The sequence below is a fragment of the Plecotus auritus genome (assembly GCF_963455305.1).
Source record: "Plecotus auritus genome assembly, chromosome: 1".
In the NCBI taxonomy this organism is placed as follows: Eukaryota; Metazoa; Chordata; class Mammalia; order Chiroptera; family Vespertilionidae; genus Plecotus; species Plecotus auritus.
The window spans coordinates 240,399,060-240,543,238 of NC_137770.1; the positions used below are offsets into that span (position 1 = coordinate 240,399,060).

Below are 144,179 nucleotides of genomic sequence, written 5' to 3' on the forward strand. Positions count from 1 at the left end.
CTAAGCTTGCTTCCTATTGTTTCTGCGTTTGCTCTTAGTTTTCTGCCCCTGCTTTGCTCTAAACAGGTCCCAGTGACCTGGCAAATGGAGTTCCAGGGAAGGGCAGGCGGCTGAGCTCCATCCAAGCTGAGATCTGAGATCGCCGTGATCCTAGGTGAGTTATTTCTCATCTCCACGCCCGATGTGTACATAAGTAGGTTGTTGACATGGGTCAGTTCTGAGAATCTAAAAAAAAAAAAAAAAAAAAAGGCAATAAATCCTCTGTCCAAAATTTGCACAGAGACCCCCACCTCACTGCATACAAGTTCAGCATCCATGTCCCAACCCTTAACCAGCCTGGAGCCTCAGGTTCAAGACCCCAGAGCCAGGTGATTTTTACAGACCCTCGGCAGCTTACACCTCTGCCTGCTCAGGGAGCCTTTCGCCAGGCCCTGGGAGTTCTGAGGAAGAGGGAAGGAGGACAGAGCCTTCCCAGCACACTGCCTGCACCTCCCCCTGCAACCTGCTTCCTTTGCGAATCTCACAGGCAGGCTGTAGGCAGAGGGAGGTCAGCAGGCTTTCTGCACGACCCTGCATCCACTCTGCTGGGGATACTCAGATAAAACAGCCTATAGCAAGCATGTCAAACTCGGGGCTGGCGGGCCGCATGCATGCTTGGCCTATAGCCACATGCCGCAGAACGATGTTTTGGTCAGTGACAGACCACATATACAACAATGGTCCCATAAGATCATGAAGGAGCTGAATTTTCTGTAAGAAATGGAAGGAGCCCTGGCCAGTGTAGCTCAGTTGGTTAGAGCATTGTTCCATGCACTGAAGGGTTGTGGGTTCAAAATTGATCCCCCTTCAGGCACGTCTGGAAGGCAATCAATCGATGTTTCTCTCACATAAATGTTCCTCTCTCTCTTTCTCTCTCTCTCTCTCTCTCTCTCTCTCTCTCTCTCTCTCTGTCTCTTTCTCTCTCTCTCTCTCCTTCTCCCTCTCTCCTCCCTCCCTCCCCCTCCCTCTCTCTCTCTATCTTTCTCTCTCTCTCCATCTCCCATCTTCTCTCTAGAATCAATGAAAACAATATCCTGGAGTGAGGATTTAAAAAAGAGAGAGAAGGATGTGTGGTTCAGGAAGATTTTTTTCTCTGACGGGAACAATATCTGTGGGCCTTGGAGCTAGATCCCCTCTCACAGCACCTCAGTTTTGAGCACACAGGTTACGTCCCAGCCAGTCAGCTGCTGGCCTGTTTCTGCACAGAGGAGCCCCAGCGCTCCACATTCAGAGGGCGCCAGAGCTCCCCCCCCCCCCCCCCCCGCCCCACCGCATCCCGCTCAGGGTCCTCGGAGCACATGGCTGTAAGTTCTATCTGAGGACCCAAGGTCCTGTGCAAGGACACAGGTCCACAGGGGCCACCTTAATAAGTATTAAGGACCATGTTAGTGAAAGCTTTCTGCGGTCACGTGGAGCCGGTCTCTCCCTGTACTTGGGAATGTTCTCAGGTTGTAATGATGTAAAGCAGAGATAAGTTTACTTCTTCCTCAATTCAATGCCAGAGCCCTTTGGGCCAGACAAGGCCAATAAAAACAAAAGCTAATCTCCAGAGTCAAAATGCAGTCCTCCTCAGTTTTACACTCATTCCATGTTAAGCACCCTCTTTTTTTTTTTTTTCTTAATGAATTTCACAAAGCTCCTTAACCTGACACTGCTCCGACATGCAGTAGCCAAGACCACATTGCCATGACAAACCCTACGTCCCTTTACCTTTCCACCTTGATTTCGGATTCCTACTGACCCCCAAGCCACCTTTCACCCGCTCCTGACAGTCACTGTGATGGTGATTCATGCCTCACCCAGCTGGTTTCCCCCGGGTTTTTCCAGTCAATCCAGCCCTCATCCCTGTTCATGAAGTAGTATTATGGCTTCCATGTTCTAGTTCTGAACCTGTCCGAGGAAGCAGAGGGAGGCTTGTGGGACAGTGTTTGTGAAGTCCACAATAGTGTCCAGTGTCTCCTAGGCCTGCACACTCACTCACTGCTCACTCCCTGACTCACCCAGAGCACCTTCCAGTCCTTCAAGCTCCATTCATGGCAAGTGCCCTACACAGGTGCACCATTCTTCTGTTTTATAGCGCATTGTTACTGTAGCTTTTCTATGTGTAGATGAATGAATACTTACCATGGGGTTCTGTTACATACAGTATTCCGTGCAATAGCCTGCCATAAAGACTTGTGGCCCAAGAGCAACAGGCTCTACCATGTGGCCTAGGTGTGCAGTAGGTTTGTGTAAGTTCACTCTTGTGATGTTCACACAATGACAAAATCGCCTAATGACGCATTTCTCAGAGCGTATGCCTGTCATTAAGCGGCATGTGACTGTGTTGATGTTGGGGTCAGGAGAAAAGAAGCCATCAGTCAAGGCTTAAGGAAGGGCCTTGTTTTTCTGCCCCTAAAAAAATGGTCCTGATTCATTACACGCCCTGGCATCCATTCGGTGCCACCTAGGCGTGAAGGCCACACCAGGCCCTGACCACACAGGGTCCAGGGGCAGTAGGACAGTGACTGGATCCAAGGCTTGCTGACCTCCTCAGCCGCAGTGTATGGGGACTGTGGCACACCCCGTCTCCTCCTCTGAGGATACAGCCAATACAGCTCAGTGGCAGCTCAGAACAGGAAGGCCAGTTGGAGACAGAGTGAGTGCTAGCAAGCAAGGCCGAGGACCTTATGGGGCATTTGGGGGCCCGGGGGTGAATAGTGCCCTGGGAAGGACGTCTGATTGAGAGTCTGGAAGAAGAGGGGTTGGGGTAGGAAGAAAACTTCCAACTCATTGCACCTAATACCGCACATACAGTAATGCTATTATTCAATCTTCTCGATACACGTGTGAAATAGGCGTTGTCCAGCTATTTACCCAACACGTGGCGTGGGCGGGGACACTGTGCCAGACCCTGGGGAGACAGCAGCAAACAAACACCAAGCCGCCCTCCCATGCAGCTCACCTCCTAGTGGGGAGCAGGCAAGAAAGAGTGGGATGAACAGCACAGCTACCTCAGGGGCAGCGAGGGGTGTCGTCAGGCAAGGCCTCGGAGCTGTGCCATGTCGGGGGCTGAGGCCCCAGGCCAAGGGCACAGCCAGGCACAGCCGAGGGGAAGTGTGTTCAGCTCAGCACGGGGTGGCAAATTGTTACCAGCCACGCTGGGCACTTTGGATGCTGTTCTGAGTGGGGGGTTGAGATGAGGACCATTCTGGGCTTTTAAGCAAAGGAGTGACAGCTACAAATGGCTCTGGCTTCCATTGTGAGAGGGTCCCTTTGGCCTCTGGGTGGAGAATTAGCCCAAGGCAGGCAGGAGAAAGAGCAGGGGGCACGTATGGCCCCTCGTTTACAGATGAAGACTTGGAGGTGATCTGGCATATACTGTGGACACTCGATAAAACTACCTTGTGAGTTGAATAGAACACTTGCACCAAGGTCCTGCAGCTAATATGTGGGAAGAACACGAGTCAAACTTCTGATTGCCTCAGGACTTGAACTCCAGGGTTGGTTCAGCCCCAGATAATGATGGTGCATGAAAGAGCTATTTCGTTTCCTTGGGCCTCAGTTTTTCCAGCTATAAAAAGAGACAGGTAAACACTGAAGGCCTTACCTGAGTTCCATGCCCCGTAGGGGCTCCCCAAATTCATCTGACCGCAAGAACCTTCCAGGCTGTGGGGCTTCTTAGGATTACTTATTCTTGGCCTCGCTCCAACCTGCAGAATGACGACTCCAGAAGGTCGACTTGGGATCCTCTTTCTGTTTGTTAGTCTAACCAAGAGCCCCAATTCTTATCACGAACTAAGTGTTGGAAACACATTTCAGTAGGACTTCTCCTCAGAGGAGGCTCCCCAAAGAGAAGGGCAGGCAGGAGCTCAAGATGTGACTGCAATGACTATTTCAACTCTACCAGCTGCTTCTCAAATGTCTCCTTTCTTTTATAAAAAGCAGCTCTGCAACTGAAGCCTGATGTTTATTTATACGAATTATTTTGGGGTCCTCATGGAAGGTTCCTGACTTTCCACCGAGAGTGCAGTTTCCAGGACAACTCTAAATAGTACTGCCCTGAAGAACAGTGACCAGATCCAAATGAAGGAGCACCCACAGGGGGACAGGCAAAGGCAGGGAAGCTCTCAACAGCCCCCAAAGGAGAGACAGAAGCCAGGGAGGTTAACCAACTTACCTGGAGGCACAGAGCTGGGTGGTAGAGATGGGGCCGGATCCAGCTCTCTGTGCCCCTGGCTGGCATTTTTCCTTCTCAACCCCGAGAGTGTGCCAAGGCAATGTGGCTTCTGCACAGAAACTGTGATGCTCACACTGCAGAGCAACAGGTGCCCCAGAAACATCACATCCGTGAGCAGGGCATGGCACACAGTAGGTAGTCAATTGATAGGGGTTAACTGATGAACCAGCCCCACTCTCTTATCACCCTGATCTGGGAACAGGGCACTTTTCAGATGATTTCTTACTGCCTTGTTGGAGTAAATCTATGGAATACTTATCCCACTAGTGAAATAAAAACATGTTGGATGATTTAAAAAAATAATCAATGCGCCTGGCCAGCTTGGCCCAGTGGTTGAACATCTACCTATGAACCAGAAGGTCAAGGTTTAATTCCCAGTCAGTCAGGGCACATGCCCAGGTTGCTGGCTCAATCCCCAGTGTGGGTCATGCAGGAGGCAGCTGATCAATGATTCTATCTCATCATTGATGTTTTTCTCTCTCTCCCTTCCTCTCTAAAATCAATGAAAATATATTTTAAAAAATATTAATCAATGCAGAATCAAGGGAGGCAGACTGAGTCTCATGCTGTCATTCCCTTACCTCGCAGAACCTCAGTTTCCTCATCTGGAAAATGGGCATGATGCCTCTATCATTGTGGTGTTGGTGAGGATTAGATGAGGGCCTGCACATGCCTGGCAATAAGCGTTGGTTAAATGAAAGAATGGATAAGTGAATGACAGGGAGGAAGTGGTTTGTTCAGTCCTGGGTTGGGAATTTGTCCTCTGTTCTCACATTCTTTATCAAGTGCGCAGCAACTATAGCTGGACATTTCCTGAATGAAGAGTCTGTGGTTGTGGGGTCGGGGGAGGGAGAGTGTGAGTCCAAACACACCTACTAACAAAGGCAGAAATGAAGGACAAATAAAGATGTCCCCACAGAACTCACCATCTTCTATTTTTTAAATTTTATTTTATTTAAAATAATTTTTTTAAATATATATTTTTATTGGTTTCAGAGAGGAAGGGAGAGGTAGAGAGGGATGGAAACATCAATGATGATAGAGAATCATTGATCAGCTGCCTCCTGCATGCCCCATACTGGGGATCAAGCCCGCAACCTGGGCATGTGCCCTTGACTGGAATTGAATCCGGGACCCTTCAGTCCACAGGCTGACACTCTCTCCACTGAGCCAAACCAGCTAGGGCCCATCTTCTATTGAATGTGATATATTGGCATTTTATTGTTATGGGGAAATTTGGCTATGAGTGACATAAAACCTAAAACAGCAGTGGCTTAAACCCCGTGGAAGTTTATTTGTCATTTGTGATCACAGTGGCGGGAGGAAGCCACAGGATGAGATGGAGGGGAGACACTTTGACACTTGACAAGTTCACTTTGAGGAAATTAACCCATTGGTGGTTATATCCCTCTAACAGAGGGTGTCACCAAGGCAAAAGAGAGACTCCCTCAGTTCTGAACCCCTCAGGGACGCACGTGGGACTGAGGGAGAACCCCTCAGGGACGCACGTGGGAAGAGGTGGAGAGTAAAAAGCTGGGACGGAGACAGGAGAAAGCAGGTGGGGGTAGAGACCCCGAGAGTAACACGGAGCAGCCTCGGAGAAGAGGGTCAGGAGGGAATATTCATGAGCACTAATGGTGTCCACTCATAACATCCTCACAGTAACTGTAAAGCAAGTGCTGTTATTCTCATTTTGTCAATGGCAAATCTGAAAGTCTGAGACCATGTGCCCAAACCACTCAATACGCTGTAGACGTGGGCTCTGCGTGGAAGTCTGTTTGGCCACAAACCCCACATTCTTCCTCCAATGCTGGCTACACCTTCACCTGGAGCTGACCCTGCAGGGACACCCTTGTCATAAAAAAAAAAAAAAAAAAAAAAGGCTTCTGGAACCTGCTGCTGCAGAGCAATGCCTCCTGGATGCACGATGATTGCAAAGGCCTCTGAGACGCCACAGTCCACGCCATGCGTGGTGTGGGCTGTTCCAAGGGGCAGCCAGAGGGCTGGCGCGGAATCGAAGCTGACTCAGGAGGCAGGGAGGCGGGGAGCTTACCCTAAGCTCTCATGAGCCTCTTAATGACAGCCAGACACTAACCATGAGTGACAGCACCCGTTTCCTGGCCTTCGTGTGAGACTCAGCATGGAATGACTCCCGGAGCTGCCCAATGTGGTATCCTCACCAATACCACAATGATAGAGGCATCATGCCCATTTTCCAGATGAGGAAACTGAGGTTCTGCGAGGTAAGGGAATGACAGCATGAGACTCAGTCTGCCTCCCTTGATTCTGCATTGATTAATATTTTTTAAAATATATTTTCATTGATTTTAGAGAGGAAGGGAGAGAGGGAAAAACATCAATGATGAGATAGAATCATCACACAGGCACGGCGGTGTGTCTGTTAACAAGTAACTTAACGGTTCTCTCCTAGCGTAAAATATTAAGCTCCCTGTGAATCACAGACTTGCTCAGACACAGAGCTGACCTCAGGGGAGTAAAACGAATCACAGCCCGGGAGACGGCCGGAAGACTCTCAGAGGTCCCACTCTTTGGTCAGGAAACGGAGGCCCGGAGGTAGGAGTTGGCTCCCTATGCCCATGGATCTGGTAGAAGGCAGAGTCCATTCTAAAACATCCAGCTCTTGACCCCAGTTGGCACTTGGCATTGGTCCACAGGCCCAGAGCAAAAGAGACGTCCACTTAAATTAACCTGGGGGCACGACCTCAGAAACACCGCCTCTCACCTCCCGGGGCATTCCCTTCTCTGGGTTTGTAGTTCTCAGCACCACGGGGAGCGATCTGCTCGGTTGACTCGCTTTCAAGTTTTTCTGTCCATCTCCCAAACTAGCCGGTAAGCTCTGCTTTCCTGTCGTGGTCCCTGCTGTGACCTGAACACTTGAGGTGACACCTGGCACAGGAAGAGGTACTCAATAAATATTTGCAGAAGGAAGGGTGGGAGAAAGAGAGAGACGAAAGAAGGAAGAGGAAATTACCACCTACTAGGTATCAAGACCTCTGTACATGATCACGATTTCATTTCCTTGGTGTATTGATTTTATACCTCACTTCCTTTCTAAAACCCCTGGAGGCAGCTATAGGCACAGGCAGGCCCATTTCCTGTGAGGAAACAGGTCCAGAGAGACAAAGTGATGGGTCTAAAGTGACTCAGCCAACAAGTAGCAAAGCAGGATTTGAACCCAGGTGAGGGTGCTTATACCACATTATTCCCTCAGTGTGTATTGATTGAGAGCCCACTCTGTGCCAGGGGGTATTGTAATGAACAAAGCAGATAAAGACCCCATCCTTGCAGAACTTACAGTTTTCGGGAATCTAAAATTTCAGTGACGCGTAATAGAGGAAGGGGCATGGAGCCTTTCTGAGGTTGCCGTCTGGGGCTGAGCCATGTACTACTGTCTCTGTGTCTGTCTCACATTTTACCATATGGAGCAGGGAGCTGGGGTCTTGAGGATGATGGAGAAGGAGGCATGGAGCCTCTTCCCTGGCTGCCTCCATGAGACATTTCAGGGTTTGAGTCCTTTTGATCAGAGGGGATTATCTTCAATGGTAAATGAAATATTTAGAGTGATGGTGGCCTTGATGAATGGTAACTGTTAGTCTTACTATGAGACTAACAAAGATCAACCTGGGTCTGTGAAATTCACTTTCCTTCTCTGGAAAATGGGGTGACAGTACTCCCTCAGGAGGGTTCAGTTTAATAAGAGGATGTATGGCAAACACTCGGCTCATAGCTTGACAGATAGTAGACAGCCAAGGATGGCAGCAGCAAGCACACCACACAGCCGGGTACACTTCCTCTTTCAGCACTCTACTGCTGTTAGCACATTTATTGGTCTTCTAAACTTACAGCTTCATTTAATTCCTCTGTTTTCTTTAGAGATTTATGGAAGCCCTGTTACGTGCCAGGCACTTTCTCATGAGGCCATGGGAAATATAACCGCCAGTCCCTCTATTCTGTTTTCTGAATGCTTCTGTGCTCAGGCATAGCCAGGTGCTAGGCTCGACTCAGGACAAGCCTCCAGCACAGGATGCTTGTGAATGCCCCACTGGAGGAACACAGGGAAGTGAGCTCCTGTCCTGAAATGACTCATTTTGCAATTCTTCCAGGAAAGCTGGCATTGGGGGTGACATGGCATCAATGTGGGGACAGGTAGACAGCATAAGAAGGTCAGTTCGCTTAGATGCACCGGTATGCTTCAGATCTTGACCACAGTCCTCAATCTTTGCCGAAACTGATCCCAGAGACGCCTCTTTAATATCTATAATAATATAAGCGTAATATGCTAATTAGATTGGACAGCCAAACAACCTTCCGGACGACCTTCCCAATGAAGCCGGGGCTACGAGGGCCGAGCCCCTTGCACAAATGTCATGCATCGGGCCTCTGGTATCTGATAAGATGTACCCAAACTCAATAATGTCTCCGGTGACTTAAAAAAAAAATCAAACTCTAGATTTTGAATATTTTTGGTGGTCACAGTTTGGGAGGGGGTGCTGCTTATATCTGGTGGGTAGAAGTCCGGGATGCTCTCAAGCATCCTACAAGGCACCCCACAACACCAAGAATTATCCAGCCCAAAACGTCAAGAGTGCTAAGGCTAAAATTCCCTGGTCTGGAACAATTGTCTCGTTTGTAATTTTCTTTCCCCCCATAATGAAAACCATTTTGGAAATCTCCTTCGGAATTATCCAGATATGGCAAGGAAGAGATTAGTCAGCCTCTCTGTTTTATCCATCTCCGAGCACAATTCATGCACAAATAAATACTCCACCCACCAACTCTTCATACATGTCCCCCTCCACCTCCCCCACTCCCCATCCTTCCTGGGTAAGGTCGTTCCTTGAGAATCTCATAAATTCTCAAGATGGAGGTGAGAACCACACCTTATAAACATTAGAGCCTACATCCCAGCCACTATGCTTGATCTTTACCACCCTTAAGACTGTTAATTAAAAAGAACAAACCACTGTGTGTTCTCAGCAGTCAAACGGTGATTGTAACCTAACTTTTTTGAATTATCTCCCTTGGTCCCTGGCAGTTCTTTGGAGCCTCTAGTCCCAGATTGTTCTGAGTGGGGAGGGGATTGGAAGAAAAGTTAACAGGAACCTTTGGGGTGAGGCTTGCAAAATCTCAGTCCCAGTGAAGGGCAGGCTTAGAGGTAACTATGCATTTCCTGCTTCTAGCACTTACTTGCATTTTAATTTTAAAAAAATAATGTTTAAAATTTGCTGTTTGCCTTCCTAGAGATCATAAGCTCCACTAAGGCTTCTACATTATAATTTTCAAGAAACTGAAGACATGATTCCCATGCAAATATATAGTGGACACATATCAAAGATTTTACTCAATTCATTAGTTAATGGCGAACCAGTAAGATGTTATGATTGGTTCAAAGGATTCTTTGAAGAACAGACATTTATATAGGCAATCAGGAATGCTGACATGATTTTTTTTTTTTTTTAAATTTGATTTTAGAGAAAGGAAGGGAGGAGAGAGAAACATCAATCAGCTGCCTCCTGCCCACCCCCTACTTGGGATTGAGCCCAAAACTTGGGCATGTCCCCTGATCAGGAATCGAACCAGTGACCTCTTGGTCTGTGGGATGATGCCCAACCAACTGAGCCACACTGGCCAGGCATGACGTTTTGCTAACAGTTGCAAAACTTGTCCCTATCATATAGGGCAGTGGTCGGCAAACTCATTAGTCAACAGAGCCAAATATCAACAGTACAACGATTGAAATTTCTTTTGAGAGCCAAATTTTTTAAACTTAAACTTCTTCTAACGCCACTTCTTCAAAATAGACTCTCCCAGGCCGGGGTATTTTGTGGAAGAGCCACACTCAAGGGGCCAAAGAGCCGCATGTGGCTCGCGAGCCGCAGTTTGCCGACCACTGCTATAGGGCAACAAAATTCTATGCTTGGGATCATCTTTGACCCAGTGATAGAAATGAAATGAAATGATCTGTACTGGAGAACATTCATTTTGAAAAGCTTTTACATATAAAGTAACAGTTGAGAAAAGTTCACAGAAAAGATAAAATCTTTTTATTTTATTTTAAAATCTTTATTGTTGACAGTATTACATATGTCCCCCTTTTTTCCCCATTGATCCCCTTCTGGTCTGCGTCCCTCCCTCTCCCCCCAACCTTCATCACACTGTTATATGTGTCCATGAATTATGCATATATGCATACAAGTTCTTTGGTTGATCTCTTCCCACCTACTAACCTACCCCCGCCTTCCCTCTGAGATTTGACAGCCTGTTCCATGCTTCTGTGTCTCTGGATCTATTTTGTTCATCAGGTTATTTTGTTCATTAGATTCCACATATGAGTGCGATAATGTGATACTTGTCTTTCTTTGACTGGCTTATTTCACTTAGCATAATACTCTCCAGGACCTTCTATTCTCTCTCAAAGGGTAAGAGATCCTTTATTATTATTATTATTATTATTATTATTATTATTATTGCTGCATAGTCTTCCATGATATAAATGTATCACAGCTTTTGTATCTACTTATCTACTGATGGGCACTTGGACTGTTTCCAGATCTGAGCGATTATAAATTGTACTGCTATGAACATAGGGGTGCATATATTTTTTCTAGCTGGTATTTCCGGTTTCTTAGGCTATATTCTTAGAAATGGGATCACTGGGTCAAATGGCATTTCCATATTTAATTTTTTGAGGGAAAAGGTAAAATCTTATTGCTGTTATATCTATCGGAAAAAAATGTTCAATCTTGCTCTAGGAGAAATGCAAATTAGATTTAGGCAATAGTATTTTTACTTCTCATACTGTCCAAGATCAAAGAGTTTGATGACATAATATGTGGATGAGGATGTAAGAAAGAAGAAATTCCAATATATTGCAGATAGAAGTATAAAGTAGAGGATCCCTTGAAATTATGACAATAGCCATCAAAATTACAAATGCACTTGCTTTTTAGTTCTGTGTTCTTTTTTAAAAATATTTTTTTCTATTACAGTTTATATACAATGTCACATTAGTTTCAGGTGTACACCCCAGTAATTAGACATCATATAACTTACTCAGTGTTGTCCCAATCTATCTCATACACATCTGACACCATACATGAGCTACAAAGCAATCTGCAGATGGCTGCTAATTGTGCTGGGCATGGAGGTGCCCAGGAGAGGCCAAACTTCGAACCAAGGCTGGGGCCATGTAGTGAGAGGTACGTGCCATGCCAAGTCCAGATGCTACTTGTTTGAAAGGTTTTTCGAAAGTCTGAAGCATGAGCCAAGACAAGCTATTTATATGGAAAAGCCACTGAAAATAGTTTGGATGGGCCCGCAAGTTGAGTGGTATGGGGTCTCAGGGAATCATCAGGGTGAGGCCAATAGTGTTAGCCAGATTGATGGAGACTCAGATATGGTGCCTGCCTGCCAGCTCTGTGGAGGGAGGGCTTAGAAAAGGAACAATGGCCTATGCCAGTGCACTTCTGACCCCAGGCCAGATCTGGTTCGAAAGCCTCCCCTTTAGCCCTCATCCTGATGCTAGACAATTCAGTTCCTCCCCCTATATCCCTGGTGCCCTTCAAACTGCTGCCCCAGCATTGCAGGTCAGAGGATAGGAGTCTGAGTAAGTCTTTGTGTAGCCCTTTAAGAGGAATGCCTGGGACTCTTGCGGCCCTCCTTCTCCCTCAGCCTCAATTCCCGCTGGTTTTTACAGGCAGCAATTGTGGGGACTTTTCTTCCTGGCACTGGAACCTGGGCTGGGACTCTCACTCCTTAGGGGGGACTCCACAGCCAAGATATCCTTCCCAATTTTTATCCACCACATGTGGGTATGGGCTCAGCCCTTCCAAGTCTCTGCATCTCCTACCAGTCTCCATGTGGCTTCTTTAAATCTGTAGTTGTAGGACTTTCATTCAGCTAGATTCCAGATGGTTCTGAATGATGGTTGTTCTGTAGTTTACTCGTAATTTTGCTCCGGTTGTGGGAGGATGAGGGTACCGCATTTACCTCCTCCATCTTGACTGGAAGTCCCCAATCCTGTTTTTCTAAAGGGTCATAAACTGCTATTTTTGTTGGTCTTTTTTTTTTTTAACGTAATTGTTTGTGGTAGGAATTGTCAGATTAATACAGCACTGTTTTTCTCTCTCTCCCTTCCTCTCTAAAATCAATGAAAATATATTTTAAAAAATATTAATCAATGCAGAATCAAGGGAGGCAGACTGAGTCTCATGCTGTCGTTCCTTAGAGTAATTAATATGCTTCTAACCTATTGTGTTTCAGTCTTAGTAACTCAGATAAACATACCCAAAGTCCTTCATAAGAAACATCTTGTCAAAGACTTCGTTCAGATTGTTGAATGACCAAGCGCTGGGTAATCTGACAATAATTCATCTCAATCAACACCTCATTTCCAGTGTCACAGAACCCTGATAACTTCGTTGACACTCAATCTTCTTATCCCTGTGGTAGTGTAATTTTCCTTTACTGTGGTTCACTGTTTGACCCAGCACTACCGAGCAGACTTGATGACAGAGACGTCCTCTATCTGCACTGCCCTAATGGAAAACTCCAGCCCCAGGTGGTCATTGAGCCGGGCTCCTGGTCCAGTGAGAAATGTGAAGGCCTGGGGGTCTGGAACACTGGCAGTTAGTGATGGAACTGGAGTGAATCTCCTGCCTCTTGCTGGGATGCCATGGTGCCTCATGCTTAGATTTCATTTGGGCAGGAAAAATGAGGAGCAGTTTCAGAGGGGGAGACTTAATTTTTGCTTCTAATGACTGTGTGTGTGTATGGACATAACATCACCCCCTTTTATCCTTGCATAGAAATTCAGATGCACTGAAAATGCAGGGCTATAGGATTAGGGCCCTGAGCCAAACTGGAACCAAACAAATCATGGGGCCCGGTCACTGTCTGCCCTAGACTGCTCAGACCAGATCTTAATCTTGTGCCCTGTGTTTATTGTTTATTCATTCACCGATGGAACACCTATGATGGCCTAGGTAGGATAGGATTTGTGGGTAATGAAAATGGATAAAAATAGCTGGAGCATATTGTCTACTGGGGAGCACAAGCCTCGATGGTCTCACCTATCTTTGGGTGTCTCATGTGTTAGGGCGCTGGAGGCCAGATGTGGGTTCGAAATTAGTGCTTCACTTACCAGCTCTGGGACTTTGGACAAATGACTGAGATGATTTTAGCCTTCTCTTTAAGGTGGAGAGAGAGTGTGCTGCCGCTGTTGCTAAGATCACATAAAACAATGCACTTAAAGCACTTAGCACAGTGCCTCCTTCATAGCAAACACCCACTGAGCCTTAGCGCTCACCACTGCTACTACTGTTGTGGGTATTATTATTACGAGTAGAAATAAAAATGAGCCTGGCTCATTCTTATTCTCTTCATTTTTTCAGATGAGGAAACAGTGAGATGAAGCAGCCAAAGTCACAGTGGTGAAAAGGGTCTGGACCAAAATTTGAGGCAGGTCAGAGCTGGCTGCTCTCCGGAGGGAGGATTCACCTCTGGGCCCCACCCCCAGAGGCTGCCTCTGAGCAGGGGCGCTGGGGCCTCTGAACAGGGGCGCTGGGGCCTCTGACCAGCGGGGGCTTCAGAAGGGGACCATCAGGCCTCTGAGAAGCCTCTGGTACCACCTGCCCTGCCATGCCTGTGGTGTAACTTTCAGAAGTTTCCTGAAATAGTAGTAGTTGTCCTGGAAGGATGCATTTTCAGGATGAGTTTAAACTTTAACTCCAAGTTGCCAGCACCTGTTTTTTTGTGTGTGTGTGTTTAAATGCTCATTCAAGGGTATTTTTTTCCATGGATTTTTAGAGAGAGTGGAAGGGAGGAAGGAAGAGAGAGACAGAGAGAGAGAGAGAGAGAGGTGAAAGTGACACATGGATTGGTGCCCCCTCTCCCCTTGTCCCCCCTCCCTGGCTCCCTGGGCTGACATCAGCCTGCCACCCTTCTATACGCTGGCCAGCTCTCTAACCACTTGGGCACACCCGCCAGGCACCAGCACTTGTTCGGTAGATTCTGGGGAAAGTAAAAGAGCCCCAAGTTATAATGTTCCTGTCCATCACTCAGTGGTCTGTCTGTTCATCCATCTCTCGGTCCATGTTACAAACATTAAACACCTACAGTGAACTAGCCACATCTCGAAAGCGCTTTCCTTCATGCTTCTCATGTTTCCCATCAGACAGAATTCTCCATTCAGGACAGGGAGTGGGGAGTGAGAGGAGGTGCACAGCGTGAGTGGGAACCTCTTGGCCGAAGGTGCCCCAGGCGCAGCCAGGCAGCAGTGAGGGCTGTGGGGATGGCAGGCAGCTGGCAGTCCAGAGAGACCAGCATGAAGTGATTGATTAAGGCGCGGTGTGCTTCCTGTATGCCTACGCGGGAGAATGAGGCTTTATGCTGTTTTATGGCTCGGCCACCAGCATTGTGATTGGTACATCCTAAGGGACCCAAGGATTTGGGTGTTGTTTTGTTTTGGTAAATCATTTGTTCAAAGTCTGCCACGGCTGAGGGAGTCCCGGGGCAGAGTTGGAGCCAGACAGAGGCGGAGTCTGGAGAAGGGCTGAGGCACCCCAGCCCAGCCGAGGGCTCTGCCTGGTGGAGGAGGCGTGGGTGCGGAGCGCAGGGCGGGCGGGCGGGTGAGCGGGACTCCCGCCTCAGGAAACCGATGCGGTCCACGTGCCTGGGGGCCTCGTGTCCGTCTGGTCCAATGGGAGCGCGTCCAGAACCCCGGGCTTAGTCTCTTTAAACCCCCCGCAGGGTCCCCACCAGGCACCTGGCCGCACGCGCTGTCCCGGTGCAGGTGAGAACCTTTAAGGAAACTTGGACTTGAAGGCGGACTTACGGGAGCAGGGCGGGCACCAACAGGTCCCCCAGACCGCCGGCCTCGCTAGCGCCCCCCCCCTCCCCGACCCCCAGGGCAGACGTCTTTCCTGTCCTGCTGCCTCCTCCCTAGCCTCTCCGGAAGCCTCCCCAGTGGTCCCCACATAAATCATTCCTGAGCGGGCTGGAGAGCTGGGCTGAGGGGGGAGGGCGGCGCGGGCGGTGCTGGCTGAAGCGGGAGCGGGACCGGGTGCACGGTGAGTGGCCAAGTCCTTACCCCGAGCCTGGGAACCATCTGCGGACTCGGGGGGGGCGCATCCCCTTCTAGAAAACTGGGGTGGGGAATGGGGGACTGAGCAGCTCTTTCTGCGTCCCTCACCTCCCAGCTCCCCAAGACCCCGTGCCCCGACACCTAGGCAGGTGATGGGAACCCCCAAAGCGGCCAGGGAGCCAGAGGGGCTACAAGACGGGCGAGGTGGTCCTGGCACCCCGCCAGGGCGTGGACGCGCACTAACTTCGCAGGCTGCCTGGCGGGTCTTCTTTCCATCCCCTGGAGGCAAGCCTGCGGCTGTGGTCCCTGGTCCGGGCGCGAGCAGGCGGTGGGAGCGCGAACAGAACCAGGACCCGGACCCCCAAGGCCACAGAGTGGATCTCGGGAGGGCAGAGGCCCCGGGAGGCTCCTCAGGGGCTTGGGCGCTGTTGTGCGGCGAGGGGGTGCTGGGGGGGGGCGGGGGGACTCGGGGCACTGATCCTTCTTGCGGGTACGGGAAGGGGTCACCTTTCTCTGGTTTGCCACTTAGAATGCACTGTGCAAGCGACCATAGCAGGGGGAGCTCTGGGGTGCAGTGGGACCTGTCTCCGGCCTCCGCGGGGAGCTCACTAACCCGGGACTTGCAGCCTCCCCCTGCCCCCCTTGGGTTGCTCCACGCGCAGGGACCCACAGCTGTTTCGGGATGAGAACTAGGTGCTGGGGCGCCCCCGGCGGTGTGGCGCGGGCCAGGACAACAAAGGGACGCGTGGACAGAGGAAGCGCGCGGCGGTGAGGGAGAGTCGGAGAGTCGGGCGGAGGTCAGTTTCTCCGAAAGCCCACCTTCCGAGGGGCGAGGGATCCCATGCCTGGGTGGGGGGTACACCGCTCCGGGCCCCTTTCTTCTCGGCGACTCCGATCCGTGCCAACCCGGGCTGCGGAGCCACGCGCTTGGGGCAGCCAAGTTACTCGGGCAACCCCCTCCCATAGGAGGGGGCGGATTCCTGGAGTAGCTTCCCCCACCCGCCCGGCCGTCCAGTCTTTTGTGTCTTGCAGCCCATTCTTTTGAGGCTCCGGGGGAGGTGGGAATGGGGCGAAGGGGGCGGGCCAGGCTGCGTTGGAGGGGAGCGCAGGGGCCCCAGGCTTCCTGCAGAAACTGGTTGCGCCTGCAGCCCCCGGGCTGCTGACGTTCCCTGCCCTCCCTGCCCGGCTCCTATAAGGTTTTCCAGGCTCCTGTGGGCGGTGGGTGCCCTTGTAAGGAGAAGGTGTGCGATTGGGGTCCTTAAACCTACCCCTTACCCTGTGCTGCAACAGACCCGTGGACACTCAAGCAACTGCGCTCGTGCGTTAGGTTGAACTATATGAAGTTGCATTTTGGTGAGTGTGTGTGTGTGTGTGTGTGTGTGGCCACAAGACTGGAATATGGGCAACTTAATATGGATTTTTCTTTTCTCACTTACTTGGGAATTTTCACGTTTAAGATCCTTGGAGCTGTCCTGTCTTGTTAGGTGAGAGTATTGATGCTGGCAGGAGCAGTACAGACCCACCACTGACTGCCAGCTGTGTGCCAGGTGCCCAGCCTGCTGTGTCTTTAACCCTCCGGCACCATTGGCAATCCTGTTTCACAGAGGAGCGAAGGGAACCGCTGAGAGGGTAAGCAGCTGTCTCCGAGCTAATAAGTCAGACTCCAGCCTCCAGCCCCACTGTCTCCTCAGCAGTGCCCTTTAGTTGTGTTTTGTTTCCTTAATGCGTCTCATAATGTTTTTTACGAGCTTCCTTATGATTCCACGCTGGACTGTTTTGCAAGTGCATCAGAGGGCAGGTTAAATAATAAAACTTTAAACCAAACACTGTTTTGTTAACTGTTTAAAATATGACGAAGATAGGTTTTGCTCCCTCGGAGATTGGCTTTGTTACAAATGATAGAAGCCCCTCGGCCAGTGTGGCTCAGTGGTTGAGCATCGACCTATGAACCAGGAGGTCACAGTTCAATTCCCGGTCAGAACACATGCCCAGGTTGCAGGCTCGATCCCCAGTGTAGGGTGTGCAGGAGGCAGCCGATCCGTGATTCTCTCTCATTGTTGATGTTTCTGTCTCTGTCTCCCTCTCCCTTCCTCTCTGATATCAATACAAATACATATTTTTTTAAAAATGATGGAAGCCAACTCTGGATAACTGTATTGGGTTGGTATATGGCGGTGGCTCTCACCACGATGAGACGCTGAAGGTGGCTGCTGGCACTGCAGAATGGGGTAGAAACAGTCTGCCTCCATGTGCTGCTCCATGTGCAAACCCAGGAGTAAGCATCTGACTGGCTGAGCCTGACTTACCAGTGCACAGTTTGGGGGCCTCAGCTGGCCTTGCAGTGAGAGACTCGCAAAGGTGGGCTCAGAAGTTGGGAAGTTCCCACCACAGCCGTTCCCACCCCCAAACCCCAGGTGGCAAACATCTATACAGAAGACATCCCAGCAAATGTTCCAGCAAAAGAAAAAATGAAGCTGGATGGTCACCATGTTTGCTTTTATTTTGTTTTGTTTTCTTGTTAATCCTCGCCTGAGGATGCTTTCCCATTGATTTTTAGGGAGAATGGAAGAGAGAGGGAAAGACAGAAACATCGATGTGAGAGAGACATATCGATTTGTTGCCTCCTGCATGAGCCCTGACCAGGTCCCAGGCCGGGGAGGAGCCTGCAACCAAGGTATGTGCCCTTGACCAGAACCGAACTTGGGACCCTTTGGTCCACAGGCCGACGCTCTATCCACTGAGCAAAACCAGCTAGGGCCGTGCTTGCTTTTAAACCAGGGTGTGTGGTAGTGCTCAACTCTGGACGCCAGGCTCGTAATCATGGGAGGTGTCTGCTCGACATTCACATTCTTGGACGCCTTCCCCAGTTTGCACTCAGTGCATTTGGAGTGAAAACTAGGAATCTACATGCCATTTATTGGTCAGCCTAGGCAGGGAGATAGCACCCCAGAGAGCAGTGTCCAAAGCCTGTAAAGGTGAGGATCCCAGCAGGGAGTATGGCCCCCAGGAGGGCAGACCAGTTCTCCCGTTGGTAACGCCAGTAAGGACACCATGGCTGCCTGTGTTGCAGGAAGTAGCCACGAGCAACACAGCGCCTCCCTTCCAGAGGCCACAGGACTGCTCATAAGCAAGTGCTTGCTTGGCATGATTTCAAAATAGGTAAAACGATCATGTTGTGAGTCCATTTGATTTCAGCAGTCCTTATTGAGCACCTACTGTGTGCCTGACTCCATGGATGGGCACAGAGATAAGTAAGTCAGACACCCCACACAGCAGCCGGTCAGTTCCCTGCACTACGAGCCGGGGGGTTGGGAGCTTTTGCCTTTTTTTCTGTTGTCCTGAGGTTGCATTTGGGACAGAGGCAGGAATGAGCCAGGCAGCGGTCAGAAACAGTGCTGGCTTTCAAACCTGAGATGTTTTAAGAATCATTCACCAGGGGAGCTTGTTAAATAGGCAGATCAATGGCCTCATCTCTAGAACTTGGTTCTGATCATCTGCGTTTTGAATAAACACCCCCTTTATGTGGATGCAGCTGTTGGTCCATGAAGGTCTTCCGGGGTTTTCTGCGGGCAGTCCCGGGAGCTTCCCTCAGGCTACATTTGGTCTGATAGGCACGCACCCGGGCCTCTTGGCACAGCTGATGACAACGGGGGTGGAAACGTTGCTTTTGGACTTGGCTTTTATCAGCTGTCTAGTGTTTCAGGCGTAGTGAGATTTTAATTTTTTTTTCGAATGTATTCTGAACTTTAAGAGGAACCTCCACTTTGGATTAAGGAGTAAAGACACCCACCGACACTCCTACCTCCCAGCAGCGAGAAGCAGCTTCTCCTTTGGGACCTCCCTTTCCTGTGTTTCATGGACGGAGCCTGCAAGTCTGCTTATTCCTGGCTCTCCCACGGGCCCCCTGCCACTTCTCTCCTGCCGTGTCTCTCCCTGGCAGAGGCTTGGTGGCATTATCGGGAAGCCAGTCTTTCTTAGCAGCTGAGCCCTTAATCCTTCCAGCTGCTCTGCTCCCTGCCTGTCCTTTAGCAGAAAACAAGATGCGATTGTGGGTATGTGTGCGTAGTGTGTGTATTGTGTGGTATGTGTCCATATGTGTACAAGTGTTGTGTGTTAGTGTGTGCTGTGTGTATGGTGTGTTAGCATGTAGGGTGTCAATGTGTGGTGCATATGTACATGGTGTGTGTTAGTGTGTCCTCAAACTAACACACATGCAGGGGTCCTCAAACTACGGCCCGCGGGCCACATGCAGCCTGCCGAGGACATTTATCTGGCCCGCTGGGTGCCACTGCCTGTCCTGGTTAGCAGCCGACTTGTCCCGGGCCCGCAGTGCGCATAGGAATTTGTTCATAGTTTTTTTTTTTTAAACTATAGTCCGGCCCTCCAACGGTCTGAGGGACAATGAACTGGCCCCCTGTTTAAAAAGTTTGAGGACCCCTGGTGTACATGTGTGGTGTGTATGATATATGTATGTGGTGTGTGTATTCTGTGTGTCCATATCTGTATAGGGTAAAAGTAGGTTTACAGTTGTTTATATAGAAAATAACACAATAATCCTATATAATTAAAGGCTAATATGCAAATCAACAGAACAGCAGAACGACTGGTCGCTATGATGTACACTGACCACCAGGGGGAAGATGCTCAATGCAGGAGCTGCCCTCTGGTGGTCAGTACACTCCCACAGGGGGAGCGGGCTCAGCCAGAAGCCGGGCTCACAGCTGGCGAGTGCAGCAGCAGTGGTGGAAGCTGGAAGCCTCTCCAACCTCCGTGGCAGCGCTAAGGATGTCCTCCTGATGGCTTAGACCTAAGCCATCAGTAGGACAACCCCCGCGGGCTCCTGGACTACGAGAGGGCACAGGCTGGGCTGAGGAACTCCCCGCCCCCAAGTGCACAAATTTCTTGCACCAGGCCTCTAAGCAAGCGTTAAGACCGGACGATCAGCCAGTAGCTATGACATGCACTGACCACCAGGGGACAGATGCTCAATGCAGGAGATGCCCCCTGGTGGTAAGTGCACTCCCACAGCTAACCTCCTGTGGCCAGCCAACCTCCCGTGGTCCCTCCCCCTGGCCGGCCCCGATTGGCCAGGAGGGACCCCACCCATGCACAAATTCATGCACAGGGCCTCTTGTTAATAAATAATAATATAAGAATAAACTCTGTTTTATGTATTCACAACTAGAAACCTGTATTTATGGGTATTGGTGTGTTCTGTGTGTACAGGTAGTGTGTCAGTGTGTGGTTTATGTGTACATGGTATGTGTGTGTGCAGTGTTTGTGGTGTGTGTGCATGTACACAGCTGCCTGCCTGCTTAGAGTAGCCCATTCACGTCTGAATAACCACACACATCCCTTGTTTCGTACTTTCTCCTGCCCTGTGCGACCCAGAGATTCCCAGACGAAAGGGACTTGCAAAAGCTGCCACTCTGTCCTCTTCTTCATTCTCTCTGGAAAGGGTTTGAGGGCCAAGCAGAGCCCGGGTTCCTGTTGGAAGCAGTGCAGGCTGGGACACTGCAGAGCCTGAGGACAGGGGTTTGCAGCGGCTGTGCCTGGCAGGGAGATTGCCTTTGGGAAGCAGTTACCAGGTCCTGGTGTATCTGTGGGTGAGATGGGGAGCAGACGTGGAAGCTTGGGGTTAACGAAGCTAGTACCTGAGCCACTGACAGCCGTGGGCAAACTACGGCCCGCGGGCCGGATCCGGCCCGTTCGGCTGTTCTATCTGGCCTGCGGAGCTGAAAGAACGGAGGGTTCTCTTGCTCTCCCCTCCGCTCCTTTACTTTGAATTTATATTAGTTCACACAAACACTCCATCCATGCTTTTGTTCCGGCCCTCCGGTCCAGTTTAAGAACCCATTGTGGCCCTCGAGTCAAAAAGTTTGCCCACCCCTGATCTAGCAGCATTGCGTTGATAAAGGCAGAGTTTGGGATCATTCTATTGGTGGCTCTTTGCAGAGTAATTGGAGTGAGACAGGACTTAGGCAATATCTAAGGGGGTTCCATAGGAATTCACATCTTCATTCAAATAGCTCATGAAATCCTACCTCCTCCTCCTCTGACTTGGTGGAATGTAGGTAATGGGGCCACTGTCCCCTTGTACAGTGTGTCACTTTCTTGATGGGTGCTTTCATAGTGTGTGTTTCAAGAGCACCTGTGTGTGTCAACTGAAATGTTAAAGTCAGTGATGTGTGGGCAGGCTAAAGAGCCACCTCCGATGGTGGATAAAGAACAACTGAATCTATTTAAAGAAAAGGAGGTAGGGGGTGGGAATATCTAAAGGGGAGGGCTACACTGAACTGAGCCAAAGGGTATTGGGTCCATGATGGCAGCAAAAACATACTTAGGACAGTGAAACAAGGCATAGAAGAAGCAGCAGGAGAGCCTCGGCCAGTGCTTTGGCTCACTGAGAAGTCAGAGAAAAGGGGGCCTTGGAGACAGGCTCAGGGCAAGGACAAGCTGCCACTGCCTGTTGCTCCCCTGGTTGCAAGTCATGTGGGGGTCCCTTAGAGGGAAGAAGGAGGAAGGGAATGGCTCTGGCGTGCTCTCCTAGGGGAGAGCGTGTACTGGGTCCTTCGTCCTGAGCATATTTATCTCTCTCTTGCAGGTGGAAATCTTAGGGGAGCTCTCAGGGGAGAGTCTTAATAGAATATTCATCAGCTTTCTGGGGGTGCTCTTTCAGGGTCACGGCCTCCATTGACTGGTCAGTGCCAGGGCAGGGGGTCATTAGTCAATGCAGCTGGTCCTGAGGCAGCCACGTGTCATTTGTTCTCACTTCTCTGGTTTTGCTGCTCTCCTGAGCCTGGAGCTGAAATATAACTGAGGCCTAGATATTATCTTTAGGGAGCAGAAGGTCACGGGGTCTAAATCGCAGGACTAGAAATATGCTAGGGGAGGATAGGTTACCCTGAGGACAAGGTTCTTGTTTTCCCACTTTTGCCCCTTGCTAGGCTCTTTGCTCCGGTGAGTTTCTGTACCTGGCCCATCGTCCTTGCTCTAATCATGCCTATCTAACAGTTTCTATATAAATAAAATCCGGGATTCCTGACACCAGAACAGAGGAGGCAAGAGAGCATCTCAGTTCAGCTGGTGGGTTTGTTTTAGCTCACTAGCCTCATTCAATGATACAAGCAAGTCAGCTGTTCTGGCTTATTTATTTTATATTCAGCAGCACTTCCAGAGCCCCTACCTTGTTGCCCTGCTTTGTGTTCAGTTCTGGGGACGGAAACAAGGAGAACAGGGGCCACACAAAGCATTCTCAGTAGACACTGTGTTGGTAGCAGCTTTTAGGATCCCTGTTTCTTTCTCCCTCTCCCAGGGGTGGGCAGGAGTCCCCTTCTGCCCTGCCTCTCATCGCCTGGACCCCTAGTTGATCAGGTGGTGACTTGGGGCCAAAGATTTCCATCAAGACTACCTGGTGAGCCTTTGAGACAGATAAATTCCAATGTCACCCAGCCTTGAAGAGTTTGGCCGATGCCCTTGAGACCCTGCTCTTCTAGTTTGGGTTGTAGGTGGATAGAGGGGGAATGTTTGAACTGAAATCAGTGAGCAAATAAGCAGAATAAAAGGCAGAGTAAGATTTATCTCCAGAGACCAGGAGAAAAAAGAAAGCATCCAGTCTGTTGCTGGGGCCTCAGCCTTTGGCTGGAGCCTGAGAGGGAGGGCTCTGTGGGCTCAGCTGTGATCTCAGGCAAGTTACCAACGAAATCCTCAGTCAGTTTCCTTATCTGTAAAATGGGATAATGCCTTAAGCAAGATCCTACCTCTAAAGCAAGGACAACAATGTCTGGAATGTAGTAAGTGCTCAAATCTTTGCGGAGGAGGGACCTACGTGGAACTTTCAAATCCCATGGCCCTGAGGCATCCTCTGAGCCCCGCCCCCATACAGATTAGGCTGATGGGCTTGCTCTAAAGCCTCACAGCCTCCTCCTGGGCAGCTCCTGGTGCAGGCCTGTCACTGTGTTAGTGACTGATGCCTCTTCTCCCTCTTCCAGGGATGCTGCCTTGAGTGACTGACCCCACTGGAGATCGCGCATGCCATCCAGGCCAGTCCTCCCCTCCTTGTGCCTCTTCTACACAGAAACGCACACTCCTGGCTTATCCACAGCTTCCAGAACCTCTGAGGCGAGAGGCCCCCACTTCTACCTCATGCGTGGAGCATCTGGCTAGCCATGACCCTGACACTCAGCGTCCTGCTGCTGCTGGGGCTCTGCCGGAGTACCATTTCAGAGGAGCCCTCGTCCTCCCCAAACAGTCCCAATGATGATCTGACGTTTCAGTTGCCCATGCCGAACTATGAGACCAAAGACTTTTCCTCATCTGGGTCCATGAACAATCTCTTTAAAATGGTGCAAATCTTCCTCCACATGGTGCAGCCCAACGTTTTCCCAAAGGGTAAGTGACCGCTGCGGAAAAGGTGGAATTGGTCTCCACACAGTGGGGTGAACACACTCAACATTGTTCATTAATGACAAGACGACCAATATAGACTATAGTCATTTTCTATTTCTTTTCTTTTTGTCTGGATCAATGAGTTATTCTCAAGTACATACCAAAGGTAAAAATGCAAATTCTCTGTCATCAACTGAGAAGTTAATAATTTCCTCATGGCTTAAACATTTAACTCTTCTCGGCCCACCACAAAATGCAAGTTTGGCCCTAGCCGGTTTGGCTCAGTGGATAGAGCATAGGCCTGCGGACTGAAGGGTCCCAGGTTTGATTCAGGTCAAGGGCAGGTATCTTGGTTGCAGGCTCCTCCCGGATCCGGCCTTAGTTGGGGTACATGCAGGAGGCAACCAATTGATGATGAATTTCTCTCATATCTATGTTTCTCTCTGTCTTTCCCTCTCTCTTTCATTCTCTCTAAAATCCATGGAAAAATACTCTCGGGTGAGGATTAACAAAAAACAACAAAAAAAGCAATTTTGATATTGCTTCAGGCAAGGAAAGGCCTGACCAAACCTTTGTACCTGAGAAAATGTGTTTCAGTTCTAAGAATTTGTGAGGAAAGGAGGGATGGCATTTGTTGGGATGCTCATGGCATATAGTGCTATTATTCTTTGTACATGTGACTACTTGGCCTTCTTACCACTGTTTACCCTCATCGGCGATCCTCAAAGACTTCAGGGTTTTTGTTTCCATACAAGATTATGAAAATTAAAATAGTCTGTGGAAAGAATCTGTTACTAGGGTTTGGCAGTCTAAATTGTTATTGGCTTAATGTCCTAAGCTTGTTCTTTAAACTACAAAGATGTGAACACTGTCATGATTACTAAAATTATAAAATATGTAGTAATCTTTATTGTCTTCTTTAGCTAGTCAACTATTGTTCAAAAAAGATGAGAGAGAGAGAGAGAGAATGTATTTAGTAAACTTCAGCACTTGTTTATATTATGGGCAGTTTATGGATTTTCATTAAAATACATTTATATTAAAATGGTTTTACATTTATTTGTCTTAGATTAAGCAAGTGAAACAGTTTTAAATGTAGTTCTCAATTTTTTGTTAAGTTTAAATTCCAATTTGATGAAATAAATTACTTTGAGCCCTATTGTCATTGAGGAGAGGTCTGAAGACTCCTTACTGTTTATGTCATTGCTCACAAGACTAAATTTGGAAATCCCGAAGACAGAAGTAGAAAATAAGCCACGTTTATTTATTTACTTATAATACAAATTCACTGTTTTCAATAGACATCTCTTTATTTGTAGGCTTGATGTAAATATTACTGAGTAAACAGTAACCTTCTAGTGTTTCCACTGGCTTCCTTTTTATGTAAGAGACATAGAGTTGAGTTGTTATGAATTTGCAATGACTCCTTAAGAAAGATTGTGGGGCAGCCGTGTGTCATCAGAAGGCATATCCTGTAATGAGTTAATCCTGTAATCTCTTTCCATATGTTATTTCATTTCACTTCCTCTAGATTTCAGAGGGAGGCTTCCTCATGCTTATTTTACAAGGGAAAGCAGTCTTTTAAGAGTCTTCATTCAAATGACCAGGTTAAAAGATACCCTATTTCCAGTGCCTTCTAAGGGTCTGAACTCCAACATCGTTATTAGTCTAGAAGGAGGTGTCTGAAGAATTGAAATCCCAGTGTAATCTGAGGGAGTTAGCCTTGCTGGTCCCCTAGACCTTATTCAATACTTATTATTTCAGAGAAAGAAATTCTCAAGACATTTCCACAGTAGACCAGAGTAGACCAGTGCAGACCAGCACTACTCCTCTAAGAAATTGTTAGGGCTGTTTAAAGAATACAATCTTGAATTTAGCAGGTAACTTCTTGGAGTGTTGATTTTTTTTCCCCCACCACTCTATTATTTATATTTTTTCACCCAGTTACTAGAGTTTGTAATAGTCTCAAAGTGTCCATCAGGTGCTTTGCAACATAAAGGACACACACCAGACAAGCCTGGCTTTTCCATTTGGGGCCAGTGCGTTTCGTGATTGCCAAATCATAGGTAAGTGTCGGTGTAATTGAAGATTAAAAATAATAACATAAAAAGAGATGCATTCCTATTTATAAACTGAACTAACTTAATATACTCACCAAAATAGAAGTCTTTAGGGTGAGGCTTCTATGGGGTAACAACTCCACGGAAGGTATTATCCCACAGGTATATTCTTTCATTCGAAAGAGAACAAGGGTTTTGAATGCGAAGTCCTAGTGCAGGAGCGGAAAAGGAAGAGAGGGCCCTGGGGGCTGGCCTCCCTCTTTCTCTGCCATCAGACTGGGGAGCTTTCTACTTTTATATCCTGTGTCCAACCAAAAGGGTATACAATTTTTTAAATTTTTTTTATTTTGCATTTTGAACTCTCTAAACAGAAACACAATGCTATATCCTTAAAATACAACTTGGGGAGGTCTTTTTTAGCTGGGACTTGAGACAAAGGCCTTCTTAACTTCCTGGGAGAAGAAAAGAGTAGCTTAGATAGACCAGGAAGACTTTACGTGAGGCAGAGTGTGCTCTAGAATCTGGTGTGGTTTTTTATAAAGACCTGCCCTGGTCTGAAGCTGCAAAAGTGATACAGTGCCCTGGGTGTGGGCTCACTAAGAAGAGAATCCTTTGTCCATTCATTCAACTTAGAAAGAGTGTTGATGGCAGGATGTCCGGGGCATTGAGGAAAAGGTATTCCAGGGAGGGAACAGCATGTCTGGAGAGTGGAGGAGACCGAGGCTCATGGTGGACCCAGGAGGTGGTTGTTCATGAAGTAAGATTGGGGAGCCATAGCTGAAGGACTCTGACAGGCAGGTCATGGGAAGGAAGCTAAGGCAGCATGAACAGAGGTTTCATTCATTCAACAAGCATCTATTGAAGGCCCCTGTGGTGCACCTGGCTGGGTGCTGTGAGCCAGGATTGAAGCGGAATTGGATTTGGGGAAAAGAATCTGACAGCGGCAGCTAGGATAGGTCACAGGGAGGTAAAGACTCCTACAGTGGGTCCAGAGGGAGGTAGTGACAAACTAACTAAAACGAGGTAAACACAACAGGGAAACAGAGGCCAGATCTGCTTTATGTTCAAATCCTACCTCTTGCCTGTCACCTGCTGGGTGATCTGGACCAAGTTGTTTAATTCTCAGACACTGTTCTCATAGATGTACTATGACTCTCATCATAATGCATTTTATAGGGTTTATCTGTGAGGCTTAAGTGGCTGCTTTAATATTATTATTTGAGAGAAAACATTGGCCAAATTTGATGCCAAGATTAGCATCAGGAGGGGGCATGGGAAAACGAAGGTGTCTCCAGGAGGGATCCTTAAACGTCCTGCTGCTGCTCCCTCGGGAACAGTCCCCAGGGAGTTGCCTCCTAAGAAGAGATCCATTCCTCTTGAAGTCGGGTGGCTGTGTCTCCTGTGAGCCCCGCGGTGGCAGAACTGGGTGAAGAAGCCAGGGCTCGGATGCAGTGCCAGTTTACTGAGTGGTCTTGGCTCCTCCCCGGGAACAGCTGCATCTAACAGCTCTTGTTTTCTCTGCTGCTTTCTTTGCTCCTGCTGTCCCTGTATCTGCTGAAGGATGCGCTTTGCCAAGTGTTAGCTCATTTGAATCTCCAGCAACTTTGAGAGGCGGATGATGGTGGTCTTATTTCTATCCCTTATACCCCCTTTACAGATTGGAAAACTAAGTCAGGATGAGATTACATGTCCCAGGCATGCAACTAGCTAGTGGCAGACTGAGAAACCCGTCTCCAGGACTAGCTGTCTCTCCTATATTCCACAGCTTACCTTGTGGATAATTTATTTCCCTTTCATTTGATCATAGTGCTCGTAAACTGAGCATGGGTCACTGTGAAAAGAGAGTAATTTTTTGCACATTAAAAGTGTGCATTGCAGAAGATCATGTGCATGGGTGATGGCCAATGTCCTTTCCAATTGGATGTGTCTATGATGAGTTTGGCAGAAATCATGGCCCAGATCAGCCATTGTGGGCCCAGATCAGCCATTGTGATGAAACAAGCAAAAAAAAAAATGTCTCATCTGCTTTTATTTTTATAGCAATTCTCTAAAATTATTCTCTGCCTTGGTTTGGTATACTTTTAAATTACATTATAGGATGGTTGGCCTGCTTCTAACAGCGTTTTAGGTTCATCTGATTTGCTTCTGGTATTTTGTGGGAGTGAGAGGAGAGCTGAGGAAGTAGGACAGTGGAAGAGGGGAGAGGGAAGCTTGGTTTCTGTTGAATTTGAGATGCCATCAGGGTGCTAGGCTACGTGGGAGCTCTCTCTCTGCTGCAGGTAACCGAAATCTATTAGCTAAGGCAATTAAAAAAAAAAGAGTTTATCATCAGGACTACAGCTATGTCATTCCTGCCCTCAATTTTTATAAAAAGGGGTCAGCTGCCAGGGACTGGACTTCACGCTCTCTGGACTCTCCACCGCCCACCTGGCTCCTCTCTGCATGCAGCCACTTCATCCCTCCTCCCCCTCCCCCACCTCTAGGCTCCCCCACTCCGGCAGGCTCAGGTGGAGAGCCAGATTGCCAGCATAAGTTTCAGGCCAGCTTCCTGGAGAGTGGCTGGGCATTTTTTTCTCTTGCAGTCCCAGTTCCCACTTCCAGTTCTTCCTGAGCCAGCCACCAGCCCCGGGCCCACTGAGTGCCTATGGCCAAGGTCACAACTCCGGGGCCCGACACTGAACCACAGGCCCACTGAGTGCCTGTGGCCAAGGTCACAACTCCGGGGCCTGACACTGTGAACCACAGGCCCACTGAGTGCCTGTGGCCAAGGTCACAACTCCGGGGCCTGACACTGTGAACCACAGGCCCACTGAGTGCCTGTGGCCAAGGTCACAACTCCACGTGGCCTCACAGAGAGAGGTGGTTCCCAGGAAAGGATGGCCCTGGCCCACAGCCCAATAGGTGTGTCTATGCCAATATCCACGTAGAATCAGGATGTTATAATATATCCAACACCTGTGTGTTCTTAATTCAGACAAAGCCAGCACTGTCCGCTAGATCATGTGACTCCTACTGGCAACAGGCCTGGCCATATAAGGTCACTGAGGGAAAGAACCAATATCTATCACTGCATCTCCCCAGGTCACTCATTATGCTGGGCAGGCCATAGCTGTCATCTCTTTTTATTCTACCAATTACAACAGCCAACAGCTGTGAAGTGCTTACATTGAGGGATCTGAACACCTTAGCCCTCTATGAGCTAGGATCAGGGGTCCTCAAACTTTTTAAACAGGGGGCCAGTTCACTGTCCCTCAGACCGTTGGAGGGCCGGACTATAGTTTAAGAAAAAAAACTATGAACAAATTCCTATGCGCACTGCGGGCCTGGGACGAGTTGGCTGCTAAGCAGGACAGGCAGTGGCACCCGGCGGGCCGGATAAATGTCCTCGGCGGGCCGCATGTGGCCTGCGGGCTGTAGTTGAGGACGCCTGATAGGTACTGTTATTTCCATTTTACAAAAGAGAAAGTTCAGGCCGAGAGGCAGCTAACTGGACCAGGTCCACTTGCTGTGCAGTGGCAGAGGCGGAGTTTAGAGGCCAAGCTCACAGCTGCCACTCTTATTTTGCTGAGATTCAGGGAGGTGAAGGGACTGTTCCAAAATCACACATGCTGCTGGCTAAGCGGTTGAGCCAGGTGTGACCGAGGGCCCTGTGATGCCCACACGGCTCGTCTCCCAGCTCCCCTCCATGTTGCCTCCCTGGAGACCTGTCCTATGGACGGCATTTACATGTCCCCAAGGACATTCTCTTAAATGAGGGACAGTTTCAAATGTTCCATTCCTGAATGGGCCAGAGACCCATTGGCCAGGGACATTTTCTTTGCTTGTTCCATCACAATGGCTCTGATCTGGGCCACGATTTCTGCCAAACTCATCACAGACGCATCCAACTGGAAAGGACATTGGTCATCACCCGTGCACGTGATCTTCTGCAATGCACACTTTTAATGTGCAAAAAAAATTACTCTTTTTTTCACAGTGACCCACGCTCAGTTTACAAGCACTATGATCAAATAAAAGGGAAATAAATGATCCCCAAGGTAAGCTGTGGAATATAGGAGAGACAGCTAGTCCTGGAGACGGGTTTCTGTTGGCCGCTAGCCTCGCGAGTGAGGGGTGGTGTTGCTTGGGAGGGGACAGATGTGTCTGCAGACTGTCACGGGGACTCCTCTGGTCCTCCTTACACACCTTCTGCTTCACAGTACAGCTGCTTCAGCTAAGTTACAGGTCCTATCAGCCACGTTCCCTTAAGCTTGTCTGCAAGGTCCTGCTGAAGTGTGCTCCTGGCTTTTCCTTAGGTAAACAGGGCGGCCCTTCTGGGAAACGTGGGTCTGTCCCGAAAAAGATACCAGGAGAAAAGCTTCCTGTTTTCGCGGTCTCCAACTATGTTCTTTCAGGAGGACTTCAAATACCTGCAGGAAATGAGGGATTAGTGCAAATGCAAATACAGAGAGGCTACCCAGCAGCAGCTGGGTGAAGTCCACCTGGTATTATGTTTTGCTTGTCCTCTGGGGTTGAGTGGAGAGAGGTCCTAAGATCTGCACCTGGAGAAGTAGCTGGGAAGTGTGGTCTGCACAGGGCAGCTCTGGGTCAGAACCATAAAGGATGGACAGAACCAGGAGAGGTGGCCCCTGAACAGAACCAGGGGAGGTGGCCCCTGGACAGAACCAGGAGAGGTGGCCCCAGGCAGGCCTGTCGCGCACCCTCAGCTTGGCTGGGGGCTAGATTCGGGAGTGAGCCTAACATCCCGGCCGTGGGGAAGAGCTGCTTGGGTTTGAATCCTGGCTCTGATGTTTGCTAACCCTGTGACCTTGGGCAAGTTACTTAAACTCTTAGTGTTCTCTCTCTAAACTGGAAATAATAATAATAATAATAGTAATTTTTGGTCATAATATTTAAATAAATATTTTTATAGAAAAATTATAACAGCATCTGATATATACAAAGTGCTATATTCGTGTTTGTTAAATAAAATATGAATGAATACAATACATATTCATTTAAAAGCCTTTAAATTAACCTCAGGTCTTGGTGATCACATGGACTTAAGAATAAGTATTTCTTTGACCCCAGGCTCCATGGCTCAGTGGTTAGAGCACTGGTCTTGTATTTGACCCTGCCTGTATTGTCTTCCTAGGGCTGCCATAACAAATGATCACAAACTGGGTGATCACAAATAAATGATTGCAGTTCCAAGGGCCAGAGTCCAGGGTCAAGGTTATTGGCAGGACCATGCTCCCTTTGAGCGCTCCCAGGGAGAATCCTTCCTTGCTTCTCCCAGCCTCTGGTGGCTCCAGGAATTCTGGTCTCTGCCTGTCTTCACAAGGCCACCGTCTGTGTCTCTGGCTCATCTTTCCCCCTGCCTTTCTCTTATAGGGACAGCGTCATTGGGTTTAGGGTCTTCCCTACATCCAGAATGATATTAAGATCCTTCACTTAATGACATCTGCAAAAACCCTTTTTCCAAATCAGGTCACATTCCCAGGTTCCCAGGTTCAGGACTTAGACACATCATTTTGGGAGTCACGATTCAGTCCACCAAACCTATTACATGGCTCTTTAGTCTTCTCCAAGAGCTCGGAGGTGCTGAGTTATGTGCCCAAGGTCATGTTTCTGAAAAACAGTGAAACCAGACTCAGACCTGACTATCTAATTCCAAATGTGCTTGTATTTCAATCATGTAAACATGCAGTGAGCTCCCACCGAGTGCTTAGCCTGGTGCTGTTCGGCAGAGATGGCGTTGACTGGGTTTCTCTGTTCTCGAAAGGCTGACAAGGAGTGAGGAGATTGTCACCTCGGCAGTGGGCTGTGATGCAGGGCAGGCTGGCCGTGCTCACTATCAGGTCTGAACAATGTGCCCCACGGCTGTCCAGAGGAGGGATTCATCACGATGGAGCAATCAAAGAAGGCAAATTTTAGGACTTCTCTTCCACTCACCTCCAAATGCCATCACAGGTGATTAGGACTTCAACATGTGGATTTGGGAGAGACAAACATTTACTCCCCAAGAAGGGCCATTTTGCATAGTGCTGCTATGAAGATTTTTGTATGTGTCTTTTGGGGACTATATATACTAATCAAATCCTTTAAACATTTTTTAAAAAAATTATTGAGAAGAGTTTGATTGAGTCCTCATTTACCCATCACCCAAGCTTCAGCAACTTTCAACTCAAGACAAATCTTGCTCCAGTTCTACTTCTACCCACTCCTCCTACTCACCCCCTTCATTTTGAAGCAAATCCCAGTCTTTCTATCATTCATCTGTAAATATTTCAGTATGTGTCTCTAAAAATAAAGACACAATACTATTCTATTCTAGAAAGTTAACAGTAGTTCTTCAATATAGTCAAATATTCAGGAAGTGTTGATAAGTGCCATTTTTAAACAGTTGCTTTGAGTCAGGATCCAAATAATGCCCATACATTGCAATTGATTGATGTGTCTCCTATGTCTCTTTTGAATTTATAGGATGCTCCTCCATGTTTCTTTCCCCTTGCAATTTATTTGTTGAAGAACCCAGTTACTTTTCCTGTAGCTTTCCTATATACTGAACTTTGCTGATTGTATCACCGTGATGTTCTTAACATGTTCCTCTGTCCTCTGCATTTCCTGTAAATTAGTACTTAGAAAGATCAGACCCATGTTCATCCAGAGTCAAAACAACTTATAGATGGTATTGCACATTTGCATCAGGAGACATATGTTCTGGTTGTCTCTTCATAATGCAACAGCACTAATGACCACTCTATATTCATTCATTCATTCATTCATTCATTCATTCATAACAGGTCTAATCCTTTGAAAATCATTTGCAAATATGCTTTCAAGTATATTGAAACTCTTCAGAAAAAGCGGGATAGTTTGCATATTCTATAACTTGAGTCTTTCACTTAGCATTATATTGTGGGCATCTCTCCAAGTCAGTTCCCATAAGGATGTTGACCAAAAATAAGCAGATTTTTAGCAAGGACCCTAAGGCATTCTTTCACCAATCTTTTGATGTAGGGCCAAGGGCTTAAAATTATTTTTATTATGAGTTAATCGTTTGAAGTTTTACAACTAATGTTTCTGCTATAAACAGCACCCACCCAAAATGCATCCTCTCTAATTTTGGCTTCTTTGTTTTGCTTTCTTTGAAATGCAGCAAAACACCTGTAGCTCAGTGTTCTAGATCTGTAGTCTGTTGCTTTCTCCCCAGGCTTTTACCGTTTACCCACATGTAATTTCATCCAATTGACTGGCTTTTATTAAGTCTTAATAGACCATTTGACTTCATTTTCAATGCTCATTCTTTTTATGTTTTTATTTCTTCAGTTTGTGTAATATTTAATTACTTATTATACATAAAGAGGCAGGAAGAAGCCTGGGAGCAAACCCAGAGTTATGGGTTGAATTGTTCCCCTTCCCATCCCTGAAATTCACATATTGAAATCCTAACCCCCAGTACCTTTGAACGCGACCATATTTGGAGATAGGATTGTTGCAAATTCAATTAGGGCGGGCCCCTGATCTGATATGACTAGTGTCCTCATAAAAGAGGGAATTTGAAGACAGCACCGACAGAATGCCATGGCAACAGTGGAGTTATGCTGACACAAGCCAAGGAACTACGAGAAGCTAGGAGAGACCCAGAACTGTTCCTTCCCGGGGCCTTCAGTGGGAGCGTGGCTCTGTCAACACGTCGATCTTGGCCTTCGTGCCCCCAGAATTATGAGACAATAAATTTCTGTTGGTTAAGCCACTCCATTTGTGGTTCTCCGTTAGGGCAGATCCAGCAAGCGAATCCATCCAGTAAGTGTACAATGAACAGGAAACACGTGTAGACGGCCAAAGGCACATCCGATTAGGGACTGTGTGCAGCCGTGTCTTCTAGGGAAGGAACTGATGGCCAGGTAACCTGATCAGCTGCAAAGTAGAGTCTTTGCTATAGTACATTTATATACTTGAGTCACGTCATCCACTCATTGAACTGATGGATTCAACTGTGTGTGCTGAAGAGTAAAAATAAACGAGAAAGAAATAATACAAATGATTTTTTCCACCTTTCTACAATTGCATCATGTAGCCTTCCCCTTCATCAACACTCAAAAGGAAAAGTGCTTGACACTAGAGATTTCAGGGGTTTGCACGGACAATTCCTGGTTTTTGTTCACTGCAGTCCCTGTCTGATGTGAGGTCCTAAGTTTGCTCAAGACGAGACTTCTTGTTCTGTTCCTCTTGTCCTTCACTCTCCTCCTGGCAAACTGTTATTTCTGAAAACTTGGCTCATGTGACACATACTCTGGAAGTCTGGTCCCTCTTATCTCATTGTTTTGGTGTACCATTTCAGTTTCATTTATACAGTTTTACTTGTGCATGCTCCACACTGCCTTTCAATAATTTGCAGTCTCCGCTCATCAACTTACTGGTGCCAGCCATGCCTGGCACATCGAGATCCTTCATAGCTGCTGGCTTTAGTTGTAGTATTGTTGAATTTTTATAGAGATTGACTCTCCCACTCCACCAAATTTCTCTCTCTACTCACTCAACAAAGGTTGAGTATTTGCTGTGTGTGCTTTCCTGTAATACTGGTGTCACAACGATACCACTGAGCTATCAAAACAGTAACACCCTCAGGGCCGTGAGCCTTTCCAGAGCATGTTGCTTTGCTTTTACATTTTCTTCTAAAACTTCCCTTACTGTCAGGTTTTCAATTACTTTTAATTTCCCTATTGTCAGCTGTCAGAGCATCTCTGCTTTCTTCAAATCCCAGTGCTTCGTGTTACACCCTTCACTTCATACGTCTGGGGAGTTGCCGTGGGCGGCTCCATTTCTCCTGTAGAATTAAAAGTGTATGGATCTTGTGATAGCTATTTATGTTTCCAAGACTTGAGATTTTATTTCCAAGATTATTGATTTTTTTTTTTTTTTTTTTTTTTACTTTCATGGCAAAACCCAAGCTTATAATATTTTAGCCAACAAGATTCCTGGACTCCACAGTAATTAAGTATCTGTGAGGAGCTCAGGGGCAGGAACAGCTGTGAGGTGGGCTCACAGGAAAGGGGACCAGGGCTCCTGGGGATGCCTGAACTGAGAAGGACTAAGTATTGAATTAAATTCAAATCATCTCAATAGTTATAAAGATAACTAAGTTTTCAAATTTTTTAAAATATGAAAGCAATACATGTACATAAAAGGCAAATAACACTGAAAGGTAATGATTGCTAACAAGGTTTTCGTATAGCCATTTGTTCACTCATGGATAGAAAGCATGTGCTTTCCAAGTGCCAGACTCTGTTCTAGGTTCTGGGGAATGAACACCACAAATATATATTTTTAAAGTATATTTTATTGATTTTTTACAAAGAGGAAGGGAGAGGGATAGACAGTTAGAAACATCGATGAGAAAGAAACATTGATCAGCTGCCTCCTGCACACCTCCTACTGGGGATGTGCCCACAACCAAGGTACATGCCCTTGACCGGAATCGAACCTGGGACCCTTCAGTCTGCAGGCCGATGATCTATCCACTGAGCCAAACCAGTCTGGGCACCACAAATGTTTTACACACACACACACACACACACACACACACGTTTTTCCCCCAAAGGAATTATTTCACATGCGCTTCTGCCCCTTACTTTTAAAACCTAACATATCTGATAGATTATTCTTGACATCCATTTTATTTCTCTTTAGTTTCACAAAATGCAGAGAAATACAGAGAAAAATAATACATAAACCATTCATAGTGTATTTATTCTCCCACAATGAACGTATACTGAGATTGCTTTACTCTTTGTAATACTTTAAGCCAGGGGTCGGCAAACTCATTAGTCAACAGAGCCAAATATCAACAGTACAACGGTTGAAATTTCTTTTGAGAGCCAAATTTTTTAAACTTAAACTTCTTCTAATGCCACTTCTTCAAAACAGACTCGCCCAGGCCGTGGTATTTTGTGGAAAAGCCACACTCAAGGGGCCAAAGAGCCGCGTGTGGCTCGCGAGTCACAGTTTGCCGACCACGGCTTTAAGCAATAAAATAAAATTTAAAAAGAAAGGAAGGAAGGAAGGAAGGAAGGAAGGAAGGAAGGAAGGAAGGAAGGAAGGAAGGAAGGAAGGAAGAAAGAAAGAAAGAAAGAAAGGAAGGAAGGAAGGAAGGAAGGAAGGAAGGAAGGAAGGAAGGAAGAAAGAAAGAAAGAAAGAAAGAAAGAAAGAAAGAAAGAAAGAAAGAAAGGAAGGAAGAAAGAAAGAAAACCTTAGTGACGAAATTGGAATCTCCATTACCATGTTCCTGCTCCTGGTTTCCCTCCTGCCTTCCCTCCATCCCTCCTTCCCTGATCCACAGAAGCTCAGGTTCTCTCATGCACGTTTTCATGTACTCACTATATATCGAGAGAGCACTGTTTTGTGCCTGTATTTTTGTTTTGTTTTTTAACTCACTGTTATATTTTTGGTTTCTATCCTTGTTGAAACCCAGGGTTTCTAACCCATTCATTTTACCTGCGCTCTGATGTTCCTTTGTGTGAGTAAGCCACAGTGTGTTTATCCCACTCCCTAGCAATGGCATTTTAGTTCTTTCCCGCATCTTTGTTACTGCTAAGCATTGCTCCATTGGTAAGACAATGCACTTCACTGGTATAGTGGTGGGTATTTGGGTTTCCATGTTTTTTTTGTTTTTCAAACATATTACAAAGACCACTCTTGAATGCATAGCTTTGCATAGTTGGGCAAGTGCAACCAATTGGAGGGACCCTAGAAAAGGAATTACTGTGGCAAGTGGTGTGTGCCTGCAGAGTTTTGATTGATTTACCAAATTGCTGTCTGATTTGTGCACCAATTTGTAGTCTCAGTATTAAAACATGAAAATAATTGTTTTCCCACACTTTTTCCAATGCCGGTGATTAAGATTTTTTAGCGTTCCATGTTACAGGAAAAAAATGTCATGTTTTAATTTGTGTATCTTTAATCACAAGTGAGTCAGACCCTTCTTCCATTTGAATTTCTTTCTTTTTTATTTTCTCAAAGAAACTTCCTGTTCTTGTCTTTGCTTATTTTTCAGTTGAATTTTTGGTATTTTCCACTTTGATTTGTTAAAGTAGCTCACCAAATTTAAAATACTTAAGTCCTTGAGTACGTAACATACTTGCATCACTCAGAACTTAAAAGTACAGAATGGTATGCAGTGTGACACTCTGTTCCCTTCCTGACTCTCAGCCACCCAACCACGGTTTTCAGGTTTCCTGTGTGCATTCGTGGGTCTGTGTCTTTTCAGACATATTTTCTACAAGCAAATATGTGTATATGGTCTTTTCTCCACAAATGACAATATGTTGTCTATATTATTTGACATGTGGCTTTCTTTTTAAACATACACATTGGTCTTTATTTTATACTAGAGGCCCATTGCACGATATTCGTGCAAGAATAGGCCCCTGGCTTCACTCCCAGCCGCCTGGGAGCTGGCAAGTCCCCGCTCCCCGGCCGCCTGGGAGCTGGCAAGACCCCACTGCTTGGCCACTCGGAGCCGGCAAGGCCCCACTCCCCAGCCGCCTGGGGCCTGGCAGCCGGCACATCCCCACTCCCAGGCCGCCTGGGAGCCAGCAAGTCCCCGCTCCCGGGCTGCCCAGAACCAGCACGTCCTCACTTCTGTCTGGAGCACCACTCCAGTAGCTCCCTCCGCTGCCCTCCTTCCCCTCATAGCAGGCTTCACACCGCTCTGCGCCTGCATATGCAAATTAACCTCCATCTTTGTTGAGTTAATTTGCATACTCTGATTGGCTGTGGGCGTAGCGGAGTGATGGTTAATTTGCATGTTTCTCTTTTATTAGGTAAGATTAGTACATAGAGAGCTTCCTCGATCTTTTATTTTTTTATTGCTGCATAGTAGTTCATTACTTGTTAACCAGTGTTCACCATTTTGCTGTCACAGGCGCTGTTATAAGGAACTTCAGTAATGTCACACATTTGCAAGTCTGTATGTAGGACAAATTCCTAGAAATAGCATTGCCAGGTCAGTTTATAATTTTGTGAATTGCCTCGTTGCACGCCATAGAGATTGAACCAGTTTAGTCCTACAAGAGCAATGCAGAGACATCTCACTGAGTTTTTCCCAGTGTTTTGTGAGGTGGGCGTCATCTCTACGTGGAAACGGAGGCTCAGAGCGAGGGGAGCTCCCTTGTGCGTGGGCAGAGCAGGGATTTGAAGTCAGATCTGTCTGATTTCAGCATCATTCTCATGTCATGTATGCTCCTTACACTAGTCCAGTGGTCGGCAAACTCATCAGTCAACAGAGCCAAATATCAACAGTACAATTGAAATTTCTTTTGAGGCCAAATTTTTTAAACTTCAACTTCTTCTAACGCCACTTCTTCAAAATAGACTCGCCCAGGCCGTGGTATTTTGTGGAAGAGCCACACTCAAGGGGCCAAAGAGCCGCATGTGGCTCGTGAGCCGCAGTTTGCCGACCACGGCACTAGGCTATTGCATAATGCCTTGTAGTGGGATTGGACAGTGCACCTCATGGGAAATGCTTTGTAAATTCTTCCACTTCCTGGAAGTCCAGGAAGAGAATCAAGTAGAAAGATTAGAAACGTTTGATGGAAAGGTTTAGTCCAGGTGTTGCTCATGGATCTTAGACCATTTCCAAGGTGCCTTTTCAGACACTGTACTGCTTGTTTTATAAATAAGTCTTCCCCCCGGGAACAGGAATGAGTTCCAGAATTAAGGGCTGGCCTTTACTGGCTGCTAATGTGCTTTTTAACAAAAAATTATGTTCATTTTGTTCAATCTATCTTTAGTAATTCTTCCCTTCTACACCTGGAAGTCTATTTCATTTTCTTTTGTAACTCTTAGAGTTAAATATTTGATTACATCTCCCTCAATTTTTTATAATTAAGAGTTTGGCTTATAATTTATTGGTGGACTTCTCTTCCCAGGGCTTTTGTGAATTTAAGTCCCAGAATGTAATAAGACAGAATTTTTGGTGACAGTATTTATCTCAGAAATACCAAGCGATTTCTATTTTTTTAAAATATATTTTATTGATTTTTTACAGAGAGGAAGAGAGAGGGATAGAAAGTTAGAAACATCGATGAGAGAGAAACATCAATCAGCTGCCTCCTGCACACCTCCTACTGGGGATGTGCCCGCAACCCAGGTACATGCCCTTGACCGGAATTGAACCTGGGACCCTTCAGTCCACAGGCCGACACTCCATCCACTGAGCCAAACCAGTTAGAGCCGATTTCTATTTTTTATTTTATTTTATATTGGTCAGGTGTAATGATTAGACAATCATATACTTTCCAAAGTGTCCCCCCCAATACTTGCAGTACCCAATATTTTTATCTTCATTTCCTAATAAATGCATTTAAGTGTATAAAATTTCTTCTGAGAACAGTTTGGCTGTATCCTGTAGATTTTGAAATGCGGTGTTTTCTAAGAGTTTATACTTTCTATTTTGTTTTACCCAGTTGGACTACTGTCAACTGAGTAAATGCTACCTTTTGGAAAGGATGGAATGACAAAGATTAAGCGTGAGCTGTTATAGTTGGTTTAACACTTCCCAGTCTCCAGCTGCGAGGTCCCCGTGCATCCTGTGGCTCTCTCCTGAGCTGGGAGCTGCACACCCGGGGTGATTCCCAAGGAGCCCTCCTTCTCCCCCCTCACCCTGGCTTTCTGAAATTGCACCATGTTCCCTCCGCTGCCGTTTTAGAATGCTGTTGAAACAGTTGTTGATCATGTCTCAGAGTTTCCTTTTGGTGAGAGCGCGTGGGAAAACCCTTGTTTCTAGTCTTAACATTTTTCCTGGGCCATGGGCCCGAGCGGTTAGTTCCAAATGGCTTCTGGAAAATTTCAGAACAGTGGCTTCCGCCCTAAGCAGCGGGCACAGAATGGCCCCTTGCTTCCTGTGTTCTTTGCTGCAGAAGCCAACACTGTGGGGATGGAGCCAGGGGCCAGGTAGTCCCTGCGTGGAGCACAAGAGTTTCATCTTCTGTCCCTGAGCTTGCTTTTCTTTTTTTCTTTCTTCTTATCCATGTTATCTTAATTGTATACACATCCCTGTTAGCGTAGGTAGAATAGGAATAAAATTTAAGCCCGGCTGGCGTGTCTCAGTGGTTGAGCATCGACCTATGAACCAGGAGGTCACGGTTCCAACCTGGTCAGGGCACGTGCCCGGGTTACGGGCTCTATCCCCACTGCGGAGTGTACAGGAGGCAGCCGATTGAAGATTCTCTCTCATCATTGATGTTTCTATCTCTCTCTCCCTCTCCCTTCCTCTCTGAAATCAATAAAAAATACATGAAAACATTTAAACATCCTAAAAGCCCAAGTTGTATTGAGTGGGATGGGAGAAAGAACGAATTTAGAATGAGAGGAGGGGGAGGGAGAGGACTCCCAGGGCAGCAGTCCAAGGGGAAGAAGTCTCCGTGGCCTTGTGAGGACAGGAGGGGCGACTGGTTTATAGAGAGCAGCTGCAGACACAGGCTTCTGTTTAGTAACTCTGTGGGGAGCAAGCCTCTTAGTCAACACTCGAGCCAAAAGGTGGGGAAACAACTGTTTATTGGTGTGTGGCGTTTCTTTACCATTTATGGCCTCGGGTGGGAATCTGTAAGTTCCTGGATTATCATTTTAAAGTATTTTAAATGGACGGCATCACTGATTCAATAGGCCGTGTTTATTAATTGAGACGAAGGCTCTCTCCGAACCTGATCGGCAGTAAATAGCCTTGAATCCCGGGGTGGAGGAGGTTGTATGGGTTTTAATACCCTCCTGGAAACTGGCTGACCCAGAAACTCAGCCTAATGAGATTTGGACAGCAGGCTTCCAAGAAGGAGATGGATTGTGACGTGCAGTGCTTAATGCAGCCAAGTCTAGGGGTTGCGAAATGAATGGATGCCCGGGATGCCTGCGTTGCAGGGAATTGCATTTCTGTAAAGAGCCGTTGCAAATATAACTTGTGCGATAGATATAAAGCTGAGTGGAAAGGAACATCTACTCTGAAATTGAAGTTAATAGCGACTTCAGAAGTGAGTGTCTCCCAGTATTGCATTGCAATAACAGAGAGCAGACCAGTCTTCTTCTTCTTTCTTTCTTTTTTTTATATATTATATTGATTTTTTACAGAGAGGAAGAGAGAGAGGGATAGAGAGTTAGAAACATCGATGAGAGAGAGACATCAATCAGCTGCCTCCTGCACGCCCCCTACTGGGGATGTGCCCACAACCCAGGTACATGCCCTTGACCGGAATCGAACCTGGGACCCTTCAGTCCGCAGGCCGACGCTCCATCCTCTGAGCCAAACCAGTTAGGGCCAGACCAGTCTTCTTAAAGACCACTTTGCTCGCAGGTAAATCCAGATGTTCTACCGGGAGGTGTCTACTAGTATCAAATCTGCCCGCTTCTCTCAGTCAGCACTGTCCTCCCTGCGGCTGCCCATCACTGGACCATGGCAGTAGCCTCCTAACTTAATAGTGACACCAGCTGGCCTCCCTGCTCTTCCTGGAACATGTCACACGATGTCCTGCCTCAGACCCTTAGCATCTGACTGTTCCCTTTGCTTGGACCCTTCTGCGTGGCTTTTCATGTCATTTGACTTTTTTGCTCAAGTGTCATCTCAGAGAGAGCGTCTCTGGCCACCCTGTCTATTTCAGGACCCCTGTCCCCACGCCCTTACCTTGCTTCCTTTTTCTTTGTAGCACATACCCTGGCATTATAGTAAATATTTGTTTGTCCTGCTTATTGGACTCTAAACATCTTGAGAAGTGGGGCTGTGTTTTGTTGTCCTCCTCAATCCCATGTCCCGGGAGCCTGGGACAGTGCAGTGCTCACTCACTATTGTTGTGTGCACTGGCGGATACACTCGGGCACACGCCGCGTGCTCACTGCGCTGCAGTCCCAAGGCCTCTTAGCTCCTAGAATCTCTCCAAGCTCCTTCCTGACCCTGGTGCCTGTGCACGTGCTGTGCCTGCCTTCTTTATGGTCTGCATCCTCTCAGTGGGCAGCTGGCTCCTTCGTATCCCCAAGTCTCTGCATAGGTTTCCTCCTCAGATGGTGGCCTTCCCTGACAAAATGTCACAAGCTGCCTCCTAGCCTGTTCTTCTCCAACTCAGCGTCCCCTCATCTTCACTCTGTTGGCACCCACAGTCCTCTGTTATAGACATCGCCTTGCCCTCCTTTCTCACTGATTTTCTTCTGGCAAAATCCCAAAGCTCCTTGCCCCATTTTCTCATTTCTGTCTTGGAGCAACTGCACGCACCTAGAAAGGATCGCTGTGGTGCCCACAGACTCGCTTTAGATGTGTATCCACAGATCCAAGACGCTTACACTCCTGACAGTTCTGACCTGTTTCTCAATCAATCTCCATTTCCACTTCTTTTTAAAAAATACTTCATTCTTTTGTAAATATTTTTAAACACTGATTTCAGAGAGGAAGGGAGAGGGAGATAGAAACATCAATGATGAGAATCACTGATTGGCTGCCTCTTGCATGTCCCCTACTGGGGATTGAGCCTGCAACCCCGGGCATGTGCCCTGACAGGGAATGGAACCGTGACCTCCTGGTTCATAGGTCAATGCTCAATCACTGAGCCACACTGGCTGGGTTGTTTCAACTTCTTACTTGCATTCTTTCTCTTCTCAAACTTCTACCCTGAACCCTCTACCAGCCAGTGATCTCATACTTCACCACGGGAATGGATGGAATCACGTGGAAACTGACTCATTGCTCCCTATTTTTATTTCCAGTTGCTCTGTAGGGCTAGTCATGCATTTAGAATTCTTTCCCCTGGAGAGAGTTATTAATGAAAAGATGTGATTCTCCAACAAATGACAAATGCTGGCACAGGACGTGGAGAAAAAGGAACCCTAGTACAGTGCTGCTGGGAATGCAAACTGGTGCAGCCATTATGGAAAACAGTATGGAGTTTCCTCAAAAAATTAAAAATGGAAATAAATATTTATTTCCATTTTATAAGTAGTATGTGTTAATGCAAAGTGCACAGAAACAAGTAAAAAAGGGTCCGTTCTCCACCCAAAGGTAACCTATGTTTACATTTTGCTCTACTGCTTTCTAGATTTTTCCCCCCAGGCCAACAGTTATTTTTTGGTGTTTTTTATTTAGTTAAAATCACATTATATTCTCAAATAGAATCTAAACATGAAGACATGGCCTATAAAAAAAACAGAAGATACTTACCCACTGGTCTTGTGTATGCAGATTATCTAAGATGAACTGTGCTTGAGGGTTTAATAATTTTTTTAAATTATGATAAATGAAACTTAAAAAAAATAAAAGGTTGCCCACTTAAAAATCAGACTGAATTAAGGACTTAGAGCTATAAGAAAATCAGATTTTGTCTGATGTTTAATGTACCACTGGAAAGGTTGGGGTTTTCAAAGACAACAATTATGGTGATTTTGGATTCTTTTTTCGTTTATAAGAGGTCTGATTTCTCAACTCCACCCCCTTTGGGGCTTAATAAAGAAGCTGAGGTGCAGAACTTCTTAAAACAAAAAAGATGAAGCTTCTTTTTTTTATTTTTAATCTTTTAAAAAATTTATTGATTGATTTTGAGAGAGAGAAAAAAAAAAACCAACAACATTGATTTGTTGTTCCACTTATCTATACATTTTGTAGTTGATCCTTGTATGTGCCCTGACCAAGATTGAACCCCAAAATTTGGTGTATTAGGATGACACTATAGCCAACTGAGCCACCAGGCCAGGGCCAAAAATGAAACTTCTTAAGAATACTACCATGTTTGTATCTCTAGATTTGTTCCCTCAAGGAAAATATTCTGGCCTTACGGTATTTTCTGGGATCTCATTTAATTGTCTTGTTTAGGACATGCAAGCTTCACTCACACTTGCCACAGATACATAGCACTGGGTTAGAGATTATGAGATTTTATGAGGGAGAGAGAACATTTTCTGCCTTAAGGAATGGACAGTCTCCAAATGAGAAAAAAAAAAGTGTTTACACACAATAAAGTGTCCAGGCAATGTGTAAACCAGAGATCATTAAATGTCACATGTGAATGATAACTTGTAAGGGTTTAGCAAAGAGGGAAGTCAGCTGAGGACCTCAAGTTTTAACTTAGAAGTATAAAGTGGGGGCTTTGGTAAGTGGTGATAGAGTCACCAAAGGAGCAATGCACGAGGTCAAAAGTGGTAAGGGATTACAAATTTGTTAGATTATCTGGAGACAAGATGGGCTGAGTCCCAAAATGGTGCCAGCACCCAGGGATGGGAGTCAGGTTTTAAAGGACTCTAGGTGTGGTTTCCCAGTGGGGAACTCTCTGGGAGGGTCCAGAGGGGAAAGATAATGATCTTATCAAGTGGAATGTGGCCTTAGCAAGTGAAATATGGTTTAAGCCAGACGTGGGCAAACTACGGCCCGCGGGCCGGATCTGGCTGTTCTATCCGGTTCTCTTGCTCTCCCCTCCACTCCTTTACTTTGAATTTATATTAGTTCACACAAACACTCCATCCATGCTTTTGTTCCGGCCCTCCGGTCCAGTTTAAGAACCCATTGTGGCCCTCGAGTCAAAAAGTTTGCCCACCCCTGGCTAAGCAAAAGGGAATGTTGGTTGTGAAGTGGCGTAAAGGTCAGTTCCCAGGGGAGGGGTATTGATTCAATTATTTGATCAAACCTAACATCCCAGTATTTTTATTTTATGGAATAGGGACGGAGGTCATAGTTACTTTCTGCTGAGGGGGGACGTCGACATCATAGGGGAATGAACTTTGATTTTAGTCGGCCGGAACACTGTATAGATTCCTCATGGTTGGAGCAAAGGGTTACAGGAGCATGATTTCCCCAAGAGACTGGTTGGTGAAGACTCAAAAGTAGTCCTGAAGCAAAGATGAAAAGTGACACAAAATATATGGGCCAAAACGAGGATGAGGAATGGGAACGGAATAGTCCTATGAAGGGAAATAGCCAGGTATACATACCAGTTTGATTGGTAGGTGGTGTCAAGGTCACCAAAGGAGGAATGCATGAGGCCAAACGCTTGCCTGGAATCTGTGTTGTCTTGGGGAGGAGAGAGTTTTCTGCCCTGATCACCACGGTGGCATGCCGACCTCTGTTTTCCCTCCCCAGACGCAGAGGGGTTTTGCTTCCCCAGCAGCCATGGGTCTTTCCCTGTGTCCTACAGGCAGGAGGGTTTCCAAACTCTTCCCCACAGACGGCTTTTGCATGTACCCCCACCTTAGAAGCAATAGGGTTTTGCCTTGTCTAGGGGGCACATAGGATTCACTGCTTCTCTCCCGGTGGCGTTAGGGCTTTTGCTTCATCTGAGAACATCCAGGGGGAAAGTAGAAGGTAAGATTCTGCAAAACAACGTTCCTCCCACCAGCAAGAATTATCCAGATGGGGGCTTCCTGCCTTCTCTCAGCTGCAGCCCATCACCCCCTTCATATCCTTACCATGCAGGGACTTTCTCCAGGCATCTGCCCTGCCCCCAGTGTCTCTTAATGAGCACCCCGTGGAGGCTTGCAAGCAAATGTAAACTCATTGTTTCTGGGCCTTCCAGAACCTTCCACATGGACATGTCAGCCCACAGTTGGCCTTTAAGAGCCTGTGAACATTTTTGGTGATTTCTTCTTTCCTGCTTGGCACTCTTTGGAATTAGTTGCTTCACAGCCTCAGCTCTTGGGTGGCCCAGGAAAAGCGACAATGTCACTTGTTATCTGGATAGTTCTCCTTGCTGGTGGAAGGAACGTTGTTTTGCAGAATCTTAACCTCCTAATTCGGTGCTGGTTAGTGTAAGTCTCCGGATAGGATGTCCCCAGCAACACAACTTTCATGGTTTCCAGTTTGGGTTTTATTCATGTAACAGGGCTTTGTATTGTGAACTCAGGCTGATTTTTCCTCCCTATTTTTTCCTTGTTTTCTCTCTGAGTTTTTCGAGTTGTCCCCCTGCCCTACTCCCCAACAAGAGTTGAATCCAACAAGTTTTTAATTTATTTAAGTATTTTTATTGATTTCAGAGAGGAAGGGAGGAGAGAGAGATAGAAACATCAATGATGAGAGAGAATCATTGATCAGCTGCCTCCTGCACACCCCACATTGGGGATCGAGCCCGCAACCCAGGCATGTGCCCTGACGAACCGTGATCTCTGGTTCATAGGTCGAAGCTCAACCACTGAGCCACGCAGGCTGGGCAATTCCAGAAACTCTTTTTAACTTTTAAAAACAACACCTCTTTCCTGAGTGTTAAAAACATTCAATGTGGAATTTATATAAACAACAACTTTTGCTTTGGATAGTCATGCTTTATCTGTTTTCATGATCTTTATGTAAATCGTTTAATTGCCTCAACAAGTACAACCAGCAGAAAGGGGTTTGGAGACAAATAGGAGAGACTGGGAGAGAGCAGAGCGCAGCTGGCCAAGTGGGAGGGATGGACACAGGGCCACTGGAAGCTGGTTCTGAGGCATTAACAACACACTAGAGGGGTGTATTTTGTCTGAACCAAACACTTCTTGGGGAAAAACTGAGTTTCTTCCAGATATTGAATACTTCATTATTTCTTTTCTGATGATTACTTATTGAGTAGCATCTAAATTTTTGCAGATTTCAGTCTCTTTTTTCCCCAGTATTCTTTTTTTTTTTCTCTTTCTTTTTAAATGACAAATACTAAAAACTGTAATAGTCTAAAAATGGCTCCGGGTCGCATATCTTACACAAGATATAAAATCTGATGAATACTTATAGGCAGTGGAATTTGTAACTTGATAGTGTTAGAACTATGTCTTCTTTTTGTTCTTTTTTTGTGGGGGGGAGGAGAAGCATAGAGAAGTATGTCAATAAAAGATCCTTATTTACAAAACTTTATTCCTTTAAAAATTAAAAGTAAGCTCAAAGTATACCCAGAAAAAGAGGTTCCCCTTCACTCTGTTCCTAGTCCCACTTTCTGTTCCCCGTTGGGGGTAGTGACAGTCAGTAGCTGACAGTCAGCAGCTGAGAATAGGATTCAGCCGATCCCCTGAGACAAACCAAGAAATAATGTGATTCAAGCCACATTCCTTTCGGAGATCCTCCAGGCGAATTTTCCATAGAAACAATAACACTTTCCAGGAATGTCTTAGGGGAGGAAACCAAACACCACGGGAATCCATGGATGTTTTGGCCGTGTTCCCTGCCCCCTCCCTGGATTCGTCACTGGTGGCAAGGCTGCCCTGCCTGGCCCAGGTCCTGGGCCCCTTCCCAGCCCCAGGGAGGTTCTTGGACCCTGAGCCCTCACGGAGCACGCAGTGTCGAGGATTCCAAGCCCCAGGAGACCCCAGAAGTCTCCCTTACCTGTGTGACTGAGAGAGCACCTGCTCCCATTGAAAGACTCTGCGAGGTGATTTAAGGGCAACTTTGCCAACAACAGGTTTGGTTACCTGCTGTAAAGGTAAAATGAAATCCCAGCTCACGATTGGTGGACTGGTGTGGACATGCGTCTGGAGAGAGCTATGAGGACCAAACTGGTCCCAGATGTTTTCATAAGAATAGCTTCCCTAGCGGCGTTTTTTTCCGAGCGTTTTTCTCTGAGAGAGAGTCAGCACCGTGGTTAATTCCGGGACAAGCCCATGCACACCAGTGCATCAGTCCTCGAGGGAGGAGGCTCGCACAGCCACATGTTGACAGCTGTCACGGAGGACTAAAGCACGCCAAGGTGCCTGGTCCCATCTTAAATAAAGGAATACTTGAGGAGACACTTGGAGGCATGGGGATACTTTTGACAAATTCTAACAAACTCGGTGTGGCTTCTAAAGGTCTGAAGCAGCCGTGGGCAAACTACGGCCCGCGGGCCGGATCCGGCTGTTCTATCCGGTTCTCTTGCTCTCCCCTCCGCTCCTTTACTTTGAATTTATATTAGTTCACACAAACACTCCATCCATGCTTTTGTTCCGGCCCTCCGGTCCAGTTTAAGAACCCATTGTGGCCCTCGAGTCAAAAAGTTTGCCCACCCCTGGTCTGAAGCATCAATCTCTTTATTGAAAACCAAACCAAAGAGTTCAGTCATGTTGACAGAGAATTTGAACTGCAGGATGAAGGGCTCCATGAAACTGAGTGCAGGACGGTGGCTGCGGGAGGAGCAGGTGGAAAGTGCATGTCCCTCGAGCCCTAGGTTCAGACAGGCTCGCCAGCCACGCCTGCGGGAAAGAGGCTGCTCAGGGGTTCGGTGGCCTCTCGGACCCAACGTAGTCGCATCATATTGTGTCCCCAGAATCACTTCTTCACGCTCAGCCTCACCCACATTAGCCACAGGAGAATGTGAGCCAAGGAGCGGGCAGAGGGTGTTCACTCCAACGGCAAAGGACAGAGAGCACTCTTCACGAAACGGGGCTGCTGGAAGACGGGCTTGCTGAGTGCATTCTCCGGGAAGAGCCACCTAACCTTACAAGTGACAAGTTAGTGTAGTTCTGCCATTTTCCGCTGGAAATCTGTTCAAAAGCCATTTAATTGCCTCTCTTGTAACTCGGCACACGTAAGTCAGTTTTGGGGGGTGGTTAAGGGCCACCATTCACGATTAGTTGTCCTCAGAGACGATGTGTGGTCCCGCTCTTACACTAATTGCCCCCCAAATGTGTCCCTTTGCTCGGCGGGGGCTTGGGCGGTCAGGAGTGGACCTTGATGGTGGTGAGTCTGCCTGGTCACAGGTACTAACCGGGGGCGCTCGGGTGTGCTCTGCTCCAGCTCACTTACTGGGCATGCCTGTTCTGTGGGGAACCGATGCCAGCCTTGGTGGAGCCCTGGTGAGATCACCTGGCCAGGCTGTGGTTCCCAACGAGTGAATGAAACTCGAATCCAGGTGTTGCTGAGGAAGTATTTTGTAGATGTGGTTGACACCTCTAATTAGTTGACTGTAAGTGAAGGACATAGCTTTTTATGCTGAGTGGGCATCATCAGCTGAAGGTCTTCAGAGAAGAAACTGAGATTTCTGGCAGAAGAGGAAATTCAGCCTCAAGACTGTAGCATCAGCTCCTGCCTGAGTTGCCAGCCAGCCAGCCTGCCCTAAAGATTTCATCCCCCACAGCTCCTTAAAATAAAGCTTTCTATATGCATCTCTAGCTCTAGCTTATCTGTAGCTCTATACTTGTCTCCATCTCTGTCTCTTACTGGTTCTGTTTCTTTACAGAGCCCTGACTTACACAATGATCCCAATGTTTGGAGATTAGGGTGGGGAGGAGTGTTTAGTTAGAGAAAAGCCTAGCCCTCTCCCCGTTCCTATCACTGAAGAATCAAATAAGCCAGGTTCCATTGTACCTTGAGGGAGGCTCTATGATCACCCAGTGCTTTCTCTGAAATACAGATGCTGTGTGTAGGTGGTGTGACTTTGTCAGCCGATGACACCATTTTCATCAACCTTACGCTTGTGTATTGAGATGGGGTGGTTGGCCCAAGTCGGCCTTTAAATAAGTGAGGAGCTTTCTTTTACCATAGATGCCATTTTAATTCACCTCCATTCTAGCCAGAGAACTCATACTAAGAAAAGGACCCCGGCTTCTCTTCAAATGATGGGCTAACAGACGTGTATTGATTGTTATGCCTTAAGTTAAAATAAAACGTCTAAGGCATGATTCCCTGCTTTTTCTTTTTCAACTAACCTTTCAGCTATCAGAACTGATCATACCTGCTGGGCTGATTCAATCAGATTAAAACAGTTTTATGCAATTAGTTGGCTCCTTGAACATTTTTCTTGATAAAAGGTAAACTAAGTCAAATTATCCAAATAACCAGATATTTCCAAATTTGTTTGATTTAGTGAGATATATTTCCCATTGATTTTCAGAGAGAGTGAAAAGTAGGGGACAAGGGGGAGAGAGAGAAAGAGAGAAGAGACACATCAATTGATTGCCTCCTGTACTTGCCCCATTGGCGGGGGCGGGGGGGGTGGACATGGGTAGGGGGGGCAGAGATGGAACCTGCAACTTAGGTACATGCCCTTGACCGGGAATCAAACCTGCGACCCTTCGGTGTACAGGCCGGCACTCTAACCACTGAGTCACACCAGCAGGGAACAGTTGTGCATATTATTACCAGATTGGTGAACTAGAAGAAGTGGCTCTTAACCTATGTGAGAATTTGAAAATACCCAAAATGAACATGCATGGAAAAGTCCAGTTTTGCGTAGCTGAAATTTCCGGGGTCCCACGCAGTGTTTGGAGATGAGATGGGAGGGATGTCTCATGTGATTTGGAACTCTTGGGTTAGGTTCATGATAAGAATCCTTTCATTTATAAAATATTATATATGTGAAATTATTTTAAAAAAAGGAATTGCATTTGTGGTTCCAAGTAATGAAGAATCTGTAACATTTTATCAGTGACTTTTAATAAAGTATTTGTTAAATACTTTGCTGATAAATATTAAGGTGTATTGTGAGAAACTGAAAACTCTTAAAAATAGCAGCCTTCTATTCTGCCACTGGCAAAGTAGTAAGTCAAGCGTATTTGCCCTTCAGTCTTTGCTATGGTTTAAGAGCCCCATCAGCTCAATTATTTACCTGCACTACAAAATAGGAATAAAATTCTAATACTACAGTAATATAGAGAGGTACAGTAATTTGTAAATATATAGAGACTTTTATTCTCTAAATATACATTTTATTCTTTTATTGAAAAATTAATCTTGCTACTGTTCTGTGTCTCTCTCCCCCCCCCCCCCGCCCCCCAGATATTTTAAGAGAACTAATACAAAAGAAGTTTGAACTGTCAATGGATTATGGGAAGGTAATTTTTATTGATGTATTTGTTATTATAAAATAAGTGTGAACTAATTTTGACTGACTTAAAAAAGTAAAACTTTAAGCAACTGGTTATGTAATCTGTGAATTTAGAAACCTTTTTTGGTGAAGAACTTTTGTGGAATATTGGAGCACCTTATAAATCTCATTTGAACTACAGCAAAAATGACAAAAGAAGCACTGAAAGAAACCTTCACCTTTCAAGTTGTATGTTATTTAAAAACTAAAATTTCCTTCAAGGCAGTAGTAGGCTACTTCCTTAGCTAAGGGAAGAGAAGTGCCTTGAGCAATGTGGCGGTTGGGCACCAACCCCCATGTAGTCAAAATTCGGGTATAGCTTTTGACTCCCTAAATCCCTAATTGCCAATAGCTGTTGAACAAACTAAAAAAAAAAAAAAAAAAAAAAAAAAAAAAGGAGCCTGGAGGTTTTGCTAGAAGTAAATGACAAAGATGTATTCATGGGTCTTAGAGTCTGCAGATTGAACACAGCTAGCAAAACCCAGAAGTGTTCCAAAGGAGAGAGCCAAGGTCAGAGTTGTTACAGTAGAGTCACTTTCTTGAGACTACTAACCCTGTGTCCTTGGCCTCTGGGTTGGTCTGAGGTCCTGATCTTCTCCATGACCTAGTGGTCTGGATGGTGGATGTAAGGCCGTCTGGATATGTGGACATTCTCACCTTAGACCTTCAGGGGGATAACTAAAGATTTGATGTATAGTCTAACCTCCTTTCCTGAATGTCTTCCATCTCGAACAATTCGGTTCTCAACCAAGTTGTTCACAGGGAAAAAAGTCTTGGTTGTCGACCAAACCTTCAGTTTTTAACCTGACAACCCTTTCAAGCTGATAGCTCAGCATGCCAAAAAGCGTCTTGCCTATAAGCAAAGAGAGAATGCTTTTGTTGCTGGTGATTAGCACAATTTTAAAATATAAAGAGGCCACCAAGGGTGCTAATGTTGCTAAGGGTGTGAAAGTGCTCACAAAACAGCAATCACCGGCGATTGAATAGATAGAAAAACAGTTGTTGATTTGGATAAAGGAAAAGCGGTTAACTGGTGATAGCATTTCCCAGGCAGCGATATGTGAAAATTTCTTTAAGATTAGTAGGGTGGTTCCATAAATTTAAGAAAAGAAGTGTTTATTTATAAGTTAGACAATACATTAGACATGTACTGTATATAAGAAAGGTTGAAACAATCATCTGAGGGTCTGGAACAGATTAATTCAATTTACATTATTTCTAATGGGAAAAAAATGATTCCATTTTTGAACAAATCGCTTCTCAAACAGCCTTCTGGAAGGAATTAAGTTTGAGAAACAAGGTTCCACTGTATATCTAGACATTGACACAGGGCTTGAAAGTTCAAACGTTTAAGTTCCCAGCCTACTTACAAAAATAGCATCGCTTCCTCATACCTCAATCTACTTGATTTCAGTCATTTCACAGCTCGACTATTTGTATCTTCACTCTATTCCCCATCGTCCACTGTTGGCCTTGCCGATAACATGAGCAATTAACACATGTTCTGTATGTTATTTGTATTGTTACTGTGTTCTTATAATAAAGGAAGCTAGAAAAATTGTTATTAAAAAGTCATAAGGAAGAAAAAATATATTATAATGCTTTGCATATTTATTGAAAAAAATCTGGGTATGAGCAGACCTGTTCTGTTCAAAACTGTGTTGTTTTTTGGAGCAATTTAAGAGCATGATGATGCTCTCCTTTCCAAATAAGGAAAGCATCTTCTAGGGATCGCAGAAGGTGGTGCAAGAATGGGTAGAAAGCAGTGCAAGAAAGCCCTTGACCAGATCATCCTCTGAGGCTCACTGAAGCCTGGTCATGAGAGCAATGCTGATGTGCATTGGTTACTACTTCTTATTGTTACTGATTGAGCATTACACTGGCAGGCTCTGGTCTAAGTGCTCCACATGAACTAACCCACTTACCATGCACTAAATAGTACACGCAAAGCACTTAGAACAGGATGGTGCAGAAAACGGGTTGCTCCTCACTGCTTCTGAGGTTGTCTTTGCAGTAACCGTATAAAAATAGGAAAACACAGACACACAGTGGCAGGGCTGAGCTGCAAACCATGGCATCGCCACGATGATACCCTCGTACATGCATGACAACCAGCATGGGCAGGGAGAAGGGGGAAAGGCACCCACCCAGCTGGTACCCCATCAGACATGACAGACAGGCTGGTGTGGGGGGTGGGAGGGAGGGAGTTGAACACGAACAATCAGCTGCCTGGTGTAGCTCACAGGCTGTGCTGCCCTGTCTGCAGCCCAACGTGGGAGCCAAGGGCCGTTTTCCTACTCACAGCCACTACCAGGCCCATCTTAAAGGTTTCTGCTCTTTCCCGAATCGCCTGACACCCTCTTCAGGGGGAGGAGCCTGAAGTCAGTGTTTAACATGCACTGTGGGGTGCCCATGGTAGTGAGTTTGGGAGGAATCAAGCCTGGGGGCCCCCTACCCAGGAAGCCGGGCTGGGGTCATTCAGCATGCCCCATGTGACCCGGGAGGCAAAGGTATCTGAACTGCCCACGCCAACATTTTGGATATCTCATTTAAAAGTTAATAATATCACATTCTTCTCTCCCATCTGTGGAAATCTGCCATCTAAAACAATAGTTCCTAGACTTGGATTTCTTGGACCAGACAGTTTCAAAAAAGTAATCTGGGGAATGACCTAGAACCACCTAATTTCATTTTGCCACATAAGGACATTTATTAAGTCAACCATAATAACTTTTGTTTCCCTTTATACACATTTCTCCTCCCCCCCCCCAAAAAAAAAAGAATAGTCTTATAAATTGAGCGAATTTCGCTTTATGGGAAACTCATTACATCTTTATTTTTCGACTTCCCTGAGGGTTGGTCCATCCTCATCGTGACCAGTCACTGCCTCAGGGCCACTGTTTAGAAATGGTTGGTCTTAGGCAGCGGCTCCGAGTCCCTCAACTCATCATTTATCTGATTCTGAATAGGCAACTATTATATGCCAGGTCCCGGGCTGGGTGGCTGGGCGCTGGGGAGAGGATGTCAGGTGTAACTGTCATTGTTCTCCCGGAGCGTACAGCCAGTCACCCCAAGCGGGGTGAGTGCTGTGAAAGGCCAAGTACAGGACTCCAAGGCAGCATGGAGGAGGGATGGGCAGCAGTCCCAGTCTATCAAGACGAGGAGGAACATACAACTAAGGATGTTGAATTTCATGGGGGGGAGGAGGGGGAGTGTAATGGGAACAATATCCTGGACAAGGAGGCAACATGAGGGAGCCCAGAGTGAGGAAGGGGAGAGAGCAGGTGCTTTCTGGAGACTGCAGTAGTCAGGACGAATGGGCCGTGAAGCCAGGGATAATACTGTTGGCCACAGTAAGAAGTCTGAATTAAACACGGTGAGACCCATGGGGTGCTATTTGGCGAGGCAACGACACCATCGGGTTTCCGTTTTAGAAAGGACGCTTTGGGAGGTGTGGCCTTTGGCTCCAGGGTTCTAGGCAGCTGCCGCTTCCCTGTTTCACGAAGGCCACATGGGTAGCAGGTTAAGCCTTTGCACCTTTCCTTCCCAGTCCCCTGTCCATACCTGGTCAGCGTACCGATTCAAAACCTTCCCAGAAATCCAAGTGTGATTCAAATGTGAGTCCTAAAACTTGATTCCACCCAAAGCACTCTGCCTCTAACAAGCTCTCAAGGTTTCTGTGTCTGCCTTGTGTTGGTCTCCCTCTCACCTGACTTTCTCTGCGGCTGACCTCTCACGCAACTTTTTCTGTTTTCTTGATGCACGCTGCCTCCGCCTCCCACCAACTCCTCTGCTGTGGCCTCCACAGCCGGAAAGCGTGGTGTTGACTCTGCAGGTAAAGTCCTCGTCTGCTCGTCCCCATTGCTCTGTCTAAAGCCAGCGAGTTGGGTCAATGTAATGCTTTTTCCAGAACTTTCTGTCCTTCCCTGTCATGTCCACCGTGATGGTCTTTAGATCATTGCTTTCACTTTGGTCTCTGCCATCGTCTTTACTTGTCCTTCAGTTGTAGTAGTTCAGGGCAGAAAAGTGACCCACCTTGGCAAATTCGGATCCCAATCTTCCCTTCAAGGCAGTCCACAAAGCACCCCAGAGATCCTGGTGTTTCAGAATGCCATCGGGGCCCATGAAATGCCATCTGTCCTCATGCTGTCTGACCTAACATAGGAAAGCTTGTGTATCAAAAGTGAAATTTGTGTTTGGAGCTAAGGAGAGGATATTTAAAACACCTCAATATACTTTCTCTCCTGGGTTTGGGTTCAGTGTTTCTTAAGACCCAGAAAGGATTTTAAATTCCTTGAAAAATAGTAAATCATTTAGAATATTTGCCGAGAAACGTAGCAAAATGTATAAATAAGAGTTTGGGGTGCCCAGGGCTGGTTTCTCAATTGGCCAATGATGTAAATCCTCAAGGGAGCCAATGAAGACTCTCCCTGTCCATGGGCCTTAGTTTAAGCAGGACCATGTACTTGATGAATGTGGCAGAATTCTGCCACTTTTTTTTCCTTTTAGCATCCTAACCTTAATATCTAAATAGATCATATTCAGGTGCCATGTGCCTCTGACTTAATTAATACTCTTAAGTATTTGCCCCCAGCGTTAACCAATAGGAATTGAGTGTTTGCTGGGCAGTTGGCTGGTTGTTTTCCCATTAAACCATTTCACTGTGCGTCCCTCACACGGTGCTTATGAAGTTGGTGCGACTGTAACATTTCCCAGGTGAGGGAACCAGAAGCCCCTGCCGGGATTGAAGGCCTGTCTTCTGACTCCAAGCTCAGCGTTCTCTCTAAAAACATCAGGTTGGCTCCTAGGACCAACACTTACGTTTTGTTTCACTTGGCTCAGCTTGGCTCTAGAATCTGTTGCTAAGTGGCTAGCTGGCCCCCTTAGTTGCAGACTGCCAGCCTGTAATTTTCCGCCATTCTTTAAAAATGTCTTGTTTTACGGAAACGTAACTGCATGTGAGTTGGAATGAGATGAAGTTTCGTCATGCAGTTGCACACGTTTTTATTTCTCCTAGAGTAAAGTCAGAAGCGATTATGAAAACATCGTTTGGTCACATGCTTGTATCTGGAAGTTGTGCCAGTTGCTAGGCATCTAGGCATCTAGTAACGGTCTGAGACCCAGGCAGCCGTGCCCAGCCTCACTGGCTCTGCGTGAGAGCAGCCACTTAGTAGGTGTTCCCCCCATGCCTAGTACTGTATTTGGCATGTTATTGCTACTCCTGCATTACCTGCAGTGGTCACAATGACCATACAAGGTATGTTATTCCCAGTGTGTGGGCGGGGAAACTGAGTGGCCACATCTGGCTCAGAAAGTCTGAGCCTGTTTTCTAAATTTCAGTGTATTCCAGATTCTTTTGTAACTGACCATGAACTTGACATTAATCGATTCAATCCAAACTACTTTTAATTCTTGATAACTTCCACTGGTCCTATTTTTTTTCTGGTTAAAAAAACACCTTATATGTCTTCATTATGCAAGCACTTTTGCCAACATTGGTTACACCACTTAAAAACAATATGTCTGGGGTTGAAATAAAACCATTTGCAACTTGACCCTGCATTTGGACATTTGGACATTTTCTCGGGAGTTGAAAGAGGATAGTAACAGCTGACCTCATGTTCCCGTCACTCAAATCTCTGCTTCCTCTGTTTCAAGAGGAAATTCAAGGTGGGACTATGTGCTCAGAGTGTCAAACAGGTTAAAGAAAATGAACCGTGTTCACGGGGGATGTCCCCCCTGTTCTGGGTTACGGCACATGCTGATTCTTTTGCTTGACTTGCAGGTCGTCCAGTATGAGATCGGGATTCTTCTCTGTGCCATCCTGGGTCTGCTCTTTGTCATCCTCATGCCGCTGGCCGGGCTGTGCTTCGGTCTGTGCCGCTGGTGCAACAAGTGCGGCGGAGAAATGCACCAGCGACAGAGGAGGAACGGGCCCTTCCTGAGGAAATACTACGCCCTCACCCTCCTGGTCCTCTGTGTGCTTATGAGGCGAGTAGAATCTCGGGCAGCAGCTGCCCGGGTTTTGGGTGGATGAGGACTGTCTCGTGTTCTACCTGTTAAGCCCATAAGTTTAAAATGAAACAACAACAAAACCCTCCAAAAACAGAAGAGAGAGAACAAAAATGTTTGTGCACGATGGCTTAGAAAGATGTCACTGTGACCAGAAGTTAGCCTTGTCATCAAGCTGCCCTAACCTATGTGCTCAGCCAGCCCTTCCGTGTTTCTTCACTTTGAAGACATTGTGATGGACCTTAGACTGCAGGAAGCATTTACCTCCTAGAAAGGCGCCCCCCCCCTCTTTTTTTCTCTTAAAACTACGTTTTTATTGATTTCAGAGAGGAAGGGGGGAGGGAGAGGGAGAGAGAGAGAGAGAGAGAGAAAGGGCGGGGAAAGACCGACTCCATGTTCCCTTTGTTCCATGTCCTCCACCTCGTGGAGTCAGGTTCCCGCCCTAGAACCTCTCCAAGAGCCCAACCCACACCTTTGAATTAGCCAATAGAAATGCAAGGGAAAGTAAGCCGCGCCCTGCCCCCATGTGCAACCTGACCCCGACCAATCAGCGGAGGCCACACTACCTCACCCCTCCTACCTCTCCCAGGCCCCCTATAAATCAGCGCATTTGGGGCCTGGGGCTCTCTCTCTGCCTCCTGCCGCTGTGTCGGCGAGTGGTGGATGGGGAGCTCGCTAGCTTGATTAAAGGCTCTTTGCTTTTGCATTGGACTCGGCTCCCTGGTGGTCTTTGGGGATCACGAAATCTGGGCATAACAAGAGAGAGAAAGAAACATCAATGATGAGAGAGAATCATGGATTGGCTGCCTCCTGCACACTTCCTACTGGGAATTGAGCCCACAACCCAGGCATGTGCCCTGACTGGGAATCGAAATGTGACCTCCTGGTTCTTAGGTCCATGCTCAACCACTGAGCCATCTCCCTTCTCTTAAATAGCTACTGGGGACAGGCAGCCTGCGGGAAGCAGAGCAAGTATTTGCTAGTTGATTGGGATGTCCAAGGAGATCTTAAAAGATGGGCACAGTCCCCGAATTTTGCAATTGGAGAATGGAATTAACTTTCTAACAATATATCTAGTTTCTTAAATTTGCAATTAAGCTTCTACCCTCTCTTGAAGTCTGGAGCACACGTCGCAATTTAGGATGTTCCTTCTGTGGTTTGTACTGCTGAAAGTTTTCAAACTGACTAGCAGATCTGAAGTACCCTGCTTTTATTTTAGGATGGTGACGTTTTGTTAAGAGTTTAAATCAGATTCCTCAGCTGAGGAATGTGCTCTGTGACACTGGCCGTCCCCTGCCTTCCCTGGTTGTGATATTCATTCGTCATTCACATTTCCTCATTCATTCAACCAGCCTGCCAGCCACAGAAATCAAGTACAGTCAGACATCGGTTCTCGAAGTCTGCCATCTCAAACAATTCGGTTCTCGATCAAGTTGTTCACAGAAAAAATGTCTTGGTTGTCAACCAAAACTTCAGCTTTCAACCTGACAACCCTTTCATGTTTGTTTGAAAACAAACAAAGGAGAGAATGGTTTTTTTGTTTGTTTGTTTTTGCTAACCCATGATTGGCATAATTTTAAAATATAAAGAGGCCATCAAGAGCGCTAATGTTGCTAAGGGTGTGAAGGTGCTCACAAAACAACAATCCCAGGCAACTGAATAGGTAGGAAAACTGTTGCTGATTGGATAAAAGAACAGCAGTTAGCAGGTGATAGATAGTGTGATAGTATTTCAGAGACAGTGATGTATGAAAAATTCAGTTACGGCTAGTAGGGGGTGGTTCAATAAATTTCAGAAAAGAAGTGTATATTTGTAGCTTAAACAGTACATTAGTCATGTACTGTATATAAGAAAGGTTACAACAGGGAATCATTTGGGGATCTGGAACAGATTAATTCAATTTACATTATTCCTAATGGGGGGACGAAATGATTCGGAGTTCAAACAAATCGCTTCTTGAACAGCCTTCTGGGATGAATTAAGTTTGAGAATTCCAAGGAGGCCCAATTACTTGGGGCTAAGTGACATTTTTAAAACTTTTATTTCACAGAACACATTGAATTTATATATGAATTATAAACAGAAAAGTAGTATTTGAGATAGTTTTGTTTAACAAAGTACAGACTAGAAGTTTAAACTTCTTTGCCTTGAGTGTTTAAATCTAAAAAAGCTATTTTGATGTCTTCCTTTTAAAACCCCTTTCAGTTTGCAAGTCTCTTCAGCGCCGTGAGTTGAATAATAGCTATGTGTTATTTATGAGCAATCAGAGTTACCCCAGAAGCGTGGAGACCAGGGGGGTCCAAAGATTTCTGCATTATGATTAGGTAGGAAGGAGAGGAAAGTACGTCCCAACAGCACAAGATGAGATGCGAGGGGAAGGCATGTAAACAAAAGCAGGAGGCAGAAAAGGACTGAGAAGCAGCTGTTAGCCACAGGCCTACATGGCCTCAGCAGAGACAGGTACTGCTGATCATTAATCTTTCTATGTGATTTTTTAAAAAATTCAGAAACCCCAGCATGGTCGTTTACTTGCCTTTTATCAGGTTCAATTCTATTTTGTGTCTGTATAGGAAGTGTTACAATTAAAAATGGAGTTGGTTTGCACATTAGTCTTGAGTGCTCTTAATTTTTCATCCACCTTTTTTTATTTAAAAAATATTAGGTATTTTTTTCTTTTTTAATTGAGAAAGGGATAGGTGTCAAGGAGAAGGAACCCCTAGTAATATGGAATATATGTGGTGAGCTTCCCCCTGTGTGTGAGTTTTTACAAAGGCGTGCTAGAATTCCACACAGGCCGACATGTGTTTACGTAAGTCTGTGTGACCATCAGCCAGAGATGGAATTTCCACCTCTCGCTGCAAACTGTTTAAGCAGATGTGCCTCGCTGCAGACAAAGCCAAGTTTCCCCCTTCTTTCCTTCCCTTGTGCTTGTCATCGCTGCATTTTTCAGAATTTCAAGAAAGGTTATAGACAACCAAATGGTGCACCCAGGCCTGTATTTCTCCAGGACACGTCTAAGTTTCCGAGTGTGATAAATCAGCTCTTGCGGATTACCGTGGTGAAAATGGAGTCCCAGTCACTTTCAGGAAGATGGCTGTTTCTCAAAGTGCATTTTTCATAAGGATGTGACTGCCAGATCTGGCTCGGAGGCCACAAGGTTCCAGGAAAGAAATTGAACTAGCATGTCTGAAAATCACGAGACTCTTCTTAACGTGAATGAGAAGGCTAGTTATTTACATTTTAAATTTAATAATGATCTTTAAAAAATAAGAGATCAGTTACAGGCTGAAAACATTGACTTGGCTTTCATTGGCTAATTTCATTAAGCCAGTGGAAATTGGTAGAAAAAAAAAATTACTATGAGTTTCAAAGGTGTGGCCTTACTCTTTAAAAGCTTTAAGTATTTGCTTTTAAGTGTGTATGTGACAAAATCGGTCTGTCCATTACAAAATTCAGAAGATATAATGCTAATTTGCCATAAAAAGTAGTATGTCTATCTTCTGTTAAACATTTCAAGAGATTTTATTGTACTGCATAAAAAAGTGCATGTTTTGATAGCTTCTGTGTTTAGATAGAAGTTTCAAATTAGAGATTACAAATGGAAACCAGTTGTTTTTCCTGGTATTCAAAGTTTCTTTTTCTTTAAATAGTTGCTAATATTTAAAATGGGATAATTTTACATAATAATACAGATTTCTACGTTTTGGGGGAAGATCTGGCAGTACTGGTCTGCCATCTTGGGGGCACGTGATAGGGCTGCAGGGCAGCTGCCCCATCCCCACCCTCCACCTTTAGCTCCCAAAGGTCTCTGCCACACTCCTTGCCTTCCTGCTTCCTGCCTGCCCAGGTAGGCATCTGAATTTCCCATGCTTAATTTAAATGTAAAATTTACAGTGTGGCATGGGTCTAAAAATCAGCTTTGACAGTTGCTGAATTCTATTCCAGAGTTCTGTTTAGTCCAGTTTTTTAAAAATGACCAGTGCTTTCATTTTAATTGGATCCATAATTGATCAGCAGAAATGTGGGTCTTTTGAAATACTGCATTGAAATTCAGTGTCATATTGCAACTCGTTTTACTGATTGATGACCTTGTAAGTAAAGGTGTTTAGTCAATAAAGGATCAAAGGCAGTTTCTGACTTGGACTCTCCAGACCTATGGCTAATCTTCTAAATGGACCAAATGAAACAAAGTCCAGTCTCTAAAACCACCTTCACTGAGCACCCATCACAGGTCAGAGACCCCCGTGTTATGTAAAATTGACAAAGCAGTTTTCATCGCTTTTTAGAGAGATTAAGCAGAGGTAAAAATAAAGACAAAACAGAGTATGAAGTGAGAAACACCATCAGAATTTCAAAGGAGTCCTCTGGGAGTTCCAGGTTCCATGGGGGTCGGGGGCCAGTGAAAGCCAAGAGGACTTGGACTTGCTATTGTTTCTCAAGTCCTCTTTGACTTCTTATATGGCACAATGGGTCTGCAGCATGATGAATGACACATAATTTGGACATGCTGGGGAGAGACAGCAAGGGCCCCGGTAGGAAATCATGTCGTGGGCAGGTGTATATAGGTGACGAACCTGACTTGTCATGGATGTTTGGAATTTGGCATGATAAGTAAAGCTCCAAATACATTGTTATGACTCAACTTGTTTTCGCCTTCTGTCCACGCTGCTCCAAAGTCATTATTTTGGGTCATTTGACTTTATTTGGCATGAGTGCACCACTTAACTGTTATTGCTATGGTATTAAGTAGGTCTCATAAAATACCAATGCAGACTTGAGATTGACGGAAATGGATGATAAGGTGGTCATTCCAAATGGCACCGAATATACCTATCTATAATAATAAAAGTGTAATATGCTAATTAGACTGGACAGCCGAACGACCTTCCAGACATCCTTTCGGACGACCTTCCAGACAAAGCCACGGAGGCAAACCGCCACGGCGGTGAGGGCCGAGCCCCTTGCACGAATTTGGTGTATCGGGCCTCTAGTATAAATATATATATATGTACTAGAGGCCCGGTGCATGAAATTCATGCACAGGGGTGTGTGCCCCTCAGCCCAGCCTGTACCCTCTCCAATCTGGGACCACTCAAGGGATGTCCAATCCCAGTGGGATCGGGCCTAAACGGGCAGTTGGACATCCCTCTCACAATCCAGGACTGCTGGCTCCCAACTGCTCGCCTGCCTGCCTTCCTGATTGCCCCTAACCGCTTCTGCCTGCCAGCCTGATCACCCCCTAACCACTCCCCTGCCAGCCTGATTGATGCCTAACTGCTCCCCTGCCAGCCTGTTTGCCCCCAACTGCTCTCCCCTGCAGGCCTGGTCACCCCTAACTGCCCTCCCCTGCAGGCCTGGTCACCCCTAACTGCCCTCCCCTGCAGGCCCGGTTCCCCCCAACTGCTCTCCCCTGCAGGCCTGGGTCCCTCCCAACTGCCTTTCCCTGCAGGCCTGGTCGCCCCCAACTTCCCTCCTCTGCCGGCTTAGTCACCCCTAACTGCCCTTCCCTGCAGGCTTGATCGCCCCCAACTGCCCTCCCTTTCAGGCCTGGTCCCTCCCAGCTGCCCTCCCCTGCTGGCCTGATCGCCCACAACTGCCCTCCCTTGTAGGCCTGGTCCCTCCCAACTGCCCTCCCTTGCTGGCCATCTTGTGGTGGCCATCTTGTGTCCACATGGGGCAGGATCTTTGACCACGTGAGGGCAGCCATCTTGTGTGTTGGAGTGATGGTCAATCTGCATATTACTCTTTTATTAGCTAGGATAGAGGCCTGGTACACAGGTGAGGGCCAGCTAGTTTGCCCTGAAGGGTGTCCTGGATCAGGGTGGGGGTTCCCTTGGGTCATGGGGCGGCCTGGGCGAGGGGCCTGTGGTGGTTTGCAGGCCGGCCACGCCCCCCGGCGACCCAAGTGGAGGCCCTGGTATCTGGGGTTTATTTATCTTCTACAATTGAAACTTTGTAGCCTGGAGCGGAGCCAAGCCTTCTGCTCGCTTCATGGCGGCAGCCATTTCTGTTGGGATTTATGTATCTTCTATAATTGAAACTTTGTAGCCTTAAGTGGAGGCCTGGGCCAGCCAGGGTGTGCAGAAAGCTTGGCTTCCTCCATCATCGGGGGCAACCCTAGCTTTCTGCTCTTTCCAGCTCCGTGGCTGCTGCCATTTCTGTTTGGGTTTATGTATCTTCTATCATTGAAACTTTGTAGCCTTGAGTGGAGGCCTAGGCCGGCAAGGGCAGGCTGAAAGCTTGGCTTCCTCCATCGCCAGGGAAACCCAAGCCTCCCTCCTGCTCTCTGTGGCGGTAGCCATCTTGGTTGGGTTTATTTGCATATTTGCTCCTGATTGGCTTGTGGGCGTGGTGGAGTGATGGTTAATTTGCATATTACCTTTTATTAGATAGTATATCTAATAAAAGGTAATATGCAAATTGATCCTAACAGCGGAACAACCAGAACGACTGGTTGCTATGATGCGCACTGACCACCAGGGAGAAGACGCTCAACACAGGAGCTGCCCCCTGGTGGTCAGTGTACTTCCACAGGGGGAGTGCCGCTCAGCCAGAAGCCAGCTCATGGCTGGCCAGCGCAGCGGTGGCGGCGGGAGCCTCTCCCGCCTTCACAGCAGCACTAAAGGTGGCCAACTAATCGCAGGGAGCAGGCCTAAGCCAGCAGGTGGACATCCCTGAGGGCTTCCGGACTGCGAGAGGGATGTCTGACTGCCAGCTTAGGCCCAATCCCCTGGGGATTGGGCCTAAGCTGGCAGGTGGACATCCACTGAGAGGTCCCAGACTGCAAGAGGGTGCAGGACAGTCTGAGGGACCCCCACCCCCATCCCCAGTGCATGAATTTTCATGCATCGGGCCTCTAGTGTGTGTGTGTGTATTTAAAGATTACCATCAGCACGAACCCACACTTAAAAATAAAATTCATAGACATCCAGTAGCCCTCTCTCTTGTGGCTTGACAAGCACTTACCTAATTTTCAATTTTGTGATACCAACTGAAGCTCACAGAAGGAGAGTGGCTTTCTCTAGTTCACACAGTAAGAGTTAATGGTAATAGTCGCAAAATCTTGTTTCAACTCTAGTACACATTCCACTGGGACTCAGTAAACCTGAGAAATATTGTTCAATATTGTGCATTACAGACTTTTTTGGGTTAGTGGGGAACCTCATGCTCCTGTCTGATACTGCTATCGGGAAATGTTTTAAGTGAGACCGGCAATGAACGGATGCTCCTTGGAATGAATGATGACTGTAAATTGGGTGAATGACTGTCTCCATTTTCCCAAGACTGAGAGGTCCCCTAGGAACACAGAACTTTTGATGCAAAAACGGACACCTGGCCACCCTACCTATAAATGTATGAATGCATAAAGCCAGAGACATTGCTTTTGGTGAAGACTCAGGGTATTGATATTCTGTATCAGAATTTTCTCCCCAAAGTTTGCCTATTATTTGCAAAACTTTGTTCTATCAAGACTTTGTTCTATCCTTACCTTCTGTTTTGAATGGTTGCAAACTTAACAGTTTTGTTCCTGACTTCTGTAGGTAAATTGGTCTGTTGTTATGTTTATGTAATTCTTTACTGCCACCTAGTGGCTAAGTTTAGCAAAGCCTAGGCAATTAGCCATTTTTAAATGTGACATTTCCATGTTCTAACTAAGGCTTTGACATAAAAACAAACTGATTGGTCCAGTTAATTTAAGTCAGGAGATTGTTAGTAACTAGTCAACATTAAAAGCCCCCAGAATGATTAAATGTAGACCATTTTTTGGCTTGAAAAATGGGTTGTATTTTCACGTAGAGGAGCCTTTCAGATAGTGTTTTTGAAGTCTTTATTGAAGTACTAGAGGCCCAGTGCACAGAATTCGTGCACAGTGTGTGGGGGGAGTGTCCCTCAGCCCAGCCTGCACCCTCTCCAATCTGGAACCCCTCGAGGGATGTCCGACTGCCCATTTAGGCCTGATCCCACTGGAATCGGGCCTAAACGGGCAGTCGGACATCACTATCACAATCCAAGACTGCTGGCTCCCAACTGCTCACCTGCTTGCCTTCCTGATTGCCCCTAACCACTTCTGCCTGCCAGCCTGATCACCCCCTAACCACTCCCCTGCCAGCCTGATTGATACCTAACTGCTCCCCTGCCAGCCTGTTTGCCCCTAACTGCCTTCCCCTGCAGGCCTGGTCACCCCTAACTGCCCTCCCCTGCAGGCCTGGTACCCCCCAACTGCTCTCCCTGGCAGGCCTGGGTCCCCCCCAACTGCCCTTCCCTGCAGACCCAGTCACCCCCAACTTCCTTCCTCTGCCAGCCGGGTCACTCCTAACTGCCCTCCCCAGCAGGCTTGATTGCCCCCAACTGCCCTCCTTTGCAGGCCTGGTCCCTCCCAACTGCCCTCCCCTGCTGGCCTGATTGCCCACAACTGCCCTCCCTTGCAGGCCTGGTCCCTCCCAACTGCCCTCCCCTGCTAGTCATCTTGTGGTGGCCATCTTGTGTCCACATGGGGGCAGGATCTTTGACCACATGGGGCAGCCATCTTGTGTGTTGGAGTGATGGTCAATCTGCATATTACTCTTTTATTAGATAGGATAGAGGTCTGGTGCATGGGTGAGGGCCAGCTGGTTTGCCCTGAAGGGTGTCCTGGATCAGGGTGGGGGTTCCCTTGGGTGTGGGGCGGCCTGGGCGAGGGGCCTGTGGTGGTTTGCAGACCGGCCATGCCCCCCCGGCGACCCAAGCAGAGGCCCTGGGATCTGGGATTTATTTATCTTTTACAATTGAAACTTTGTAGCCTGGATTGGAGCCAAGCCTTCTGCTCGCTCCGTGGCAGCAGCCAGTTCTGTTGGGATTTATGTATATTCTATAATTGAAACTTTGTAGCCTTAAGCGACGGCCAAAGCAGGCCAGGGCTGCAGAAGCTTGGCTTCCTCCATCGCCGCGGGCAACCCTAGCCTCCTGCTCTTTCCAGCTCCATGGCTGCCACCATTTCTGTTGGAATTTATGTATCTTCTATAATTGAAACTTTGTAGCATTGAGTGGAGGCCTGGGCTGGCAAGGCCTGGTGGAAAGCTTGGCTTCCTCCATTGCCAGGGAAACCCAAGCATCCCTCCTGCTCTCTGTGGCTGCAGCCATCTTGGTTGGGTTTATTTGCATATTCCCTCCTGATTGGCTGATGGGCGTGGCTGATGGGTGTAGCGGAGGTGCGGTCAATTTGCATATTACTCTTTTATTAGATAGGCTATTTTCCACGATGAAAAGTGTCTCTGGCATAAATACATATTCATGAGTTTCTATGAAGTGAACACACCAATTACATCATTATCTACCTCTCCCCAAATATAACCACGACTTTCAGCAGCATCACTCTGCATGGTTCTGTGCTTATGTAAAATGGCATGGTAAGGCATGTACATTGTTCACAGCTTTTATACAGCATTGTACGGCTAAAGTGACTCATGTTTCTTTTCAACCTAGACAATACAAAAACTAACAGAGACAATTAGAGAAACCGCAACTGATAGAAAGCCCAAAGCGGTCTTATCCTTTTGGTATTTTGCCTGATGTCTTCTTTGGGGGAGCAGAAGCATGTGTGTGTGTTTGTGTGTGTGTGTGTGTGTGTGTGTGTGTGTGTGTGTGTTGTGTTTGTGTTTGTGTGTGTGTGTGTGTGTGTGTGTGTGCTGCACGGGAGGGCGTGTACCTGCAATCATGTCTGTACGGAACACAACTATTGCACACGCTGCTGCCTTGTACCCTTTGTCAGTTACTGTTTCCCTCACAGTTTATCATGAACATGGTTCCATTTATTCGATTCACTATTTACCAGGACAGTGCATCTTACCTGGCTCTGTGTCTTCCCTGAGCAGACGGGGCCCTGCTCTGCGACCCATGTGGTGGTGGTGGTGGGTGGATCATGGGACCAGGGCCGGAGGCTGCAGCAGTGGAGGGTGGGGTTGCCTGGGAAGGAGGGTCCTGTCCCTCTGGGGCCCTGCCCAGGGCCCTGCCCCTCCCCGTCAGCGTGCTGCCTGCACCTGGCCATCCACCGCGGGCACCCGGACATGCTCTTCCTTCTCCTGTGCTTTCCCCACAGCATTGGTATCATCTATGGTTTCACGGCAAACAACTACCTCACGACTCACATCAGAAAGACCCATAAACTGGCCGACAGCAATTTCAGAGACCTGAGGACTCTCCTGAACGAGACTGGATCGGTAAGAGCCCAGTCTGTGTATCCCGTGGTGTTCGGGGCCTTTCAGAGTTCCTGTGTCTATTTGAAATCTCATTCAGACCTTCTGGAAACCCACGAATCAATGTAGACGGGTGTCATCTTTTAATGTTGTAGGTGAAGAAATAAACGCCAAGCACGTGATGTCTGAAACAGTTCAAAAGCATGATTTCTAAACTGATGTCATTTTATTTTATTTTATTTTATTTTATTAAGGTACCATAAAATGTACTAGTAGTACACATCATAAAAGTGCTTAACCATTCTAAGGGTCTCATGGTGTTTTTTTTTTAATAGAAAAAAAAATCTTTGGGTACCATTATCCTTCACTTTTTGGCAGTGTAGTTAACTCTCCACTGTTTTGCATGAAGTTACCTTTGTCATGAAAGCTTTGTTCTTTATAAATAGCCATTTGCTAATATCTATATAGATTAGGGAGTGGACCCACACGTGCACCTGCACACACACACACACACACACACACACACACACACACACACGTTGTCTTTGGGGACCGGGAACATGAGGCCCGAAGGCACCTTTTTTCTATGTCCCAGTAACACATGGATGACTTGCCTATTCAGAACACTGATTTACAAAATGTCTGAGCAGACATTAGCCCGCAAATACGTCGCTGAGCTCAGGGTCCCAGCTGGAGAGAAGCGCGCACACATTGGATTTGGTCATAGGAGCCCGCGGAGCCCACTGTGTCCTCATACAGCACGCCTTCTTCACCTGGGGTGCAGCCTGAAAGGTGCTCACGTTCAATGTTGTACTAGCTCTTAAATACGTGGCTGGAACTCACAGGCATTTTTAAATATTGAGATTAGAGAAGCTAATTTTATCCATCGCTTGACAGCATTCCACAGAGGGAAGCATTCCGTTTCCCCAGTCTGCGAATAAAAATTCATAACATTTTCACCTGTCACTCCAAAGACCCCAGAGTGAACCCCTTTTTCCTAAAATGTTGGCAAAATTAAATACGTAGCAGTCATGGCTGGTGTACGTTGGGGTTGCCTTCATAAACTTGGGAGGGTAGTGAATTGTTAGGACTTTTGGGGAAGGGTATCTACTTCAAAACACATGAAGAGCGTTAAAGAAGGCTTTAAAAAACAGAGCAGAAAGTGTATAGTCATTTTGCAGAGGAACCATGCCTGGCCCCAAGCAACGAGATGTTTACCCGTACTCTAGCAGCTGGAGGAATGAAAAGTTAAAAACGGACACGTTTTCACCGAGGAGGTTGGCGGCAGTTATTTAACACAGCAGCAGCACGGGCTGAGGGTGTGGGGATGCCACCAGCACACCAGGACGGCAGAGCAAGCAGCCCGCACAGGCAGCTCAGGACCAGGCCTGGATACAGGGGCCCTGGTGTGGCAGGTGCCTTGGTGGCCCCAGATTCTCTGCCATCCCTCCCTTCCAGAGGTGGGTCTGTTCACACCCATCGAACCTGGGCTGCCTTCCGTGACTTGCTTTGACCAAAAGAACTCAGCAGACAGACAGACGTGACCTTGTGCTGATGTCGGGCTTAAGCTTCCCACGGCCCTGAGCCTCCAGCCCTGTTCTCTCACTGCCTGGACCACAGTGAAAACACCCAGGCTGGACACTTGGGAAACGAGAGGCCACGTGGAGGGGGTAGCCCGCCCCTGTGTCCCAGCCACGCAGTCTCCGCCCGACCAGCCACAGAGCCACTGCCCGGCATCCTGAGAAATAAGGAATCATGTTTCTTAAGCCAACACGCTGTGGAGTATTGTTAAGAAGTCTGGGTGTCAGAAAATGTAAACATCTCCAAGAACCTATTTCCTTTTTATTTTATTTTATTTATTTTATTTATTTTAAATATATTTTATTGATTTTTTACAGAGAGGAAGGAAGAGGGATAGAGAGTTAGAAACATCGATGAGAGAGAAACATCGATCAGCTGCCTCCTGCACACCTCCTACTGGGGATGTGCCCGCAACCAAGTTATGTGCCCATGACCGGAATCGAACCTGGGACCTTTCAGTCCGCAGGCCGATGCTCTATCCACTGAGCCAAACCGGTTTTGGCACCTACTTCCTTTTTAAAAATGTTCTAGTTCGAGATGATTTTTAAAAAATATTTTTGTTCATTTCAGAGGGGAAAGGAGAGGGAGAGAGAGGTAGAAACATCCATGATGAGAGAGAATCATTGATTGGCTGCCTCCTGCAAGCCCCACACTGGGGATGGAGCCCGAAACCTGGGCATGTGCCCTGACCAGGAATTGAACCTGTGACCTCCTGGTTCATAGGTTGATGCTCAACCACTGAGCCATACCGGCCAGATTCGGGATAATTTTTGTATGTTAGATCTCTTTTTTATTGTGGTTTTGGACTTTAGATGAGACAGTTTCATGTTATTTTATTAATTTTTACTGAATTTATTGGGGCGGCCTTGTTTAATAAAAGTATAGAGGTTTCAGGTATACAGTTCCGTAACACATCATCTGTATTTTATTTATTTTATTTTAGCAAATGAACTACGTGCTGGCCCAGTACACCACCACGAAGGAAAGGGCCTTCTCAGATCTGGACAGTAAGTGACATTGCCAGTTGCCTCGAGTGTTTCGTGTGGGCTTGTTTTGGCTGGAGGTTGTGACGGCCACCTCCCGTAAAACACAGACTCAGGTGAACTGTGCTATTCCTACCATTTCTGTGTGAAAGGAGGGGAAAACAGAAAAGTCCTTCCCCAGCGTTAGTGCCAGTTTGCAGTGTGTTGCTCAGGATGGAAACCTAGCCTTTCTGGTGAGAATGCTTTTATTTCGTTGTAGTCACAAGGGCCTGTCCTCCATGGCCCATGAGCAGGGGGACTGGGTCTCTGTCAGGTTCTTGTTGAAGACAGAAATAGGCCCCAGAGAAGCCAGGGGGCTTTGGAAGCAGTGGGGAAGGGGGGTAAAGGGGGGGCTACTCCTCCCTGCGTGCCCACAGGCAGCTCCGGTTCTCAGCCTGGGGCTGTATGCCCCCGGCCACGTTTGGCAACATCCAGGGACATTTCTGGTTGTCCAGCTGGGTGAGGGGGGTCGGCAGGGGGACTGGCCTCTGTTGGTAGAGACCAAGGATGCCACTACAAATCTCACAATGCACAGGACAAACAGCCTCCTCAGCAAAGAATTATGCAGCCCCTCATGGCAATGGTGCCAAGGTTGAGGGACCCTGGTCTGGCCAGAGGCATCAGGGCCACCAGCACTCACAGCTCAAGATGATGCAGGCCACGGTCCTAGTGTCGCGAAATACTGAGTCTCTGCCGATTAATTCCTCACGGGGTCACAGTAGGCGCGGGGGCTTTGAAAAGACAACACCCAACCCAGGTCTAGAATAAAAATGGGGCTTCACGGCGGGAGAGACCAAAGGTGATTCTCTAGGCACAACACCCTGCGCGGCCCAGAGCTGGAGTGGGACACAGGCAGGAAGGACACGGGGCACCCCTCACATTCCCCTATGCCTGTTTGCATTTAGATATTAAGACATTGCTCGGAGGCGACATTCAGGAACATCTAAAACCTCAAGCGACGCTCATTCTTGATGACATCAAGGCCATGGCAGAAGGTGAGTGCTGTGACTGGCAGAAGTGATGGAGGGAATGTTCCCCCCGAAGGCTCGAAAGCTCAGGCTTCCCAGGCTCCCTCTCCCTCTCCGGGGTTTCCCTCTGGTCGCCAGGGCGACCGCCACCACCTGTGCTCTTGCAAAGGGGCAGGCGGGGCATACTAGTGGCAGATTGGGCCTAATAATAGCGTTTATTTTTTTTCCTCTTTTTTCTTTTAAATCTTCGTTGTTGAAAGTATTACGTATGTCCCCCTGCCCCTTTATTTTCTCATTGACCTCTTCTCTAGATAGTGCTTTTTAAAAGCTTGTGTCACGGTCGTCATACTGGTGGTCTACAGGCCACGTGAAACGATAGTGGCGAATGGACAGGAGCAGGCACCTGTTTCTGTTGGTGACGTTATTGGCACGCAGGCGAGCTCACCGGTTTGGGCGACATCAGTGGCTGCGTTCACTCTAGGATGGCCGAGGTGGTTACAGCAGGGACCCGGCACCCACAGAGCCTGGGAGATTTACTGTCTAACCTTCCCAGAAAAGCTAGTTGGCCACTGCTATCAAAGATGAGTAGCTGATGGAATTTTAGGTTTTGGGGTCTATTGATTACTCCTTTTTTTAAAAACAAAACAAAACAAGTTTTTATTGATTTTTAGAGAGAGGGGAAGGGAGAAAGATAGAGAGCTAGAAACGTCATCCATCGGCTGCCTCCCACAGGCCCCCCCACTGGGAAACAAGCCCAAAACCCAGGCATGTGCCTTGACTGGGAATCAAACTGTGAACTTCTGGTTCATAGGCCGATGTTTAACCACTGAGCTACACCCGCCAGGCTTGATTACTCTTTCCTTTGCCCCCGAAATAACAAGTTCTGTAAAGTGAAAATATGCATAATATATTCAAAGTCCCACAGTCGATGGTGTAAGTGAACAGATACACTGATTTTAATGAACTGCAACTTAAAAAACCACCTCCCAGGCCCTTCCAGATGTTGAGAAACTGTCTGTGCTGTGTGCCAGGTGCTCACAACTCTGTGGGTGGGTGCCGTCACCTGCCTTTTCCCAGCTCAGAACAGTGAGGCCCAGAGACGATGTACCTGGTTCAAGGTCAGGGCACTGGGAAGCGGCGGAGCTGGGACTCAGACCCCAGTCTGGCGATGAAGCCTGCGTTGCCTGGAGCAGCCCCCATGGCGTTTGGGTCCACGCGGGGGTGTGAAGATGTAGGGCTGCTCCACGCCGTCCAAGGCAGGCCCTCACAGTGTCACGGGAGGAAGAGGTAGGCATGTGGAGTCAAGAACTCGTGTGGTCATGAAAGGACACCAGGCGTCGCCGTGTCCCACGCCCCCTGTGAGTTGTGCACTTGGAGTATTTATCTGCCAAGATCTCTTCCTCCCCAACTCTGGCCCCGTCAGCGTGTTCAGTGGTTGAGCGTCAACCTATGAATCAGGAGGTCACAGTTTGATTCCTGGTCGGGGTGATTCTCCAGGTGCCACACCCCGAGTGGCCGAGAGCAGGAGTGGGACAAGGGCAGGAAGGACATGGGATCCCCCTCCTTGATATATCTGAAATCAATAATAATAATAATAATTATACATATAATAATAATTATTATTATTGATTTCAGATATATCTATATTTAAAGTGGATATATATTCAGATATATATATTTTTAAAGTGGATGAACGGTGCCATGTGGTTGGTGGGGAACCTGACTTTTGCCCTGTGGTTTGGCCAAGTTTTAATATTTGAATTGTAATTTTCTTTGGATCAAAGGCAATTAAAACACATTCATTTTCCTCTCCAGTGCCTCATGCATTGGTATTAAAGTCCTATTATTGTGTAGCTGGGCCAAATAAGTGAACCTTTAGCCTCGGGTGTTGCCGGGGCTGTTTAAAATGTGCTTAATAAACTGCTTCAGCAATATTTTTTCCAAACATTCTCAGCAGCCTTACGCGTTTAGTAGCCTCTGGAGAGAGCAGGGACATGTAAAGTTATTTGCGCAAATCACATCTGAGCTGCCCATCGGGATCTGTAAAGGCAGTGTGCTGTGAGCCGGCAAAACGTTAATGAACTGAAGTGGGGAACCCAAAATCTCTTTCACTGACTTCAGACACATGATGCGGGTGATCTTGGCAGGCCTGACATGACCCCCAGCATTCTAACCCACTAGATGTTTTACAGACATAAAATGCCTCGAAACCCTGGGGGAAAATGTGTATATTTATACCTCAGTCCTCAGAATGGTACCCATAACCCAGAATGTCTATAGATGGTGCTCTCTGGGCCACCAGTTTATGTTACCATCCATCACTTTTGGTTGCTGCCATTTGTTTCTTGCCTTAAAATAACTTTCCTTGAAGTCAAAGTGCAAAGGTAAACCGTGAGAGTTAACCACACCACGTGAAGACGAGAGGTGTGTGTATGTTGTGTGACGTGAGTGTGTTCGGTTGTGCTCTTGTGCTTTCTGTTGTGTGTTTCTAGTGGCAGCCATGTTCTTTGTTTCTTGTTTTGCTGTGGTAGCTGCTTATTGAGTCTCTAATGGGAGCGGGTACCAGCTCCATCCTTTGCTGATGATTCCGGGAGGGAGATGGAAGACACGAGACACCAAGGCCCAGAGATGAGAAACCGATAAAGTCTTGAATATCGTGATAGCCTCAAATGTTGTTCCGCGACACCTGGAGCACCACTCCAGAGAGAGGATTGTTTGGAGCAGACTTTAAGGTTTGCTGTGCAGACGAGGAGATGGAATTTGGGACCCAGGGTCATACAGTCTCACCCTGGGAGCCTCCCAGGTCTCATCAAAGCTGAGGTTCCAACATGGAGACATGGGCAATGCCATCTCCTAAGGGCAAACCTGCTAGGCGCAGCCTAGAACAACAGACCCTCCTAGGGACCAGGAGATGACCCAGCCAGCTTTCTCCGTTACAGACGAGGGAACGGGGGCCCCCAGAGGTGGAGGAGTCTGCCAGTGGTGCTGTTACACGGTAGGAGCAGAACTGGGATCGGATGAGACCTCGAACTACTTTTGATTCCACCACATGGAAGCATTAAAGTGTGTGTGTGTGTGTGTGTGTGTGTGTGTGTGTGTGTTGTTGTTGTTGTGTTAGCACTCACGCTCATGTGGTAGCCCAGGAAAGTTGGGGAAACGCACTTTCAAGCGCATTCCCCCTTTCCTAGCAACACCCGCCTGCGGCTCCACCGTGTGTTTTGTGAGCCTGGAAGACCTCGCTCAAAAGAAGAGCGTGCCCTCTATGTAAATTCCCCACCACGTCCTGCTGGGGCTGTAAGTCACTGGGAAAAGAGTTGTAATCTGCTGCTTCATGGGTGTGGAGCTCTATGCACCAGAGAAGTCAGGGTTGCAAACAAGGTTTAGGGATTTCCGTGTCTAAGGATGTGTTCCAGGCTACGGGGTCCCCCAAAATAAGACAGATGGTCTCCCTGCCATCGAGGAGGCTCAGTCGGGTGCTTCTCATCTCCACATTTCCTGATGAGCATGGTGGTGGTGTCAGCATTTGAGGAAACTGCCGGCAAAATGTTCAGGATTCAGCTTCTAGTTAGATGGCCTGTGCATAGGGAAGCCGGGTCTGCACCCAGACCTGCCTGAATCCAAAGCCACGCTCTTCCCTGTTTCTCTGCGCTTACTTCCAGCTCTTTGAATAGCCACAGCGAAAGGTGGGTGAAAACTGCTTGGGGGTGGAGATGCTAGCTGGTCTGGGCTGGCCTCTTTTAAAAAAAAATTTTTTTTTATTGGTTTCAGAGAGAGGAAGGGCGAGGGAAAGGTAGAAACATCAATGATGAGAGAGAATCATCGATCGGCTGCCTCCTACACGCCCCACACTGGGGATCGAGCCTGCAACCCGGGCATGGGCCCTGACCGGCAATTGAACCGTGACCTCCTGGTTCATAGGTCGACGCTTAACCACTGAGCCAGGTCGGCTGGGGCTGGGCTGCCTCTTCAAGGCCTGATGATGCTGGGGCAGCAACACCCTTTCCTGAGGTTGCCACGCCCTGTCCAGTGGTTACTGCCACACCCAGATGTCCCCATCGAGTTCCCCAAGCGGGAAGGCTGAGCTGGTCGCAGGGGCTGGTGGAGGAGCCAGCAGCGGTAGGCTCCCCTGGGGCGGGAGGTGGGGGGGGCGGGAGGGCCTCCCAGGAGCACTTAGGAGATCTGTAGATGGGAAGTGTACTGCCACAGCAGCCTGTGGGTGCCTCTGCCCTGAAGCACACTGTGTTCCCACAGAGATCAAAGAGACCAAAGAACTCCTGCTGCTCGTGAACAAAGACTTATGGGAGCTGAATAAATTGATCGAAGAGATCTACAAAAGCCTGCTGGATGTGAAAAGCGACGTGCAGCGGTCCGTCAAGGACCCCACGTGCTCCATCCCCTCCGAGAGGGCCAAGTGCAATTCCATCAGAATGTCTCTGGGCCAGCTGGACCACAACATCAACCTGACCCAGGTGAGGGGGCTACCTCGTCGCGTGCGGGGCAGGGTATTTGGGCAGCTGGGCAGGACTCCGCGTAGGTGCCCGCCCCGGTGCACAGCGCCTGGCCCCTGTCCGCCTTCCCAGCACCTCCTCACCGCTGGAATGGCCGCAGTCGGGGGAGAAGCAGTAGGAAGCCCCTCCTTGAGAGTTGTCCAATTGGACAAAACAGCAAAATGAATTCAACTTAAAAAAAAAAAAGAAAAGGAAGCAGAACGCATTTAAAAAAAAATTCTTTATTGTTTAAAGTATTACATAAATCTCCTTTTCCCCCCATTGACTTCTCCCTAGCTGCTCCTACCCTCCAGCACATGCCCTCACCCCCCTACTGTCTGTGTCCATTGGTTATGCTCATATGTATGCATACAAGTCCTTTAGTTGATCTCTCACCCCCAACCCCCCTGCCTTCCCTCTTGGGTTGGACAGTCTGTTCGATGCCTCTATGACTCTGGCTCTATTTTTGTTCATCAGTTTATGGTGTTCATTATATTCCACAAATGAGTGAGATCATGTGATAAATATCTTTCTCTGACTGGCTTATTTCGCTTAGCATAATGTTCTTCAGTTCCATCCATGCTGTTGCAAATGGTAGGAATTCCTTCTTTTTTACCTCAGCATACTATTCCATTGTGTAAATGTACCACAGCCTTTTAATCCACTCGTCTGCTGATGGGCACTTAGGCTATTTCCAAATCTTAGCTATGGTAAATTGTGCTGCTATGAACATAGGGGTGCATATATCGTTTCTGATTGATATTTCTAGTTTCTTGGGATATATTCCTAGAAGTGGGATTACTGGGTCAAATGGGAGTTCCATTTTTAATTTTTTGAGAAAACTCCATATTTTTTTCCATAGCGGCTGCACCAGTCTGCATTCCCACCAGCAGTGCATGAGGGTTCCTTTTTCTCCACATCCTCACTAGCACTTGTCCAGAATGCATTTTTATAAACCTTTAAAAGCTAAGCTGTATTTTGGGATGATGTGCCTGGTATAGTGACTACATGTGCCTAAATATAAAGTAATTTCTCATATTCCCAAAGAAAAGATTAGTAAAAGAATTAGAAGCATCTTGAATTTATAAAGTTCTGGGATATAGATAAAATAATCATATCTGCTCATGGTCTTTACTTTATCAAAATAGTGATATAGATACACACCACATTGGCATAAATCAATATTTTCACTTAGCTGCATTTTCCTCGTTTTAATATTTCATGCATCAGTTTTACTTCACATCTAGCATCTGTGTCTTCATAGCTACTACAGTCACTTGCGTCGTTATCAAACAGTCTTTTAGAGCTCACGATCTGCACTGGCACTTAAATTGAGTCCTTTTTGGGAAATGTTTTATTCTGGCAAATTTTCAAACATGCAGAAAGCCTGCTAGAATGGTACCAGGAACCCCTGTCTACACCCTTTACCCAGATCCACCACTTGTCAACATTTGCCTTCATTTGCTTGATCATATTATTTTATCCACTTATCTACTTACTGGAGTCCCGGTGCACGAAATTCATGCACTGGCGGGGGCAGGGAGGTCCTTCAGCCTGGCCTGCACCCTCTCCAATCCGGGACCCCTCAGGGGATGTCTGACTGCCCCCACAGGGATGGGGCCTAAACCGGCAGTTGGACATCCCTCTCGCAATCCAGGACCACTGGTTCCTAACCACTTGCCTGCCTGCCAGCTGGATCGCCACCTAACCACTCCCCTGCCAGCCTGATGGCCCCCAACTGCCCTCCCCTGCTGGCCTGATCACCCCTACCACCTCTGCCTCAGCCCCCACGACCATGGCTTTGCCCAGAAGGAAGTCGGATGGTAGGAAGATGTCTGGTCTCCTGGTCTAATTAGCATATTACCCTTTTATTAGTATAGATGTATCTAACATCTGTCTAGGTATATTGTCATATATATGCATAAAATGATAGGCATTTTGTTTTTTTCTCAGTTGTTTGCAGGCATTATGCCCTTTTACCCCTAAATATTTCCTGACCTTTCATAGCAAATAATACCATTATCAATGTGAGGACATATACCATTGACCTACTCCTACCATCTAACCCACAGTGTATATTCAGATTTTTCCAATTTTTCTCAAAATGATTTTTTTTCTCATTCAGTCTAAGGTCCAGTCCAGGATCACATGTGGTCTTTGGTTTTCATGTTTCTTTAGTTTCTTCAAGCTGAGACAGTGTCTGAGTCTATCTTCTTCTTATGACATTGACATTTTTAAAAATATGTATTTGTCTTGATTTCAGAGAGGAAGGGAGAAAGAGGGAGAGAGATAGAAACATCAGTGATGAGAGAGATTCATTGATCGGCTGCCTCCTGCACGCCCCCTACTGGAGATCAGCCCGCAACTGGGCATGTGCCCTTGACTGGAAGTGAACCCGGGATCCTTCAGTCCGCAGGCCAATGCTCTGTCCACTGAGCCAAACCAGCTAGGACTACATTGACATTTTTTAAGTCTACAGGCATTTATTATACAGAATGACCTTCAATTTATGTTTGTCTGATGATCCCTCATGATTAGATTTAAAGTATGCACATTTGTCAAGATATCACAAAAGCGATACTGTGTCCTCGGTATACCGTGTCTGGAGGCATGGGATATTTGTCTCGGTATTGGTAAGACATAGGACCCTTTAAATTCATGCATGATATAAAATGAAAAATTTATTCCAGACCATGCACCAAGAGAACCACGGACTGTATTACTTTTAAATGTGTTTTTGAAAAGGTTGTTTATTCAACAATATTCACCACCTGAAATCTGAGGTCACACCTATTCAGTCTGTGTTCAATTTCTCTCCCTCCTGAGGCAGGAGACCTCCCCCATCTAAAATTAGTGTTTTCTACAGGCCATTCTGAGCTAAATATGTTTTCCCCACACAGTACTCTGTTGTTCACAAGAAATAGGTCATAGCCTACAATATAGAGGCCTTGGAACGTGGATATAAGATGACAAGTGATTTGGGGGGGGTAACCACCTTGCCTTATGTTTTGTTTTACACATTTCAGCTCCCATTTTTGGATAAAGAAATTGATCGCGTTAATGGTGTTCTTCAGACAAATCTATCCAGCCTGGTCCAGATGGTATGTTATCTGGGAAACATACATACAGTAGCTTATTTTAAAGAGTAGACCAATGCGTACGAAAACAGGTAACAGCAGAAAAGCAGTGAGATTCTGGAGAGGGGTTGCCAAGAAGGGTGAGCAGGGCAGCTTGGTCACCTCTGAGGAGACAGCTGGGATGTTGTTCGATGTCATCGATGCTGCTAGGCTACAGTGGAACCTGGGGGCCCCATGAACCTCACCAAGTTTACAACTTGGATGGCACTGCCATAAAAGAGTATCGTAGGCTGGGCGACTGTTCACAGCAGACGTTTACGCATTTCTCCCAGTTCCGGTGGCGGGAATTCTGCCATCAGGACACCAGCATGTCCAGGATCCAGGGAGAGACCCCGTCCGGGTGGCAGGCAATCATTTCTCACTGGTCCTTGTCACCCGGTCCTTCTCCTCACCTGGCAGGGAGCTCCCTGGGGCTCCTGTATAAGGGCCCCAACCTCATTCATGGGGCTTCACTCTCCTGACTTCATCACCCCCCAGAGGTCCACCTCCTAATACAGGGGTGGGCAACCTTTTTGACTCGAGGGCCACAATGGGTTCTTAAACTGGACCGGAGGGCCGGAACAAAAGCATGGATGGAGTGTTTGTGTGAACTAATATAAATTCAAAGTAAACATCATTACATAAAAGGGTACGGTCTTTTTTTTTTATTTCAATAGTTTTATTCATTTCAAACATTTTAACAAGAAGAATGTAAACACTAATTATTATAATTTGAAACTTCAAAAAATGGAGGAATCATAGCACAATAACATACCTTATATTGAAGATGGCAAAGGCAAAATAAAATTGCCTAACAAAGGAAAGGTACAAAAGCCTTTCAAATTAAACTTAAATATAATAAAATAATTTAAAACTAAAACAAATAGAAAAGAACAAAATGTGTAAACAGTAAATTAAACATTTTTTTAGTGCAACTTCCAAATTATGCCCGGGACATAGGTGTAGATGGCAATGTAGACTGGGTTGAAAGGTTTTTGGTCTTTAAAACATCAACTTCAGTGGGAACAGCGTTGTTGGTCTCCTTTTTAGCTAATGCTCTGATACTGTGCTCTCCAGGGGCATGTCTCCCTACATCACCACGATAACGTGTCTCCGCATTCCCAGGGTGATGTCGGGGGACGCGTCCGCGGGCATTACAAGGAGCCTCTGGAAGATTGAGAGGTTGTTCCTTCTACTGAATGGGCGGATTTATATCTTCCGCCCATTCAGAAGAAGGAGCTGCGGCCGTGTTTCCCAACATTGCCATGTTAACACTGCTGCTGGTGAAGGAGCGGAGGGGAGAGCAAGAGAACCCTCCGCTCTTTCGGCTCCGCGGGCTGGATAGAACAGCCGAACGGCCCGCGGGCCATAGTTTGCCCACGGCTGTCCTAATACTATCACTCTGGGGGTGGGATTTCAGCATTTGCATTTTAGGGGGGACGCAGACCTTGCATTCATTACAGGTTACAATCGCTGCAGTGTTCCCAGGCAGGTGGCGACACACACCATCTGACACACAGAAACACAAGTTAAGCCCCTTCCAGGGGAGAGGCTGGATATTTCCTTGAGTGACTCGGGAAATAAGGGCTTCTTCCTGCCACGGATTTAGCCTCCAAGCGACCTGGCTGGGCAAGGCCGTCTCTGTTTTTTTGTTTTTGCGTCACTACAATGTGTATTGTCCGGAAGCTGGGCTTTAAGACATTATTGTTTTCTGTGAGCCGAGATCCCCAATTTCAGGTGGTGATTGCATTGCAAAAGAAGATGCTATTTTAGTAATGCGTAGATACGGGTTATCTATGAATCTGCATCTGCACATGGTACATTGTATGGATCAGGGTTTCCTAACCTCAGCGTAAGGACGTGTGGGCCTGGGTAATTCCTTGCAGTGGGGGCTGTCCTATGCATTGCAAGGTATTTATGAGCACCCCTCACCCCGCCCTGCACAATGCCAGCAGCACCCCACAGCTGTGATAACCAAAATGCCTCTACACATTGCCAAATGTGTCCCCGGGGGACAGAATTGTCCCCATTTGAGAGACACTGGGATAGTGAAGATACATATAAACTTTTAACACGAGTTAAAAGTGAAAAGTTGAAAGCTTTTAGCATGATCTTCGATGGATACAGTTGGAAGCAAGTCCCCTCTACGGGGAATTTTTTGAGACTTTTAATGGCCACATAATGATAAGTTCCACCTTAAGGGAAATGTTACATTTGTGTTTTACTTTTCTGCTCTGTGCTAAATGAGTACCGGGTCACCTGCTGTTCTACTTACTATGCACATCGATTTATTTTGAACTGTTTTTTAGGGTTATAACTCCATTAATAATATACCTGAGAGAGTGCAAAACCAAACCACGGACATAGTATCAGGTGAGTCACAGACTGAAATAATTTTGTATCTCTCCTTGTTAAGCATTGGGTGATTAGCACAAAGAAATCTAAGAATTCCATTGTTCTCTTCCCCTCTTTAAAAATGTTCTCTCACCAAGACCTAGAAAACTAAAAGAATATCAGAGTTTTTTGATGGTGCCAAATTCACAATTGACATTGATTTAAAAAATAATAATCCTATATGCACAGATTGACATCGCCCCCTGCTGGCGGGAAGCTGCCTGGCTGAGGGCCACACTGCAGTGATGAGCCCTCAGGGTGAGCTGCAGAGCCACCAGCAGCCAAAGCTTGGAGTCACATTCTGATTGTTATCACTGGGGGGAAAGCTGTAGATTATTATATTTCCTAAAAGAACTGAAAATTGATATTTTTTTAAGGAATACTATGTATAAGGATTTATTTTGTCTTTGAAGATGTTTATTTGTCTTTTGGTGCTGACATAATGGTATTTTAGGTTCTGAAGGTTGCTCACAGTTTGGAGAGACAGACTGAGGTTGAGCGAATTCTACTGGTTGTGAATGATTGAATCAGGTTGTATTGAGGTTAGGGTAGGCATAAACCTGGGTTATTTGCTAAGAGGAGACATCTCTGAAGCCGTGTAAGACTATCTTCTCTTTTATTTTTAAATATATTTTTTATTGATTTCAGAGAGAGAAAGGGAGAGGAATAGAGAGATAGAAACATCAATGATGAGAGAGAATCATTGATCAGCTGCCTCCTGCACGCCCCCCTACTGGGGATCGAGCCCACAACCCGGGCATGAGCCCTGACCTGGAATCGAACCGACCTCCTGGCTCAAGGGTCATTGCTCAACCACTGAGCCACATTGGGCAGGCCAACTATCTTCTTTTTTAAACAAATCATTTTCTCAGTGCTTCTTTTTATCTGTTGACCAAGTGGTTTGAAATATTGTGTTAGAGGTACTTGATTTTTTTTTTTTCCTAATAGTATTCTTTCAACCCATTAAGACTTCTGGTTTAAAAAATAATTTTTTTTTTTTTTGCCCCCACTACATGGTGCTTTGGATGCCCTGTGGGTTTTCTTTTGTTCCGTCTAAGGGTCCGCCTAAAAATACTCCAATATTAAAGACAAAGTCACGCTTTGCTATGCCAGCATCCGAAGGCTGACTGATGCCGTACCTCTGATAGCCACGTACTTACTGATCTCTGTTTACTTTCTCTGCCGCCCCTCCCTGGACCCCTTCTGCCAATCCGTGCAGCCTCCCCTGTAAGTCTGGCAGAGCGCGGTGTGTGGAGTGCATGAGCGAGGCCCATTGCCCGCACCATCGTCGCCTAAACACAAGCCAGAGTTTTCTCAGGTCCCGGCGAGCGCCACTCCGTCCGCTGGAGTATTAACTGCTCATTTTCGTGTTTCTGTTTCCAAAACAAATAGGAACCCTCAGCTCCCCTGGCTTGACCATTCGGTCCTGTCCTGCACACGCCGTTTAAGCGCCTACCGTGTGCCAGGTTCTGCTGGGCTCTGAGATGGGAGGTTGACTAAGGCGTGGCCCGTGCTGCCCCTTTGGCTGGGCACGTGTACAGGTGCTGCTTATCACACTCTGGTGACACATTGAGGTCCGTGGGGTGGGGCAAGGCTGATGGGAGGCTTCCTGGAGGAAGTAACTTCCGAGGCCTCAAGGAGGTATTTGCTAAGAGGGGGCACCAGAGCTCACAAGGCTGGGTGCTGTGCTGTGTGACAGGGCAGGACAGCTTGGGAGGCAGACAGGGGCCCACTTCTTAGTTTAGGGAACCATCCGTAGGAGAGGGGGAGTCCGCAGATCTCACCTGTCAGACTCCCAGAAGTCCCAGAGGTAAAAAGGAGGCTCACAGAGTCACCTTGCTGAGGATCCCAGGGCCTTTCGAATGCAAGCTGTCTGCATTGAGCCACGTGCAGTGACAGGAGTGAGCAACACACTTTGAAAAAGGTTCCCACCGCTTTTATGTAGTTCCATTTTATAATATATTTTTTTATTTTATTGATATTTTACAGAGAGGAAGGAAGGGAGAGGGATAGAGAGCTAGAAACATCGATGAGAGAGAAACATCGATCAGCTGCCTCCTGCACACCTCCTACTGGGGATGTGCCCGCAACCAAGGTACATGCCCTTGACCTGAATCGAACCCGGGACCCTTCAGTCCGCAGGCCGACGCTCTATCCACTGAGCCAAACCGGTTTCGGCTATGTAGTTCCATTTTAGACCATGCTCCCATCTACCCAGAATCCACCAGGAGACCCAGATGGCCCCGAGAGAACTGTGCACCTTGTCTCGGCTGCTGCGGAGATCGCAGGGTCAGGATTTTAAGTGGCTTGTCTGTTCTCAGTACACCTTGTGCGAATGCCCGGCCAGGGGACACCCCGCACCCCAGGTGGCCTTTATCCTGGACCTGTCGTTATGGATACTTTCCAGAAAGCTAGAACTTAACCTCCTCTCTGAAAGATTAGGATGGAGATTAACGAGGACTCTTTGACCACGGGGGATATTCTTGCTTTTTGCATGTAGCAAACACAGATGTGCTTCGACAAGTCTCAGTTTGCACGAGCCACACAAAAATTTAACAAAAATACCACCTGGAGTCCCTTGTTCACAACCGCAGCCCCGGAGAACTGGTGTGTTTCTGATGCCGGCGTATAGTTGAAGGAATTGTTAGGTTATGAAGTTATTTTCCTGAAGTCAATTAACAGAAGCTGTAGAGTTAGACAAACTCCATTCCCAGTGCTTTCTGAAAAAGAGAAATATGGGCAAGTATTTAACATCTATGAGCCCCCAGGGTCACTGGTATTAAACAGGAATAAGCTTATCTACCTCAGTGAATAAATGAGTTAACATTGATAAAAGTGCCTGGCCTGGGGTAGGCACACAGTACATTTTAATCATCTGACGCTTAAAAAAATATAAGTTAAACAATAAAAAAAATAAAATGGGTAAAATAAAATAAGTAGGAAGAAAACTCTGGCTTGATTTCAGCACCATATCATCAAAGCCCGTGCTCCTAGCCTGCTGTTTTGTTAAGTAATTGCTTTTTGATGGTCTTGGCTACATTCCTGCTTGGTACAGAAGTTTTCATACTTCAAGCGCATACATAACATGGGGAAAAGTGAAAGTGGTTCGAGTTTTTCCATTTTGGTGCCCAAACAAAGCTTCTGTTTCCTCTAGGAATGCATGACTGAGGTGTTTTTGTTTCCAGCTGTCAGAAGGACCTTGAATGGCATTGGTTTAAATATCAAAACGATAAAACAAAAGATTCCCATTCAGGATAAGCTGTCAGTTTTCTTGGATCGCATCGATAACCTTGAAAGTAACATCTACCACGAATTACCCAGGGTGGAAAAATATGAGTCATACAGGTGAGTGCCTCCTTTGAGCTGGTAAACTAGGAGCGTGAAGCTTGCTATGAGGTAAAATTTGACCTTATAACCAGGATAATCTTATGAGAGCAAGTTGTACAAAGAGACCATAACCCAATGTATTCATCTTAGTTGATGCTCACTCGAAAAGTTGAATTGTTCACTTCATTGGGACATACACTAAAATGGAAATTATATGATATTTCAAGGACCCCCTGGTCCCATACATAGTTATTACAATATTATTGACTATATTCCCTATCTGTAATTTATATCTCTGTGACTAAACTGTAGCTACCAATTTGTACTTCTTAATCCCTTCATTGGGGTGACCACTCTGTAAAGTATATGATTGTCTAACCACTATGTTATACATCTGAAACAGATACAGAATAATATTTTTATATACCTTAATTATATTTTTTTAAATTCTAGATAGAAGATTAATCAAAATTTATTATAGAAATACACAATGAACTACATAGGAAAAGTTCCCCTTAATTTCACCCTGTTAAGATTTTTATGTATATTCCTCTGTCATTTTTTCCTACACATATGCTAATGATATTAGTATAATAATCCTATATAATAAAAGGGTAATATGCAAATAGACCGAACGGCAGAACAACCGAACAACCAATCAAAGCATAATATACTAATGATATACTAAGGCTGCTCAACTGCTCGCAATGACGTGCACTGATCACCAGAGGGCAGACAGTCAACTGGTCGACCAGTCGTATGACGTGCACTGACCACCAGGGGCAGATGCTCTGACTGGTAGGTTAGCTTGCTGCTGGGGTCTGGCCGATTGGGATTGAGTGAGATGGGCCGGGCATGCCCTGGAGCCCTCCCGTCATCCTTCCCGGGCCCGGTGGAGTCCCTCAGCCTGGCCTGCACCCTCTCGCAATCCAGGACCCTTGGGGGGATGTTGGAGAGCCGGTTTCAGCCTGATCCTGCAAGCCACACTCCCCTTGGGAGGGCACCAGATGTAGGGCTCATGGCTTTCGAGTGCTGCTGTGGCAGCGCAAACCTCTCCCAATCAGGACTGATTGGGCGCGAGCCCGGGGTAGGCACAGTGGGGCTGGGATAAGCGGGAGCAGCAGGTAGGAGCTGCAGGCAGCATTGGACTGTAGGTTTCAGCCTGATCCCTGCAGGCCACCCAGAGGGATCCCACCCATGCACAAATTCATGCACTGGGCCTCTAGTATATACATATTTTGCTTGCTTCCTTTAACTTAATATATTTTGGGCATTTGTCCTACATATTTGCATGTTGCTCTGATTTATCCGTTTTAATGGCTGTTGGGCACTACAGCAATGAATATTTGCATATGCATCTTTTTTGTGATGAATTTGTAGGACTATTTCTGTAGAATACATTTCTAAGGGTAGAAATACTGGGTCAGGTGGCACGAACAGTTCCCCTTTAATTGTCTCCTGACAATTGAATTCCTATTAATGGTCTTTGAGAGAGCCATTTCTACATACCTTTGTAAAGTTACTTAGCCACTGGAGCTCAACTCTTTTTTTAAAAAATAAATCTTTATTGTTCAGATTATTACAGTTGTTCCTCTTTTTTCCCCCATAGCTCCCCTCAACCTGGTTCCCACTCCATCTCCTGCCCTTACCACCCCCCTCCCCACTGTCCTCATCCATAGACGTACAACTTTTGTCCAGTCTCTTCCTGTATCCCCCAAACCCCTTCCCCCTGAGAATTGTCACTCCACTCCCTTTCTATGCCCCTGATTCTATTCTATTCACCAGTTTATTATGTTTGTCAGATTTTTTATTGACTTGATTTTTAGATTCACTTGTTGATAGATATGAATTTGTTGTCACTTTGTTGTTCATAATTTTTATCTTTACCTTTTTCTTCTCCTTCCTCTTCTGAAGGAATACCTTTCAGCATTTCATATAATACTGGTTTGGCAGTGATGAACTCCTTTAGCTTTTTCTTGTCTGTGTAGCTCTTTATCTGACCTTTAATTCTAAATGATAGCTTTTCTGGGTAGAGTAATCTTGGTTGTAGGTCCTTGCTATTCATCACTTTGAATATTTCTTGCCACTCCCTTCTGGCCTGCGTAGTTTCTGTTGAGAAATCAGCTGACAGTTGTATGGGTACTCCCTTGTAGGTAACTAACTGTTTTTCTCTTGCTGCTTTTAATATTCTCTCTTTGTCTTTAGCCCTTGGCATTTTAATTATGATGTGTCTTGGTGTGGTCCTCTTTGGATTCCTTTTGTTTGGGGTTCTCTGTGCTTCCTGGACTTGTAAGTTTATTTCTTTCACCAGGTAGGGGAAGTTTTCTGTCATTATTTCTTCAACTAGGTTTTCAGTATCTTGCTCTCTCTCTTCTTCTGGCACCCCCATAATTCAGAGGTTGGTACGCTTGAAGTAGTCCCAGAGGCTCCTTACACTCTCTTCATATTTTTGGATTCTTTTTGCTTTTTGCTTTTCCGGTTGGGTGTTTTTTGCTTCTTCGTATTTCAAATCTTTGACTTGATTCTTGGGATCCTCTAGTCTGCTGTTGGATATCTGTATATTATTCTTTATTTCAGTCAGTATATGCTTAATTTCTATTGGTCCTTTTTCATATCCTGGAGGGTCTCACTAAATTTCTCCGAGGTTTCTAGAAGATTCTTGAGTAACCTTATAACCATGGTTTTGAACTCTATATCCAGTAGTTTGCTTTCCTCCATTTCTTTCATTTGTGACCTATTTCTTTGTCTCCGCATTTTGGCTGCTTTCCTGTATTTATAGAATGGCTTTGTGTGCTAGGTGTCCTATAGGGCCCAGTGGCTCAGCCTCCCCAGTTACCTGAGGTAGACACTCTTGGTGCACCCCTTTGTGGACTGTGTGCACAGTCTTGTTGTAGTTGAGCCTTGATTGCTGTGGATATCACTGGGAGGAATTGACCTCCAGGCCAATTGGCTGTGAAGACCAGTTGTTCTCTACAATGGGAGAACTTCTCTGCTGGAGACACCCTTATGGGGCAGGACTTACTTCAGTGGGGCTTTGGCATTCACTGAGTCTGCCCCCTGAGTGTGTCTCTTATGGATCTGAGGAGTTGTAATCTGGATTGTCTCACTCTGACCACTGGGTACACTGGCTCTTGGATCTCCAAGGAGGTGCAAAGTTAGCCAATGCCTGAGGGCGCCCAGCAGAAGCTACAGAAAGATCTTCAGATTCCTCCTCTTTGTTTGGGGTTTGGAGGTGCCTGGATGAGGCCCAGCTGTGAAGCAATGCAAGCTGCTGTCAAGCCTTGGGCCTTCTTTTGGAAGCTCTGGGGCTCTCTGACCCAGCTGCAGTTTGTTAGGTTTTAGATTGCAAAAGGCCAGGCCATTCATATGCAAAAGCCTCTGCGCACAGCTTGGGTGGAGGTCTAAATTGGGTGGGGTGGGGTCTCAGGGAATCACCAGGGCAGAGCATACAGCAATAGCTGCCCATCAGCCCTGCCCCAAAGAGTTCCCTGGGTCTCTGTGTCCCGCAGCACCACACAGGAACAATGATCGCTGCAAGCACCTCTGAGCGAAAGCCGCCCTCGTGTACCGGCCCGATGCCAGACAGTCCAGTTTCTCCCCGTATGAGTCTGGGTCCCCAGAGTCTCTCCCGGAACTGGAGTTCAGAGAAGTTGGGAGCTTGTATCTCCCTCACGATTGAAAAAGACAATAGCATACTTAGTTGCCAGCCCGTTTCTGCACGTGCCTCTGTACTTCTGCACCTCCTCCCAGTCTCAGTGCACTTTTCTCTTTCCTTATAGTTGTATAACTTCCACTCTGCCAGCCTTCTCATGGTTCTGGATGATATCAGTTTTGTCTTTTAGTTGTAGTTTTGATGTGGTTGTGCGAGGCAGCAAGTTCAGGTGTTTACCTATGCCGCCATCTTGGTCCCCTTGATACAGAATAATATTGAATGTAAACTGTAATTAGAAAAAATCACAGCCTTGCCCAATTTTGCTCAGTGGTTGGAGTGTCAGCCCTCGGACTAAAGGATCTTGGGTTTGATTCCCAGTCAAGGACACATGCCTTGGCTGCAGGCTCGATCCCTGGCCCTGGTCAGGGAGTGTGCAGGAGGCAACCAATTGATGTGTCTCTCTCACATCAATGTTTCTCTCTCTCTCTCCCCTTCCTCCCTCCCTTCTACTGTCTCTCTCAAAAAAAAAAAAAATCAATGGAAAAATATCCTCGGGTGAGGATTTAAAAAAATCACAGATCATAAAACCTTATAAACAAATTTATTGTGGAAATAAAAAATAAAATATAATTGAAACGATATGAAGAACATGAGCATATCGCTGCAGAGATGACCTGCAAATTCAGGATGCATTCCATATTTTATTTAACTTGAAGACTTGAAGTTCTTGAGCCACATTTTTACTAAGTTGTACTTTCGATGTCATTAGTGACTTCTAGAATCGTAGTTATAATTATCTGAGGCATGTACCCGGATTTTAAAACTTTAATTAAGAAAGACAAGGGCATTTGGGTAATATTCTTTCCATTGTTAGTTTATAAAATAAATATGGAGAGGTCAGTGCTTGCAGAAAGTGCATCCCTGAACCCAGTCAGTTGTTCAAAGAGCTCAGGTAAGCAGCCATTTGCCCCATTAGAAAGTGCTAGCCATGGGGTTTGGCCCTGGGAAGTGCAGGCAGAATATCAGACCAAGGGCCAGGAGGGAAGGACTTGGCGACTTGAGGGATTCAGAGGATCAGGTGAGCTGTTGAGAAGCACTTCCCCCTCTGAAAGGCTCAGCCTCATGACCCACCACTGGAAGTGTTCTCACTGCCCAAACCCAAGGACACTCCAGAGACATTCATTCCTATTTGGGTTATTTGTTATGCAAGGGCATACAATAAATCATAACGATCCTCACCAGCCATTAGGGAACGGTTACAGCATGCCCACCAAGCGCCGCACACGTGACTTCTTGTATAATATGCACAAAGGTCCCCTGGGTTGTGTTCTATTTATAGCCTCACTTTGTAGAAAACTGAGGCTCAGGGGAATGAAGTGATTCACTTAAAGCAGCAACAACATGTCAGAGGTGCATTTTCAACCCCATCTGACTATCTCTTCGTTATTGCCCTGTAATCCACAGGCCATTTTCCTACTGTGGAGCGAGGCCACCCCAGTAGGTATCAGGGCAAACATAAGACATACCCTTTCTCAGTGAACTTACAATCTCATTAAAGTTTCACAAATGGAAAGAAGGGTGCAGTTATCTGTCCACCTATCAGCTCCCTCTGCTCAGAGACCATCAGCTTATTTTAAAAAGAAATTTAACGAAGCCAATGAGGCATGCATTAACGGAAAAGGATTTCTGAGGCCACATTCCATGGCTTATTGAATTATGTGTCCCTTAGGATCTGGAACAAATGCCATAGAAGGGATGCAGGTGGCTATTATAATTATCAAGATTGCTTTTAATTGGATGAAAAGCTTTAGTAGCGGGCTTTTGTCTCACAAGTAAATTCTTTTTTAGTGTTTTAAAGGTTGGAAAGTATTTTTACCCTCAGCTGCCGGAAAAGCTTAGTGTACACTCTAGGACTGCCAGGAAGACCTAATTGAGGATCCATTATCCTCAAATGTCCCACAGGACCATTACAAAATTAATATTTGCATTCTGCAGGCATTTGATTTAGGATGCTTGTAAAATTCTAACATCTACTTACTGTGGGGAGAATTTCTGGTTCTGTGGAGAACACAATGACTACCAAACATCCGTACAGTCACAAAATATTTTAGAGAAATACCTGGGAAAAGAGCTCAATATTTCTTTGTTGACTAATCTTGATCTGTTTATACCTCGTCATTATTCTAATAAGCACATCCAGGCTTAGGAATCTTGAAAGAACATAAAAGTCTTAGGGCTCATTGTTACCTGTAGCCCTGGAGAAGTTGAGCAAACCCTGCTTATGAGCTCCACAGAAGTGAAGCACAGGAAGAAAATAATCCTATGGCCATGGAGCGAGAACACTTCAAAACCAAGATAAAAATTAAGGTTTCTTATTGGTTGGGTTGGAAAAGTAGCGGTGGGAAGGCATCATTTCACATCACCTTCTGAGGAATTAGCAAGGGCTTCTGATGTTTCATTGCCAAGTATTGTACTCAGTGGTTTCTGACCCGGTATGGCAGCTTTTGTGTTATGATGATGTCACCTCTGTCATGTATAATAGTACTGTGCTTGTTTCACCAGGTGGCTGGGTTGCTTGATTATCTGCTGTTTGCTGACTCTCATCATGATTTTTTATTACCTGGGCTTGTTGTGTGGCGTGTTTGGCTATAACCAGAATGCCACCCCAACCACACGAGGCTGCGTCTCAAACACCGGAGGCACCTTCCTCATGGTGTGAGTGTTTGCTCTTCTTTGCCAGTAGAGGGGTGGAAACTCGGAGGAGAGTAGGCGACCATGGTGGTCCTCTGGACTGAGCACTGCGTTCCATCGGTGTGTTGGTTGATTATACTTTTATCAATTTGGGAAATTTCATCAAGAGTAAAAAAGTCAAAGAAAATTCTAAAATAGTTGCACTTTGATAGATAAGCTTAAACATGCTGTTTATGGTGGGCTCCTTTTTAAAGCAGCTATTATGAAAATTATGTCTAAGTTTGCTTTCTTTATTCCCATTGTTTTTCCCTATATTCATATCCATTCATCCACTCATCCATCCATCCTTCCATCCATCCATCCATCCATCCATCCATTTATCCCATCCATCCTTCCAACCACCCATCCATCCATCCATCCATTTATCCCATCCATCCTTCCAACCACCCATCCATCCATCCATCCATTTATCCCATCCATCCATCCATCCATCCATCCATCCATCCATCCATCCATCCGTATATTCATCAGATACTTGTTAAAGATTGACCTGTTATCAGATACTGATCTATATGGTCATCTAGCTTGTTCCCTTTGAAACTCCAGAAACTTCATGCTCTGCCAAGAGTATTCTCCTTCAGAGAGAAGTTGCATTGTGTTTCTCTTGAACGTAAAGCCCCTCAGTATCTTCCCTTCCCTGGGTCTAGCAGCCCCTTTCCAATACACCCCTACCTGCCTCTCAAGTTGCCATTCGCTGCACTCTGTGCTTTGGATGCAGAGCCATGTTGGCCCCCTTCAGACTCCCAAGGGCACATTTCCTGCCTCAGAACCTCCCTACTCACAGTGTCCTCTGCAGAAAGTCTTGGTTCACTCAAGTAATTCAGAGCCCATGTCTGAACCATGGTACTGGCTGCAAGTGGACCAGGAATAAGACTTAAGGGTTCCCTAAGTATATATGTGCCCAGGACTGAAAGACCACTGTGCTGACCACTTTCTGGCTTCACTCCTGGGTAAGCTGACTCGTTTGACGTGCAAACAGCTGAAGATGCAGGTTCCTCTTCTACACTGAGTATAGAGTCAGTAATTACTGATAGGTAATATTGAATATTGAATAATTCCTTATAGAATTCTTAACTTTATTTCTATTTCTTTGCAGTGGGGTTGGAGTTAGTTTCTTCTTTTGTTGGATATTTATGCTCTTTGTGATTCTTACTTTTGTCATTGGTGCAAATATGGAAAAATTGGTCTGTGAACCTTACCAAAACAAGGAGTTATTCCAGGTAAATGCAGTTTTTGTGATCATTAAGGCAGAGCTTGAGCCAAAACTTTGGTTTTCTTCAAGAGCAGTGCAAAAAGATGAGCAGTTTGGTTTTTATTCAAAAAGTTGAGATTCCTTCTATTTATTAGAGCAAAAAAATGCTGTTATTATTATTAATTTTTTGTAAGTGAAATCAGTAACAGGAATTAAGGCATGTATATCAATGGGGACGTTCATATATGGGGAGAAGAAAATTTTGCTCAGCAGTAGTTCCCAAATGCGGCTGGAAATATCAGAAGATAAATCCCTGGGTGCCTCCATACCCCAGGAAGTTGCTGACATTTTAAAGAGTTTCCCAGATGACAATTGCCCACACAGATGGTTTGAGACCATATATTTGAAGTGAAGGGGATGATAAATTATATGCCTCCTGGCAAGATAGTTTGTTCTTGGCAGAAATATGATGAGGCAGTTAGAAGTGGATCTCAAGCCTCATTTTCTCCCTCAAAACCCAACTTCTACACACAGTCTAGGGGGCCGTTTCACATTTAGCTTCATTTTATTAGAAGGACATTTGGGTTTTCCTGTGTGCCCTCTAAGTTTGGCTCTCCGATGTTTTTCTCCAGATTCTGATTTTTTTAAAACATATTTATGTTTCCCTGTTTTACTGTATATATATTTTCCAACTCAGGATCTGTCATAAAATCAGGTGAATGGCTATTAAACTAATGAGCTGTTGTCATGGTATTTTAATGATTTGGTTGGTTAAGAAAAACTAAATTGAGAGCATTGATTTGTCATATTATCCTCACATGAACTTTTGATAAAAAAAAAAAATAGTAACAACACATCAAACCAAACTTTATTATCTTCCATATTGTGTTAAATGGTTAAAAATAATTCTTAAAAAGTAGGGAATATTTCTAAACCATTTCCACTCCTCAAGCACATACAGAGCCATGCATGAATTAGCCCATATTAAATATATATGATGTGAAGTCAGAGAATGTGTGTTAATTCATTTTGTCTAAAGAGAAGTAGTGAGGAGCTGGGTCAACCGCTTTGTGGCTTTCTATTATCTACTCCGAATAAAATGTTCTATTCTTCTTGTCATTTCTAATGTGTTTGTTTTACTAAGAAGTACTGTTCCCCAAACTAATTTCAATAATTTCTGTTGATGCTACGCTGTGGTGGTTTGATTTATTCCAAACACACTATTTGTTTTCTAGTTTTAAATTGAACCTCAATGAGGAGCATCATGACATGAAAATCCCTAAAATATACTTAACATAATATTGTTTTTATTATATGTGTATATGTTAGTGTAAAACTGTCTTTTTTAAAAGTGTTAAAATTTGTTCTAGATTCTGGACACACCATATTTACTAAATAAGAATTGGAAATACTATCTCTCTGGCATGGTACTTAACAAACCGGATATTAATCTCACTTTTGAACAAGTTTACAGGTATAAGTAATTGCATTATGTGTTGTTTGTTTGTTTGTTTGTTTGTTTTGCTAGTTCAAATGTTGTTTTCTTTCCAGAATGAGAATTTTATTTTTAAAGTGTCTTTAACCTTAATGACCAGACTTGCCAGTTTCAGAATTAAGCTGTTCTCTAGTCTTACCAAAGAAATAGTAGAAATGAGACCAAGAAGATGATCCTGCCCTTGAGAACCTGCTAGGCCTTGGAATGGTGGTGCTTTAAGGTCCCCCTGTCCAGGGATCACTAGGACACACTGGTGAAGGTGACTTTAAAATGCATAGCGGGACCCTGTGAAAACTCTTGTTCAAGGACCACCCTGCCCCAAATAAATGCCACGTAACACAAAGTCAGTGGGTGGGTCTAAACCACAGACACGTGAATGGTGATGCAGCTCAAGGGCCAGGCTGTGTGGCGGGGGCTGCCTGGGCTCCAGTCCTGGCTCTGCCACCGGGCCTCTGTGACCTTCCTTGCTGTGCAACAGGAATGACATTTCAGTGTCTCTCAGCTCCTGTAGCAGAGACAGCAGATGAGTGGCACATGTGTCCACCATCCTTGCACTTTGCCCCCCCTGGCAGACACTGCTAATCAACTGTGGTCTTCTACTCAGCCCAGAGACCTCTCAGGATTTTTCTCAACAGCATGTTCTAGGCAAACATTATCAATCCATTGGTGTTTCTGTGCACGATTAAACTATCCCTATGCGGAGAGGACAAGACCATGTTCTTTGTGATTCTGGCTCCTGCAGAACTCTAGTCTTCCTTCCGTTAGTACATCAAGCTCTCTGCTCCAGCAGCACCAGCCTACTTGGGGTTCCCTGGGGAGGACTATCACACCTCCTAGGGATGTAGAGTGTTTCTTCTCAAGGCACCTCTCAGAGCCAGAGGACTCTGGCTGCAGCACAGGGAGGGCACACCCTCAGGAAGTGGCTGTGTGGGTGGCAGAAATATGCATCAGCTGAGGCTCAGGGGAGGTGGTTTTCCCATTTTAAGGAAGCACAGAGAGGTGAGGCCAAGTCAGGTTTCTACCAAAGGATCCTGACCTGTCGGTAGCCCCCTGGGTGTCTCCATCCTGCCATTAGAATATGCCTCCAACCAGGTGTGTAGTGGGTGAAGCTCAGCCCTGGGGATACGGAGAGAGATGGGCTGGCAGAGGTTTGACAGAACCGTTTTTTTTGTTGTTGTTGTTGTTGTTTTTTAATATATTTTATTGATATTTTACAGAGAGGAAGGGAGAGGGATAGAGAGCTAGAAACATCGATGAGAGAGAAACATCTATCAGCTGCCTCCTGCACACCTCCCACTGGGGATGTGCCCACAACCAAGGTACATGCCCTTGACCGGAATTGAACCCGGGACCCTTCAGTCCGCAGGCCCACGCTCTATCCACTGAGCCAAACCGGTTTTGGCCTTGACAGAACCGTTTAATAAAGATATGCCTTATAACACCTACTTATAGTAAGTGTTGTTTTGTTTTTTGTTGAATTAAATTTAATTTTTTAATATTTTTATTGATTTCAGAGAGGAAGGGAGAGGGAGAGAGAGAAACATCAATGATGAGAATCATTGATAAGCTGCCTCCTGCACGCCCCTCACTGGGGATCGAGCCCCCAACCCGGGCACGTGCCCTGACCGGGAATCAAACCCTGACCTCCTGGTTCATAGGTTGGCACTCAGCCACTGAGCCACACCAGCTGGGCTAGGGTGTTTTTAAATGAGAATTGATTTCTTCCCGATGTATAAATGTGTTACTCCTCACAGATCTGGAAAGAACACAGAGGAGACAGACAGGGAACATATTTACCGATCCTACTGAATCTGTTTCCAAATGGGACATTTTGTAAAGTGGGGAACGAAGTCAGGAAAGGTGGGCACCACAGGGGTTCAGGCCGCCGCTGGTGATGACCTGCTGCGTGGACCCCCCAGCGGCCACTTTGTTCACAGATTAAACAGAGACTGTTACCCTTTCTCTTCCTCATTGGCAGTGGACAGAGGGAGCCACAGCTACCTCTCTGGTTCACGGTCACTCTGCTTATCCCCACAGGGACTGCAAAGACAACAAAGGCATCTACACCGCCCTGCAGCTGGAGAACATCTACAATGTCAGTGAGCGTCTCACCATCGAGGAGGTACACACTCGAAACACACTCGAAACCAGCCAGGACATTCCTGTGCTCTTTCCCCAATCCGATTGTCTTTGCTGTTTCAAACGGGGGTGAAAGTCATATAAAAATCAACCACTTTAGAGTGACACTTCGTACGTGTTCACAAGGTTGTGCAACCCTCACCTCTATCTAATTCCAACACACTTGCATCCCTCCCCCCCACCCCCCAATCTGCATCTTTCTTGAGCCACGAGTACCTCCAGTTGATTGTGCCCTGACGGGGCCTCCGAGGGAAAGATTCTGTTTCCCTGAGGGTCAGTATTCCGAGAGGAGCAAGCCCCTCTTGCTTCGCGGGGAGATTGGCTCTGTAAGACTGGCCACCACTTTCTGCCTGAGCTCTGCTGGCCCTGGGCCTGGGACAGCGTGGGAGCAGGAATGGAAGGGGACAGGATGAAATGGCCCCTTCTGACCAGCAGAGGGAGCGAGAGAGTTTCAGCTGCCCAGGCCCACGGTGCCATCCTTCAAGGCCATCCCCACTCCCCCACACCTCCAGGCCCTCTGGGCTTCTCAGCTGTGAGGAGAGAATCTAAGGAGCCTTCTCTCCTCTGGACTTCCAAATCGGAAGCAGATACAAGGGGTACCAGGGACGTGTTGTTCCCCAAACCCTACAGCCTGTCCACTGAGGTGTCACAAAAGGCCCCCAGTAACCCCACGGTGTCATGATGGCCTGACAGTTTTCCTGTGTGAGGAGTTTATTTGAAAGCAGTATACTAGTAACCCTGGCTGGTGTTTCTCAGTGGTTAGAGTGTCAGCCCGTGTGTGTGTGTGTGTGTGTGTGTGTGTGTGTGTGTCTCAACCAATAGGTGTGTGTCTCTCTCTCCCTCTCCCTCCCTTTCTCCCTTCTGCTCTCTCTAAATATCCTTGGGTGAGGATTAACAAAACATAAATTTAAAAAAGGGGGATACAGTATACACATTTTGTATTGATTATCTTCCCTAAATATACCTTGCCTCTATACATAAATAAAAACGTAATTTTGTAACCAAGCCCAAAATAAATGCCCTCCGCACATTTTCCCATCATGCCTGCCATCAGCTGTTCTCTCTGTGTGCCAGGATGAGTAGCGGTGGGTGGGGAGGGCCCAGGGTCCTCGGGCACCACACGCCACCCGGCACTACTGGTTGGCTCTTAGGACAACCCCAGGCCATCCTCCCTGTTCCCATAAACGCATGCTCCCTGACCACCTGAGTCCAGTGCCTGTGCCTCCTGTCCCAGACGCAGCCTGCCCGCCCTCTTTCAGCATCTCTTTCGTTAAGACTCACTCAGAAGCCACCTTCTCTGTTTTGCCCTCCCCAGCCTCCTCTCCTAGAAGGTTCTCCGCGACCCCTGGTGTCCTGGTGCAGGTCCTCTGCCTTTATTATGATACTGCCTCTGCCCTTTGAGGTCCTTGAGGCTAAAGATGTGATATTATTTTGCTTTGCACCTCACCTCCTCACATAGCGCTCTGCATGGGGCATAAGGAAAGAAGCAGGAAAGGAGTGGGAGGGAAGGGAAGAGTCAAGAAGAAATGCCAGCCAAGTGCCTGTGTATTGTTTTTTTGTCCTGTGTAATTGTTTTTCTAAATATATTTTTATTGACATCACATCAGTGATGAGAGAGAATCATTGATTGGCTGCCTCCTGCACACCCCCTACTGGGGATCAAGCTGCAACCGGGGCATGTGCCCTGACCGGGAATCGAACTGTGACCTCCTGGTCTATAGGTCAACCCTCAACCACTGAGCCATGCTGGTCGGGCCCCTGTAATTAAAAAAAAAAAAAAAAAAAAATTTTTTTTTTGAGAGAGAGGAAGGGAGAAGGAGAGAAACAGCAATTGACTGCCTCCTGCATGCCCCCCGTGGGGGGTGGAGCCCGCAATCTGGGCATGTGCTCTGACTGAGAATCAAACCAGAAACCTTTCGGTGCTAAAGGGATGACGCCCAGACAACAGAGCCACACCGGCCAGGGCTGTCCGGTGTAATTTCATTGCTCCCCTGTGACTTTTTTGAAGGATGGACTTACTTATGACTTTTTATCGCACAGCATATCAGACACATGAACGCTGAATTTAAAAAGATGGACCTGGACCTTGACACTGTCCTGCTCAATGAAGAAGGAAGAAGAAACCTTCTGGATTTCAGTGTCTCAGGAGTGGAGCAAATAGATTATGACACTTACTTGGCTGAGGTATGACCCATGTGTGCACAATTGGTCTTTGAGGGGAAATTAGAACACAAGTCATTTTTTAGTCTGTTTTGATTTACTTTTTTATTAAGATGAAATTCACATAATAGAAAAGCAACTATTTTTAAGTGAGCAATTCACTAGCTTTCAGGTTAATCCCACTGGGACACAAGCCCCCACCTCCATCCAGCACAAGAACACCTCCATCGCCCCAAAACAGATCCCTGTGACCCTTCAGCACCTGCTCCTCATCCCCCACTCCCGGCCCTTGATTGTCACCAACCTGTGCTCCATTTCTGTGCATCTGCCTGTCCTGGGTATTGGATATGAATGGGGTCATGCAGGATGTGACCTTTGTGTTTAATGGCCTTCACTGGCCCCTTCATGTAGCCCATCATTTTTGAGGTTCATCTGCATGACAGCACGTGCCAATCAGTACTTCAGTTCTCCATATGGTCGTATAGTATGGTCGCATGTGTCTAAAGACGAATGTAGATGCTATGTATGAGTGTCTACCCGACTTTATGGACCATGTTCCTTCTGTTGCCTGTTAGACATTGTTAAGATTTAAAAATCCCATAATCATGACATGGTTCTTTTTAATCTCTTTTTTCAGACAGGTAAACCAGTAACCAAAGTGAAGCTCTTAACATATGCAAGTGGTTTAAAAGCACAAGCCGACAAGTTGGTGAGTCCCGAAGGCCCGGTTAAATTCTGAAATCCCTGTTGATGTCCAATGCCAACATGGATGTTAGGGGAGTTACTGAAGGGGTTCCTCACACCACAAGAAACCCCTTCTTTTTTTAAAAAAAATATTTTAATTTATTTCATAGAGGAAGGGAGAGGGAGGAAAGAGAGAAACATCAACGATAAGAGACTCAGAATCATTGATCGGCTGCTTCCTGCATGTCCCACACTGGGGATCAAGCCCGAAACCTGGGCATGTGCCCTGACTGGGAATTAAACTGTGACTTCCTGGTTCATAGGTCAACTCTCAACCACTGAGCATCACTGACCCAGCAGATAATCCCTGCTTGACAAGACTTCTCCAAGTTCCCATCAGCAGCCACAGCCGTGTGGTCTGAAAGTCTTTGAGCGTGGGAAGGCTGCCAGGGTGGCCTCGGGGTGCACACAGCTCTTCCTGAACGCTGTGCTTGGTGCTGGTGCCCATAACGGCTTTATCACTGGCTCTGTTCTCTCCTCAGCAACCCCTCCTCTGCCAAACCCATATGTATAGGTGTTCCATGCAGCGCAGGGGATAGTAACTGAGGACACGGGAGGAGATTCTGTGTGGTCCTCCGTATCACCAATAAGACATGGCTGAGGGGCCCAGCTGGCATGGTTCGGGGTTGAGTGTCGACCTATGAACCAGGAGGTCATGGTTCAATCCCTGGTCGGGGCACATGCTGGTGTTGCGGGCTCAATCCCCAGTGTGGGGTGTGCAGGAGGCAGCCAATCAATGATTCTCTCTCATTGATGTTTCTATCTTTTTCTCCCTCTCCCTTCCTCTCTGAAGTCAATAAAAATACATTTAAAAAAAAAAAAAGAACTGGCTGAGGGAAGGCAAAGACCCCATCTGAGCCTCCTTCATCAGCATCCCCTACATTGGCTGCTCTGCTGGCTGGCAATGAAATGGTCCCTTTCGAGAAGCAGCAGAGCATGGCGGCGGGGGGGTGGGGACCTGGGGTCTGGAGGAAGACCAGGATGAAATCCTGACTCAGCCACTTCCTAACTATGGGACCCTGGGCAAGACATTTCCCCGTCTGTGCCCTAATCTCCTCACCTGTAAGAGGGGGCAGGAGGACTGTTACCCCTTCACACAGTAAACCCTACTGCAGTGTGAGTTCAAGAATATGGGCTCAGTCAAGCCTTGGTTTTCTCATTGCAAAACGGGGACATGGGTACTATAAAGTGACTTATAGCTCCATTTCGGGAGGTGGGAGAGCGGGAATACAGCCCAGGGTGCCCAGGATGGCTAATGAATGTGGGTTAAAGCTCACAGCTCGCGAGGCCCCTCCCGGCAGCCCCCAGGCCCACAGATATCACGGCATAAGGGCTGGGCATTCAAGTGCTCCGCCATCTGGAAAAATGTGGTTGATCTGTGTTTATTTCTTCTCTCTGTAGCCCCCTGGAGACTTAAAAAACTCCCTGGCATGGAATGTAAAAGAGATCAGAGACATTCACTTTACCAAGGTCTTGCCTGTCGAACCAGAACTGGTAATAGTCAGCCTCTGGCATCTCCCTGCAAACTGACCACGGCCCATTTCACTGGCCAGCTTTCCTGTGGCCCAAGGACATGTGTGCACATCACAAGGGTCAAATTTGATTGGCCTCGGGCCGAGAAGCTGAGCTATTTGGAGAAGCGTATTAGCTCACTTGACCTCAACTTCAGAAGCTACTAGAAATAGATTTTATCATCTCTCTCTCTCTCTCTCTTTTTTTCTTCTAACTTTTTAATTCATTAACGTATCCCCAAAGTCCTCTAATTGAATTTTCTTAATATTTGTGCTGTGCTCTCCACAATTTTCTGCCATACTTGTTTATGCCCAGCACAAATTTGTTCACATTTATATATATACTAGAGGCCTGGTGCACGAAATTCACGCATGGGGGGGGTGTGTCCCTCAGCCCAGCCTGCACCCTCTCCAATCTGGGACCCCTCAAGGGACGAGCAGTCGGACATCCCTCTCACAATCCAGGACTGCTGGCTCCCAACTGCTCGCCTGCCTGCCTTCCTGATTGCCCCTAACTGCTTCTGCCTGCCAGCCTGATCACCCCCTAACCACTCCCCTGCCAGCCTGATTGATGCCTAACTGCTCCCCTGCCAGCCTGTTTGCCCCTAACTGCCCTCCCCTGCCAGCCTGTTTGCCCCTAACTGCCTTCCCCTGCAGGCCTGATCACCCCCAACTGCCCTCCCCTGCAGGCCTGGTCACCCTCAACTGCTCTTCCCTGAAGGCCTGGGTCTCCCCCAACTGCCCTTCCCTGTAGGCCTGGTCTCTCCCAACTGCCCTCCCTTGCTGGCCTGATCGCCCACAACTGCCCTCCTTTGCAAGCCTGGTTCCTCCCAACTGCCCTCCCCTGCTGGCCATCTTGTGGTGGCCATCTTGTGTCCACATGGGGGCAGCCATCTTTGATCACATGGGGGCAGCCATCTTGTGTGTTGGAGTGATGGTCAATTTGCATATTGCCCCTAACTGCCTCTGCTTGCCTGCCTGATTGCCTCTGACTGCCCTCCCCTGCTGGCCTGATCTTACCCCAACTGCTATCCCCTGCCGGCCTGATCTCCCCCGCAACTGCCCTCCCCTGCCGGCCTGGTTGCCCCCAACTGCCCTCCCCTGCCGGCCTGATCTTGCCCCCAACTGCCCTCCCCTGCCAGCCTGGTTGTCCTCCCCTGCTGGCCTGATCTCACCCCCAACTGCCCTCCCCTGCAGGCCTGATCTCACCTCCAACTGCCCTCCTCTGCCAGTCAATTTGGTTCTGATTGGTTGGTTTCCATGCCAGTCAGCGTCTCTGGGCCTACCAACAGGGCCTGATCAGAAAGGCAGGGCTGATCAGCAGCCCCACTGGAGGCCTGGAGAGAAATGGAGGCACGGCTGCTGGCCAGACTGGGAGAGAAAGAGAGAGGCAAGTCCTGATCAAAAGCTGCCACAGAGGCAATGGATTAGTCCCTGCTTCTCTCTTCAGGCCTCTCTCTGGCCCTGACTCGCAGCCCCCTCAGCAGTCAGTTTTGGGGCACCACGCTTGCAGTGCTGACTGCAGGACTGACTTCTAGTTGGTCATGCCTCGGTCGTTACCGGATGTTACAACCCAGGGTTTTTATATATTAGGATATATATATTATTGATTTCAGAGAGGAAGGGAGAGGGAGAGTGAGAGATAGAAACATCAATGATGAGGAGAATCATTGATTGGCTGCCTCCTGCATGCCCCACACTGGGGACTGAGCACACAACCTAGGATGTGCCCTGACCAGGAATCAAACCATGACCTCCTGATTCATAGGTCGATGCTCAACTACTGAGCCACACTGGCTGGGCCAAATTTGTTCACATTAAAAGCTGGGTTTTGCATGTCCCTTTAATGCCTTCCTTCAAGCAGACTCAGGGCTCCATGGTCTTTTCAGAGCTGGAACAACCTGTTTACAAATAGGCGAGTTATTCTGTACTCATGACCCACAGTGTAAACCAGAGGTTAGCTAACTCTGGCCCTGGAAACTACAGTCTGTGGGAGAAAGCTGGCCGCTGCCCGCTTTTACAAATAAAGCTTTGCTGGGACTCAGCTGTGCTCACTTATTCACAGATGAGCTGTGGCTGCTCTTGGCTGCAAGAGCAGAGTAGAGTGGTTGCGACAGGGCATGTCCCGCAAAGCCTCAACTCTTTACTGTCTGGTCTGAAACTGATAACATTTGCCAGTCCCTGCTTTAAACCATATACATTAAGCCACTCTCGTTGGGCAGCTTTACTTTAAGTAATGGCCTTGTATACGTTGCGCTGCCCTTCGGGGCTCTAGAATACGCATCCTGATTTTCCAGTTTCCCAACACTAGAGGTGTATGTGGTACACACGATTACTGGAGATTGGTGTTTTTACGCGCATTTCAGAGTGAAGTTGGGTTTGATGGCCACCTTGGGGGGAGAGGGGAGCACAAGGTGTGTGATCTTGCTGCTTTGTGTCATCAGCTGGAAACTGTTGCCTCTGTTTATTTGTCAGAAAGAACTACACAGTAACATCCAGGAGCTTCAACAAAGAGGCAGTGGATTGAAAGTAAGGATGTGTTTTCTTTTTCAGTCACGGGTCTTATTATAAAGCACATAGAGACTTTGAGAGATGTTGGTTTTGCAGGTACTTTACATGTTTAAAAAGTCCCAATGATTGATTCCCTTATTTTAAATGCCAAACTGGGTTTTCCTACCATAATTTTTCAGTAAGTACTTCTATCAGTACAGACCTCATCTTGGCACGTGGTTAGGCCCATGGGAAAGCTGTGCTTTGATGGGTAGGATGCAGACTTAGAAGATGCACCAGTCACTTTCACCAAGATAATGCTGCCTAACAAACAGCCCCCAGGTCTCAGTGCCTTCTGAGTTCACTGTTGGGTGGACTGTAGGCTTCTCCATGTATTGCCCTCCCTAGAGAGCAGCCTGGAGGAGCAGTTTCTGCCTGGGTCACCTCATGTCCTCCGAGTGCAGAACAGGAATTTAGAAGACGAATAGGAACACAGGTTGCCCTTTAAGCCATTTCTTAGAACCAGCACACAGCCGCTTCCTCTACATCCACTGGCCAAAGCCTGCCCCACAAACAAGCCCGTCATCACCAGGCAGCTGTGCCTGGGAAGGTGTCAGTCATCATGACCAGCTAAGACAGTTTACCACAGGGGCTCTCTGAGTGGGAAACATTCCCACAACGGAAACTGAGCTCCCGGGCTGTGTTGCATTCAGCTGTAGCCACAATGTCAACGGGCAGCTCAGGGATATTTCTCATTGAATGCAATGGGCTGCCCTGAAGCTTTTGAAGGTCAGCCCCACCACAGAAAACTCCATGTCCTTCCCCGGGCTTTCCTCGGAGGTCTGCATGTCCACCTTCATCATAGGGATTCTTGCCATATTTGACTAGGTCTCACCTGCCCGGCCCACTGCTCCAGTAAACCGTGAGCTCCTTAGATGGCCCTTGGTCTTCTCCCTGGGCAGCACTGAGCCTGCCTCTTTGTTGATGTACCAAGGTCTGACTTAGTTCCTCTGAAGACTATTAGGTTTACTCTGCTCTGGACCTTGCCTGGACCTTCAGTCACAGTTGCCATTTCCTAAGTGTATGTCCCATGCCAAGGGAATCTGAGACAGACTGGTGGCTTCATGCAGGTCCTGTGCCACCCCAACACACCTCAGAATTGAGGGTGACAACATGCAGCTATGCACTGCCCTTCAAGAGGGGCGAGTGGGGGCAGAGATCAGCCCTTGACTCACTGGCTAGGCTGTGCGCCCTGAGGTCTCTGGGCACCCACGTTTGCAACAAGCTGCCCTGTGGGTGGGCAGTGGCCTTGTTCCTATTTGTGTGACAGTGCAAAGCATGTGGACTTTGGAGTGAAAGTTCAAATTCCAGGTCTTAGGCTTCCTGGCTTATCAACTGGGTAGGGGCCACACAATACCTTCCTTTAGACCTTGTGAGTATTCAGTGTTGTGATTCAGATAAAGGACCTAGCCCAGTATCTGGCTTAAATGAAATGCTTGCTACATATCTGTGTCCTTCCCCCTGCCCTTGGAGCCTTGAGCTGGTTCTATGGTCCCCTTGCCTGACAAGCTGTGGTGGTGTGGGATAGAATTAAGCACTCACATCGATACTCAAACTGTCCGATGAAACCTTTTTATCACTTGATACCATGTCGATTATTGCTGTGTTTTCCAGGTGAAAGTGACCAATATTGTTGACTCTTTGGATTCTACTCAGAAATTCATCACAAACAATCTTCCATCTATTATTATTGAAGTAAGACTTTTTAAAAAATAGTTTTTCTTTCTTTTTTATTTCTTTTTCTTTCTTTTTTTTTTTTTTTTTTTTTGTTAATCCTCACCCAAGGATATTTTTTCATTTATTTTTTTAGAGAGAGTAGAAGGGATGGGGAGAGACACAGAGAAAGAAACATTGATGTGAGAGAGACACATCGATTTGTTGCCTCCTGCAAACACACCGACCAGGACTGGGGATTGAGTCTGTAACCCAGGTATATGCCCTTGACTGGCCGAGGACTGACACTAATCACTGAGCCAAACTGGCTGGGGCCAAAGAAGATGTAAAAAAAAAATCAAAAAAAAAAATCAGTATGCCAATAAGTAGATATGTGACCAGAACTACCTGACTCAGTAGTCCATCCTAACAGTTTTCCTACTCTTTGATTTCTTTCCAGGAAAGTAAAGAGTACGCGGATATAATCGTTGCATATTTTGAACGTTATCTGAACTGGGTCAAGATCTCTGTAAGTAGTTTCTCTTTTATGAACATAAGGAGGTCGTGTGTTAGAACAGTCATTTTCTAGGTTAAATTCAGAAGGAAAAAAAAAATCAAATTCCAATAATTTGGTGGGAGATAAAGAAAAAGACCTTGAATACAGGGACCACAACTGGAGGCTCCATGAGACTCAGTACAAGTGCTATCCACACTGTGTGGCTCCTCAGGCCTCCCACCAGGTTGGAGAATAGGCCCCTCCTTGACTCTCCCGGCTTCCTGGGCTCACCTTCCTCACAGGGATTCTTGCCACACTTGACTGTGTCTCCCCAAGTGAACCATAAGCTCCCTAAGTTAGAGTCCATTTGGAGGTTGGTTTGTACACATTGTTGGGTAGTCAGCCAGGTGTGGTTTAAACAACAGAGATTTATCATATCACAATTCTGGAGACCAGAAATCCAAGATCAAGGTGTTGGTAGGGTTAGTTTCTTCTAATGCCCCTCTTCTTGGATTGTAGATAACAGTCTTCTTTTTGTGTCTTTACTTGGTCATCCCTCTGTGAGTGTCCAAATTTCTTCTTCTTTTGTAAGGGTACCCATCATGTTGGATTAAGGCCCACCCTAATGATCTCATTTGAACTGACTTGTCTCTTCAAAGACCGTATCTCCAAATACAGTTTTGAGGTACTGGGGTTAGGAGTTCAACATGTGAACTTCTGGGGAACGCAATTCAGTCCATAATGGTTTTATCTCCATGAATATATCGGAAAAGTTGAAGAGTAAAGTTTCCAGGGGTTTTAAGGTAGCACATTGCTCCCAGCACCCAATTTTCGTGGAATATGGTGTCTTGGAAAATGCCTTTTGTCATCTTGAGCTCTGGGCTGGCTCCCCTCGAGGATTATTCCATTGTGGGGAAGGCGATGCTTGCAGCTGACTAACTTGGGTGGGTGCTGCCAGCCAAATGGGCTTGAAGAAGTTTAGTGACTCAGGAAAATTTGGGCTACCCCTGAGCAGCCCTGGGCTTCTCAAATCCTATCCCTGGCCCTTCACCATGTGAGCCCAAACTGCCTGGCCATCTTCTTCTTTTCTGCCCCACCCCATATTCCAGCCACACTCAGCTGCTTGATTCCCTGAAACTTCCACATTTCTTTTTGTAAAATATATTTTTATTGATTTCAGAGAGGAAGTGAGAGGGAGAGATAGAAACAGTAATGATGAGGGAGAATCATTCATCAGCTGCCTTCTGCATGCCCTCCACTGGAGATTGAGCCTTGACTGGGAATTGAACCATGACCTATCTTTCATAGGTTGATGATACTCAACAACTAAGCCATGCTGGCCAGGCAAACATTCACATTTCTCCATGCAATTCCTTCTGCATATCATTTCCCCCTTGCCAATCCCTGCCTCTAGTCCCCACTGTCCTTCAGCTGGTGGGCCATGCACCTAGTCCTTTAAGAGCCAGCTTCTTGATGTGTGTGCTGACACCTCTTCCCACGCCCCAGGTATGAGGGCCCCAGGATCTTCTCAGTGCCAGCATCCAAGTGAGTGGTGATGGAGGAAATGCATTATTATTATCACCACCATCACTACTGCACATGTCCTCCACTAGACCAAGGGACCACATTTGGGTCACATTCATACCTGGAATACAAAGCAAACACTCTGGAACCAAAGCGAGTCTAGACAGGAATGGCTGTGTTATACACGAGCCACACTGTGGGAATATTAAGTGGCCATTTGTACAAAATGATCAGAGCCACACCATGCGACTTGGAGAGAAAAGCGAGATGCAGAAAAACATACAGAATATGAGCCCCTACCCCACTTTCTGTGAAACTAACAGAAGCCTATACAGAGAGTGTGTAACATCATTTGAACTTGGAGAGACATAAGGTTATTAACATGAGTTGCCTTGGAAGGTCTATAGGTGAGCCAACCAATGATGGAAGAGAAATAAGACACACTCTATTGTCCATACTCCAAAGTTTTTTGTTTTTTTTTAAAATATATTTTATTGATTTTTTTACAGAGAGGAAGGGAGAGGGATAGAGAGTTAGAAACATCGATGAGAGAGAAACATCGATCAGCTGCCTCCTGCACACCTCCCACTGGGGATGTGCCCGCAACCAAGGTACATGCCCTTGACCGGAATCGAACCCGGGACCCTTTGGTCCGCAGGCCGACGCTCTATCCACTGAGCCAAACCGGTTAGGGCCATACTCCAAAGTTTTTTGAGTGAATGAATGAATGTAGCTCTTTTAAGTCAATGGGATCGGAGCATCTGTCTGGGATTCACTGAACTTATTTACTTTCACCTCATTAATGAGTACATTGTTTTCTGTCTTCTAGAACAGGGTCAGCAGGTACTGCTGTTTTTGTAAATAAAACTTTATTGGCACACAGCCACACCCATGTCTGGATATCATCTGTGATTGCCTTTGCCATGGCAGAGTCGGGCAGTCTCACCTGCAAAGTCTAAACTATTTACTCTCTGGACCTTTATAGGAAGAGTTTGCTGGCCCCGGTTCTAAAATGGGCACTTATTAGTTAACCAGCTTTCCATTTTTCTTCCCGCATCCTTTGTCAGATCCCAAAGGGGTCAGGTAAGAATTCAGACTGAGACACTTTGCTGGATAGGTGTACTTTTTTATTCTCTCAGTGGTCCAGTGGGATGGGTCCTGTTGTTCCAAATGACAAGTGAGGAAACTGGAAACCGAGGCTCCACGAGAATCAAGATCTTGCTTTCAAACACATACTTTTTTACGTCTTAGAACTCACCCACAGAAACCAGCTCTCAGCTCCGAATCGCAGCTGAGAGAATAAAAAAGTTCTTGTGAAAACAGGCCGGAGGAACACGGCATGCCTGGCTCTCCTGAATTCGTGGCTCTGGCTCAGAGTCTGCCTGTGTTTCTTTACCCCTCAGGTCATGGAGAAAATCGCAGCCTGCAAACCTGTGGCCACTGCTTTAGATTCTGCTGTTGACGTCTTTCTGTGCAAGTACATTACCAAACCCATGGTGAGAATTTCATCTTTCAAAATAAGGACAGGCGACAACCTCATTACCTTTGATTCTCCTCCCCCCGAGATTGTGCTACACACTGTAACATAAAATAGTTTTCTGCTCAGGTGTGTTACGTTTAGACCTAAAATCTGAAGTGGAAATGAATGTGTTCTGGTACCCAATTCACTAGAAAAGTCAAAGACTTAGCTGCGATTCTTCGTTCCTTATTAGAATTGTATTCATAGAAGGTAGGAGACCCTTGTGAAGAAAACTATTTGTCCAGAATAGTTGGAAAGGAATAGTCATTGGTGGCTTTGGGCGGTTGTTGTTTAATCCAAGCTGCCTTTGCCTCACGGTGGACTGGGGAGGACTGCTCTAGAGTTGCTTACAGGAGTAGCCGAAGGCACAGGACGAACACTTGAACCTCTCCTGAGACCTCGCAGGTTGTAGGTTCACAAAGCAGGACACATTAAGACCCTGGCTGGGCACACACAGCATCATCTGGTGGTGCAGCTGATTCGGTTCTGATTGCTGAGCCAGTTTAAACAATGCTGAATGGCAGACTGCTGCTGACACCCTCCGGAAGGAAGAATCAGCGCTCAGCCCCAGCCGATGCTACTGTGTGGGAGGAAGGGCTCGACATTATGAGACCTGACTTGAGACTTTTCAAGAAAAGACATAAATCTAGATTTCTCTATGAAATCTGACTTAGGGATATTGGCAACTATTTTAAAAAGTACTTTAACATTGCTTTTCAGACAAAACAGGATTGAATCCAGACGACGACGAGCTACCTTAAAGATTGGCTCAATTAAACATGGGCCATTTGTTGCCCTGATGGAGTAGCTCAGTTAGTGAGAGCATCGTCCTGATACACTGAGGTTGTGGGTTCAATCCTCAGTCAGGGCACATGCAAGAACCAACCAATATGTAGGTGGATAGTCCTAACTGGTTTGGCTCAGTGGACAGAGCATCGACCTAAGAACCAAAGGGGATGTACCCGTCATAGCACGTACCTCCGTTGCAGGCTCCTCCCCAGCCCGGGCCAGGTTGGGGGGTGTACAGGAGGCAACCAATTAATGTGTTTCCCTCACATCAATATTTCTCTCTGTCTTTCCATTTCTCTTCCACTCTCTCTAAAAATCAATGGAAAAATATCTTTGGGTAAAGATTTTTAAAAAAATGAAAAAATGTAGTTGGATAGGTGGAACAACAAATCAATGTTTCTCTCTCTCTACCCCTCTTCCTCTCACTCCCTTCCTCTTTCTCTCTAGAATCAATAAAAGTTAAAAAAGATAAATATGGACTGTTTGTTGAGAACCCAGTACGCACTACACTTTGCTTCATCTTCTTCACACAGTAATGTCATAGGGTGAGGATGCTGCTGTCTACGGTTCAGAGGCAGGACAAAGTCCGGAGAGGTTCTAGTCACTGTAACATCAGAACAATTCACCAAGGGGCCTGGAGCCCCTGCCTGTGGCTGTCCATGCTGCATCCTTGGCAGCACAGGGGGCTGGCTCACAGCTACTTTGCATGTCCTAGAAGCCAACCTGGCTCCCTCACTTGTAATAATTTGTAGCGTGTTACCCAGTGGCTGGCTCCTATCAAGTTCACCAGTGGTTTCAATGAATGAAATTAGAACACTTTTCTAAAAACTGCAAAATAGAATTCTTTTTTGCCAAGTAGCTGTTGTTTCCCATTTCCCATCTTCATGCATGTAATCCTCCCGGTTTTCTTCTTTTCCCTAGAATTTGTTTTGGTTTGGCATAGGACAAGCTACCATTCTGCTACTTCCGGCTATAATTATTGCTGTGAAGCTGGCCAAGTACTATCGGAGGATGGACTCGGAGGATGTCTACGAAGAGTAAGTAGGGGCAACTGCCCATACAGAGCTTGCTAAAGACGAGCTCTGATGAGATGAAACTTGTTTCTTTTTCTTTTTTTTTAAATTACTGGGTCATCTCTGTTCAGATATTTTCTTTGTACCAACTTCCTCAGGCTTGATTTAACTATTTTTTCCTGCTTGCTTCCTCTCCTCAGCTTCCTTAACCAGCCTTCTGATTTCTTATTTGCAGTTCCATCTCGGGGACTTGGCACTTGACTTTGTAGCTGTTTTCACTAGTTTGCATTTGGACCCTGTGGTCTGCCCTTCACTCTGAGTGCTGCGACCTTGTACACTTTATTTTCACATCACTCATCTCCTTCTCAACCTGTATTTCTCCTGAACTGGCTCTGTCAACATCGTATTAGACTAAAAATGTGGGGCGGGGAGTGCAGCTGTTGAGCTATGATAGTAATTTAAAAGAAATAATTATATATTTCTTGTATTTTATAGTGTTGAAAATATGCCCATGAAAAAGTAAGCCTTTTCTTTTTTTAAACCATGTTCATAGGGTGAGACTTTGGCGGGGGTGGGGGAGGGGAGAGAGAAGAGTGTCTTTATTATTATGCAATGGACTTTTAAAGCTAAATTAATAATGTCTTAAAATTACATAACAACAATAGATATGTCCAGATAAAAATAAATGCTGATGTCTCTTAAAAATGAGGACTGGCATATGGATGCTGAAGAAATACTTGCTGAATTAATGAAAATTGTATGTTAAATGCATTAATATATAAAACGGTTGCTTTGATATTTTGTTCTTAAAGGAAGCACCTTTGCCTTTGTAGATTTAACAAGTGGTCACATGACTGTTTACATATTGTCTCTATAATCCATGATGTCACTACTTAGTCTTAGAGATAATGCGGTGTTTTGGGGATGTTTGTTTGTGTTACAGTATGCACAAGTCAGCCTCTCAGCCTCTATGAGCAAAGCTGGTGAACAGATCAACTGCACGGTTCTCGGTCTGCAGCGTCTCCAACTATTGGAAGAGAAGCCGCCCTTTAGGAGTTTACAGATTCAGTGGTAGCGTCTGAAACATGCCCTCATGGGCCCAGGGGGCAAAGTGTGCCCCTGCTTTCCACCTTTCGAAGTGGGGCTCTCACCATCTGAGCCTTCCCTAAGAGTTTAAATGTGTAACACATTCATTCATTTTCAGTTTAGTCTTTGAAACCAGACATGAATTTTGTTGCATTTCATTGCACAGGAAGTTAGACTTGTAGTTGGAGGAAGTTCAGCAAATAGCAGATATGCGTGTGAACAATAAAAGAATGGTTTCCAAAATATGACTCCAGTCTTCTTATTGAAAAATATCTTATTTCAATATCTTCTTGAAAAAAAAAGTAGTTATTTAAGGCACTGTATTATTTTTTTAGGGTGGCTATAACCAAGTACACAAACTGAGTGGCTTAAAGCAACAGGAATGCATCCTCTCCTGGTTATGGAGATCTGAAGTCTGAAATCAACATGCAGTCAGAGTTGGTTTCCCCTAGAGGGCTTGAGGGAATTCATGCCTGTCTCTGAGAGTCTGATGATTGAGGGCAGTCCATGGCGTTCCTTGGCTTATGGACTTAGCACTCCGATTTCTGCCTCTGCCTTCACATTTGCTTCTTATGAAGACCCCATGCCTTTCACCTGCCCCCTCATATAATCCTCACCACATCCCTATGAAGTCAGCAGTTATGTTCCTATTGATAAACAAGTGCCTGAAGCTGACAGAGGTGAGTGATCCAACATCACACAGCAGCCCTTAAGTGTCCAGGCAGGAAGAGGATCCAAGTCCCCCATCCCATGGCTCCTGGTTCCTAGTACATGGACAGCAGAGGCTAGGGGTGGCTTTGGCACAGACCATTTCCTAACGTTTCAATCTAAAACCACCATATAGGTGTCCTGTGTTTTCTGATGATGAAATTCAGTGTAAATCAGCACTGTTCAAAGTGTGGCCTGAGGACACAAAGCAACTGGATCATGTGGGGAGCTCTAGCAATACTAATTCTTGCACTCCAACCCAGACACACTGAGGGTAAGGCCCAGGAATGCGTATTTTTTAAAATGTGTTTTTATTGATTTCAGAGAGGAAGGGAGAGGGAGAGATAAAAACATCAATGATGAGAATCATTGATCAGCTGCCTCCTGCACACCCCACACTGGGTATAGAGCCCATAACCTGGGCATGTGCCCTGACCGGGAATAGAACCATGATCTCCTGGTTCATGGTTGACGCTCAACCACTGAGCCACACCAGCTGAGCAGGAATGTGTATTTTTAACAAGCTTTCCAGATGAGTCCAAAACACAGTAAACTTGGCCAAGCTATATTGCAAATCACCGTAAAGGACAGGTCTTGGTCTATAGCCCAAGAAATGCGGCTATGCCCCATCACAAACAATGAATTGCTGGCAAAGCAGCCTGTGCCTATTTAACCACTGCAGGAGGGAAGGCAGAAGGCAGATCCAGTCCTGAGAGTGTGTCCGGGGCTAATCACCAGCCCTGAAGCTCACCATCAGTTTGAAATGTCCATCTCCACTCCTCTCCTCCTGTGTAGGGACTTCTGCAGGCCGTCCTGCCTTTCCTGAACTGCTGCCAGCACCCCCTAGGTCAGTGGTTCTCAACCTTTCTAATGCCGCGACCCTTTAATACAGTTCCTCATGTTGTGGTGACCCCCAACCATAAAATCATTTTCGTTGCTACTTCATAACTGTAATTTTGCTACTGTTAATGAATATCTGTGTTTTCTGATGGTCTTAGGCGACCCTGCTAGCGGTTCTCAACCTGTGGGTCGCGACCTACAGGTGGAGAACCGCTGCTGTAGAGCCTAAGACGATCGGAAAACACCGATATTTACATTACAATTCATTAACAGTAGCAAAATTACAGTTATGAAGTAGCAACGAAAATAATTTTATGGTTGGGGGTCACCACAACATGAGGAACAGTATTAAAGGGTCGCGGCATTAGAAAGGTTGAGAACCACTGCCCTAGGTCCAATCAGTGATTTTCACCACCTCTCTGTTCTTCTAAATGAGCATGTATTTCATTGCTGTCTCCCAGCTAGATGGCAAACACTTGTGCACAAAGCTCCTGTCTTGATTTCCTTTGGTTCCCCACCATGTGTCAGAGGGAAAATGGACCTCAGTTCAATGTGGCTCTCCCTTGAGAAGCAACATGAGCTCCCTGAGCCTCATCCCCTCTTGTAAATGGGGCGGGGATTGCCCCCACCTCATTGGATGGATGTGATGATCAGCATGGTGCCTGGCACTGATAGGCTCAAAGTGGAGCCCATGTCACTCACCCATGATAGGCTTCCAATAAATAGCAGGTCAAGTTTCCTTGTGAGGCGGTGAACTCCTGGTCAGTAGGGCTTCAAGCAAAGGCTAGTCAGCCTACATGTGTGATGTCCAGAAGGGGAGTCTCCATTTGGTTCCAAAAGCAAAAGAAAGGGAAGAAGTAGAGTAGGAAGCATCTCTGTCTGCCACTTAGACAAGAATGGCACTGGCAGAATCTGTCTGAGGTAACTATTTTTGGAACTCTGGTATCTAATTAAGGCTTGAAAATTCCAGGGGAAGGCTTACATGGTAAATGGTTAACTTTGCTCAATTTCAACCCTGAGCTCTGCAGCTCCTACCCATCCCCAACCCCGGTCCATGTGTTCCCAGAGTATCTTGCACACAGACTTTGAGTGCCAGGATGGTTGGTGAGGACCCTGTCTATTGAATGACATGTTTATAAGCCCTTTGCCAGGAATGGTGTGACGTCATGTGGCTGTAGATCCTGACACCCAAAAATATGGCAGAGCTCAGTCTCAAGTGATGTTCAAATCACTGATTGCTGCTTCCCATCACAGAGGTGCACACACACAATTGGACAGCCACTGTCACAGCCCCTCTGAGAATCAGCTGCCATAATGCTCACATGTCTGGCTATGTAGATAGTCCACAACACTGCCCATACGGTCTATCTAGCAATCAGACCAGCAACACGATCTATCCCAATCACGCTTTTAAAGTCCTCTCCACCCCTTGCTGATGTCACCAGCTGAGAATGAGAAATGTCTATTGAATGACATGTTTATTAGCCCTTTGCCGGGAATGGTGTGACGTCATGTGGCTGTAGATCCTGACACCCAAAAATATGGCAGAGCTCAGTCTCAAGTGCTACTTTGGTGTGGCCAAAATCTCACACCTGCTACCCAGGCAAATTTGTTACAAATTGTGGTTAGTTTATACACAGGGCTCAAAACACCTGGATGAGGCACATATTGTCTCCTGTCCCCAAAATAGTCCAACTCAGTCTGGGTTTCCCTTTTTGGTCATGTGACTTTTCCTTTACTGTCTCAGGAATCAATATTTGAGCCTCAGTTCTTAGTACCCTCAAGAATTGACTTGGGTGGCTGACCCCAGATCTGCTCAGGACTCAACACCCCTGCTTTTATATGAGTCAGAATCTGCTCCTAAGCTGCTGTCCCCTGCTCTCCCTTGGAGCCTATTAGCAGATATCATCAGTGTAGTCACCACCTGGAAAGAAGGCTCATGCCACTACTTTGCCATCCACTGGTGGCAAATGGGAGAATTCAGGACAGTGTTTGCAGGTCCAGGTGATCTTTAAGGCAAATTGATCTTTGATACTTTGTGCCAAAGAGATTGAGAAAAAAGTATTAGCCATGCCCAGGACAGAAAACTACCAAATTGTGTAAACAATTTAGCTACAGTCACAAAGTCTAGCGAGACTGGGGTTATAGAGTCAACAACTGAATTTTGTTGGTGATATTCCACTGTGGAAACACCCATTTGGGGCTTTAGGTGAAGCAGAAATAACTTTCCTGTGTGTTCAATCCCTAAGTTGGGGCTTTATTGTTATAGCAACTGGCATCACCCAGCTAATACTTTCCACTACTTTAGAGGCTATAAAACCTAGTCAATGACACATATCCTGTCTGAGCTCATGTAGGCACTCAGTCAATATTTGTCAAATTAATTGAATTTATACATTTAAACATCATCCCTAATACATATCTTCCTCTCACATTCAATGACCTAAGGATTATTTCAACGTTGGGCCAATTTGAGCACGGGGGCAATTACTGACTTTTTCAACAACCATCCCACTCCCTGCAGGAAGGATTTAAGAAATGCCTGCGAGATGCATCTGGCTCAGTTAGATGACCCCACCTTAAGCACCGTAGCCTTTCCTCCCACATAGTCATTACCTCTATATTGTCATGGTTGACATCCTTGTCTTTCCCCCTGTTGTCTGCCTTCTCTTTGAGGGCAAGGATCATGTCTCCTTGGCTGCATTCTAGTCCATTACAGAAAGACCCTGGGACATGCTTGTTGCTTCATGAGTTCTTTTTAAATGAATAGAAGAATGAATGAATGAATGACAGCAGAATGAGAGATTGCATGCAGAATGAATGAGTCTGGTTAAAGGCCACCCCAGTTCCTTCAGTAGTCTTCTCCTGCCTCCCTCTCTTCCCTAAACAGCCCACAGCATGTGCTAGTCCTTTCCTCTCTGGGCCTGGTGCCATTCTCCCTGGGTTCCCTCCCAGGCCTTTGTAGAGCTTGTTTCTGGTGCCTTTCTTCTACTCATCTTCACCTCTTCATATGAGGTGAAGTAGCAAGTCACAAGCTGACATGCATGGTGACTCACAACATTGACAGAGAGAAAGGACAGCTTGTCTCCCTGCTTTTCCAGCTTTCTAGGGTGGCAGCCAGCACTCTTGATAAAGAACGTAAGTTAAAGACTGAAAATTCCAAAGGGACACTTTTCAATATTTTCTTCTGCCTCAAATACAGAGGTGGTGGGCGTGCACATGTGTGATGTACCTGCACAAGAGTGTATGTATGTAAGTGCATGTGTGTGTGTGTGTGTGTGTGTGTGTGTGTGTGTGTGTGTGTAGAGGGGCACAGCCATCTGTGTGCTTCAGAATTTTATCCAAAAGGAGCAGATAGCTTTAAATCATGTCTAACCTGTTTCACAATGATTTCCTTTTTTAAAAAGATATGAAAAACCTGGAGATGATAAATGAACTTACCTGGTATGATTCCAACCATATGGCATTCTGGAAGAGGCACAACTATGGAGACAGGAAAAAGATCAGTGATTACCAAGGGTTAGGAAGAGGGGACATGCATAGGTGGAGCACATATGATTTTTAGGACAGTGAAAATACTCTCTATGATATTATGATGATGTGTATATGTCATTGTACATTTGTGAAAATCCACAGATTGAACAACACCAAGAGTGAACTGTTAGAAGAAGCATGGACTTTGTATAATTGTGGTATGTCAGAAAGACTCATCCCTTGCTACACCTGTACCCTCTGGTGGACGACGGAGAAAGCAGTGTCAATGAGCAACGGGATGGGGGCGGGTGTACTTCCTGTACTTTCTGCTCAGTTGTGCTGGAAACCAAGAACCATTCTTAAAAATAAAGTCTAGAAATGATTTTTAAAAGAACATTAGATAAACAGTAAGGAAGTCTAAATAAAATATGGACTTGAGTAATACTTATCAACATTGCTGCCATCATTTTATAAATATTATATTATAATGTGAGAGGTTATCCACAGGGAATCCTGGGTGAGATGTGGGCACAGTGGAACTATCTTGCATATATTTTGTAAAACTAATACCAGATATATATATATATATATATATATATATATATATATATATATATATATAAAATGAATGAGAGGATGAGAAAGGAGAGAGAGGGAGGGAGAAAGAAGAGTTTATAATTTATCCAAGAATGACCCTTACTTTCTTTTTAATACAAATATTAAAGGCCTTAATTTAATTCTTGAATTGTGTGTCAGGCATGTTCTTGGGTGACCTGAGCCTCAGCTCCACATCTGTACCACAAGGATCCAGGCTGGACTTTCCTCCAGGGATTCTTATGAAAAAAGTGAGGCACCTTTATGTAATCCATTCTCCGTGAGTCAGTGATGCCCTGGATCCTGGGAGTATAGGGAGGTTGTGGGAATCTGCTGTGAACAGTCATGCTGGGGCTCCAAACCCTCTCCAGTTTCCCCAGTGCCCTGTAGTAAAAGTATAGAATTTTCTCAGTGAACCCAGATGTGAAATAGTATGGGGAAAACACATTAGCACAATGTCAGTGCATTGTGAGCACTTACTGGGAGTGACAGTCTATTTCTCTCCATGAACATCCATGAAAAGGTGGAGGCATGGGCAAGATCAGGGACCAATGATGCCAATAGAAAGAATGTCTGTATATGAAGTCACTATTTGAGCTGGATCCTGAAGGATGAGCCAATGTGAGCCTAGCAAAGTAAGACTGGAAGAGCATTCCAAGTATGGGGAACAGAAGGAGCAAAGGCAGGAAGTGGGCAAGTGAACTGAGTATTCAGAAAGTGGTGAATGAGTATCCTAGTATGGCCAGGTTGTTGTTGTTGTTATTGTTGTGTGTGTGTGTGTGTGTGTAAATGAGTTTGGAATGACAGGCTGAGCCAACAGGGAAAGGTCTACATAGCTTGGCCTAATACTGTGCCCCTCTTGCTTGAAATACAAAGATCAAGGCAGAAGTTGGGATGAGATCACAGGAAGGCTGAAGGTCCATGGGAAGCCAGAGTGGGAAGTCCCATATTTCCTGCCAAAGCTTAGAGAAACATTCTCAGAAAAGATCCTGGAGTCCATGTGTTTCCTTTAAATACACTTTGTGTTCTGACTTAACAATCTTCCTCCAGAAAAAAAAGCTGGCTGCGTCCTGAGGATCAAGATGAATTCCTCATTATTTCAGAGGCCACCTTGATCTATATCTCCCTGTGGAACAAAGCTGCTTTATCTTGTCTACGTCCAAATGATTTCCTAAAACACCACACTGTGAGTGCCTATTTGGGGAGGGTATGTTCTATAAGGTGGTGGTCGCAATAATGGGGATGGATCTCTCCATGAGCTGATTTTATAAGAGGCTTAGAGCTTGGGGAAATGGCCACCTCTAATGGCATTTATGAAAAGATCCTTTGAACCTCTGAGTAAACCAGTTGACATCCACAGCTTGAGTGGAATCCAACCACAATTAGGACTCTTGGTGTCTTTATTATGGGCCAGGCCAGCACTTTTAGAAAATTTCAATTAGATGGCAGCTCAATTTCATATACTCACATCTGGATGTTGGGGCATTTCTTAAAAGTTCAGGAACTCTCCATTTATTTCAAAAAATGTATATACAAAAAAAATTATGACTTTTGAAAATACCAACCCCAAGGCCACATGTTCTCAGCCAACTGGAGCTCAGTGCTGACCTTACCACCAGGACCTACCGGATTGCCGCAGTACCCCTGCTCTTTAGTGTCTCAGTCCCAAAGGCAGGTCGGTTGCCATTTATTACCATTTGTGTACTATTGTTCTTCTTATGGCTGAGTTAAGAAGAGAAGTACAACTTCCTGTGCCCAGATATGAAAAGGGAGGAGGCAAAATATAATGAGGTTCACATCTTCTTTTGGGAAGTGAGTCTCCTTCTCCATGTTTAACATCAAACAAAATATGTCTGTTTTTAAAGAATACAGATGGAGTCCCCATTCTGAACCAAATCGTCCTCCTTTACATTATGCCCATAAATAATTCAGTAGGAAAACCTAAGGGAGGTACTGCGATAGTCCTCAATCTGTAGATGCATACACAGAGGTTAGGAGAGGTTATGTGACAGGGGTTAAGTGAAAGCTCTGTCATTCCGGTACGAGACTGCCTATCAAAGGTTGACCAGAATGAGGTTCCCATGCGTGACTCGAAGTTGAATATTTTCAGCAGAAATCCCAAGATCAGGAACTTGCTCCCTACCAGCCATTCAGAGCCCCTGGATTCCTCTGCCCAACAGTCACTTCAGGTGCCTCATTGAAAACAGGGACTCAGACACTGAGATGTGTTCCCCAGATCATCCACTCATAAACCCAACATTTACTGAGAATGGCAGGTAAGAAAAGATCAGACAATGGATGCAGGGAGTCCCAAATTTAACTCTGGGCTCCTCATCTTCCTGGCTGTGTGACCTTGGACAAACCCTGAATATTGCCATGCTTCAGTTTTCCATCAGTAAAATGGGGTGAATCACAGCTTCCCATATCATAGAATGGATGTGATGAGAATGAGTGGAGATATTTCGGTAAAATGGACCTAGCACAGTGCTTGGCAGCTATGATTATTTTTGTTGTTTATAACTTTTCCCAGAGATATTGCTGCATCAAAGAGTCCCATCAAAGAGGGTCTTTGCGAGGCTGAGCTGTCCTCCCAAACTGGCCGCTGGGGAAAGAGGAAGGGCTTGGAGTGCGCAGTCTAATGCTCTGTGTGTAACCCTCCACCCGCTTTACACCAACCACTTTCCCTGCAGGCGCTGGCTCCCTCCAAAGGGGTGTGGCTGGGAGGAGTGTAAAGAGAGCTGCACAGGTGTGTGCCCTGTGAAAACCCTGTCTGCCTGGGCTCCTATAAAAAGGGCCTCCCCTGCCTTGCACTGCAGACGAGACAGCTGTAAGCCTGCCAGCTTGCTCTGGCCCCCAGGATTGCACTGCACCTGCATACTCAGAACAAGGTAAGAGCCTGGATCTTTAAGAGTGTGATTGCCTGCCCCACTTCCAGCTTCCCCAAGGACCTCATGTTCCTGGGGTCTGGATCCCAGCAGGGGTCTCAATGCTGTGATAAATGAGCAGGTCTTTGTCTGGTATACCTAACCTCACACCCCACCTTTCTTTGGGACCCCACATGCCTATGACTGTATTCCCCTTTCTCAATCCTAAAAGCAGGTCACAATGCCTAGGCTGGAAATGAGATCAGGGCCATTTCCTAGGCCAGCCTTTTTGTTTGTTTGTTTGTTTAAACAAAATTCAGTGTTTTCTTTTAAAATGGAGCACTGATAATATGAATCATTTTGTCATCATGAATTAAGCCAAACCAAACCCTGAGCTGTTCATGATTGCTCTTTTATTTCTTGCCAACATTTTTGAAAGGCAGAGTAAGGTGAAGGTGAGAAGGGTGCTATGAAGGACCAGAGAGATAAGTTCTGGCTGCCTGTCCCAGCTTTGTCACTTGCCCTTCATGGGATCTTAAACAATTTATTTGTTGTTCTGAGCCTTAACTGCCACATCTATGAACTGGAGAGATTTAGTATTACCTGCCAGGGAGCACTCTTGTGTGGATCAACAAGGTAGTCAGACACTGGTCAAGTGCACAGAAATGTTATTTCTCGTCTCCTTTCCAGGGTAGTTTTGTTACCTGCCTGACAGAATTCATGTAGGTTGGTGAAGCATTTAAGGCCATCCTATTCATTCAATGATTTTTTTAAAAGAATTGATTAAGGGCATTCTATATGCCCAGCATTGTGCTATAGCAGTCTAAACGCTCTGGTGGAAATTCACTCCTATCTACCCAGGTTCACTTTGCCCAGTCAAGTTGAATAATCTCCCCTTCTTTATGCCTTTCCTTGGGTTCTTATTTCATCCCAATTGCCCCTCCTCACAAACCCACCCATCTCAGAGTGTGCAAATCTCGTGCATGTTTAACCTTGGGTCAAACATCACTTTGCATGTCACTTCCCATGTCCTTTCTCATAGTGTGGTCATCTGAGTCCATGTAGAACTGTGATATAGAAACCCAGCACATCAGAGCTGGAGGAGTGGGCAGTTATCTCATGCAACACATTGATTGCCAGATAAAATAACTGAGACCCAGAAGGGGAGGGTGACTTGTCCAAGATCAAGTGGGGACACAATTTGGACAGACTCCTGGTCAATACTATTGAGAATCCCCAAAGAGTTGCCTCTAAGTTTTTAAGATGTGAAACTTTCTTATTTACGTTGGTATATTCAACATCTAGTCTAGTGTATGGCATACAACAGGTGCTCCATAAATGCCTGTTGAATGAGTGAATAAAAGCATGAGTGAAAGAGCAAATGAAGGTGTAAATAAGTGAATGAATGGGGCTCAGAGAGTGGTGAAGGAAGGAATGAAGGGTAGGAAATTTTCACATTCAAGACTCCAGTCAAGCAGAAATGTGAATAGACAGACTGCTTGTCCAGTAATTCCAAAATCAGAAGGATTCTTGAACGTACTCCTAGGCAGGCAGGCATGTGCCGGGTTGTGGGGGGTGGGGGGACTGCCCAGCATTGACTCACCTGCCTTTTGTCAAACAGGTTTCCACCAAACTAAAGACATGAGAATCCACAGCCTCACCTTGCTGTCCTTCCTCCTTCTGGCCACTCAGGTGTTCTTGGTGGAGGGCAAAAAGGAAGTAAAGAATAGAGGTGGCAGCAAAGCCACCACGGATAAAACACAGACACTGGGCAAGCCCTGGAATGAGCAGAAAAGCCAGCCACCCAAGCACCTGACCAAAGGCAAGTTTGCCACCCAAGACCAAGCCGACTGCAGATGGGTGGCGACTGAGAAGGAAGAAGGCATTGTCCTGAAGGTGGATTGCACCCGACAGGATAACAAGTTTTCCTGTTCCTTTACGGGCAATCCAACCTCATGCCTAGAGTCAACGAAAAAGGGTGTCTATTGGAAACAAATTGGCCGGAGCCTGCGCACTCAGAAAGTCATCTGTGGAGACTCCAAGAGCATCCTGAAGACCAGGGTGTGCAGAAAGAAGTTCCCAGAATCCAATCTCAAGTTGGTGGACTCTACTCTAATTGGAAAGAAACCCAGCCAGGAGACAATGGAGCCCTCTCCCAGGGAGCAGAGCATGAACAATGAGGCCTCCCTCATGGAGCCTAACAAGGTCAAAGAGAACACCCTCGCTGGCCCAGCAGAGTCCTCCATCAATCCCGAGTGTCTGGAGGACCCAGACATGATGAACCAGAAGAAGGCAGCCCTGGAATACTGTGGGGAGTCCTGGAGCTCTTTCTGCAAATTCTTCTTCACCATGGTGCAGAGTGAATCATGCTAAGGAGGTCAAAAGAGAACAGATCTCCATTAGGTACATGTCCAAGCCTTCAGGATGCTGTAAAGCTCTCCAAGTTCCCTGTAAAACGAACATTTCTATGAACGCGCAGGGAATTATTTAAACAGAATTTGTAATTTTTTGTTTTTGAATTTTGGAATTTGCTTTATATTCATTTCCTTAGGTGTGATTTTCAAAGGTTGTTGACTGCAATGTTTCCATGGCCCACAAAGCTGTGTGCATCTGAGCAGTAACAACCACTCTTTGAGCTGAATGAGCCAGAGGGGATGATTTCAGTGCGATGCAGTTTTGCTTAATTAACAAAATTAATAAAGCTCTGTGCATTTTTCAAAAATGTTCAACCATTGTTTGTGTCTCTGCGTCTAGTTCCAATAAACTCATAAGCAGGCCTCCATGTGTCAGTGCAAAAAAATATCTAAGGAACAATTTCCTGTTCCCCATTCATCCCAAGTCATCCCATAAGGTGACCCACTCCAAACTCCTATCTTTACACTTTCATGCTTTTCTCTGTGGTATTTGATACTCAATGTACTGATTTCAAATGGGACACCTTGGTCATGAGGTGAGACTCCTGTCAGGGTCTCACAGATAGTAGGCAGGAGTTGAACCCAGGAGGTCTCCAAGCCAAGTCCACATGATGGATAAACACCCGCTACTGGCAAAGTCAGAGCTGCCCATTGCCAGCCACCATATGCAGGACCCCTGATCTTGAGTAGCTCATTTCTAGCCTGAGGGAGAAAGGTCTGCATAAGAACAGTGCCCTGTGATAAAGGTTCCAATGGAAAGGATGAAAAGGAAAAAAAAAAAAAAAAAAAACAGAAGAAAAAGAAACTGCTGGAAGAACTCAGCTTGAGCTTCACAGAGGGGATGATATTGGAGCTGGAATTTAGAGAGAGTATCTTTAGGTAGGAAACAGGGCAGAATGGAGGCACTGTAGGGTGATAACAGCATGTATAAAAGCAAAGATAGGTGAAAATCATAGAGGATGCGACAGGCCACATGGCTGGAATGTAGTGGGGCTCAGGGATGACACTGCTGTTAATCATTTACATGTTAGTATGAAGAATCTTAAAGTTTTTTACTGCAATAGCTGGGAAGAGAGAATAAACTGTCCCCAATACCTTGTCACAATTCCACAAAGAACAAAGAGTGAGGAGTTGGAGTTGGTAAAAGCACTGTTCTTTAGAGCTTCTTTAGGATTGGTGGCAAGGAGGAAGGGCCAGTAGAGTGGAAGAATGTCATTTTACCAGGACCTACACTGAGCATTGTCAGTGGCCAATCCAGAGTTGACAGCCTCAGAGTCCGTTTGATTATCATCATCAATATCATCAACTCGACACTTATGTCTCACTTTCTATATCCAGGCACCATACTAACCTTTCCCCATGGAGTATACATGTATTTATTCATTTACTTGCTCAATTAACACATAATTTATTAAGCACAGACTATCAGACTCTTGTAGGAGCTCAGGATACAGTGATCTACAAGAGATGAATGCTCTGCCCCCATGGGGCTACCAGTGGGGAAACTAATGGTAAACTCACAAATGCACAAGCATCAAAGAGGAAAAGTAAAGAAGGAGGAGGGGGTAGAAGTGATGGAAGACAACCTGTCTTAGATGAGATGGTTAGGGGAGGCTTATCTCTGGAGGTAACTTTTCAGTCTAGATCTAAATTAAGTGAGGCGTTAAATCAGGTGACGCTTTTGTGTAAAGATGTTCTAAATAGTGGGGACAGTCAGTACACGTGCCCTGACATTAATTAATAAGCTATGAGCTCCTACTGTGTGCCAGGCATGGTTCTAGAGGAAGGAAATAATAGCAAACTAAAAAGAAAATTATCCCTCTTTTTATGGTGTTTATATTCCAACTAGAGGCCCAGTGCACGAAATTCGTGCATGTGGGGAGAGAGGGCAGGGTCCCTCAGCCTAGCCTGCACCCTCTCACAATCCAGGACTGCTGGCTCACAACCACTCACCTGCCTGCCTGCCTGATTGCCCCTAACCACTTCTGCCTGCCATCCTGATCACCCCCTAACCACTCCCTTGCCAGCCCGATTAACACCTAACTGCTCCCCTGCTGTCCTGATTGTCCCTAACTGCCCTCCCCTGCTAGCCTGGTCTCCCAACTGTCCTCCCCTGCAGGCCTGGTCACCCCTAACTGTCCTCCCCTGCAGGCCTGGTCGCCCCCAACTGCCTTCCTCTGCTGGCCTGTTTCCCCCCCCCCCCCAACTGCCCTGCCCTGCAGGCCTGGTTGCCCCCAACTACCCTCCTCTGCCAGCCTGATCACCCCCAACTGCCCTCACCTGCAGGCCTGGTCCCTCCCAACTGCCCTCCCCTGCTGGCCTAATCACCCACAACTGCCCTCCCCTGCTGGACATCTTGTGGCAGCCATCTTGTGTCCACATGGGAGTGGCCATCTTTGACCACATGGGGGTGGCCATCTTGTGTGTTGGAGTGATGGCCAATTTGCATATTACCTCTTTATTATATAGGATAGCTGGGTCATGCTTGACATGTTCAGAAATATCAAACATTACAGACTCACTCTAGGACACAACTGACCTATTAACCTTATCCCCACACCCAAGAGTATGGACCCAACATCACAGGTCCTCTTCGTGGTCCTCCTGGCCACACAACAGGAGCATTTCCCTTAAAGTCTACACAGATTGTCAGCCCTTTACCCCCCTGCCACTCATAAATATCAATTCTACATAGTCTTGAAATAGGAAAACATTTCTAGGGGTCATTAAACAATAACACTGCTCTGGTCTGGATGATATAAACATTGGAAAACAGACCAGACCAGACCAAATGGAAAGCCCTCTTAAGGTCCCTTCCAGCCCATAAAGCTAATGATTCTTCTAAGTCACTCATGGCTCTGGCCAATGGCAGAACTGGGAGGAGCCTTGTTTCCAACATAGTGGAGTCGGCAGGATCTGGGTTAGAGGTTTCTCTCTGCTGCTTCTCAACCAAGATCCCTGGGTCAATTATTTAAATCTTTTGAGCTCCATTGAGCTCATCATAACAATGGGGATAATGAAACCATCTTTAAAGGTTGTTGTAAGACACATATTGGTCAATACATCTTGAGCACCTAGAGCCACACCTAGTGCTCACATAGTAGGTTTTCAACACAAATGACAGTCTGAAGTCCAGAGTGCAAGACTGGTTTTGGAGGGAGGCCAAAAAATTATGTAAACTTTAAAAGTGTCAGTTTTTTTTTTCCCTCTAATACAAAAAGCAACAAGGAACAGCCATTATTGATCACCTATTATGTGCCAGAGGCTTTGCCCATTTTCTTATTTAATCCCTCAACAATTCTGTCTCATAGATATTATCATCCTCATTTTCTAGATAAGAAAACTGAAGCTCAGAGAAGCTGAGCAACTTGCCGGGGTCACGGAGCCTATAAGAGGCACAGCCTGTACCTGGGAAACCTAGGTCTGTAGGTCTCCAAGCCCATTCTTCCTACACAACTCACAATCTTCTTCCCTTGATGAGAGAAGAGTGGCATGTGTGGTCTTCAGGCAGGAGCCCAGCCATTAAGTAAACAGGGTGCATCAGTCGCTTTTATGTTCTTTTTAAAAAAATATATTTTTATTGATTTCAGAGAGGAGGTGAGAGGGGAGGAGAGACAGAAACATCAATGCTGAGAGAGAATCATTGATTGGCTGCCTTCTGTACACTCCCTACTCGGGATCGAGCCCAAAACCCAGTTGATGAAGCTCCTTAGGGATTCTAGCCCATAGGTCAATGCTTGGTTATTTATCTTTATTATTAAGCAATGTGGCCAAAAATGAATCAACAGCTGGGACTCGCAGATGTGGAGAAGAGAGCAACATAAATTAACGTAGGATCATCCCGCTGTTGGAAAGTTAGATTGTTGTTAAGTGTTTCTTATTATAAACAATGCTGTTAAGAACCATCCTTAAATATAAATCTTTTCTAACATTAGGATTTTTTTCTTTAAGGAAAATTCCTAGAAAGCAGACTGCAAGGCCCAACACTGTGCTTCTGAAAGAAGCTTTTTATTATTTTAAAACTCAAACATTCCTAAGTAAAGAGATGAGTGTAGTAAATGTCTAAGTATCCTTCACTCAGCTTAAACAACTACCCACTCGTGGCCAATCTCACTTCACCTAGAAAGGTCCCAATTATCCTTTCCCCTGGATTGTTTTGAAACAAATCTCAGACACACATCATTTCATTTGTAAATATTTCAACTTGTACCTCTAAGAGATAGGGCAAGAGCATGCACGTTTTTAAAGCTCTTGACACATATTGCCAAACTGCCTGCCAAAATAAATGTTACAAAACTTATATTCCTACCAACAGTAGAAGAATGTGGCCCTGTCTCCTCATTTTTATCAACCTCGGGGGTACCAGTTCAGGTGGTGGGGGTGGGGGTGGGAATTAAATACACAAAGTTCAATAGTGGTGCTTGTAGATAGGGAACCAGTTACAATAATATTGGAAAAGCTAAAAGGGCCCAGTGAGGCAGCCCCAAGCCCGGGGCTTCCTACTCGAAGCCCAGGGCTCAAAAGACAAAGGAAACAGGTGTGTGACTGATCCCAGGGCCAGGCACCCAGCTGGAGCCAGGATACTGGAGGGAGGAACCGGCTGGGTGAACAAGAGTCACAGAGGCTAGAAATGCCACCAGACACAAAATGTCCTGGCTTCCTCCCTCCCACTGTTCTGCGGGCTAATCCTAACCTGAAGCCAATGACCTAGGGCAGTGGTCGGCAAATTTATTAGTCAACAGAGCCAAATACCAACAGTACAATGATTGAAATTTCTTTTGAGAGCCTAAATTTTTAAACTTAAACTTCTTCTAACGCCACTTCTTCAAAATAGACTCGCCCAGGCCGTGGTATTTTGTGGAAGAGCCACACTCAAGGGGCCAAAGAGCCGCATGTGGCTCGTGAGCCGCAGTTTGCCGACCACGGACCTAGGGAGTCTGGGAAATGAGTTTGCATCAGCACCCCCTCCGCCACCCAACAGACACAATGGCAATGCAGAAGAGATGGGGCATGATCTGAGGGCCGGCAGCCACTGGAAGCACTCTGAGCATCACCATTTTGTTCAGCTTTGTTCATTGATATGAGCTATTTAGAGCCCCCAAATGTCTGCAAGTCGTGAGCTAAGGCATGAGATGGACACATAGAAAGTGTCAACTACAGAGCGAGAAGAACATGTTGTTGAAGAGAATGTAAATTAGTGCGACCCATTTCGAGGGGAACTTGTCAATATTTCTCAGAATTTACAATCTCAAGCCCTTCAGCCTATTCCTTCCCCTTATAGAGATTTATGTACATATACTTGCACATAACAGAGATGTATGCTGAGGATACTCACTATGGTATTGTTTATAGCAGCAAAACACTGGGAACAACAGGCATACACATAAGGACTGGTTGAAACCATGAAGGGGTTAGTTGGAATGATTCTAAGAAATGCAGTTAAAGAAATGTGTTCTTAAAAAGTGTGCATAGCATGCTTCCATATGTTTGTACATTAATATATGCATAAAATATGTCTCAAATTGTATAAAATTGTTTTTTCAAATCACTGGCAGTAGCTATTGCCTTTGGGGAGAGAAAACAGAAGATCGAATGAGATAGGAGAGAGACCTATGTACCCTTTGTACTTTTAATATTTGTTCTCTATGCTTTGTGTTAGGGTGAACCATATAAAATTGTCAACATGGGATCACTTTTGATCCATAAAAAGGTAATTTCATATGTTCTCAAGTTAACATTGCTTTTTTCTTAATTTATTTTTTATTGTTGACAGTATTACAGATGTCCTCCATCCTCCCACTTATTACCCTCTCCTCCCCAAGCCCCTGCCCCACCTAACATTTCTTTATCAATGAAAGAAGTAACTAATTTTTAAAAGACCAGCCAGGGATCTATTCCACTGGGATGTGAATTTGGAGTTGGCATTTTTCGTAAAGTAAGAAGGTGACCCATGATATGTCCTCCTCCACTGAGTGTCAGGGTGATTTCATGTCTTCCTGGAATTAAATGAGAAAAGCCAGAGTGGTGTCTCATGAACTTGAACCTAGCAGGAGAGTTGACAAGAATGGCTCCTTGATTCTCAAGACAATATTGACTTTTTAAGAGGCTTCACATGAAGACAAGTTGGGAGGCAGCTTGGGGCTATGCACACGTCTCCGTCAGCTCTGAATGCTGCCTGAGGCATAAGGCAAACCAGCCTAGGAAGCAAATTATCCCCTTGCCAAGGGTTGAGGAGCCATGTAACTACCTGTTCCCAGAGCCTCCGTACGGATTTCCTCACTTTGAAAGAGAGAAAGCCTGACAGCTTCTATGAAAAACATCCCAAAGCCCTTCACATTCAGAGCCTGCCAGGGACTGGAAGCCCTTGGACAGATGACTGGGCTTGTTCTTGGGAGCACGCATCTCTTCAGTTGACTGATGCTGCAATTCTACAAAGCAGGGACGTCTGTGTCTCAGAGAAGGAAACTGAGGCAGGATCAGGGTTTAAACCCAAGCCATGGGTGAATAATCATAATGCCCTTTCTTCAGAACGTGTTCCGAAGTAAATGAGATAATGCATATGGAATTACCTGGTGACAATCCATGCAAGGTGCTGAGTCAGATGGACCTGCAAGAATGATGGTTCTTCTCATACGTACACAGAAAATAATGATGCAACAATGTGCGAAAAGAGAAGGGTTGTCAGAATGATCGCTGAATCTCTCTCATGTCAGCTAGTCTGTGAGCTCTGCGATTATCTCTGAATCCCTAGCACAGTCCCTTGCACGTACATATTTGGTTATTATTTATAAATCATTCTCAACCTACTGTTGCCAGTTGAGCTACTGAATCCCTCCAAATTTGGTGTTCTTCCTCTGCAAACACCCCATGTCCTAGATTCCTGACAACTAGAGAAAATGCCAGGTATTGGATGCAATGCCAGGTCCATAGGGCTGCTCAGGAAACCCAACCATTCTCACGGGTAACTTCTCATTTGCAGTTGAATTCATTCACCCAGTGTTCATGAATGGGACAGCCTTTTGAGCTCCCCCATTTACTCTCCACATGCTGAATTAGGCCCAGCGATGTGTCCAGAGCCTCTCACTTAATAAGAGACAGTCAGAACCAGGGCTGTGCCAAGCTCAGGGAAGGATGCAAGAGGCATGAGGCTGGTCAATGCCCTCTGTGTCTAATATATTTAGGGAGATAAGCACTCGGCTGGAGAATCTGTTTAAAATGGGTGGCTAATTAAATGTCAGGGGCTGATGGAATTCCAAGGTTGAGGAATGCATGCAGGAGGAGGCTGGTGCAAAAGCTTGGCTTTGAGAGTGGTAAGAGGAGGAGATGGAGAGGGATTTATAATTAGCGGTGAGGTCAGGTGTGGTCAATCCAGGGGCAAAGAGGAGAGCCAATCTGTGGGAAACAGACAAGTTGAGCTGACCTATGTCGAGTCCCTCTTGCCGGCCTGCCAGGGCTCTCCATCCTTCCCATATGCGAATGAGACAGGCTGTTGTTGTTGTTGCCATTTTATTGATGGGGAAGTTGGGAGTCATTGGTATATGGCAAAGCTGGCATTTGAGCCAGGTCTGACAACAAAAATTCTGTGTTTTTCACTCTGCCTATGTCTTCCTGGAGGAGCCAAATGGGTCTACACTGGTGACGAGGTCTCCCACCGCAATTGGGGAGACCTTGGTTCTATCCTTGAAGAGCAAGGTAACTTGAGCAAGTCATTTGGCCTCTCAGTCTCCTTCCTTCCTTGGTCATATGCAGTGGTGATGGGGACAGCCACTTCTGCCATGCACCTCTCTCAGATCAGTCCAGGGGGTTTTCCTTCAAGGATGGGCTGACAAAGTAGCATTGTCAATTTACTCACAAAAAAGAAGGAGCATGTGAGAACAGAGGCTGCCCAATAACATGACAAACCAGGTATAGCTTTTTAAAGGTTCCACCCAGTGAAACACTCATTCCCATTTCCTTGGCAAATGCAAATCCAGTCTCTGCACCCAAGCTTAAGGGGACAGAAAAATGCCCTCTTACTGTGCATATGTGAGTGGGAGAATACTGGAAAGAGTAATGACTACCACAGCTGACTGATAACTGTATCCTTGTGGATGTTCTGCAAAAGCTTTCCACAAACCTGAATTCTTTTCATCCTTAGAACTCCATGTGCCTTTGAATCTCAGGATGAAGAATGTAGACATGATTCTAGGCAGTAGGAGCCCTTTAAGGTTTCCAAGGTTTCCAAGGAGGGAAGAATAGAGGAGTTAAAGTTTGATAAGTCAACACAAGCTACCACCAAAGTGGTACTAATATATTTAGGGAGATAAGCTAATATATTTAGGGGATCAATGACTATGGTGATTGAATGCAAGGTGCATTTGCAATGGGAGAACCTGAAAAGATCGGGAGCTGGGGAGCCATGGAAAAGATACTGGAATAGTCCAGTTACAGTCTGGACTTAGGATAGCAGTGATGGAAAGATAAGGCAAATCTGCAGAGATGCCTTTATGCAATAAACGCTAATCAAGTACCCCCTCTGTACTAAGCACGGCGCAAGACACTAGAGGCACTGAGATAGATAGGAACCACCTACCTGTGGAGGCTTCCAGTCCTAACAGGTGACATGAATGTGAACAACTCCTCCCCTTGGGAAACAAGTAGAATTAACAAACTTTGAACTTGGATGTGGCCACTGGACTTTCTTTGGCCAAAGAAGTGGAAATGAGCACGTTATTGGGCAGCCTCTGTTCTCACTCCTGTGGCCACCTCAGAGTAGGACTCAATACTTAGCTGTATCTCCAAAAAAGTCAACCTGCAACATCCCATTCACGAGGTTCTGCATTTTACTGAGGATGTCATGGAGAGGGAGAGTCATGGCATCACATATCACATGACAAAATGCATTCCCAATCCACATTCAAGGACAGGCACCTTCCCCTCCCCTTCCTTGGACCATAACCTGCACTTCTTTGTTCTATGGCTCCAACCCGTTCCTGCCCCCCACTTCATATTTCTAAAGCTCTCCCTTTTCTTTTTGCAAAGCAACTTAGTTCTTTCTGTTAGAATTGCAGTCTGGCACACAGCATGGTTTTAGGCAGATGATCATACCCCTCACCCCCGCCCTTTAGAAATCACCCTCTTTCCAAGAGGAAGCAGGTGGTGAAAGTAATCATCCATGTTTTTTGTCTCAGTCCTGCTGCCTTTCCTGCCACTCTTCACAGAGCGGGTAATTGTGGCTTCAGCCAATCTGTTACCTAACTTTCTCCCAGAGGACAAAGCAGGTCATTCACTCTGTGCTCCTCACACTCTTAGTCAGATACCCTCCCTCCTTCCTACTGACGCTGCCCTGTCATTTAGAGCAGAGACATGCTTGCCTGTTCTCCCACCTGGGCCAGGCCAGCCTCCCCAAGGGAGCATGGCATCTCTAGTGAATTTGTCCCCCTTGGGGATTTGTAACTTTTTCTGCTTCTACACACCAGGTGCCCATGCTACAAATCAGAGGTTCCCATGACCCCTTCCTTGGGGTCTATTAATTTGCTAGCACATCTCACAGAATTCACGGAAACACTTACTTATATTTGCCCGTTTATTAAGGGATATAATAAGGGACACAGAGGAACAGCCAGTTAAGGAGATACATAAGGCAAGGTCTTGGAAAGTCCCTAGTGTAGGAGGTTCTATCCCCATGAAGTTGGGGTGTATCACCACGCCACCCCCTACCCTTGCCCCATGTGGATGTGATCCCCCACCTGGAAATTCTCCAGACCCCATATTTTTGGGATTTCATGGAAGCTTCCACACATAGCTTGATTGATCATTAACTCCATTCTCAGCCCCTCTTCCCCTTCTGGAGAATAGGGAGGGGAGGGATTTGAAAATTTCAAGTTTATAATCTTGGCTTGGTTTTTCTGGGGACTGGCCCCCATCCAGGAGTCCACCTCATTAAAAGAAAAGACACTCCTATAACCCAGGAAATCCCAAGGGATTTAGGAGCCCTGTGCCAGGAACTGGGGTAAAAAACAAATATTAGAGCAAAAAATGCTCTTAATGCTCTTTCACTTAGAAATTTACAAGTCTTAGGAGCTCTGAGCTAGGAACTGAGGGCAGAAACCAATATATATTTTTCCTATTATTTCACAGGATACAATCTATGAAATTTGAATCCATTTGAATAAATGAATTTGAAAATAGATTACACATATCCCTGCTTTATTTGATTGATTGATTGATTGATCTGAGAGAGAGAGAGAGAGAGAGAGAGAGAGAGAGAACATTGATTTGTTGTTCCACTTATTTGTGCATTCATTGTTTGATTCTTGTATGTGCCCTGACCAGGGATCAAACCCCCAACCTTGACATATTATGATGATATTTAACCAACTGAACTACCCATACAGGGTCCTTGCTTTCTTAAATGAAGTTAATTCAAAAGGGACATGTGGGCCATATACTAGGCAACCGAAATAAGAGCATTTAGGCTTTTAGTGAAGGCCAGAAGCATGTCCTCATCTGCCAGTAGGACATATGAGCTTTAGTGTCCAGATAATACTTATTTTGGTGATTTAAGGGACATTTGTTTTATGTCTTTTCAGCTTTTTGGAAACTTACAGAGAGGGTGGGATCACATCCAGCACAGAGGGCCTGGTGAGGACTGGCTGGTCCTGGCTTGTTCACTCGGGTGGGAGAGGCAGGGGGGGGCGGTGGGTATAAGTGGTGAAGAGTGATCCCCAGCCTACCAAGGAAAACCCCCAAGGTGATTTAGAGAATGGTTTTATAGGCCCCATTCTCTCTGCCCCCAGAACAGTCTGGAGGGGGTGGGCTGTGAGGACACTTCTTAAATTTCTGACTTGCTGATTCCATGACAAAGAATTCAAGAGAAGCGGCTTTGGGTAGAATGACCCAAAATGGAGGTGGAGGTGGAGGTGGAGGTGGAGATGGAGGTGTGTGTGGGCTCCCTTGTCAGTACCTACAATGAGGGAAATTGGTTTTGGGTTCCTCAGCAAATCTGGGATAAATTTGGTCCCTCAGCAAATCTGGGATAGATGAGAAGATGCTTAAGAGAGTAGATCTTAAAAAGTTCTCATCATTAGAAAACAATTGTAATTGTCTGTGGTGAGGGATGTTAACTAGACTTATTGTGATCATTTCACAATACATACAAGCGTGAAATCCTGTTGTATACCTGAAGTTAATATGTTATATGTCAATTATATTTCAATTTTAAAATGCTTTATTGATGGAAACTTATAGTCTTCTAAAAATATCTACACTAATATAAGAGAAACATGCAAATTGACTATCACACTGCTATGCCCACCAGCCAATCAGAGCAAGTATGCAAATTAACCTGACAAAGATGGAAGATAATTTGCATATGCAGGCACAGGGCGAAGACTGAAGACAGCTTAGAAGGAAGAGGGAGGGAAAGTGCAGAGCGGCGGTGGCTGCAGGAGAGAAGTCTGCCTCTGAGGGCTTCGCTGCCTTCTCTGCTTTGCTCAGGCCGCAGGAAGCCCTATTCTTGCAGGAATAGGCCCAAGGAAGCCCTCTTCTTGCAGGAATAGGCCCGAGGAAGCCCTATTCTTGCAGGAATCTTCCTGCAATGGGCCTCTAGTATATGAAGTTGCTACTTCATAACTGTAATTTTGCTACTGTTAATGAATCATAATGTAAATACCTGTGTTTTCTGATGGTCTTAGGCTCTACAGCAGCGGTTCTCAACCTGTGAGTCGCAACCCACAGGTTGAAAACAGCTAGCAGGGTCGCCTAAGACCATGAAGTAGCAACAAAAGTTATGAAGTAGCAATGAAAATAATTTTATGGTTGGGGGTCACCACAACATGAGGAACTGTATTAAAGGGTTGTGGCATTAAAAAGGTTGAGAACCACTGCTTTAGAGGCAATGTTCTGTGGGTTGGAAGTTTGACATTGCCACTACTGGCTTATGGTCGGTGGGCAGTTCTTAACCTCTCTGGTCCTCCATTTCTCACCTATAAAATGGGAATACAAACAGCCCCTACTTCTTAAAGCTGTTGTGAAAGTGGGATAGGGGGTAAGGGTCAGGAAACTTTTATCATTCCTCAGTCAGGAAACAGTTATCATTCTTTCTAAATTCCCTTTCCCTCTCCTGCCGGTGTCACCCACTTGGTATCAGCCTGGGCTTGGTGGTTGACACACTTGCCTAAAGCACTAGGGGAAAGGAAGACCAGTCCTTCCTGCCCTTCCCATCTCCAGGCCCCTTTCCACCACCAGCCTGATGTTGCCCCATTTGCTCTAGCCAATCAGCACAGCTGCTGCCCTTACCGGGTACCTGGTTCTCACCTGCTCCAGGGAGCCCAGCCCACTGTGGGATGCAAGAGGATGATCTTCCCGCCGTCACCTCTAACCTCACCCATCACCAGCCTCCACCGACTCTTAACCCCCACCTTTGCCTTCATCTCACCCATCTCCTTCCTTTTGAAGCCCCTCCCCTTAAAAGGAGGTACCTTAATTCCTAAGGGGGTAAGGGGAGGAGAAGGGAGTCACTAGGCAAGAGGGCATGTCTTACATGTTGGCCTTGAGCCCAGCTTTTTTTTTGTTCCCTAAGACCCAAACTGGCTTTTTCTCCTTTGCTGGCAAAGATTGTCATAAGGAGATAACTGCAAGAGAGGAAATGGAAACCTGGGGGAAATTGCTGGTTTGGTGTGGAAATGGTGGAGGAGCATGTCCGGGCAAGGGCCTTCAGGGTGACTGCCAGGCCACCCCACCAATTCCACCATTGGCTTCCTTGGAGCCAGGAGCTCCAACTGACCTTGAGTCCCCTCCCCCACCCCCCTTAAGATGATTCTAGGGCAGTGGTCGACAAATTGCGGTTCGCAAGCCACATGCGGCTCGCGAGTCGCCGTTTGCCGCTCTGTTGACTAATGAGTTTGCCGATCACTGTTCTAGGGGAAGACCCAATGTTTCTGTTAAATAATATCCATTAATTGAGCTCTTATAAAATGGGAAGCATCCTGCTAAAATGCTTTTCACATTGTTATCACGTTTAATCTTCTCTCCTGGGAAGTTTGTAGTATTTCCAGTAATTTTCAAAAGAGGAAAGTTAGGTCTCAGGAGAGTGATATACACAAATGATAAGTGACAGAGGCAAGGAGCAAAACTCTTGGTGTGACCACTCTGCTTTTCTGCTTCTCATACTCCATAACAGGTTGGTTGACATCAGCTGAGAGTCAAATAGAACATTCTAGTTTCCTTGACAGAGGGCAAAACAAGATGAGGAAAAATACCTATTGTGATAATAACTGTTGAGCCTATTTTCTTTTCATAGCAGCTCATCAGAAAATCCCATGATTTTTTCATTCATTCATTCATTCAACAAAGATGTGTTGAGTTTATCTATGAGTTGGCTGAGGATTAAAAATAAAGGTCAAAGCTCAGGTTTTATCCTTTGTATCTCATGGAGCTGACATTCTAGTGGGTGGGGAGGGGAGAGATAGGCAATGAACAATAAATGTAAGAAAATAACAATTTAATTATATAGTAAAATAAGTACTATGAGAAAAAGTATAGCATGATACAGGGAATGAGAGTTCAGAGAGTGCAACAATAATAGGATTTTCAGGTTAGGTCATTAAGAAGATAGCAAGGGTATTGTTATTGGTGGAAGTAGGCTATCCCTTTCCACACTGAGTGCTGGGGGTGGAGACCTTATGATATCTCAAGAAAAAGAATTTTCTGGGAGTCACGTTGGGGGATGAGTGATTTTTATTTGCCTGGAATTATATCCCTGAGTTTTCAAAGTCCCATTTTCTTTAATCCAGTCCTGGAAGTGGTGTAATTGGAGTTTCAAAAGAGCTGAAAGCAAAACCAGTGTCCAGAGTTTCCATCCATGTTGCAGCTGGGTCCAGTTCAGCATCAGACTAGTTACAGTCCATTAGTCTATTGTGGCAGTGGGCCATGTTGGTGAATGCAGGAAGCAGGAGTGTGAGATTCCTGCAAGCCAGGAGTCAACCAAGAGCGCAAAAATCAAAAGAGCTAACTACTTTGTTTAGGGGATTAAATATATCAAATCATCATGCACTTGCAGTGGCCATGCCCATTCTGGCCAATGACCTGTTCCCAGATGTGACTGAAGCAAGCAAGTTTGCCAATCCCCCCCAACTTTATTGGTCATGCATTTATCGCCACCCCCTGGTCCATTCCCAGGGATCTGTGGGGCTCCTTGGGGAGTGTAAAGCTGAAGCTTCCTGGCAAAGCTGCCCAAATGACATGCCTCTAGTATTTGGCCTTCCCTTTGCTTACAACAGTATCAGTATGAGTTTGCAGCTCTTAGGAAAGAGTTTTCTAGGAAGAGGAAATGGCCAGTGCAATGGTTCTGAGGCTGGAGTGTACCTGGAGTGTACCTAGGAAGCTGGTAGGCTGGAGAGAAGAGAAGGTGTAAGTGAAGGGGGAAGAATGACAAGATATGAGATCTGAAGGAGGGGAGTGGAGGGTCATCTTCTATAGGACCTAAGAGGTTATTATAAGGACTTACTTTCATACTGGGTGGCATGGGAGGCCATTGGAGGAGTAATCTGATGGGACTTCCATTTTATCAGGATCGCTCTACCCCCATGCTGAGATCAGCATGCAGGGGGTCATGGTGGAAGCAGAGGACCAGGTAAGAGGTATACCTGGTAATGCAGCTGACAAATGATGGCGACTAAGGACCTGCATGAGAGCAGTGAAAGTAGGAAGAAGGACTTGGATTTTGGATCTCTTTTGTAGAGTCAATAGGATTTGGTGATGACCTGGATATGGGTCATGAACAAGAGAAGTCAAAGGTGATTTGAAGGTTAAACTGAAAGAATAGAGTTGCCATTATCTGAGACCAAAAATGAATATTGGTGGTGGGGATTAGGGGTTCACTTTTGTTTCTCAGCAATCGTGCAAAAGAGATAAGGCACAGCCACATTTGCCATGGGGGTTTCCCCGTGTCCCAGAGCCCTGTTCTATTATGCCCCCAGCTTCCCTTCTAGCACCACTGCCTGGTGAATTTCTACTTACCTTTAAAACCTTAGGTAAATGGCACCTTTCTGTGAATCCTGTGATGACACCAAGTACATAGTGTCAGGCCTCCCTCCACTGAACAATTTTAGCCCCTATGGTCCATGCCTCCCAATGTGACATTGATTATATGCTGTAACTTGTGGTTCACTGCTTCCTTGAGGCTTGCTAGCTATTGATCTCAAAAAGGTCAAAGCTTGCCCTGGCTGTTGTGGCTCAGTTGGTTGGAGCATTGTCCTGTACACTGAAAGACTGTGGGTTTGGTTCCTGGTCAGGGTAAGTGTGGGAGGTAACCAATTGATGTTTCATTCTCACATGGATGTTTTTTTCTCTCTCTCTTTGGCTTTCTCTAAAATCAGTTGAAAGCATGTCCCCAGGTGAGGATTTTTAAAAAAAGGTCAACTCAGGCTAATTTAAACTGGCTAAGTGAAATAAGCGAATATTCTAGAAAAATTAATGGTACTGGACAAAAAGCTGTTCCTAAAGTGTTAACTAAAATTTTTATTGGTAGTTCATCTCATGGTAAAATTGCATAACATGTAATGAACCTAAAGCAGTCATATTTTAGTGTGAAAAATTAAAATTTAAAAGCTATCAAGACTACATTATAAAATTTCCAAAAGCCTCCTAATATTTAAATAAAAAAGGGGGGATAGTAGAAGAATATCATGTAAGGAAAAATATCCTGTAAGTAAATTACATCTAGAAAATTTTTACTTTAGAAAATTAACTTTCATTTGTAATGCTAACAGCAAGACACCCATGAAAAACACACATGGTGTCAAAACAAGCCAAAAGAAAATTGTTTGGGCAAAAAATGAAAAAGGATCCCAAGTCAAATTTATAGAAAAGATTCCTTTATTAACTTTTGGTTGAGAATATGTTTGTATATTTTCAGAAAACAACTCCAAGACCATGTGGATTCCTGCAACAGAGAGGAATTGACAGGACTGCTCCAGCCATGAAGACAGAAGAGAAACAGTCCAGAGATGGAAGATGCTGATGACTCCTTGCCATACTAGCAGTCAGCAGCTGTGCATCACTGCAGGTTGCCCAGGACCAAACCAGAGAGTGTCGGACCTGCATTACCACCATTTGTCCACCATCCAGAACTGAAATATCATTGCTGACATGTACACATAAGGAACTGTTTGACATTGAAATTGGGACTCAAAAGAACTGTTGGCCCAGAAAGAAACTCACTACAAACTGATTCATTTGCCTCTCAGCATAACCATTATTGCTTGTCTCATTTTTGGTTCTTGTAAGTCTATTTCTAGTATCACATGATCTCACTCATCTAGGGGAAATAATGAACAACATAAACTGTTGAACAAAAACAGACCCGGAGACAGGGAAGCATCGATCAGACTGTCAAACCTTGGAGGAAAGGTAGGGGAGGGTGGGGGTAAGGGGGAGAGATCAACCAAAGGACTTGTATGCATGCATATAAGCCTAACCAGTGGTCATGGACAACAGGGGGGTGGGGGCATGTGTGGGGAGGGGTTGGGGATGGGAATGGGGGGATGAGGACAAATATGTGATACCTTAATCAATAAAGAAATTAATTTAAAAAAATTAAAAAAAAATTAAAAAAAAGGTCAAGGCACAGGCTTTATCCTCTGTAGCTCACAGGCATCTACTTAATACCTGGAGCTTGGCTCTGAATGGGACTTCATCAGAGCTTGTTGATTGAGTTGCTTTTATACACTGTGGTGAATGACCATTGTCATACCAGATGGGATTCACAGATTTGGGATCATGGAGTCAGTACTTCTCTAGTTCAAAGGACTTGTCATCAGATGAGAAACTTGAGTCCCACAGAGGGGAAGAAACTGGTTCACAGTCTTTTAGGGCAGTGGTCGGCAAACTCATTAGTCAACAGAGCCAAATATCAACAGTACAACGATTGAAATTTCTTTTGAGAGCCAAATTTTTTAAACTTAAACTATATAGGTAGGTACATTGTTATTAACTTAATTAGGGTACTCCTAAGCTGGCCTTTGCTAAAAACGTCCTCAGTCTGATTGAGGTACATTCGCTGAGGTCGACCCCTTCCAACTCTCCCATCCACACTCATCTTGTATACTTGTTTCGTCTATCTCCTTTCGTTCATCCTCTCTATATGTCCAAACCATCTCAACATACCTTTCTCAATCCTCGACACTACATCTTCTTTCATTCCACAATGTTCCCTAAAATTAACTTAATAAACTTTACTTAGTTTTAAGTCTTAGTTAAACGTTGAATAAAACTTGATATCATACTTAATAACGATATTATTTATTGATAAAATTAAATTCCTTACAATTTACCTTACAATATCCATAAAATTAAATCATGACAATGACTGACAAACACTAATGTGAACAATGGCCTTGCATCTCCTTGGAAAGTTTGGGTAAGTCAGGTTTGTATGTTGTTGTTTTTAACTTTAGGCACGATTCCAGGTTCTCATCAATAAGACAACTTCTCAATTTACTCTTGATAAGGTTCATGCTTGAAAATGATTGTTCACATAAATATGTGGACCCGAATAAGGAAAGAACAGCAAACGCTAGTTTTTTTCAGTTGATTATATGAGTCAGGAATACTATTCCAGGTGTTAAAAATCAACATATCTTCCTTCTCCAGGTCTTTCAAAGCAGACCACTTGTGCTGTGAACTAAGTTCACATTTGTTTTTCTCCAATATTTCTATATCAGCACAAAGACGTTCACATTTCGAGCTCCACAATTCTTTGTTTTTTAAATCCAGCAATTGCATTTCAAAGTTGCCAATGTCAATATTAAAGGGAGAAAAATTTAATTCTGTTACAGTAGCATTAAGAGGTTTTTTAACAAAGGCTAATGTCGCTTTGCTGTTTCTGAATTCCTGAAACCTGTTGAGAGAAGCTTCCCTCATATTTAAAAGTGTTGTTTTGAAATAGCAAATGTCAATATTAGAATTATTTTCTTGGTGATCAAAGTGAATCAAAGTTTCTCTTTCAAAATCTTGAGCAAAAAGAGATAATTTGTTTTCGAATGAAATAACTTCTTCTAACATCGAAAAATTTGTGTTTCCTTTCCCCTGTAGTTTACGATTAAGCTGATTTAGATGAGACGTAACGTCTACCATGAAATAAAAATTTTGGATCCATTGATCGTTCGTTAGTTCTGGATAGTGAACAACCTTCTCAAGGAGAAATACTTGAATTTCTGTTAATAAGGAAGCGAAACGTTTCAAAACGGTTCCTCTTGATAGCCAACGTACCTTGTTATGCAGCAGCAGATCTGCGTACTCACTCTCCATTTCAACTAAAAATTCTTTAAATTGGCGATGATTAAGAGCTTTAGCTATAATGGAGTTGATAATGTTAACCACCAATTCCATAACTTTGCAAATTTCTTCTGGAAATGTCTGCGCACAAAGCGCTTTGATGAGTGATGCAATGGTAAGTAAGTATCTCGTGATTAATTTTTTCTTTCAAAATAGCAACAAACCCGTTTCTTACGCCGGTCATACTTTTCGCCCCGTCTGTTGAAATTGAGACAATTTTATCAAGTGGAATATGATGTTTTTCAATGCACTCAATTACAGCATTTGCTATATCCTCTCCTTGTGTTTGACCTTTGAGTGGCAATAATACTAAAAGTTCTTCTTTAGGACCTGTAGGTGAAATAAATCGTACAAAAAGTGAAACTTGCGCTGTATCATTTGTTACAAGACTCGTCAACTGCCCTATCTGGTTTGGCTCAGTGGATAGAGCATCGGCCTGCGGACTCAAGGGTCCCAGGTTCAATTCCGGTCAAGGGCATGTACCTTGGTTGCGGGCACATCCCCAGTAGGGGGCGTGCAGGAGGCAGCTGATCGATGTTTCTCCCTCATCAATGTTTCTAACTCTCTATCCCTCTCCCTTCCTCTCTGTAAAAAATCAATAAAATATATTTTAAAAAAAAAGACTCGTCAACTGCTATTGATAAAGCTGAAACCATTTTAAGATCTTCAACTTGCTGGTCGGTTATATTCTAAGACATTTTGACTGTTCTATCTTTCACTGTTTTAGCAGACAATGGTAACTCTTTAATTTTTTTTTTAGAATATCTGCTTTGTTCTTAAAATCCTGAAATAGCTCTTTGGATGCATTTATAAAACAACTTTTTATGTATTCGCCGTCTGTATATGGTTTTCCTCTCTTAGCAATCTCTTGACTAACCACAAAACTTGCAATATTAGCATTGTTGGAAGATTGCATCCCGTAATTAAATACAGAACTTGATTTTTCTTGACTCTTCTGAAGTTCCTCAACTGCTTTCTTCCTTGCATCACCGACAGGATATTTAGTACTAAATGACACGTGTTTAGTTGTAAAGTGTCTCTCCAAATTTGATTTCTTGTTATGCGCCAATTTTTCCTGACAAATAAGACAGGTCGGAAGGCCATTTAAGTTTTGAATAAACGCAAAAGTCTCAGTCCATTCAACTTTAAATTCACGGTTTTCGTCTTTCGTTTTTCTTTGCTTCTTCTTTGTAGCCATGTCAAACAGGGCACCTAAAAAAAAGTTTCATTTTATAATAATAAAGCCACCAACACAAAATAATGACAATTCTTAAATTGATGACAAAAATACCTGTAGGATTTGCAGCTGGTTGGAAAAATACAGGCAACTTTATGCTTCGAGTAGGTACTTTTGTCACCCGCGCGATTTGCGGACGCGACTAGCACTAACCACTGCACATGAGACTGCTGACTGACTGGCTCACTCAACTCGTGCATGAATCGCGCAGGCCCCCCTGTGCTGTGTATCCCATGGCCCGCCTGCGCCGTGTCTACCGTCACCCGACCGACCGACACCCCCACTTCTTCTAACGCCACTTCTTCAAAATAGACTCGCCCAGGCCGAAAACCGACTTCTGTGCATGGACCACGAAGTTTCAATCGCACTGTATGTGTGCGCCCGCACGTGGTATTTTGTGGAAGAGCCACACTCAAGGGGCCAAAGATCTGCATGGGGCTTGCGAGCCGCGGTTTGCCGACCACTGTTTTAGAGCATTAGAGAGGCAGGACTAGGACATAGTGGCTCTGATTTTTAGACTGGTGATCATTCCCCTACTCTCAAAAACTGGGCCTTGGGCGTCTCCTAAAACAGATTCCAAATGAGATTGTAATTGCTTAAGAGTGGATACAAAAGAAGGTGTTTCGAAACAGACATTCTCACACTCTCCTACTGGTATTATCATTGCTACAGCAATTTGGCAATATCTAATAAAACTGGTCAGTGAACAAACCCTTTAACCTCAAAAATCTATTTCTAGATATTTGCCTTCTAATAGACTCAGATGTGTGGGAAACAGCATTTACCCAAGATTAGTCATTACATCAAAATAATGAATGATGGCTGTTGCAGTGAAATCTGGAAGCAATCTGAAAGGGAAGCGAAAAGGTATATCAGAGTCATCCGCTCAAGGTGTGCATTGTGAAAAGGAATGCAATCGTGTTGTGTGCTGATGTGAAATCAGGTCCAAGGGAGAAAGGCAACAGTGTGTGTGCAAGATGGTCTCATTTGCATAAGAAAAAATGCACATGTTTACATAAATATGTTTGTATGTGCATAGTATGTCTCTGGAAGGATACATGAGAAAATGATAGCAGGAATTATATCTGAGGGGAACAACAGGGGAGGGAGGATTATCTATATATACATAGATGAATTTTTTCTATTGCTTTTTTAATTGACAAAATTAGTCAACAAAATATATTCATATAATTTAAATACTAAATATTGCAACAAAATTGCAAGGAGGTCTTGTCACCCTCTTTTTCTTGCAGATGACCTGGGTGAATGAGTCTGTTGTGCCCCAAGGAAGGAAATTTGTCAGAGACCACTTCCCTGAGGAAGCTCACCCATTCAGACGGTTACTGCCTGCATGTTCATTCTTGCTGGCGACTGTTGACAAATTGGGAAATGACTCCACCACCTAGGTGTCCTTGAGAGGCCAGACCTCAGAAGGAGATTAAGAAAACGAACTTCTACCTGTTACCTCTCAACTATTTCCTGAAGGGCTGGGTTCCAAACTTGGGCAAGTAAGAGTCACCCATATTTCTATGAAGAAAGAGGACAGAATATTTGAAAATGTTCATAACAAAACTTGCGTGATGGAGAATATGAAGATAGAAAGTGGATCCTGAGTCACCTGCTCCAGCAAATACTGTAGATGGATTGATCCATGTGTGATGTGTTTTGCAGTGTCTTCTATTCATGTGTCATCCATGTGTTTATTTCTCCATTTGTATATCATCAAGCATACATTAAGTGTCTCCTCATTTTAGGTCCTGATTTAAGGCATAAGAGATCACAGAGAGAGAACTCCTCTTGGGGGAAGAGAATGCTGGGGTTGAAATTTCCCACTGAGCTCTGAGCAATTGGCTAACCTGGAGTAAGGAAGAGCCATTTTTGAATGAGGCAAAAAGAGATCTTTACAATATTGCCTTCCCTGGCAAAGGAGAAAGGAAAGGAATGAGAAAGAGCTCCTCACCCTTATCCCCACAACTGTGAAATGCAAAGTTGGAAAGTTGCCCTCTGTCTCAATCTTAGTAGCATCAAGCAGGTCACTTGACCCAAAGGCCATCGTCTGTCAGAGCTAGGAAAATATTTACTCTTCCATTCAACTAATGTTTCATGAACTCCTTCCATGTGTCAGGAGCTGATCTAGATGCTATGGGTCCACAGTGGTGAAAACCTGCCTTCATGGAATTTATATTTTTTGTGAGGATGGAGATGAGAAATAAATAAGTGAAAAAGTGTCTATAAGAATGTCAGGCAGTGCCCTGACAAGTGTGGTACAGTGGTCAGGGCACGTGCCAGAGGCAAACGATGAGTCTCTCTCACATGATGTCTCTCTCTCTCTCTCTCTCTCTCTTTCTCTTTCTCTCTCTCTCTCTCTCCCCTTCTCTGTCTCTCTCATTTCCTCCTTCTCTCCCTCTCACCCTTCTCCTCCCTCTCCTCCCTCCCTCCCTTCCTATCTCTCTAAAGAATAACTACAGTCCTAGCTGGCTTGGCTCAGTGGATAGAGCGTTGGCCTGAGGACTGAAGGATCCTGGGTTCGATGGTTCACTTCCGGTCGGTCAGGGGCACATGCTCGGTTGCAGGATCGATCCCCAGTGGGGGGCTTGTGGGAGGCAGCCAATCGATGATTCTCTCTCATCATTGATGTTTCTGTCTCTCTCTTTCCCTTCTTCTCTGAAATCAATAAAAATATACATATATTTTTAAAAAGAATAACCAAAGAACTTATATACATATAGGCATAAACCATGGACACAGAAAATAGTATGGTGAAGGCCTGGGGGTGTGGTGCAGAGTGGAGGGGGTCAATGGGACATTTTAATACTTTCAACAATAAAGATAAATTTTAAAAAATCAACAGAAAAATATCCTCAGGTGAGGATAAGCAAAAAATAAAAATAAAAAAATAATTTAAAAAAGAAAAAAAGAAGAATGTCAGGCAGTGATAATTGCTACAAAGACAAACAGAGTGAAGTGAAGGGGCTAGAGAGGTGGGTGGTCAGAATGGCCTCCTGTGAAGTTAACCTTTGATCAGAGACCAGGGTGATGTGAGGGAACACACCTGCGCACCTCCGAGAAAGGAAAGCGCTTGATCAGAGTCTCTGATGCAATGTGGCTGGAGGGGGAGATGGCAGAGAGAGGCTGTGATATAATAATAATAGTGCTGCTACTACTAATAATAATTCGGTATTTGTCCTTGGTTCCTGGCACAGAGCTTATACATTTCATGGAATTTCCTTAGTGATAGAGGTGATAGGAATCTTTGATATTCATAACTGAGTTTGTGCTAATGAGGTGACTCCTGGAGGGTTCCTGAATCGTCAGGATGGGGGCTGTTTGATGGGGAATTGGAGGGTGAAATGCTGACTGCTCTGTAAGGTAAATAATTTTCGTTATTTTCCCTAAAAACCTCTCAGTAAAATCTAATGCAGTGTCTTCTTACGAATGTAAAAATATGCTGAGTTGTGCTTCAAAGTTGCTGCAGAGCAAACACAAAATCTGCAGTCAGAGACAGCCAATGTATGGGTGAGAAATGCCGTTTCATTCAGACAATTATTGGACATCTAGTAGACCCAGGCACTGGCCCACACCTTGGGAAAGTATAGACAGGGAAGATGGGTTTCATCCCTTTCACAGTTCATACTAGTGGGAGGGATATGGTGGGGGTTTCCCACAGGAAAAATAAAAGCATTTTGCTTGTTTTTATTTATTCACTTCCTTTTTAAAAATAATTTTTTAGTAAGAAACTTATTTTACAATAATAGCACGTTCTTAAAACAACTATAATGAAAGTTTTACTAACAGATAATTTTCTCTCAACCAATCCCGATTGTTTG

At 45.8% G+C, this 144,179-nt stretch overlaps 2 protein-coding genes across 9 annotated transcripts; both read left to right on the forward strand.

The window, feature by feature from the left end:
* Positions 1-15,111: 15,111 nt before the first annotated feature.
* On the forward strand, positions 15,112-110,142 carry PROM1 (prominin 1). 8 transcript variants are annotated; one of them, XM_080668271.1, is made up of 26 exons: positions 15,112-15,348; positions 23,354-23,753; positions 50,463-50,518; positions 54,359-54,385; positions 56,336-56,541; positions 66,638-66,758; positions 69,259-69,322; positions 70,243-70,332; positions 74,557-74,774; positions 77,819-77,893; positions 80,218-80,281; positions 83,488-83,647; positions 89,844-89,996; positions 91,129-91,252; positions 92,595-92,698; positions 94,757-94,841; positions 96,899-97,042; positions 97,656-97,727; positions 99,164-99,256; positions 101,749-101,802; positions 103,438-103,518; positions 103,937-104,005; positions 106,900-106,992; positions 108,726-108,841; positions 109,313-109,336; positions 109,761-110,142. In XM_080668271.1, the coding sequence occupies exons 2-26, from the start codon at positions 23,531-23,533 to the stop codon at positions 109,789-109,791; spliced, it is 2,547 nt and encodes an 848-aa protein (XP_080524397.1). In that variant the 5' UTR covers positions 15,112-15,348; positions 23,354-23,530; the 3' UTR covers positions 109,792-110,142. The 8 variants fall into 8 exon arrangements, with proteins under 8 accessions (XP_080524397.1, XP_080524399.1, XP_080524400.1 ...); XM_080668273.1 differs by lacking the exon at positions 109,313-109,336; XM_080668274.1 differs by lacking the exon at positions 54,359-54,385.
* Positions 110,143-118,312: 8,170 nt separating this feature from the next.
* On the forward strand, positions 118,313-120,756 carry FGFBP1 (fibroblast growth factor binding protein 1; the record flags this gene model as incomplete). Its single annotated transcript, XM_080679881.1, has 2 exons — positions 118,313-118,407; positions 120,005-120,756. The coding sequence occupies exon 2, from the start codon at positions 120,025-120,027 to the stop codon at positions 120,754-120,756; it is 732 nt and encodes a 243-aa protein (XP_080536007.1). The 5' UTR covers positions 118,313-118,407; positions 120,005-120,024.
* Between the last annotated feature and the right edge of the window lie 23,423 nt (positions 120,757-144,179).

Excerpts from the sequence above, each read along its gene's own strand:
- PROM1 (XM_080668271.1), top strand. The coding sequence starts at position 23,531 with ATGACCCTGACACTCAGCGTCCTGCTGCTGCTGGGGCTCTGCCGGAGT. Across the intron at positions 23,754-50,462 it reads GCCCAACGTTTTCCCAAAGG|ATATTTTAAGAGAACTAATA; the intron begins GTAAGTGACCGC and ends CCCGCCCCCCAG. Across the intron at positions 77,894-80,217 it reads TATCCAGCCTGGTCCAGATG|GGTTATAACTCCATTAATAA; the intron begins GTATGTTATCTG and ends ACTGTTTTTTAG.